General features: G+C 35.6%; 8 protein-coding genes, 3 long non-coding RNA genes and 1 pseudogene across 16 annotated transcripts; 6 read left to right on the top strand and 6 right to left on the bottom strand.

The window, feature by feature from the left end:
* Nucleotides 1-19,349: 19,349 nt before the first annotated feature.
* On the top strand, nt 19,350-31,362 carry LOC141683572 (cyclin-C1-1-like). Its single transcript, XM_074488318.1, has 9 exons — nt 19,350-19,506; nt 19,595-19,701; nt 20,305-20,344; nt 21,200-21,244; nt 28,165-28,283; nt 28,389-28,503; nt 29,283-29,327; nt 30,073-30,220; nt 30,906-31,362. Exons 1-9 carry the CDS (start codon nt 19,475-19,477, stop codon nt 31,008-31,010), a joined length of 756 nt encoding a protein of 251 aa, XP_074344419.1. The 5' UTR covers nt 19,350-19,474; the 3' UTR covers nt 31,011-31,362.
* A 2,405-nt stretch (nt 31,363-33,767) lies between these two features.
* On the top strand, nt 33,768-37,321 carry LOC141686582 (GTP cyclohydrolase 1-like; annotated as a pseudogene).
* Nucleotides 37,322-38,129: 808 nt separating this feature from the next.
* LOC141683294 (cytochrome P450 CYP82D47-like) lies at nt 38,130-40,122 on the top strand. Its single transcript, XM_074487984.1, has 2 exons — nt 38,130-39,133; nt 39,350-40,122. The coding sequence occupies exons 1-2, from the start codon at nt 38,204-38,206 to the stop codon at nt 39,980-39,982; spliced, it is 1,563 nt and encodes a 520-aa protein (XP_074344085.1). The 5' UTR covers nt 38,130-38,203; the 3' UTR covers nt 39,983-40,122.
* A 2,103-nt stretch (nt 40,123-42,225) lies between these two features.
* Nucleotides 42,226-44,636, top strand: LOC141683297 (uncharacterized). The gene is made up of 6 exons (XM_074487988.1): nt 42,226-42,549; nt 42,882-43,081; nt 43,763-43,903; nt 43,984-44,064; nt 44,208-44,335; nt 44,428-44,636. The coding sequence occupies exons 1-6, from the start codon at nt 42,321-42,323 to the stop codon at nt 44,468-44,470; spliced, it is 822 nt and encodes a 273-aa protein (XP_074344089.1). The 5' UTR covers nt 42,226-42,320; the 3' UTR covers nt 44,471-44,636.
* A 146-nt stretch (nt 44,637-44,782) lies between these two features.
* LOC141683295 (uncharacterized) lies at nt 44,783-49,078 on the top strand. Of its 3 annotated transcripts, none has more exons than XM_074487987.1 (3): nt 44,783-46,749; nt 47,414-47,834; nt 48,477-49,078. In XM_074487987.1, exons 1-3 carry the CDS (start codon nt 45,957-45,959, stop codon nt 48,514-48,516), a joined length of 1,254 nt encoding a protein of 417 aa, XP_074344088.1. In that variant the 5' UTR covers nt 44,783-45,956; the 3' UTR covers nt 48,517-49,078. The 3 variants fall into 3 exon arrangements, with proteins under 3 accessions (XP_074344088.1, XP_074344087.1, XP_074344086.1); XM_074487986.1 differs by lacking the exon at nt 48,477-49,078 and adding an exon at nt 47,915-48,221; XM_074487985.1 differs by lacking the exon at nt 48,477-49,078 and having other exon boundaries at nt 47,414-48,221.
* Nucleotides 49,079-49,599: 521 nt separating this feature from the next.
* On the bottom strand, nt 49,600-52,324 carry LOC141683377 (galacturonosyltransferase 8-like). The gene is made up of 3 exons (XM_074488076.1): nt 52,038-52,324; nt 50,618-51,877; nt 49,600-50,200 (listed from the first exon to the last, which is right to left on the bottom strand). Exons 1-3 carry the CDS (start codon nt 52,143-52,145, stop codon nt 49,925-49,927), a joined length of 1,644 nt encoding a protein of 547 aa, XP_074344177.1. The 5' UTR covers nt 52,146-52,324; the 3' UTR covers nt 49,600-49,924.
* A 2,405-nt stretch (nt 52,325-54,729) lies between these two features.
* On the bottom strand, nt 54,730-58,596 carry LOC141682920 (uncharacterized). 4 transcript variants are annotated; one of them, XM_074487603.1, is made up of 11 exons: nt 58,502-58,594; nt 58,032-58,148; nt 57,794-57,870; nt 56,841-56,920; nt 56,607-56,661; nt 56,360-56,427; nt 56,141-56,222; nt 55,726-55,809; nt 55,554-55,652; nt 55,155-55,274; nt 54,730-55,040 (listed from the first exon to the last, which is right to left on the bottom strand). In XM_074487603.1, exons 2-11 carry the CDS (start codon nt 58,123-58,125, stop codon nt 54,858-54,860), a joined length of 942 nt encoding a protein of 313 aa, XP_074343704.1. In that variant the 5' UTR covers nt 58,126-58,148; nt 58,502-58,594; the 3' UTR covers nt 54,730-54,857. The 4 variants fall into 4 exon arrangements, with proteins under 4 accessions (XP_074343704.1, XP_074343705.1, XP_074343706.1 ...); XM_074487604.1 differs by having other exon boundaries at nt 58,032-58,145; nt 58,502-58,579; XM_074487605.1 differs by lacking the exon at nt 58,502-58,594 and adding an exon at nt 58,371-58,459.
* Nucleotides 58,597-58,822: 226 nt separating this feature from the next.
* Nucleotides 58,823-61,212, top strand: LOC141685479 (uncharacterized). Its single transcript, XM_074490575.1, has 3 exons — nt 58,823-59,465; nt 60,430-60,546; nt 60,797-61,212. Exons 1-3 carry the CDS (start codon nt 59,153-59,155, stop codon nt 61,042-61,044), a joined length of 678 nt encoding a protein of 225 aa, XP_074346676.1. The 5' UTR covers nt 58,823-59,152; the 3' UTR covers nt 61,045-61,212.
* Nucleotides 61,213-61,750: 538 nt separating this feature from the next.
* Nucleotides 61,751-63,203, bottom strand: LOC141684708 (uncharacterized). Its single transcript, XM_074489791.1, has one exon. It carries the CDS (start codon nt 62,806-62,808, stop codon nt 62,056-62,058), a length of 753 nt encoding a protein of 250 aa, XP_074345892.1. The 5' UTR covers nt 62,809-63,203; the 3' UTR covers nt 61,751-62,055.
* Nucleotides 63,204-70,369: 7,166 nt separating this feature from the next.
* LOC141687258 (uncharacterized) lies at nt 70,370-73,040 on the bottom strand. Its single transcript, XR_012560979.1, has 2 exons — nt 72,824-73,040; nt 70,370-70,781 (listed from the first exon to the last, which is right to left on the bottom strand). It is a non-coding gene; the product is annotated as an uncharacterized LOC141687258 (long non-coding RNA).
* Nucleotides 73,041-82,678: 9,638 nt separating this feature from the next.
* Nucleotides 82,679-83,883, bottom strand: LOC141682501 (uncharacterized). The gene is made up of 2 exons (XR_012559798.1): nt 83,720-83,883; nt 82,679-83,117 (listed from the first exon to the last, which is right to left on the bottom strand). It is a non-coding gene; the product is annotated as an uncharacterized LOC141682501 (long non-coding RNA).
* Nucleotides 83,884-89,535: 5,652 nt separating this feature from the next.
* Nucleotides 89,536-90,678, bottom strand: LOC141687320 (uncharacterized). Its single transcript, XR_012560986.1, has 2 exons — nt 90,502-90,678; nt 89,536-90,023 (listed from the first exon to the last, which is right to left on the bottom strand). It is a non-coding gene; the product is annotated as an uncharacterized LOC141687320 (long non-coding RNA).
* Nucleotides 90,679-129,477: the final 38,799 nt, after the last annotated feature.

The following is a 129,477-nucleotide window of genomic DNA, read 5'->3' as shown; positions in this document are numbered from 1 at the left end:
GGTTAGGTCGACTACCAGAGGTAGGATTGGCCGGTCACTACCGGAGGTTCGTTCAAGTTTGTAAAGATAGTAGCCCCTTTAACGCGGCTTACTCGTAAGACTGAGAAGTTCGAATGGACAGAGAAATGCGAGAACAGCTTTCAAGAACTGAAGCAGAGGTTGGTGATGGCCCCTATGCTGGCATTGCCGGATGGAAAAGGAGATTTTGTGAAGTGTAGTGACGCTTCGCACAAGGGCTTAGGGTGCGTGCTTATGCAGCACGGTAAGGTAATCGCGTACATGTCAAGACAATTAAGGTAATATGAAATTCGATATCCCCGCCCATGAGCTTAGGCTCGTGGCAATAGTTTTACCCTAAAGATTGGAGGCACTACTTGTATGGAGAGAAGTGCGAGAATTACCTAAGCCATAAGTGCTCTAGTACATTTTCACGTAGAAAGAGCTCAACATATGCCAGAGGAGGCAGTTAGAGCTAATCAAGAATAATGATTGGGAGATTCTTTATCATTCGGGGAAAGCCAATGTGGTGGCTGATGCCCTTAGTAAAAAGGAGAGACTCAAGATGATAATGTCTTTGGGAGAGTTTATAAGAGATTTTGGAAATAGTAGTGAAGGTAACCGGAGCCGGTACCGAAAAGCTGTTTGAGATTGCAATAGATACCGAATTATTGGAAAAGAGCATACGGTGCCAGAGAAAGATGATAAGGGAATAATGAGGTATTCCTATAGAATTTGGGTTCCGAAAGTTCAAGAGCGTAAGGATGAGAACTTAGATGAGAGCCATAGTTTGAGGAATAAGATTTAGAGCAAACCCTGAACGTGATAGTCAGGGAGGTCGCCATCAAGATAGAAGGAACCCATGACATAATGGAGTGGAAAATGAGGATTTTAAATTAAAAGATGACCCCAATTATGGGGAGTAGGATGAAACATTTCATACTAAGGAAACAGAAAGTCGAGTAAGGAAAGGAGACCCGAGACGGTACTCCTATACGACAATTCATGGACCTGTCTAAAAAGAACTTAGACTATTATCCCCAACCACCACCTTGAGGAAACAATGCGGTAGGAAATTCTTTCATGACCTTTAAGTCGCTAAGCTCTCAGAGTTCCAAGGAACAAGCTGACCCAGCTGAGGCAAGAGCCTGGCTAAAGGAAATAGAGGAATTATTTGAGATTCTAAATGATTGGCGGAGTACAAAAGACTGTTTTTATCACTTATCTTCCTAAGAGAGAGGCCACCCGCTGGTGAAAGACCAAGAAAGGCACGGAGCCAGAGGTTATGATAAACTGATTAAAGTTCAGCCAATTGTTTTCGGGAAAGTAATTCCCAAGGTTATGGAGAGAGTGTAAAAGCTTTAGAGCCAGAACAAAGGCAGACGAGTATGATGAATTGTGAATTTAAGTTGTAAAAGTTGTCAAGATTCGTTCTAAGGGCACGAATCCAGAATGACGGGATGTTTGAAATCAATGCTTATGTTGTGTTGGTTCATGAAATAATGATAAGAGAAAGGAAAATAAAAAAAAAAGAAACTGAAGTGGAAAGGAATATAAAGGCAATAGAGTTTGAGGAATGATAAGGGAGTTGGGTATGAGGAAACCCTAAAGACTCGTAGCAATAGACATAGAAAAGTATGTAATCGTCAGGATGAGGGTGATTCACCATGAGTTAAAGTTGATGGTTGAAGGCATACGAGTTATGTACATTTTATCCCCTTTAAGTTGGGAGGATTCAAGGAAACCTTTAGATAGTTCGAAGGATAAATAATAAGACGCGGATAGACTAAGGAGACAAGAAAGTAAGAAAGTAGGAAAATTGGATGAAGGAAGTGACCTTCAATAATGTGAAATGTAAGACCGGTGGCTCGATACTCAGAAAGCGAGACGCCAGGTATGAGAGGTATCCCAACATTGAGGTGACTGTTGAGATAAACAACAAAAGTAAATAAGGAATTATTAAGAAGAAGTTCACGTTGAACATGACCAATATCTTCCAGAACATCCATGTTATCATTACCAAATCAGGAAAGAAAAGCGGATGACCATTGTTATCTTTTGGAGGCCATCTGGATTGACCTCAATTTGAATAAGGATGCTATTATGAAGTTAGGTATAGACTATCGAGGTGGGAATGATGAAGAAGATAATCTATCAAGGATATATGACTTGGTTTATCCATGGATGGATGCATGTACCTTTTCAAAGGTGGAATTAAGGATATAACATCGGTAACTTAAAATGAATCCTAGGGGAATGCATAAAGGTTGGCATTTCACCCTTAATAGGGATAGTATGAAATTTGACAGTATGAATTGGAAAGGATTAAGGTAATAACAACCTTTAAGGATCAGTGGAGAAATTTTTCAGAAGTTTATAGACAATGGTTCTAGTAATAGTAAATGGTATTTTGATATGCCCTGTGCCTAGGGTGTACCTGATGAAGGATTTAAGGATAACCTTAGAGGTTTTACAAGGAAAAAGGTAATATTCAAAATTCTCAAGAATAGAAATGTGGATAAAGGAAATATGACGTAATTATAATGTTGCCAAGTGAGGCACGTGCTAAACCACGAGAAAGTATGGATCGAACCAGTAATGGTCGAAATTGTTCAGGGCAATTAGGACTTAAGATAAAAGATGTTCTAATTATGATTGAGCGTCAGTCATGACAGTGATTAACCTCTAAAGACTGAGGCAACAACTTATGGAAAAATGGTGATTTTTTTTTTATCAGATGTTAAGGAAAACATCTTCACATAAGCTGTGATTGAAATGAGGTAGAAAATTTAGTTGAAGGTGGTTAAAAGACATTGATTATAAGGAACTATTACTATCAGGGAAGGCCAAAGAGGTGGCCAACACTTTAAAGGTAAGAGGATAATTATAGGCGCTTGTGCCAAAGGAATACAGTAATGATGGTTAAAACTGTGAAGGTTGTATTGTGGTTTGGAAGATTGACATTCCTTCTGATGACTGTGCAATACCCAACCGTAATAGTAGTTCGGTAAAGGTTTAATTCGTGTAATCGCTAGGAGCGGGCTATCTATCTTAGAAGGTACCATCTTGAGAATGAGCCAGGACTATATTTCAAAAAGGACTAAACAAACCTTTGAGTTAAGTCTTCTATTGAAGGTATATGATTAAGAATGGTATTAACCTGCTATCGTCGCTTTGAGCAAAACTCTTCTGCAAATTTTATCTGCTTCATGTCATGTATGTATGTCAGAATCATGAGTGTACTCCATGAATCATGAATGGTGATTATGTTATCTCCTTAGAAGGATTTGATACGACATGTATGGACTCCGTATGGTTAGCTATTAAGACTTCATGGAAAATGAATGACTACAGTAGGTCAGTGATGGACCATAGTAAGGCAGCAATGATTCTGCGAGTAGTGAGCTGATTACAACCATGAGAGTTGTATTGGAATGGGTGTTGAGATTGAGTACCACTAATCGGGTCGTGGTAGTGTATAAGTTATCATTGATAGACTAATTAAGTAGAGTATCTACCTGGTGAATAATTATTCGTTCTTATCAATAGAGAGTCGTATTATTATACGAAGAAGGTTGCGGTATAGAAATGGATTCTAGTAATGATGAGGTCTAGAATGAGATCCCAGATTCGATTTTCGATATCGAGGGAGTTTCAAAGGTGATTGTGTATAAGCTCGAGGAAGAGCATGGGTCCATAGAATGATGGACGGAATAGAAATATTTAGGCATGGGAAATCTGATGTTATAATACTTGATGCTGATATAAATATGTTTATGTTTTGTTCTCCTATGACAAACCTCTATAGTTCAGAGGTAGGTTCCAAGCCAGATATTTTGTGACAGTATATTTTTTTTTCATATATACAATTCTCTTCAGTTCGTTCTTTTCTCTTCTTTTTATTTCATGTAAGCTAAGAAGAAGAACCCTTCCAGAAGGGGAGGTATTGTCGAATGACTATCTATCTTTGTGATAGAAGCCTAGTAGGATACCACATGTTGTTTAATTGCTTGTCAAGTACTAAAGGCTGGCCACCTTCTGTACTAACTATGCGATATAACAAGTGTTCATGATCATAGTGATCTCTCAACAAATTCCTTTACTTCTATTTGATTGATCAAATTTTGGAAAATAGAAACAACTGAAAAAGGAGTAATAAAGTGGTGGTAGTATGCGGAATGGGAACACATTCGTGATACTAAGGTTGACGTGGTTATTAAAAGGTTATAGAACGCTAACGAGCAAAAGTATAACCAGTATAATATTAGGAACGGAAGGTAGTAGCGATTACGAACTGGAAAAGAATGGGTATTGAGAAGCAAAAGCTCTAATGCTAAACGCTATAATGAGAGTCTGTGCAATAGACTTGAAAAAAATTTGGAATGATCACTTAACGCGGATTTAGTTATATCACGACAATAGATCATATGTCATTATCGAGGTGTCACCTTGTCACCTTATGAGATCCTTGAGGGAAGATAATGTCGATCTCCCTTATAATAGGATGAAGTTGTAGAGCGCAAGATGCTCGGACCCGCAGTAGTCCAAAGGACCAAGGATATAATAGATCTAATCAGAGGACGGCTGGTAGTAACCCAAGATGGACATAAGAGGTATGCTGATTTGACTCAAAAAGGACAAAGAGAATGAAATAGGGGGCCTAGTAATGTTATAGGTATCCCCTTGGAAACCCTTGAAAAAGGATTGATGAGGTTCGGAAAGAAAGGAAAGCTAAGTCTACAATTTGTTGGACCCTTGGATATATTAAGACGTTTGGGAAGTTAGCATATGAGCTAGCCCTACCCCCGAACCTGTAGCAAGTTCATAACGTGTTCCACGTATCAATGTTAAGGAAGTGTAATTCGGATGCCAGACAAATAGGGGCATATGAGCGCATAGACATGCAACCAGACGTAACCTATATGGACCAACCAGGAAGGGTATAGATTAAAAAGGAACGAGTGCTTAGGAGAAGGGTTATCAAACTAGTAAGAGTTTGATAGTAGAACCACAATGTGGGAAAATTTACTAGAGAGTTAGAAAGTGCAATGCTAAGAGAGTATCCCTATTCATTTTCTATCTGATTCCGGGACGGAATCCTTTTAAGGAGGGGAGACTGTAATAACCCCAATTTTTGGGAAATTTTTGAAACCCTTATGAATAGTGTTTTTGCTGAATGAGAAAACTTTTCATGCCACACTATGTAGGGGTTCTGATATGGATATTCTGAGATTTTATTAGTACTTTATATGGGATATAAGTGTATGTAAAGATCGTCAGAATCCAAATCCGAACACTTTGATTTTTCCCGGAAATCCACTAGATACGGAAAGAATTGAGAAAAAGGTAACCGGATAAAAAGGATTTAAATTAAAGGATTATAAGAGAGGATCATAAAAGGAATGTAATATATTGAGAAAGGTTAAGGGAACCTAAGTAATAAGATCCCGGGTATGATCCCTCAAACGATAAACGAAAACGAAAGTTAAGCTAACCGTATAACAGATCAGCGGTCATTAGGCAAACAATTAGGAAGTTAAGCAAAGGGATTAGAGGAAGTGATGTCACCCAACCAATGAGAAGAGGACAAGGAAGGGAGGATGACATAGCAATGTGATGTAAGCATGACATAGGGAAGGAGGAGGTGTGGTTGGTTTATAACCACACAAATATAAGGTTATTAAGGTAATTAACCAAAAACAAAACAAAAAACAACCAAGCTAAGCCAAACAAATCAAAAAACACAAAATCATTTCATTCTCATCATCTTGCTCTCGGCTTTTCATCTTTTTCAAGGGCAAGAATTTCAAAAATCAAGTTCCAAGCATTGTTAAATCACAAGGTAATTATCTAAGCTTCCTTGTACATAGATATGGATATGCTATAAGTTTAAGCTCCTAATTCCTTCACAATCTCTTCCAATAAATCAAGGAAGAAGATGGTGAATAGTAACCTTCAAGAAATAACTTTAGTTTTCTTGAATTTTTATGAAAGATTAAGGTTATACAAGCAAGGATCAAGGTTCTTTTAGGCATTCAAAGCTCTTGGGTTGTGTTAGGAAGCTTCAAGGAGGTATAAACAACTTTCACCTTTAACTTATAGTTTGAACTTTGAGTTTTGATAAGTTTATGAATGGATTAAGGTATATATAGAAATATCCATGTATGTATAGCAAGATCCATGTGTGTTAGATATTTTGGTTGGATTTGTGGTGATTTTGGATATGAATCTTGGTTAATGGTTAATGAATCTTAAGTTATGGTTAGTAGATCATGTTGTGGTTGAATAAGTTGGGAAACCTTGAGATTATGGACTGACTTTGCCTTGATATAAGTTGTGTTGGATGTATTGATGATGGTTGGGTGGTTTGTAGTGAATTGGTAAAGAATTGGAGTGGTATAAATATTGTTAATCGCGTAAACATAGCCGTCGTAATGCCCGATTTACTTTAGACTGCTTTTGTTCATAACATTTGGACCCGAGGACTCCCTACTAGATTATGACCACTGCCATGTTTAGATAGCTCATGTTACGAGCTTCGTTTTGATATGTAGTTCGTTCGATTCCGATGCACGGTTTAGGAGAAACGACCGTTTCAAGTAACGGCGTTTCGCGAACGAAACTTTTTCCCTCGCCTTACTTTGAAACATAGGTTAAAGACCAAAAAGGGTTAATTAATGTATGAAACATTTATGGTAAGTGTGTTAGGCAGTTGGTAAGACACTCGCGAAGGAATCGCTTTAAAACTCGTAAAGGTTAAATTATTAAAAATGGTGGAGCCGAGGGTACCCGAGTGGCTTAAGCAAATCAGTGAGCGCAAAACAAGCGTTAGAGTCTAAGTTAGTTAAAGTATAGATTTACAAGTGACTTTGGTGTAATTCCAACTTACTTGTTGTTTATAGGTTACCAGACTCGTCCCGAGCCATTCGTAACCCCAGTCGCTCAGGCAAGTTTTCTACCCGTTATACTGTTGTTGTGATGTAAATATATGTATATGCATTATCTTGTGATATTGCATGATTGTTATTAGCAAATTTTGCGATATATTGGAGCATGCTAATATGGTATATATGCATGTCTGTTTCGTAATCTGGTTATCTATCTGTTGATTTCAATGCTTATAGTTGCATAATACCTATGCTAGAAATAAGCAAGTAGTTGCGTATACCCTTAGTATAGGGGATAAAAGGTGAACATATTTCTAAACCGGGAGTCGATGTTCCCGAGTATATATATATATATATATATATATATATATATATATATATATATATATATATATATATTTATTTATATATATATATGGATATAGTTTTTAAAACTATTAATCGAATAAGGTTTATTCGATAACTTTAACTTTATTTTATTATTGAATATTATTTCGAATATTATTCGAAGGCGTATGACTCCTTTACATTATTTATTGAATATTATTTGAATATTCATTTGAGGATGTATGACTCCTTTATTTTATTTAATGAATATTATTTATAATATTCATTCGAGGTATTATGACTCAGCTTATTTTATTTATTGAATATTATTTGAATATTCATTTGAGGATCTATGACTCCGATTATTTGCTGAGATATATTCTTTATTTTATTAAAGAATAAGGTGTCGATAATCAAACTTATTTTTGATTATTCAAATAAAGATATTACTTTCGTATAAGTATATCTTTGATTATTTGTTATTCATTTCAAGTATAAGTTTTAATACTTCTACTTCAATTATTTTATAAAGATTATTTTTTTATGGGAATATTATTTAAATAATAATATTCAGACATTTTCTAAATATTCTGGGGACTGATTTACTTCATTAAATCAGTTTTACTCCAAACACTCTTTAAAGTGTTTTCGAGTCTTTAAAATGATTTTCAAAAGTTAGAGCGGATCCCAAAACTATTTTTATATTTAAGATCTTCCTTTTAAAAAGGGGATTTAAATACTCGCTCAAAACCTGGGGGATCCGGCTCGGTGGTGTGTTTTATATTCGCAACAAGGTTGCTGTCTTGGTAAAAGAGTTTTTGATTACTTACCCAATATTCGGGAAGTAAAATTCTTGGAACAAGTTAATCCATTAACAGGCATCGCCTGGGAAATATCAGTGAGTTTTCCTTTCCAACTAGGTACGACTTCTTGGTGGAGCCGTATCAACAAGTTTCTACTTGGGGAAAGGGGGAAACGAGCTTTACGTTTCAGAGTCATGGATTTCATCTGAACTAGGAGTGGCGTAAGTGGTCGAGTAGCGCCGGCCCAGCCTTATTATATTGGCCCAAATGGCCTGGAAGTTCCGCTAAGGCGGTCCATTCCTTAGGAGTTCAGTGTTCGGTTGACAAGTAAATCCGACAGGTTCTCCTCTACATGTAGAAAATGGTGGGGTTGTACTACTACGAATGATCATCGTAAGTGGTCTTCCTGGCGCGGCAAACTCCCGTAATGATTTCATCATCCAATTGGATAATTTCTGCAACACTACCCAGAGCACTTCGATAGAAAGGCTACGGTTGGGCGATTGTTGAGTGTTGGCAGGGTCAAGTTTTCAAAATGATGTTTACATCAAATGAAGTATCTCATAACTTCATTTTATTTTGATGATATTTTAAAGGTTGAATCTATTCAAATCTTGTCTTGTAGTCTCATCTATGTGATGAACTTTTGAAACTGGTTATAACTTGAACGGTGGTAGTTCAAGTAGTATTGGGAAAGATATAAGTATATTGGGGTATTTGGTAACCTCATCTTTTAAACTTATATCTAGTTAATAATTATCTTATGAATGACAAAGATTTTCAGAAAAACGTTGAGACAAGGTTAGATGTATGAGATCACCTTGCAACGATATTTTTTTATATATACAGTTATACACTGGGATTTTGTGTATATTATGCATGGAAGAGGACTTCCAATATTTTGAAAAGTATATATGTATATATACTGAATATTTTGCGACTTCATCGCATTAAGATATCAAACTTGGTTCATTTCTTTTGACCAAGACTTTCATGAGTACTATGAGAAGGCTCATATATTGTTAATCATTATACATATATCAGATTATCATAGCTGAGGTAGGAACTACCAATAGGCTAGGCTTTCAACTTTTGATGTATCAGATTATGTATATTTATGAATTGTAATAATGGCAAAGAAATGTAAATTTATTCAGAAACCTGTTTAAGGTGTATTGGCATATAATTGTGGAATAAAACGACTTGTGATTATTTTTGGATATTCATCTCTGAGACTATAACTTGTGGTGTGTGTGTTTATTTTGGGGTCACAGTACAGAGTAGTTGATTATTTATTAAGATTGGGTGTTGTTAAGGGAAATGGAACTCGTGACAACCCGGATCCCCGACCCCGGATTTGGGGGTGTTACAGCATGCGCAAAACCTGAAGGTTTACTATGTGTAAAATAGTTGAAGCACGATTCTCACTTGTCAGAATGACAAGTAGGTTTAAAAGCACCTTGAAGCTTTGCTTGCTTAGGATTTTTCTATATAGAAGATATGTTTAGATTTTATCAGGGTTGAACCCATTTCATGTAAGGTATCAAGAATACCAAGTTATAATATAAAGCCTTCGACTTAATCTTAGCCTATTAGATTGATGCATTGTGAAAGATAAAACCAAGTTATAAACTTGAGTTTGAAAAATCGAAAAAAAATACGACGATACTTGGGCAAAATACGACTGAAAACAATAAAAGTCAATTACAAAGTTCAATATTGTCTAAGAAAGAAGAAATACATAAAAAACTTAGGCCTTGGAAGGCTGGGATTCTTCGGAACCACTATCCGAAGTCTCCTCGGATGTCTCTTCAGTCGGTCCCTCAGAAGTCCCCTCGGAAGTCTCCTCGGAGGTTCCCTCGGAACTATCTTCGGACGCTTTGGATGCTGCAGGAGATGCTGGTTTAGGAGACGCTGCCTTTGGAGGCTCTTCTACCCTGGCCTTCTTTATAACGGGCTCAGGCTCCTCCTCAGAAGAAGATTCCTCCTCTTTAGAGCTGGACTCGAGCTTCTTCCTCTTTTGGCCTTGGCCTTGACTCCCCGATGGGCCATCTTTGATCAAATCGGCAAGCTTGTCTGCAATGCCCCCAAGTGCTGGAACTGGCACAGGACAAGGGAAGGAAGACTGTTCAAGGACTTCTGGAAACTCGTCCTGAATAGCCTCCACAGCGGCGTCCCAGCCTTCCTTATAGCTGACTAGATGAAGGAGGGCATCATGCTCCACCATTAAATCCTTGAACTCCTGAGTGTCTATCCAGCCGTCAAAGGCTTTATCCTTTTGAGCCTTGAGGATAACATTTTCAGCCCGGGCCGTTTCCAAATCAGAAGTAAATGAGGCAAGTTGGGCTTCAAGGGCCTCTATTCTTGGTTGGCCTCCTCCATCTTCTTGTTCGCATCCTCGAGGCCAACCTTCCAAGCCTTGGCTTGGTGAATAGCCCCTTGAAAATGGGTGTTCACCTACAAGAAACACAACAAAAGTAAGAGATGGGAAAAATCAAAAAGGCAACTATGAACGGCTAAGGAAAAAGACGTACCGTCGCCAAAGCCTGAGCTCCGAAAAGCTCCTTACCCTCCAAGTCATGTTGAAGGACAAAGTCTTGATAGTCAACCGGGAAAATGGAATGCTTAGACCATTCATTGGCAAGCGCTGTGTTGCCAATAATCGAATCATTGCCCCGGATTCCCCAAGCAGGTTGGAAGTAAGACCCTAGTTTTTGCTTGGTACGTAAAACTTGGTTGGGGCCTTCTTCTCTTGGTTCCTTTGCCTGGAGTAGGAACTCCGGGAAACGATCTCCAAGGCGCGGGTCTTTAAAGACCTTTCCATCATGCTTCATCCTGATCGTTTCCAGGTCTTTAGGCTTTGTAGCCTCCTCAATTTTCTCAGCCACTGCAACAAATAAGATAAGTGAGTTGAGAAGTTAGCAAAGTAGAAGATAGAAGGAACGAAAACAACTAGATAAGGAAGGAAACGTACTCTTCCTAGGGACGGGAGAAAGGCCGCGTTCTACAAGAATGGTCTCCCTGATAAGATCCCAAGAATGGGAAGTCCCATTATCTTGCGTAAGGAGGTTAAAAGCTTTGGTCCCCTCCTCAGACAAAATTATATCGTTTGGGCTCCCATCTACGGCTAGCCCAAAAGACGAGCGAAATAGGGTGCCCCAATCGCCACCCTCCCAAACGACGAACAGAAAATCTTTCTTCCACCCCAAATTGTTGTCAGGGATGGACTTCCTGTTCACTATGTGGGGAACGATTGGGCGCTGGTTTAAAGAAACCCACCCCGGATTCTTGTCAGGACTGTTCTTGAACTGGAAAATCTTTCTAAAAACAGCAACAGAGGTAGAGACATTGTGCTTGGCGCATTGCGACAGATAGCACAGAATCAACCTCCAAGAGTTAGGGGGAGTTGGCAAGGGCTCATGCCCACATCAGCTAGTAAAACAGGGATGAATGGGTGAAAGGGGAGTCTAATACCTGCCCTTAAAGTATCCCTGTAGACGCATAGTGCGTCTTTCCTCCACTGACAGGCCCTGTCGGCCGGACCTGCAAGAACTAGCTTGAAAGGATCCTTGATTCTGAAACAATCGCTCAACTTATCCAGCTCCTGTGGATCCCGCAAGGCACTGATATGGTCGTGCACGTCTAGATGCGCATCTGACGAGTACTCGTCCCCTAGGGTGTTGATCATATCAATCAAGGAAGTGTACCTTGACCGAATGGGGAATTCATTGGACTTTCTGGCCACATTCATTTTGGCCAAACGGGTCATTTTCTTATCAACCATCTGAAAAAAAGGCACATAAGGAGACAATTTTAAAACGCAAACTATGCAAAAATAAGCACAAGAAGTAAAGGGAGAAGTCTTACCTGAAGTAATGCTCCTAAAAAAGGCTTTGGGGCTTAAGATACTCCGACCTAACTGTTATTGCTCTGAGATTCTTAACAGAAGAAGAAAGAAGGAGAATTTAGAAATGAGAAAGTGAGGAGCAGTAGACTCTACTCACTTCTTTATATAGGAGAAAAAGTGAAGTTGAAGGGACAAAAAGCCCAGTAAGGATAAAGGCCCAAAGAAAAAAGCCCAGAAATGGAACATTTCAGAATTTTCCAAGGAATTCCAAAGAAATTAAATAAAAATTCCCGAGAATTCTAGAGAATTCTGAAGAGGGTGTTTTAATATATTAAGCCCAGATTAATAAGAGGCCCAATGGGAGGCCCAAATCCAATTGGGATTTGGAAAAATAAAAAGCCCAAATCCAATTAAGATTTGGAAAAATAGAAGGCCCAAATCCAATTAGGATTTGGAAAATAGAAGGCCCAAATCAAAGCCCTAAAAAAGATAAGGCCCAATCCAAATTGGATAAGAAGGAAGCCCAATAAGACCAGGATTGAGGTCGAGTTCCAAGTCGTGAATTCTGCTAGAATTCTTTCGAACAGACACCCAAAAATTACGGGTATAATAGACCAAGATTGAGGTTGAAGTTCAGCTCGTGAATTCTGTTCGAATTCTTTCGAACAGACACCCGAAAATTACGGGTATAATAGAACTGGATTGAGGTCGAAAGCCAGACCAGGATCGAGGTCGAATTCATGAATCAAGCACAATACTTTTCAAGAATGGGGTGCGAAAACCTAGACTAAAATCCAGGTCGAAGAATCGACTAGGATCCTGGTCGAAACCAAGGTCGTGAATCCTAGTCAAAATCTAACGACCAGGATGCAAAGAAAAACACTAGTTTTCGACCAAAATCCAGGTCGAAGCTTCGACTAGGATCCTGGTCGAAATCCAGGTCGTGGATCCTAGTCGAAGTCCTTCGACCAGGATTGGAAAGCTGGCCCAAAATTCGACTAGGATCCAGGTCGAAATTTCGACTAGGATCCTGGTCGAAAAAGGGCTGAAAATTTAAGAATATTTGTGAAAAATTGCAGAAAATTTGGAAAAATCTCGGGAAAAAGGGAAAATTCCTGAAAAATACCAGAAAATTCCTAAAAATAGGGAGAAGGTAAGAAAATAAAAAGGCAAGTTTTTAAACGACCCAGAAGACGCGTACAAGGCAAATCGTTATAAACGTGTAGGTCGCTCCATACTTTACGCAAAATGATACCCTGAAAGGGAATGAACGAACTTAACTTTTGCGGAATCTTATACGGTTTCCCAAAAGTTAGGGGAAAATGATTGAGATAAATAAATCCTGATTGTGTAATTAAATATCGCAGTAATTATACATGATTTGGGATGCTAGGCCCAATAAGAAGATGTATGACATTCAGACCAAAAAGGTTAACACATTGATCAGGCCTGATGGACCAGATCAAGCCTGATGGAACAAAGAAGGCCCAAAAACCCTGAATATTAATTAATTTTGTAATTAATTAATAAGGGAAAAATCAACTATTGAGAAGAGTCCCGATAAGGACATAAATCCTTGCAGATTAGCCTCAAAGGGACCTAGAAGGATAAGGAATCAGTTTCCTACTATTTAGGACTCCAAAGTCCATTCTAATTCTGAGACTTGGCTACCAAGTCTCCTATACCAAGTCCAATTCAAGGACCACCAACATCTATATAAGGGGTCTCACCCCACAAATCAGAACTACGTTTTTTGGCTTGATTCTCTAATTCACAGAGATATGTAGGCATCTCGTAAAGGCATAGTTAAGCTACGAAACACGAGAGCAGCCATTAAAGGCCTTGAGCTCCCGAACCTTAGCAGTAAATACAGCAAATAATAACCTTAGTTTTTATCTATAACACCTATGGATTTATGAAATTGCATTCACATTTATTTGGGGTCGCTCGAAAGTGAATCGGGGCTGAAACGAATGGAACTAGGTTTCCGAATAATTCTCGTAGGCGGTTGTACACGAGGTATGGAGCAAAAATTGAGGCGGCCCGTTTTCTGGATATCTTTTAAAAGTTTGTCCCTATGGACTTATGAAATTGCATTCGCGTTTATTTGGGGTCGTTCGAAAGTGAATCGGGGCAGAAAAGAATGGAACTAGGTTTCCAAATAATTCTCGCAGGGATAGTACACGAGGTATGGAGCAAAAATTGAGGTGGCCCATTTTTTAGATATCTTTTCATAATTTGTACCTTTGGATTTATGAAATTGCATTCGCGTTTATTTGGGGTCGTCCGAAAGTGAATCGGGGCTGAAAAGAATGGAACTAGATTTCCGAATAATTCTCGTTGGGGATAGTACACGAGCTGTGGAGAAAAAATTGAGGCGACCCGCTTTTTGGATATCTTTTCATAATTTTTCCCTATGGATTTATGAAATTGCATTCGCGTTTATTTGGGGTCATCCGGAAGTGAATCGGGGCTGAAACGAATGGAACTAGGTTTCCATATAATTCTCATAGGTGGGTAATACACGAGGTATGGAGCAAAAATTGAGGCTGCCCGTTTTTGGATATCTTATCATAATTTGTCCCAATGGATTTATGAAATTGTATTCACGTTTATTAGGGGTCATCCGGAAGTGAATCGGAGTTGAAACAAATGTAATAATTCTCATAGCGGGTAGTACACGAGGTATGGTGGAAAAATTTAGACCGCCCGTTTTTTGAATATCTTTTCATAATTTGTCCCTATGGATTTATGAAATTGCATTCGCGTTTATTTAGCCATTGCACAGGCTAAAGAACCTAGATCACACTCCCGGGCCAAACATATACTCATGAGATTTCACCTTATTCGAGAGATTAATGAAAGGGGTGATATACACATATGTAAAGTGCACACAAATGATAACATTGCAGACCCACTGACCAAAGGCTTGTCATAGCAGAAGCACGATGGTCACACTAGTTCCATGGGTATTAGATAAATGGGTGATTGGCTCTAGTGCAAGTGGGAGATTGTTAGTGTAAGTGCCCTAGAGGCAATACATTATTTTTTTAAATCTTTATGTCAGTTGATCATTCAATAAATATATTTATTATGACCTTAATTACTGCGATATTTTTTTAGCATAATAAATGTCCTTAGAATCATGAAACACATTGTATAGTTTGAGTACATGACTTGAACTTGAGATTATATAATATATCATATTCTTAAAGGTCCCTAGTCGAGTATTATTATATAGGAAAATAATAATACATAGATAGACTAGTATGTTGTTTGACAAGATAATCACATCTCATTGGTTATAAGTATGAGGATACTAAAGTCAATACATAGGTACATGTGAGAGTACATGGTACTGGACAGACCCACAGTGAGATTCTTCATGTTTAATAAAGTCATAAGAAAGACTCACAGTGATAATGGTGTAACGATACTTTGACTTGAAATCATTATATTTCTATACGAGGACTAATATACTTTGACTACATTAAAAGTTACTTTTGATCGGGTGATGATAAAAGTGGACATCGGGTATATCATGAGTCGTATGAGAATATGAATGATAGATAAAGGATTTAACCCCCCTTATAATTAGGAGAGATATTATTGGCCTCTTGATTGAGTGAGACTATATAAGCATGGTCATGCTCAAATAATGATTTGTCTTGATAGTCTACTCATGGATCAAGTAAACCCGGATTAAATGTTGAAGAGGATGACTAAATACATGCCTCGAGTTTAATCTATAATATGTATGGTTAAAGGGATTATATTACACGAAAAACATTAATCACGAAAGGTTTTATCTAATCACGATTTAATTATTGTTTAATTGGGTAACAATGATGTATTACTAGATACCGCTCATTGTTTACAATTTTATTAGAGAATAAAATTATTGTTAATTAAATAATAGCCTATAGGGTCACACAAATAGAGCACTTAATGGGATAGTTAATTTAAATTATGGATTTAAATTAATTGATGATTATTCGAATTTTATTATAATTAAGTAAGACTTAATTGAGATAATATAAATTTGAATTAAAAGGAATATTTTTGCCCATAATAATTAAGTATGACTTAGTTATTAATTAAATAATAGAAATTCGTTTTTATTATTTAATCCAATACCTACTAGGGTTGGGTTTTGCTGTTATGGGCCTTTTTATTCAGCCATTATAAATAGATAATGATAGGTTAAAGAGGGGGTACGTTTTTTTGAGAAAACCCTAGCAGCAAAGAGAGGCAGAGGCAATTCGGATCGTCAAGAAGGAGGCTAGTACATCCATTCCGTAGTCAAGTTTGTGAGGCGTTCTTGGAGGTGCTCGTGTGGATACCATAGAGGTGTTTCTCCGAGAGGTAGACACAAAGCGTGATAGCTAGGATCTTCGTTGAGTTCGTGAAAGTTAAGCTCTTGAAAGGTATGATTCGTTATCTCTATAATCTGCTCATAATTATACATGGATCATGTTTTTGGGTTTCGAAATTTTTTTGTTTTATTTACGTTTATCCACTGCATTTTTTGCCTCGAAACCCAACACTAGGTTTGCGAATAATTCTCATAGGCGGTAGTACACAAGGTATGGAGCAAAAATTGAGGCGGCCCATTTTTTGGATATCTTTTCGTAATTTGTCCATATGGATTTATGAAAATGCATTCGCGTTTATTTGGGGTCATCCGAAAGTGAATCGGGGCAGAGACGAATGAAACTAGGTTTCCAAATAATTCTCGTAGGTGGTAGTACACGAGGTATGGAGCAAAAATTGAGACGGCCCGTTTTTCGATATCTTATCATAATTTGTCCCAATGGATTTATGAAATTTCATTCACGTTTATTTGGGGTTATCCGAAAGTGAATCGGGGCTGAAACGAATGGAACTAGGTTTCCGAATAATTCTCGTAGGTGGTAGTACATGAGGTATGGAGCAAAAATTGAGGCGGCCCGTTTTTGGATATCTTATCATAATTTGTCCCAATGGATTTATGAAATTGCATTCACGTTTATTTGGGGTCATCCGAAAGTGAATCGGGGTTGAAACGAATGGAACTAGATTTCCGAATAATTATACTAGGCATTTTTTGGATATCTTTTCATAATTTGTCCCTGTGGATTTTGAAATTGCATTCGTATTTATTTGGGTTCGTCAGGAAGTGAATCGGAGCTGAAACGAATGAAACTCGATTTTTGAATAATTCTCGTAGGGGAGTACACGAGTTATGGAGGAAAAATAGAGACTGCCCATTTTTTGGATATCTTTTCATAATTTGTCAGTATGGATTTATGAAATTGCATTCGGGTTTATTTGGGGTCGTCCGGAAATGAATTGGAGCTGAAACAGATGGAACTCGATTTCCGAATAATTCTCGTAGGGGGAGTACACGAGTTATGTAGGAAAAATTGAGGCGAACTCTTTTTTTGGATATCTTTTATAATCTGTCCCTATGGATTTATGAAATTGCATTCACGTTTATTTGGGGTCGTTCGAAAGTGAATCGGGGCTCAAACGAATGGACACGAGGTATGGAGCAAAAATTGAGGCGACCCGTTTTTTGAATATCGTTTCATAATTTGTACCTATGGATTTATAAAATTTCATTCTCGTTTATTTGGGGTCTTCCGGAAGTGAATCGGGGCTGAAACGAATAAAACTAGATTTCTAAATAATTCTCGTTGGGGGTAGTACACGAGGTATGGGGCAAAAATTGAGGCGGCCCATTTTTTGGATATATTTTCATAATTTGTCCCTATGTATTTATGAAATTACATTCGCATTTATTTGGGGTCGTCCGGAATTGAATCGGGGTTGAAACGAATGGAACTTGGTTTCTGAATAATTCTCGTAGGCGGTAGTACACGAGGAATGGAAGAAAAATTGAGGCGGCTCGTTCTTTGGTTATCTTTTCGTAATTTGTCCCTATGGATTTATGAAATTGCATTCGCATTTATTTGGGGTCTTCTGGAAGTGAATCGGGGCTGAAACGAATGGAACTAAGTTTCCAAATAATTCCCGTAGGTGGTAGTACACGAGATATGGAGCAAAAATTAAGGTGGCCCGTTTCTGGATATCTTATCATAATTTGTCCCAATGGATTTATGAAATTGCATTCACGTTTATTTTGGGTCATCCGAAAGTGAATCGGGGCTAAAACGAATGGAACTAGGTTTCCGAATAATTCTCATAGGCGGTAGTACACGAGGTATGGAGCAAAAATTGAGGTGTCCAGTTTTTTGGATATCTTTTCATATTTTGTCTTATGGATTTTGAAATTGCATTCGCGTTTATTTGGGGTCATCCGGAAGTGAATCGGTGCTGAAACTAATGGAACTTGGTTTCCAAATAATTCTCGTAGGTATGGAGCAAAAATTGAGGCGGCCCGTTTTTAGATATCTTATCATAATTTGTCCCAATGGATTTATGAAATTGCATTCATTTTTATTTGGGGTCATCCGAAAGTGAATCGGGGCTGAAACGAATGGAACTAGATTTCCGAATAATTTTCGTAGGCGGTAGTACACGAGGTATGGAGCAAAAATTGAGGTGTCCCGTTTTTTGGATATCTTTTCATAATTTGTACCTATTGATTTATGAAATTGCATTCGTGTTTATTTGGGGTCGTCCGAAAGTGAATCGGGGCGGAAACGAATGGAACTAGGTTTCCGAATAATTCTCGTAGGCGGTAGTACACGAGGTATGGAGCAAAAATTGAGGCGGCCCGTTTTTTGGATATCGTTTCATAATTTAATGAAAAAAAGAAGGATACTGGAAATGAAAGTATTTTTCTTGTATCAATTCTACACGACGCGAGGTATGGGTAAAAAATTGAGGCGGACCGTTTTTTGGATATCTTTTCATAATTTATCCCTATGAATTTATGAAATTGCATTCGCGTTTAAAATTTACAAAAAAAAATTAAAATATACGATAATTTTGAATAGGTGTGATTTTACTAGGTATCAACTTTATACTGTTTCATTAATAAAAAATAATTTTCAAAATAAAGGAAACTGTTAACTTCATATTTTTTATCTGATAATTAAATTTAGTGTGCCCGTTTGGGAAATCTTAAAATAAGTAACTTATGACTTAAAATGATTAAGTGTGAAATAAGTGATAAGTTGATAAATACTTATAAGTTCTATAAGTGTTTGGATAAATTTACTTATAAGTCAGAATTTTTTTTACTTAAATGAATTAAAACAAATAATTATTAAATATAATTATCTTAGTTCATGAATCTTAAATTAGAAAATATTTAAAAATTTATATTTTAAAATCAAAACTTTAGAAAAAAGTGAAAAAATGAAAATAAGTTGGAAAAAAGTACGTCACTGCCAACTTTCAACTTATCAGCTTATAAGTTGTAAATTCAGCTTATAAGTTGGGTCGACAAACACTCGTCGATAAGCTGTTAAGGGCTTATAAGTCATAAGTGGCTTATAAGTAGCGTGACAAACAGGCCCTAAATATTATGATGAAAAATAAAATAAATATGTGTTTTTATCAATGTAACCGTAACCTGTCGGTAGCTTCCCTTGTTGCCCTCAGTTTTGTTGGAAGGTGAATCGTTCACAGAAAGAGGCAGTGGAGCTGGATCGATCATATTCATGGCAGCTAACTTTTGGACTTCGACTCAGCAGTAAGATTGGAATTATTTTCTTTAATTAAAATCTGGGGTTTTATTTTTATTCTTCTTTGATTTTGATTTGATTTGATGGTGTGCGTAGAAAACAGCTATTGGATCCAGAGGAAGTGGATGTAGTACACCAGGTTGACAAGGAGATGGGTTTTACACTTGAAGATTGCAAGCTCATCAAGATGCATATGGCCAATTGTATGCCCTCCTCTCCTATCTATTGATACACATATTTTTTTGTACGTAACTGCTTTTTTTTCCTTGAATCTTGATTTATGCAGAGGTAGCATGATTTGTATAATCAAAGTTTTTTTAATTTATTCTGTTCTGGGGAAAAATATATTTGGGATTTTGTGCTTTTTGTATGATTTCAATTTAAAAATATTCATAATAAAGCTGGTTTTATAGATAACGATTCATCGTGAGCCTCCTTACCTTAATAAAGGCGCTATTTTTAAGTCTATGGTTTAAGAATCCGTTTCACCAAATTAAGACTTTTAGCTTAGTATGGATGACATGTTAAAAAATTGTGATGTTCGCTCTTTATCGTTTTATGAACAAAGACTTGGCAATGAAGATTAAAGACTAATTTCAAATGAGACCTATTTTCTGCGAACCGGGAAAGTATAAATTCTGATATCTTGACATGAAAATTGAAATAAAAATGAAGTAATTCAATGGTTACAAGGTAAAACGTTGCTCAACAGGAAAGATTCTTGAGCATGCAGTGCAGAGTGATTGGCTACCTGTAGCAATTTCTAATATCCTTATAATCCCTGACATTGTGGTTTCTGGTTTCAGATATTGCAAGGTTGGCTCAAAATGTGAAAGTTAGGCAAAGGTTTGACATTTATTTTGTCACTATCATTGTTGTTACTTATCTTCACTTGCCTCTTTTTACTCTCCATTGTTTCTTTTGTTTACTTTTTTCTTTTATTTAATGTTTGTATCTAGTATGGAACAAATTCAGTTTAGGCCAAATCTTTTATTATGATAATTGTCGCTCAAAATATTTTACTTCATCCTGTTTACGATATACCCTTGATATCTATGATTGTTTTTTTCTTTTCTTTTGGGTTTTGGCTTCCTGTTTGCTAGATCACATCCATTTCTTAGCATATCCTAAGTAGGGTTCTCCGTTCGCCAATTAGTTAAGGATCAAAATCATTGTTTGGCCGAGACCGTTCTGCAGAAGCTCCTGGATGTTTGCAGCAACAAGGATGTCTTTGTTAGAGAGAATATAAATTATAAAGAAATATAGGGATAAAGGTGTTGAATCATCACCCTGTAATTCCATGTGATACATGTATGTAATGGTTATGCTGAATAATAATATATGCCTTAAGTTTTTTAGGATTCAAGGTTATGGCTGTATAGATGTTAAATATTTGTATAAATATGTAACTATTAGTAGATTGTGATACTCTAGCTGAAATGCTAGACCCTCATAGACGAATAAATTTGTATATACACCGGTTAGCATATAAGGAATGCTCCTTGTATTTAAGTGTCAACTACATAACATCTTTTATTATGGCCAAATACATGGGTTTTTCTCAATTCAACTTTTGTGTATGTTAGACACTAATGATATGATAGGGATTGTGCATACCAAATTGTTTTCTGCTGTTATTATATTAGCTGATGGCTGTTAGTGTGCCCCAGTGCATTTACTGCTATTTGTTTATTCTTTCAGGGTTGTGGCTACTGCTGTTACATACATGAGACGTGTTTATACCAGGTATATGTTAGAATTCTTGATGAGTGAAGAATTTTAATACTAATGACTACCTAGATGGTCTTTTGGTAAACAAAATTTGCCTTCTAATAAATTCTGGTGAGCATGTTTTACAATATTCAGCTTGTCATTTTGAAAGTGCAAAGTCTGTTTTGTGCCACAGAATATTTAATAACCATGGTCTCATCTTGGTTGAAGATTTGCTTACAAACTGTTATCTGGTATCATCATTTTAACTCCTGCTCTGATGCCTAAATGTCCTCTTATAAAATAAATCAATCCTTCAAGTTGCATTCTTTTATTCACGTAATATCTGCGAAATTTAGAGTTACCCATCATATTGTGGTGGTATGTAGTTACTACCTCTCCGTTAATCTAATGCTAACTTTTTTTTTCTTTTTAAAATATATCGTATGCTAATCTGTCCCTCTTTGTTTTGTTTTTGTTTACATTATAGTGCATAATTGCAATATTTGTGACTATTTTTTATCTACTTTTAAACATTAATTTGTTCAAATTAAACCTAATTATTTTTCTTATGATAAAAGCCCTATTAGCATGTATATATAAAGGAGAAATCACCCCCTTCAACATCTCTCATAATGTGCTCTTCACCGTTGAAAGCTAGATCCACTTGAGGTGTGTTATTGTTAGGACCAGTCCCGGCCTGCTCTTTAATTATATATATATATATATATGTTGTCAAGAAATTATAAATATGAACGGATTCTTTTATTGATAAAAAAGGCACACAGAACTAAGTGATATTCGAGAGATCACTCACTCTCCACACTAATACCCTTCAAACACTCTTTTTTTAACCATGTAAAATACTTCTCTATTTATACTCAAACAACAACCCATTCCCAGTCCTCAAATCTGAACCTTAATTAACTCCAGAAAATCCTCCTTCCAAATCTGTTATGAATTGGAAAGTAAATTACTCCATAAATCACTCCTATCCTAATCTGTAATTGATTCGTAACTAAAGGTCAACTAATTAACTAGCTTCCACCAAGTAATTAGTTCCCAAAAATCACTCTCAATATAATTGTTCAATAACAAATCCCCCCTTCCAGATCTAGACAATTATTATTGTTTCTTACGTCTAGCGTAAATAATGTGCGTAGGAGGCCTAACATTACGCGCCACCCAAACTCGAACCTTGTCCTCAAGGTTGAATTGAGGAAATTGTTCCAAGATGACCTCAAATTGTTCCCAGGAATCTTCAAAAGCTGGCAATCCCTTCCATCGAATAAGAACTTATGTACCTGCCTGTCCAGTCTGATCGGATGAACGAACACTACGCACTTCTAATGGTTCTACCAGTAACTCCATATAAGGAGAAAGGTTACTAGGAATAGTTGAAAAAGCTGTGTGTTTGCCGACTGCTTTCTTTAGCTTAGAGACATGAAAAACATCGTGAATCTTGGATGTCGAAGGTAACTTGAGTCGGTACGCAACCTGACCAATTTGCTGAAGTATCTCAAAAGGACCATAAAATCTGGGTGCCAACTTTTCATCAGGTTTGCAAGCAAGGGACTGTTGCCAGTAAGGTTGCAACTTGACTTAAACAAAGTCACCAAGTGCAAACGTAACATCACGGCGTTTAGAATCTGCAGTTTGCTTCATTTTTTGCTGAGCACGAAGCAAATGAGCCTTCAATTCTGCTAATATGGCATCACGCTCACACAACTGTTTGTGGACTTCCATATTTGCAGCAGAGCCTAACTCATACAGTACCAATGGAGGAGGATCACGACCATAAAGGGCCTTAAACGGTGACATACCACCAGATGTGTGAAAAGAAGTGTTGTAGCTATATTCAGCCCATGTTAACCAAGTCCACCAACGAGAGGGTTTATCCATAGAAAAGCAACGCAAATATGTTTCCAAACCCTTATTGACAATTTCCGATTGACCATCCGTTTGTGGATGGTAAGCAGAACTACGACATAGCTCAGATCCTTGCAAAGTAAACAACTCCCGCCAAAAGAGGCTCATGAAAATTTTATCTCTATCTGAAATAATGCTACGTGGTACACCATGTAAGCGGACTATATCACGAACAAATATAGCGGCTACTGAGGGGGATGAAAAGGGATGCTTTAGTGGAATAAAGTGGGAATATTTCGTTAATCGATCCACCACCACTAGTATAGAATCATATCCTTGAGATTTAGGTAATCCCTCGATAAAATCCATAGTAATATCTTCCCATACCTGATTTGGAATCGGTAATGGCTGTAGAAGGCCAGCAGGAGACATAGCTTCATGCTTGCTACGTTGGCAAATGTCACAGGAAGCCACAAAATTCTGGACAGAATGTTTGATTCCCTTCCAGTAAAATTCTGCAGACAGGCGCAGATAAGTGCGGCGAATCCCAGCATGTCCTCCAACCACCCCACAATGATATTCCTGTAGTAATAAAGAGATGTAAAGAGATTCAGATGGTAAAACCAGCCTACCATTGTGCCGTAGATGACCTCCAACTAATGAATAAGCAGGATAATAATATCAGAAAAATCCAGAATAATGGCAGCTGAAAGGGCTTCCAAGGAAACCTGATCCGGCATTCTTGAAAGGGCATCTGCAGCATTATTAGTTTTCCCAGGCTTGTATTGAATTTCAAAATCATAACTCATTAGCTTCAACAGCCATTTTTGATGCTCATCCTCAACCACTCGTTGGTCAAGTAGAAATTTCAAACTGTGCTGATCAGTACGCACTGTGAAACGTCGACCGATAAGGTACGGGCGCCACTTTTTAATGGCGAAAACAATTGCCATCAACTCCCGTTCATAAACTGACTTGGCACGCGCACCTGAGCTAAGTTTGTGGTTGTAGAAGGCAATAGGACGGTCTTCTTGCATAAGAACAGCCCCTAACCCAAAACCTGATGCATCACTTTTGATCACAAATTTCTTAGAGAAATCAGGTAATGCAAGCACCGGTAAGTTGATCATGGCCTCCTTAAGCTGTTGAAAAGCTGATGTGGCCTCTTCATTCCATCCAAAGGCATCTTTTTTAAGCTGTTGAGTCAAAGGCCAGGCAATTTTACTATAATCTTTCACAAAACGGCGATAATAACCTGTCAAACCGAGAAAACCACGCAAGGCTCGAAGTGTTTTGGGTTGTGGCCAGTCAACCATGGCCTGAATTTTGGAAGGGTCTGCTGATACACCTGTCCCGTCAATTATATGCCCTAGATACTCAATTCTTGTTTGTGCAAAAACACACTTCTTCGAATTAGCATAAAGTTTATGAGCACGCAAGGCTGAAAAAACACACTGTAAATGATACAAGTGGGTTTCTACTGTTGGGCTGTAAACAAGGATATCATCGAAGAAAACCAAAACAAATTTTCGGAGATATTCACGAAACACCTCATTCATTAAGGACTGGAAAGTGGAGGGCCCATTTGTAACACCAAACGGCATTACGAGAAACTCATAATGTCCTTCATGAGTACGAAATGCAGTTTTCAGGATATCCTCGGTTCGAACACGTATTTGGTGATACCCCGATTTAAGATCTATCTTGCTAAAAACTGAAGCCCCATGTAGCTCATCCAATAATTCCTCAATGACAGGTATTGGGAATTTGTCTGGCACAGTAGCTTGATTTAGGGCCCGATAATCTACGCAGAAGCGCCAACTGCCATCTTTCTTTCGAAACAGCAACACTGGACTGGAAAAAGGACTTACACTTGGCTGAATAATACAAGCAGCAAGCATTTCAGTCACTAAGCGTTCTATCTCATTTTTTTGAATCTGTGGATATCGATAAGGTCGGACTGAGATGGGCGACGTGCCTTCTTTAAGAACAATAGCATGATCCCTTTTCCTGCTTGGAGGTAGGCCCAAGGGCATCTCAAAAATATCGTTGAACTCCTTTATTAGAACAGAAACTGCAGTAGGCATCGGGGTTGCTGGAATAAAGACCTCGTCTCTTGCATCTTTATGAGTAATCTGTCCCAATTCTAAGAGAATTCCTTGCCCACCATGTTGCACAGTCCGTATCATAGCACGCAGTGAAACTTGAGCTTTGCATAAGGCAGGATCACCACGCAATTGAACCCGCACACCACCAATGGAAAATTTCATAGTTGAAGCAGCCCAATTCATGTGCGATTCACCCAAGGAAGCCAGCCATCGGTACCCTAATATCACCTCAAAATTTCCTAGCTGAAGCGGAAAAAAATCAGCAATAACATCAAACTCAGGAAGATTTAAACATACTTGTCGACATATTCCAGCAGATTTGATTTCCCCTCCTGTACCCAATGAGACTCCAAAGTCTTTAGTGGGTGATAAAGGTAGCTCTAATTCAGCCACCAGTGATGAAGATATAAAATTATGTGATGCTCCAGAATCAATAAGAACGATAACTTCTCGCTCACTGATCCTGCCACGAACTTTCATGGTGTATGGAGCAGAAAGTCCTACCAACGAGGAAAGAGAAAGCTCTATAGAGGACGGGTCAATCTCCGTAGATAAGTCTGTCGTCATAGCTTCTTCTTGATCTTGGGACCCGTGATCAACAAGTTAATCTTCATTTACCCACAGAACCTGTAATTCCCTATTCTTGTAGCGATGTCCGGGGCCAAACTTTTCATCACAACGAAAACAAAGACCCTTTTCTCTCGTCTTGCATTTCAGCTTTAGTTAATCGTCTAAACTTTGAAGTAGTTGCTGCTTTAGCAGAAAGCTGGGCTGATGTGCTAGAGGGAGGCCCGGTGGAAGGTAGTCGAACAACATTCCGAGAAAAATTAGTCCCTGCTGGACTAGAATGTTTCTGGACAGCCTGTCCCTTAGAAATAATTGATCCACCTTGGAAATGTCGTATGGCTGTATTTTTATCCTCAATTTGTTGGGCAGTACGCATCATCTTGGACAACCCCAGAGGCTCCATTAGTCTCAATTCAGCCCTTATGTCTGGTTGAAGCCCTTTTCTAAAAACGCTTTCCAGTACCGTACCGACTCTGATAATTCTTTTAAAGGGGCAGAAAGTACCTCAAATTGGCGACGGTATTCCCGTACGGTTGTTGTTTGTTGCAGAGAGAATAGTTGGTCATGAAGAGCACCCACTTGTGCAAGTTGGAATCGCTCCAACATTTGTAATTTGAATTCCTCCCAGCTGCGAAAAGGACGCCGACCTTCCTCATAATAGTACCATGATAAAGCATCACCTTCCAAACAGACCACTGCAGATCGGAGTTTCTCCGTGGAGGACATGTTATTAAGCTCAAAGTATCGTTCTGCACGAAACAGCCAACCTTCGGGATTCTCTCCTTCAAACACAGGCAATTCCAGTCGTCGAGGTAAAGAATCCAATACCGCTCCTGATTTATTTTGCTGTTGCTGCGAATTCTCAAGGAAAAGGGTAGATCGTCCAGTAGCCTCATGACTATAGCTATCCATTTTTGTAAGTATGGTAATCATACTTTCTTTGAGAAAAGGAATGTCATTTTGAATTTTTTCAATATCCAGCTTCTGAAATTCTGCTTGCAATGCTTCAAATTTATTTTCTAAGTCTTCAACTCGATTTTCAACTTGTTTTGCACCTGCCATTTTCCCAAGAACAGAGATGCTCTGATACCACTGTTAGGACCAGTCCCGGCCTGCTCTTTAATTATATTATATATATATATGTTGTCAAGAAATTATAAATATGAACGGATTCTTTTATTGATAAAAAAGGCACACAGAACTAAGTGATATTCTAGAGATCACTCACTCTCCACACTAATAACCTTCAAACACTCTTTCTTTTTTTTTAACCATGTAAAATACTTCTCTATTTATACTCAAACAACAACCCATTCCCAGTCCTCAAATCTGAACCTTAATTAACTCCAGAAAATCCTCCTTCCAAATCTGTAATGAATTGGAAAGTAAATTACTGTAATTGATTCGTAACTAAAGGCCAACTAATTAACTAGCTTCCACCAAGTAATTAGTTCCCAAAAATCACTCTCAATATAATTGTTCAATAACAATTCCCCCCTTCCAGATCTAGACAATTATTATTGTGTCTTACGTCTAGCGTAAGTAATGTGCGTAAGAGGCCTAACAGTTATGCATAGCTAGGAAAACGCCAGTCACTGTTTTTTTTTTTGAAAAATGAAAATAGTTCAATAATGAAAAGCCATACAGCATTTACACATGATCGAAATTGAACAAACGCATAATTATATCGTTGTTGAATCCTTCCTTCTTGATAGGCAACCAAGCGATATTTTGAAGTGATATCTACATGATGTAATCCTCCAATTGTTGTTTTGAGCAATTGACCACAAATGCATCACCATAAAAACCTTTATCACCGAATCAACACCATGAAAATTCCGCAGATCTGTAATCTCGGGCATGATGAACTGCAAACAAATCAAATAAAACCAAACTCTCACAAGGAGAGACAAACAAAACCCAAATAAATTGGGAAATTATTGAAGATTAACAAGAGATGAACTAAGAGATGAACTAACAATAATAAAAAGAAGAAGAGATCGGGGCTTTCCACTGGTGAAAGCCGATGGAAGTCCCTCAGAGATGATAGGGAGGCTGCTTTAAGGTTGAGAGAATTTTAGGGTTTCAGACTTTTATGTCCTTTATTTATTTATTTATTTATTTTTTCAATTCAACGCCAGTCACTATTGAATGACTAAACAAATCCCACCAACGGACCGAACCCAGACTAATAATTAAGATTGCTCGGGGTTGGATAATTTATCAATGCTGATAATTAAGTATGAAGAAAATAAGTTGTTTAAGAAGAGAGAATTGTTTGTTTTAAATGTATTTAGCAACTTTTGTTATAGTTTATATAGCTCCTTGGTCATATGATAGACCATATTCCTCTGGATGCTCCTATATTGTATTTTTTCAACAAATTACTGAGGTTTACTTTGTTATCTTCAGGAAAAGCATGACTGAATATGATCCTCGTCTGGTGGCCCCGACCTGCTTGTACTTAGCATCAAAAGCAGAAGAAAGCACGGTGCAGGCTAGGCTTCTTGTATTTTACATCAAAAAGTTACGTAAGTGCTGTTAAACTTGATGCATTTTAGTTAATATTATAGCTTGATGCAAAAATGGTTCAATCTATTAGTGTAAATGCCTAAAATGCTCTTATATTGACTCAGATTCTGACGAAAAGTATAGGTTTGAAATAAAAGAGATACTTGAAATGGAAATGAAAATTTTGGAAGCTCTCAACTATTATTTAGTTGTATACCATCCATACCGTGCATTATCTCAGTAAGTACTCTTCATGACTTCATCAATTCATTAATTTTGATGTTTCTCATGAAAAACTACGTTACCCATTATGATGAGTTCTGGTTCTTAGAATATAAATTCTTAATATTCTATCTAAGATCAGTTCATCAGATGTACTCCATGAATTCTTTTTTTTTTCTGTAAGCTCTAGGTAGCGTATAGTGTCAAATTTATATATTGTTCTCTGATAGGTGTCTACGGATGATAGTTTTCATTTTTAATCATTCATTTTTCCTGGGAATATGTGATACATATCTGATGCTTATGTTGAGCGCGCTATTTTGGACTGTTTATAGTTTCTGCATTTTAGGCATCTAGTTATACGGTTATACTTGTAGATATTGTTCTATTGGCAAGAAAAAAAATGAGCAAAGAATAATTCAGGGAAACAGTTTTGTGAAGAGTTTATGAATATTATATAGTCTCTATGGTGGCTAATATTTTTATTAACTTATATATAAATGTATATATATATATATTAGAAATGACTCTGTACTGCACCAACTTCTGAGAAGCTCACATCTTTAGTTGAATTTTGTGGTGTACATGTACTATTTTGATTTTTAGCCATGTTACTGCTATTTGCTCATATAGCTTGGGATGATTACTTAAATTCAAAGTAGTAGTTACTCTTAGTTATCTTGGCCCAGGCCTTTTAGCCACCTGGAGTTGGTCTCTTCTTATTTTGACCAGTTTTAAATGTAATATCATACAATTTCTAGTGAGCGGTTTCTCTTCCTTACTCGTTGCTTTTACAGGTTACTGCAAGATGCTGGTATGAGTGATGCAACTCAATTAGCTTGGTAAGAGAATATATACTTGACTTCTAAAATAAATTTATGACATGTATAGAGCTCTCTTATTTCAATAGAAGATCTATTATGTCCTTTTTACAAGGCAATGATCATTAAAGACGTGTGATATATGCCACCGATGTGAACTTTCATGTTTTAAACTATTACTCTAGGAGATAATGGGAGTTACTTGATAAAACTTTTAGCCTTGATATTCTTTCTCTAGTACATCTCTTCCTACAGTTTTTTCTGTTCTGCACTGTTGTTGCTCCTCCTTAAGCTTCCTCTCCATTAAAATTTGTTTTGACGTCTAAAAGGATGACTCACATAGCTAAAGATAGTTAATATCAGGGGAGCGTGTGTACATGGGTAAACTAGCACACAGTGAACAATTTGAGGCATTATGTCTCTGCAATTTTATGTAATTGCAATCCAGTCAACCAAACCGTTAAATCATTATACTTCAACCTAATGTCAGTCATAAGAGTAGTCCATTAGACCTTTAAAAACAACTTGACTTGATGAATTAACAGAGTCATCTCACTAGTTATTGCGGTAAATCCCCATTTTTAAATAACTATGCTCTACCATCTTGAAGAGATGTGCCAGCAATGTGTGATGAGACAAATAAATGAGCAAGGCTTACTAAGTTTATGTTTTAGCTTGAAATGTGCCTATAAGCGTGATCATTCTCTGATTTAGGTTTGTTGCTGCTTCAATTGTTATTTTAACTAGAAAATCCTGGATCTTGCAGGGGGCTTGTCAATGATACTTATAAGATGGATCTGATCCTTACGCATCCTCCACATTTGATTGCACTAGCCTGCATATATGTTGCAAGTGTGCTGAAAGACAAAGAGAACACTACCTGGTTTGAAGAGCTTCGAGTTGATATGAATGTGGTACGTCTCTACAGCTTCATTAGAGCTTTAATAACATGTCGCCTTGCACTCTTGCTTATTTCATCAGCCTTTTATAACATTTAAGAAGATTTAAGTTAAGCACAGCCTGGCTTAAAAAAAAGTTAAACACCACCTAAGTAAATATGAAATAGGATATAGTATCCAGGTCTAGTAACTGCTCAGCTTTTTTTTTTTTTGCTAATTTAGTAACTGCTCAGCTTTTGCCTCATCCATGGAACCAGATCATCTATTTTTTCTAAATCTTTGCTAATTTGCTAGATATCTTGCTACTGCCAGTTTAAACTAATATTTATATTTTACTCAGCAAATTACAATAATAAAATTATATGGGCATTTGTTTTGTAAGTAGGGACTACCATAATCTTCTTGTAGCTTGTATGTTGACAGAGCAGGGGTTTATCCATCTTAAAGCCATTTCTCATTGCCTCATATGTATGCAATAAACATTGGTTGCTAATTGCATGTTGGTTACCATATTTATCCTATATCTGTTTAATGTCTACTGTACAAATTTAAAATATGCCCTTGGATATCTCCTCTCCGTTTTACACAAAACACTAGATTGACATAATATTATCTCCTTTTGTTTTGCTCATGTTAGACTGTGGTTTGTTCAATTTTGTTAATAGGTTTGAATATAATTTTCATGTCGTTCATTCAACAGGTGAAAAATATTGCAATGGAAATATTAGATTTTTATGACAGCCACAAAATGATAACAGAGGAGAAGGTACATCTTGCCATGCACAAGCTAGGTTTTAAACAGTAGATGTGTTATTTGTTAAGTTAACCACTCTGGTTTATTTCAAACCTAATTATGTAATAATTATTGCACGGCTCAGAAGGAAAAAAGGGGGAAAAAGACATTCAAATGATAATGTATCAAAAGTCAGTATTTGTAGAAAATTGTCTTAAAGAATCTCAAGAATATGCTGCATCTTCTTGAATCTTATTTTGGCTGCTTGGCTGCTGTAGACCAGTGTAAGTTAATTGAGTGTTGCTGGAAGGGTAATACGGACCGAAAGAAGAGTACACGTGATCGACCTTTGTATTGGCACAAAATTGGACAAATATCTGATTTTTATATTGTCAACAAGGCTGGCCTGAGTTTTGAGTTTGAATTTATGTAATTTTGAACCAATTGAATAATTTATACCAACTGAAACTGCTAACTAAACTCATCTCATGTATTAAACAATTCAGGTCTCACGAAGTAATTACCCAGCGATGTTAAACGAATCATACCGTGTTTTGACCTTTAGTATTCAATAATAATATAAATTAATAGCATGCCATGTATTCTTTAATTCTCGAATATAAAAAACTGAAATGAATTTGAATAATTGAGTTTTCATGAGGTTAGGTAAACTCATATTACGTGTCTTATTTTCCCTTTTAGTTAGTTAATTAGACCGAACTTTAACCTACAATTTAAGAAGATTTATCAATTATCTTAAAATCTGAAAAATATATTTCAAAGGAGATTAGATATATTTTCTAATAAAATAAGTTTTTAAACTTTTTTAACCATATAATATGTATAATTGATTGTTTGTCAAAATTTAGTCAATTTGACCATCTAATAGTCGAACAATTTGTAAAGGTTATGAGGTAACAAATATTTGAACAAAATCAAAGTTGTGTTTTAAATTGAGAAGATTAAATTATAGATCCATGGACTATTGACATTTTACAATCTAGGTCCTTAAACAATTGAATCACTTAAAAATTATCTTCGATTCTCCGAAACTTTAGGAATGTTCTTCACATCTAATTACATATTTTTTAATTATTTTTATAAGATGTCACGTCATTAAAAATTAACTGTGTTACCTAAAATCTAACGAAAGAATTGCGATTATAAAAATTCAAAAATTTAATTATTTATCAATTTATATTTATAATTCAGGGACCTAGAAAAAAAATGAGTATGGTCTCGTAAACTATAATTTGATTTTTCCTGTTTTGAATTTGATTGTACACACCTGACCCTGACCCTGGCTGTTCCTTTTTCAAAGTATCTTTCTTTTGGATCTTTCATATCCTCCTTCGTTACTTGTTAACATCAATTTCTTTATTACCCATTCATTTCATATTTTCTTGGTTTACCTAGTCTTATTCATCCAATTATTATTATTATTATTATTTGATAACCCGTGTAAAGCACGAGTCGAGATTAAAATATTAATATTAAATAATTATTATAGAAATTTATTATAAATTATAAATAAAATATATAATAATAAAATTGTACAATTATTGTCGTTTTTCTTTTGAAACTATACGTAATTTTCATTAACTCAAATCTTATTAGAACAATAAACTCAATGTTATTATGTATATGTTGTTCAAAAAAAACATAACTAATATTTTACATCGAAACTTTAGTCAAACAATGCGATTGACGAATAATTTAATAAAACATTAAATCAACATTCCTAATTAATTGCATATTAGATTTCTTATTGTTAGTTGGATTTGGGTTTTTATATAATTTGTGATCACATATTTTTTCTAATAAAATATTCTTTAAGTATATAAATTTGCATTTGGTGTTAAAATAGAATTCAATATGTATGAATTTAGAAATTACAATATATATACAATTCCGTTTATATAAAAATAATATAAATATGTTGTATATAAGAATCAAAAAACGGGTAAAATATTACATATAGAATTTTAAGACATATTGATACAGGAGTCAAAAAAGAAAAAAATGGTATATTTAGAGGTATAGTAATATACAAAAAGGGGTGAAAACAAGGTACCCCTTTGAAAGATGATTTCTTTTATTAATAACAATATGTAATTGATTCAATTTTATTATTTTAATAAAAAATAAAAAAGAATTCTACGAAAAATAGAAATATCGTAATTATTATATGATTACAATAATCTATATTTTGTTAAAAGCCAACATAAAACTCTACATGAAAGATAGAAATCTAGGTGTAAAACCAAAATACGCCGTAACCGTAATAAGATAAAATCAAGTACCCTATCAAAAGATAATTAGAATCTTGCGGAAATAGAATTGTAATCATATTACGGTTGGAACAATTTTATTATTTTTTATGGGTAAAACCAAAATATAGTTTCTATAATATCCATGTCATATTATTAAAATGGAATTTCACCAATAAATTAAAAAAATTCCAAATTAAAATATTCTAATTTAGACACATGACCTATTTACTTGGTCGTGATTTATGTTTTTCGAAACCTATTTAGTTGGGTCAATTTATGACGCTATTTATTTTAAAACATAATTAAAAATAAGATTTAAACATATAAAAATAATAAATAATCATGGCTTATAAAATTCAAAAAATGGGTAAAAATAATACATATAGAATTATAAGTCATATAGGAATAAAAATGATAAAAATAATACTTATAACATGAATTATAAAGGTGAAACCAAAAGATTATGTAACCAAAAAATAAGTGAAACCAAAATATCATTAAAAAGAGGTTTTCCTAATTAATAAAGATTATTAATTTAGGGGCGGCAAGATTGTTATCTTTATTTCTTGTTCTTTTTCTAATGTGTATGGAAGCTATAGTTAATGGGCGTTTTAATGTGGAGCTAGAGAAAGGATTGAAAGCAGGGGTTTGCAAGGAGCTACTAATTGAAAACAAACAAAAACAACAAGACGAGTGATGATATCGAGGATGCTGTTAAACTGTTGTGGTAAGTATAATTATTCTAATGTCTTTTTCCGATTGTACCATGATAACTCCCGATGGCGGGACCGCTCTTTCGACGTCGTGCATGGATCCTTCGCTGTCGTGAAAGTGTAGCTGTGGTGGGGTGTGGGTCCCGTGACGCCTCGGTGTGAGAGTAAGAACTCGTTTTTGGAGAAGATGAAGATATGTACGAATGCAAGGTGGCTCTGTGTGTATATGAGTGTGAGTGATTAACCCCAAAACCTTACCTTCTTAGGCTATAATAGGGTTTTGGGGTTGGTACTTTGAATCGTGACCATTGGTTCTAAGAGCGGAGGACACCTGTTAGTAGTGGATGCATTACATGTGATAGCGCGGGACAGACCGAGAAATGTTCTGAGGATCCTCTGACGCGTGCCCTAATTATTTCTATGATTGATGGGTGACGGTTGTCCATATCATGTGCTTAGGCGAGTGCCTCACGTGCTAGGATTTCCCAAGTTTGGGCTTACGGAATTGTGCCGATTAGGACTAGTGGTATGCGGGACTGGACTGAGTTAGGAGTTCGGATCTAGTAACTCAGGAGCTACATGTACTATCATACCATCCATTATTTTTTGCTTGCTCCTGGTGCACCTAAATTTTTGATTTATTAGTCTCATACTCTAATTGTTTGTTAAGTTAAAAACTCCTTGATTGTCATTAGATATATTAAAATATATATCAACATAAATTCAGTTTGATATTCTTCTCTAATGTTAATCTGCAACTGCAATTATAGGATGTCAGGTGACACCACTGGTACCATTTGAAGAAGCCAATACTATGAGAAAATGGTACCAACCGGAAAAGTCAAATCCACAATGGTACCATTAGGATAGCCTGTACATTTTCCACCCAATGTATTCTGTTCTTCTTTTATAAAATATTAGGGTAAAAATTATGTAGAAAAGCGGGTGGAGAAGTAAATAGAAGGAACGAGAGAGCACGGAACAAAGCAATAAAATAGAAGAAACTAAAGATATTGTAACAGGGAGAATGTGTTGTTTGATGAAGTTACCAAAGGAGGAGTTTTCAACTAAACTAGGGCTTGGTGACACCATGAAAACAATAATAAAACCACTTGGTGTTTAATTTTTAAATTTTATTTTCTTTAATCAGTATTATGCTTTTGATACTAACAAAATTGAATTTCTTTACCAATTCATTAACTCTCTGACTTGTTATTTTATTTGTCCCTAGACTTTTGTATCTCTGATTCTCTCTGTCATCTCACATGTGTTAACTTTTAATTCTTGTTAGAATTAGCATCCCTTCACTGACAAAGTGGTGTTATTTAGATTTCTTGTGGGAAGGTTTTGTATATTTCTTGGTGTCTGGAAGCTCTGGAGAAAAGGTCTGTCATGTGTAATTTACTCACATTTCCTCCAGATGTTGCATTTCATACATTTAGCTACTTAATTTGAGGAAGTTGAATATGTAGGCGGAGATCACATACTGACGTGTACCATTTGTGTTGGAAGAATTTATTGTGCTCTGAATTGGACTTGTTTCCTAATTCTCTCTATGGCGTAAATTTTATGGTGATATGGCACATATAGAGAAACTAGATAAGGTATATGCTTAATACAAAACAAGATGCCTACAGGGTACATGCTATATTGTCCAAGTCTTGACCTTCGGATCTGCTACTACTGGCGTCTAATTCTTCCTTGAGAAGTTTTGAAGTTGCTAACGGTATTAGTCTAGTCACAAATTGTTGTAAGTGAAACTCATTTGACCCACTACAATTGTAGTCCTATATAGATTTCTACTAGATAAAGGGTATATGCAGGGTAAATTTCAGATGAGTTCAGCTAATGTTGTAGTGCATAGCCGCATACATATTAAGAATTGGTCATCTTAAGACATTTATAGTATCAACTTTCTCTATTTTGTTCACTCATTTAGTCATCCAGATTCTGCAGCATTTAGCTTGTTTTGTATCATCTTATAAGAAGCATATTTTGCATGTTTGTGTCTAATCACTTGACCCGCACATTTTTGAAGATGCATGGTCTGATTCTAATCTACAATTTTCCGACATTTTTTACTACAGGTTACAAGCAATAGGTGGAGTTGGTCATGCTGGACGAGTGGGAGGGCTAGTAATAGTTCGAGATCTTGACCTCTTCTCATCTGCGAGTCGTGCTTGCTTCCGTTCCAGGTTAAATGCCATGTCGGTTATGTCCCATCTGGACAATGAGTGGTAGGTCTAAGCAAGCTCACTCGGGTTGCTGATGTTTTTGCCAAAAGGCTCCAAGATCCACAACGACTGGCAGATGATGTCTGTTCAGCTCTACAATATGGAATAATGCCAAGGTAGTGGTTACTTCTGGTTCAGGGGTTTTCGAGAATCAAAAGGAAGATATCTGGGTCTCTTAAGATTTAGAGGAATAGATATAGAAGAAAGTTGTTCAAGAGTATCTGGAGATGGAAGTTGGTGTCCATCTCAGTATATTTTCAAGATGGAACCAGCAAATCTAGAAATGGTTAATGCAGTGACTTCAGTTATTCAGTCTCTGGGCAAAGACCCTTTGAGAGAAGAACTTCTAGGAACTCCTACCCGTTTCGTGAAGTGGCTGATGAACTTCCGGAACAATGACTCTGAGATGAAGCTTCACGGGCTTGATCGCTATAGAATCAATCTATTTAAATCCAACGGGGACAATGGTCAAACAGAAGAATCTATACAGTCTGAGCTGAACTTGTCAATTTGGTCTCAGTGTGAACACCATTTACTTCCATTTTATGGTGTCGTGCATATTGGTTATATTGGTACCGGGATCGATGCCACTGGACTATCCCTTTTGCAGTCGATAGTGCATTTCCATGGTTTCAAGCTTCAGGTGCAGGAAAGGCTCACCAGGAAGATTGCCGAAACTGTTTCATCGCTGGTAGGAAAAGATGTAATGGTAGTTGTTGAGTGTAACCACACTTGTATGATATCTAAAGGGATTGGAAAGTTTGGTAGTAGTACAGCTACGATGGCTGTTTTGGGTCGATTTTCGAGATAATCTGCTGCAAGGGTGAAATTTCTGCACAGCATTCCTTCCCCTATGGCTAGTTGTGTATAATATCATGTTCATAGAGTGATGCCATATAATTATACATCCAGCAAGACTCCCGAACTAGAGCTGTTTGGCTGCCCGCTGTGGGCGTGTCGCGTGTGGCACCGCCATTACTTACAGTTAATGAGCAAAGCTGCAGCTTATTGTTGGGAGAGAACCTGGGTATTTCCAGCGATTACTTACTCATTTTTTGTAATGCTCAGTTAAATTAAGAACTTGAGAATATTTTGCACTTGGCTTATACTTGATAGCAAAGGAATATGTTGTCCCCCTGAAAGTTGTATTTTGCAGTTTGAGTCCTAAGAAATATACTGTCTCTATTGGTTTCATATTATTTGTAGCTAAAGGCATGAGTTTAGCAAATCAATTTTGTGTATTTTTCAGTTTTACCAGTGCAGTGAATGTCAGAGGCTTGGGCTTTTAGAGACCCCAAAAGTTTTCCAACCAATCTAACACTCAAAGCTACACATGCATGCTAGTCTTAGGCTCGCACAAAAGAGAAACACACTCTCTTACAACTTTGCCCCGTCTTCTTAGCTGCAGGTGTATCAGAACATTCACACATTCCATCCTAGTCCCTTCTATATCAGAACCCTTTGAAGTTGTACACCTAAATAGGGTCTTGATCGTATTTGGAAAACAAGATTAAAACTACTGCGAAATAAATGACTGCCATATTTCAAGATTTAACAAGGTGATGCCGCCCCGCCCATATCAATATATCGTTGTTTAAATTAACTAAATAAAACCTTAAGTCAGATTCCTTGCCAAATTTGGTAGAAAGGGGAGAGAGATGGCTTTCGAAGAAACTTTGACTCATTTTCATCCTTAAAATATTAATTTATGTTTTTTTTTTCTTTATACAGGGCGTGATTCTCACTGGAGTATGTTGTGTAACACGTTTAACTAAGTGTAGCATATAATTGGACTCGGTGTATTTTTCCTGGCGTTATTGTGGCTTAGCTTGTTTGCTGCTCCGTGGGCTCCATATGGTCGGAAATGTGATAACACATGTTGTAGACTTTGCCGGCCTAGTTGCACAATATTATTACAGTGTAATTTGTAGGAGACAGTTGTTGAATGGATGTGAGCTATATGTAACTATATAAACGGTCCTCTTTACTTCTGCACTTTCTACTATCCGCTCTCCACTATACTTACAGGATTCTTCTTAACTAACATGGATCTGTTCAAATATCTCCTTGCATTTTCTTTGTTATTCCCTTTTCTCATTGCTTACTATCATTTGAAAAGATATGGTGCAAACAGTACTGTCCACCGCAAAGCTCCTCAACTTCCTGGAGCATTGCCCTTCATTGGCCACCTACATCTCTTAAGGGGTCAACAGCCCTTGGCCCGGATCCTCGGAAACAAGGCCGATAAATTTGGCCCCGTCTTCTCTCTCCGGCTTGGACACCACTATGGGGTGGTGATTAGCAGTTGGGAGATGGTGAAAGAGTGTTTCACCACCAATGACAGGATTTTTGCAACTAGGCCGACTATGTCTGTTTCCAAATACTTGGGATATGACTATGCAGCCTTTGCGATTTCCCCTTATGGGCCATATTGGCGCGATATTCGTAAGCTTGTCAATCTTGAGCTCTTAGCAAGCCACCAGCTCCAGAAGTTCAAGCACCATCAATCCTCTGAGCTCGATATATGCATAAGGGAACTATACTCGTTATGCTCAGAAAACCGTAAACTCGCTAGCAATGTGACTTTAAGCAAGTGGATTGATGACTTTACTTTCAACACGACTATAAGGATGCTTGTTGGTAAGCGATTTGATTCTGATAGCAGTCCTGAGGATTTGCATATAAAAGAAGCTATCAAAAAAGTGTTGTATCTTGGCGGTGTGTTTGTAGTGTCCGATTTCATTCCAAGTCTTGAATGGTTGGACATTGGAGGCCATTTAAAATCTATGATGCATACTTCCAAGGAAGTTGATACTATATTGAAGAAATGGCTTGAAGAACATGTCCAAGAAAGAAATGCTTGTGGTGCGGATGTTATTCACACTGATTTCATGGATGCAATGCTGTCGATCATTGGATTGGATGCTAAAACTATTGGGTACGACCGTGACACAATCATCAAGGCAACAATACAGGTAAAGCTTAAATTTCATAGAAGCCAATGTTAAATTTACATAACTTCAATACTGTCAAAGTAGGATTGGAAGTTGGAACTAAAAAAAAAGGTTCATTCAATAAAAGATACAACCAGGCTGACCTTGGAGTAGGTATCCAATTTAAAATCACATGAAAATTACAATCTTATCTTCATAAGTCCCCTGTATAACAAAATTAGTTTTAAACTATTTCAGGTTATCATCATGACTGGGTCAGAAAGCATATCTGAAACACTAACATGGGCCGTGTCATTACTACTTAACAATCCAAGTTCCCTAAAACTAGCTAAAGAGGAGCTGGACCTCAATGTGGGAAGCCACAGATGGGTTGAAGAATCAGATATGAAGAACTTAACATATCTACAAGCCATAGTAAAGGAAACACTGCGTTTATATCCACCAGGGCCCTTATCAGGACCCCGAGAAGCCACCGAAGATTGTCACATAGGTGAGTATTACATACCAAAAGGAACACGTTTAGTTGTCAACATATGGCAACTGCATCGAGATCCAAGAATGTGGTCAGAGCCTGATAAGTTCCAGCCTGAAAGGTTTCTTGAAGAAAACAAGAAGGTGAATGTGAAGGGTCAGAATTTTGAGTTTATTCCGTTTAGCTCGGGCAGGAGAATGTGCCCTGCAGTGACATATGGGTTTGGAACGGTACAACTTGTATTGGCCAGGCTGCTTCAAGGTTTTAATATCGCAACTTTGGATGGAGAGGCAGTAAATATGGAGGAGGGTTTGGGAATTGCATTGCCCAAGGTGATGCCTGTTGATGTCATCATCTCTCCAAGATTGCCTTTGGAGCTCTACTACAAACATTTCTAAAGTTTATAACCATATAGCATATTTGCATGTCGTTTTCATTAGTGATCTTGCCTTCGGCTTCCCTTCCCCTTGTACTTTCTACTACTATTAAATTATTATTGTTATTATATTAAATAAATAAAGGGGACTTCAAAATTTTACGGAGTCTTTATTGTTGGTTTATAAATCCAGGTTCCAGAAATGTTCTTGAATTGCTAAAGAATGTAGAATGAACCAAAAAAAAAATTGGAGGGGCGGAATGTAGAACAAAATTTATGTAAATCAAATATTTTGAGACATTCTAGATTAATAATAACACTATTATGGATTTGTATGTATAAAATCTCAAAATATATAAAATTTGTGAACATATTTCACGGTCAAAATTTATGCATTCATGAGGGACCCAATGAGTTTCTTTTTTAGAAAAAATATTAACTTGGTAAAAAACAGCTAATTTATATATGAAAAAAATAAATGAAATGAAGAAAATTATTGATAGCTTAAAAAATATTGCGTCTGTTTATCTATCAAATATATTCGCTTAAAAAATATTCATTTATCTAGATTTTTAGTAAAATTACATTTTTTTAGTTTTAAATTACAAGTTTTTCATATGTATTTAAATAAAAATTTAGAACTAGACTCCTTTTATAATAAAATCAAAAAATAATTTACGGGAACGCCTTGTTTTATGTAAAAATAAAGAAATTATCAATTTCAAAAGTAATAGGTACAAAAATTAGGAATGAAGGGGGTTGATTGATTAGGAATTAGAAAAAGTACAAAAATTATTGAGTTTTTCCGCACTGAGTTGAATTTTTTTTTTTAAATGAGCATGATGAGTTTAATAACTGAACGAAAATTTATGCTTAAGATTGTCTCATGAATAAACGAGTTGAATATGAGCGTGCTCACGAACAATCGAGACAAATTTGAACAAAGTCAAGTTGTTCACAAATAGTTTGCCTATACACTTTATTCGATCAAACTTAAAATAGATTTTTATAGTTTTACATGTTACGTTGAGATCAAATAACAATTTTATCTTATAATAATATACATTTTCATACTCAACACTTATTTCTTAATCTATTTTATTAATTTCAAGTCGGGTTTTAAGAATATGTCCACGTTTATTTTAAATTATTGAGATATTCATAACTTGAGAAATTGTAAATTACTTTTTAAATTGTCGATGTCGAAATTTTATTAAGTTTTGATGTTTTACTTAAATTTGATTTCTATATATTACAAGTTTTTTATTGATGTTTATAAAAAATGTGAAGAATCAGAGATATTCATAACAACTTTTGATAATTTTCTTAACCGTTTGGTAAATTTTAAAATAAGTAACTTTTGACTTAAACTGAATAATAAGTGATAAGTTGATAAAAGTTTAAAAGTTATATAAGTGTTTGGATAATTTAACTTATAAGTCAAATTTTTTTTATTTAAATGAACTAAAATAAATAATTCTTAAATATAATTATCTAAATTCTTAAATTTTAAGTTAGATTAACATTTAAAAAAATATATTTCAAAACCTAAATTGATAAAAAAATAAAAAATAAAAAATAAGTTAAGAAAAAATACGTCTAATTAACATTCAACTTATCAGCTTATAAGTTGTAAATTCAACTTATAAATCGGATCAACAAACACTCGTCAATAAACTGTTGCGGACTTATAAATTAATAAGCCCGTTTATCAGATTTGTCAAACACGCGGTGTTTAATTTTAAAATATAAATAAAAAATTTAATATAATTAAATTTTTGATAAATGACGAGAAAATATACTAATAAAAATGTTAAGTAATTAGTAATAATTTATTATTTATAATATACATGCACTTTATCCCAATAAAGTTGAGTTAACCTAGTTTCAGCCAATTCAGACTATTTTTTGAATTAAACTAGTTAGTCCGAATTAAATAAATAAAAGAGTTGGTTTAGCTTGTCCAAGTAATCGAGCTGATTTTATGTTCAAAATTGACATGTTTAAGTAAACAATCAAGTCAAGTTTAAGTTTGATCTCAAGTTTTGTTTAGAGAGCATCCAGGTTTAGATAAAAAAAAGTGGAGTTTATGTTAAATAGGCTAGAAAGATATAAAAGTTAGGAAGGGTGAGGGGGGTAACCTAACCGCACCGTTAAGTTTGGTGGGGGACTAAAAGAAATGACAAGACATGTCAACGTAACATCCGGGCAGCCCAGCCCACAAATATATTATAAGCTGACAGGATACGACTCTTGTTATCTCCCCAACCTACTTTACTTACTACTCGGTGTCTCGGTGTATTAAAGAAAACAACAATTACTCTCTCTCTCTCTCTCTCAAAATTACACGAATTGGGGGGATGGGGAAAAGAAGAGGATCATCGTCTGTGAACAAATTATTCGCATGGGTAAGAAAGCAATCAATCAAGGTTAAAATATTCCTGGCTGTAACTGCTGTAATTTCATCCCTGGTGGCTCTCAAATTACTTGTCAAAGATAGCAATCATTTCTTTGTTGCTTCTGAAGCTATTCACGTCGCTGGTATTGCTGTCTTGATTTTTAAGCTCGCTACCCAGAACAACTGCTCCGGTTGCTCTCTCTCTCTCTCTCTCTGTTTTTCTTTAACTGCTTCTCTTTTTCCTTATTAAGAACCAACGCCGTAACAGTTTTTTACGGCAGGGCTTCTGTAAATGAATACAGTTGTCCCCCCCCTAATCGAGGTTTAATTGTATTATGAATATTTTTCCATAAATGATTTAGTTTATGAGCCTTCAGCAATCACCATCCATATATACTACTAGTTTTTAGCCTAATTAAACCAGCAAATGATTTTTCCATTAGCCAGGCCTTGAGAATACATAGTCATTTTGATCTAGTGCTTACATGATACTAACCTCGGATGTATTCGTCTCCCTGTTTAGGCCTTTCTCTCAAGACACAACAGCTTACAGCTATATTCACAGCTGTGAGATTGTATTGCAGTTTTCTCATGGAAGGTGACATTCACACTGTGCTTGATTTTGCAACTCTTGTGTTTACCGCCTGGGTGATATACATGATAACCTTCAAGTTCAAGTCTACCTACATTGCGGAGCTGGACAACATGCCCCTATACTATCTGGTATTTACATTTTCTCTGCTCAATTCATTATCTATATCATATACTGTTGACAAGTGTCAGTGCCTTCACAGCCCATAACCTCGTCAGTATTTAGTTATCATCTTACAAATGATATATACTGTTCATTTTCTTTCGGAAAGTTACATTTACTTGAATGTGTAATTGCAACCGATTGAATTATGAGTAATTTTCTGTTGCTACAATTATTAAGCCGTTGGGTAAATGGGATAGAGCCATAGAGGTCTGGGTTAATTGTTCTGAAGATTCCAGATACCTTGCTATAGCTGACTTTTTTAAACAACACGTAATTATCAGCTTTTGTCAATTTTTAAAGAAATTGCTCTGGTCAATCGGAAGAGCAACATTCACTTCATCATGAGTTCGCATGTATCATAAATTTGAGATTCCATTTGTTTATTATTTGTAGATAAAATAGAATCTTTCTTTGTCTCGAACCCCTATTCAACTTATTTATAGCACTCGGCATGATTAATTAAGTTTTCAATTGTTATTTAGATGGCCTGCAAATGTCACCTTTTAGGATAATAACTTCAGTCTTGACAATTGTCTTATAATTGACTCGATTGTTGCCTCAAATTGACTCATAAGGTGTGACCGAAGTCGTCTTTGATGTTTTAAATAAGTAAATAACTGCATTAACATCTCCTCTCTCTCCGACAGGTGGTGCCTTGTGCCATTTTAAGTGTACTGATCCACCCATATACACAGCACTCATATGTAAGCCGAATCCTTTGGGCATTCTGTGTCTACCTGGAGTCCATTTCAGTGTTGCCTCAGCTTCACATGATGCAAAATGCAAAGGTCCGTATCTCTCCTTATAAATATCTTACAAATATTATAGGAAAATTTAAATACTTTTTAATTTTTTTTATTTGTTTCAGATGATCGAACCATTTACAGCCCATTATGTGTTTGCACTTGGCATTGCTCGATTTTTAGGATGTGCGCATTGGATATTATCGGTTAGTTTTTTTTTAAAGCAACTCTTTGTGAAGTCAGAGGTTATGTGTTGCCACGATGAGTACATGACTATACAAAACGTTCTTTTACTTATAGTGAATATTTTGAACTGTGTCCAAAATACTTAAAAAAATAATGCCTGCAGGTTTATGATACTGCTGGAACATATCTGTACTTGCTTGGGAGCGGGTACTTTTGGCTACCAATGGTTCTGCTCTCTGAAATTGTTCAAACTTTCATCTTGGCCGACTTTTGTTACTACTATGTGAAGAGGTCTGCCCTTTATATTCATTCTCCACTGCTTGTCTAAATGACAAGTTGATGATGTCAATTTGATCTGAATGTCTATCTTTTCCATTTTGCAGTGTTGTGAACGGTCAGCTTCTAGTCAGCCTCCCTCCGGTTTAAGGTCATGTTTAAATATATTATTAGTACCTGTCGATGCAACATTTTGCAACTGACAATGAAACAAACATGAAAAGAAGTATCATGAAGTGTTTGCTTTTGTTGAATCAAAATATTGCAACTTCTATTTGGTTATATATGTTTAAATATAAATAGTTATTGGTGGTAACTTAAACTGTGTGCAACTCTGCCAGTAGTTCCTTAGTAGTGGAACCACAAATCCAGGGGGTTCAATGTTCCTATATTCCTACTAATGCTGTTCCTCATCACTTCCTACTAGTGTGGGAAGATCATGTAAAGTGGCTGTGCCTATATTGCACATTGATGATTGCAACATACACATACCACCACTGAGAATACATTTAACTTGTGAAAGGCATTATCGAAGTTACCTCGAGATTGTACGGTTGAACGATTAATAAACTAATTTGTTTGCATAAAAAATAAGTAATTCAGACATGTAGAAACAATAATAAGCTTGTTCAACCCGGGAAGTTTTACTTTGGTAAAAACAAAGTTGTTTCACAAGGAAAAATGAAGCCCGGATTGTAATGAAAATTAATCTATGTTAAAACTGCAACAGCCAACAGTAGGATGTCATTTTTTCCCAGAAGAGTTTCAATGTTTATGTATACTTGGAGCTTGTATGCATTGTGGGAATGGGAATCGGAAATGGAGGGTATGGGAATGTGCGTCAATGGATATGAAAATGAAATGAAAACCTGGATATTGGGAATGGAGGGTATGAAAATGCGCGTTAGTGGATATGGGAATGAAATAAAAACCTAATAATAAATATGGGAATGAAATAAAAATTCGGAAATTATGGTGGATTTGATTTAACAACTAAAAGGAACGAGTTTCATTCTCTATCACTACGTTACTAATACAAATGCTACCGATTTCTGGTGAAGTATCAATCAAATACCCCGTCCTCGTAAGAAACCAGAGAGACACCCATTGCTGTGTAGTCATGTCTTCCTCATCCCTGTAAAAGCTGCATATCAAGCCTTTGTCAAAACAAGGTCCACACGTGTCAGCTCTCAATTGACTACCTTCATAAGTGGTGGGGCCTTTTCCTGGCATTGTACGTGGCCGTCCCCGCGTCTCTGAAAAGCAAACAAAAAAAAATATCGTTCAACGTCGAACACGTGTCACGTCCATATATCTTCCATGCATCCTCCGTTATTTAGCGGATTTTAATGAGGCTGCTAAATCTTTTGTTGCCCCTGCCATCTCGTCACTAACCCCGCTAAAAGCTCTCTGGTATATAAATTAAACAATTTCATAACTGTACAATGTTACGTGTCACAATCCCCCCCTCTTCACCTCTCTCACTTCTCCCTTTTCTTTATCCCCCTCCCCTGTTTTTTATAATTACTTGTTTGTGATTCGCTTACCATTGCATTTCATAGTTTCAAACCCAACAAATCAAAAGCCCTCAAGAAAATCTTTACGTACAAGAAATATAGGAGCAGCAGAATAAGAAATGATGGAAATTTCTACTAGTTGTAAAACGGAAGAAGATGAAAATGAGCTGAGTTTGGAGTTATCAATTGGAAGAAAATGTTACAATAACAAAACTACCCCCACAACTTTTCCTCAAAAATCTCTAGATTTACCCATTATTGACCACCTTCCTTTGAAACGAGAGGTTCAAGCCTTGAGGCGACAAGAAGCTCGAAAAAAACGAGACGAGAAGCTCAAATTTAAATCCGGAGGAGGAGGAGGAGATCAGATTGGTAATCTTTGTTGTGTAATTAATCATGAGGATTATGGTGATGAGGAGGATGCAGAGATGCCTCCTAGAAAGAAAGAGAAATGCCAAAGCTTTTCTTATAATAATTTTAACAGTGTGGTTTTAAATGTTGGTCAAAAAGATGAAAAGGAAAAACACAAATTGCTTTTGGACCTCAAGATGAATCATGATGGCTCGGGTTTAATGGCTGAATCCCCTTGCCCGTACCCGAATTTACCTGCAATGCAATATGTGCCGTTCACAAATGGCTTTGTGTATCAACCTTCTTGTCTGGGTTCAGTTGTTGCATGCACCAATGGATTGATGATGGACAAGGACAAAAGGATTAGTTTTGGGAATGCAGCTGATGGAAATGAAGGGTACTTGGGGAAGGACAAAAGGGTAAGTTTTGACACCGCTGCTTGCCGCAGTTTAAGGCCTTACGGCAGGAATTTAGAGATGAATGTTATGAATGGCAAATCAGATGCTTCTTCTGGAGGCAGTTCCCCAGCTGTTTCAGATCATCATAACTCTTCTCTCCAAGGTATATACATTGTTACATAGAAAAACATAGACTGCCTTGCTCTATTAGCGGTGATCAGTTCTTTACATCGTAAATCATTTTTAATCTAATTTGGGGTAATGTTGTCAACTTTTGTATTAGTTTTGGCTTGTTCTGTGGGATATATGGAGTACTATTATCAACCTACGTCATCACACACTTGTCTAGCTAAATTCTCCATGAAACTACATTCATTTTGACATGGTTGTTGTCATGGATAAATGATTCCCGTCGTGCCATGATATCGTAGGAAAGAATTGGGAGGACCGTAGAAGCATTTACATATTGATGTACTTGACCTCTTATTAAGATTATGACTCTGGAATTGTTATAGTAACAATTTAAGTATTGATCGACAAGGTTTCCTTGCTACTTGTTTATTAATTACTTAATGTTGCTAGGCCATTTTGGTCGTAGGAAATATTTCACCATATATGGGCACGGAGACTACAGATCATATAACATGTTTGACCCCTTCAGCTGATGTTGTGTTATAGATACAAACATTGAAGTTTAATCAACATATGAACACCGAAAGGTGTTGGTTTTAGGGAAATAAGGTGAACAGTGGTCTATTTCATATGTCATAGTTCGCTTGTATATTGGATATTCAACTAGAGCAACATGGTTCCATTCTGTGTTGCAGGTGGTAGCAGTTCAATCAATTTTCCACAAGAAAATCGATATACATTTATTGCTGCCAATGGACCAAAGAAGTCTGATATGAGAAGCTGGGATTTAATGGGAATGGTTTCCAATGAAGTCAAAGTTAAAACAAAAGCAAGTGACACAGTAAACATGAATTCATCAACTAATATTCAAGAGAGAGAATTAATGTGTGGTGAAGAGCTGAAATCAGCTGCTGTATTTAGGGATCCGGCGCCTGTAAGCACCAAGAACTCAATTGACCCTGATCTGCCAAAGAGAGAAACAAGTAATGTGATCATCACTAATCCTCTAAAACCTCAAACTGCACGCAATGGTGCTTCGCATCTTCCCCCGATGCCTTGTGTATCAACTACGGGAAATGGGCCCAACGGAAGAACCATTACCGGGTTCTTGTACAGGTACACAAAAACAGAAGTGTGCATTGTGTGTGTTTGTCATGGAACTTTGTTTTCTCCAGCTGAGTTTGTGAAGCACGCAGGTGGCGTAGATGTGGAGCATCCACTGAGGCACATCACAATAGTACCCTCTGATTTAGCATAATGGATAAAACCTTAGTTTTTGACCCTCGAGCCTTAATTTTTATTTGAGGCCTGTGAGGATTGTAATATGTAAGACCATAATGAGGTTTTAAATCTAGTTACCTGATATCAGTGGTTGAGTATGTGTAATGAACATTTTAGTTTTAGTTCAAGTTGGATCTTGTCTATTACATTCTGTAATCACTCACTTGAGCTGCAATGTTTCTGCTGGACTGATAACTGATATGAGTTATTATTTATTTTAAATTTTCAAAGTCTGAACTGAATTTTCAGTTTCTATAGACTCGTGGTCGTGGGTATGGTTTTTATAAGACTTATACTTTTTTTGACTTACTGGGATATTCGATTTCATATCTTTATCTAGTAAATGAAAATAAAAATATTTTATGTTTCAAAGATTGTTAACTTTTAATGCATAAAATAAAAATGCATATTTAAATAAAATATGTTTGATGAACAATTTTTTTGGTTCGTCTTTGAAAAGAGGGTTTCTCAATGCAGTGAATACCCGTGGAAGGTTCCCAGCTGGAAGAGCAGCTAATTTTAGGAATGATTCTGGATTTAGGAATGAGGGGATGAGAGGACGTGGGAACTATGGGCATGGCAGAGGATACGCCCGAGGAGAATCTGATGGAAAAACAGATTATAGTAACAGAAGCAACTATCGAGGAGGTTCAACCAACAATACTAATAATGGGCACGAAAGGGATCAAAGTTTGGGGACCATTGATGGCCACATGACTCGAGCTAATAATATGCTTGCTAATGGAAATGTGAAAAATACGGCACCAATAAGGGTACCTGCTATCGCTTAACTGATCTAGTACAGATACGGTTGAGGGATGTTGGTTATCTTTTTCTCATCAGTGTAGTCATTTATATGTTGGTATCTACCAGCAAAGCAAGAGGATTAAAATTAGCTGCTGGATATCATTTGAGTGATCAGCTCTATTAATTTTTAGAGAAATTGTCTTTTTTTTGTTTCCCTTCTTGAAGGGGAGTCAGACTCATAGGTGGATAGGAAAAGGTGAGTTCAGGAAAAGAAGCTTTATTTCTTTAGTATATCGGTGAATGCCCTAGTTGAATTAAGGGCCATTATTATCTTTCGGAAATATTATTAATGTGCTTTTTTTTACTGTTTTTTGTTGAATATGTTTATCACACTACTCTTATCTGTTGAATCGGTAAATAGTTGAATAATACATTGGTTAACTTGTAGTACTCCCTGACAAAAATAAGTCGTACTCAACTGTGATCTTTGTTGATTTGGTTTGCCTGTTGGCTCACTTCAAGGCTTTAAGGAAACTGTTGCTTTTGAGAGTTTGTTCGCCAACCAACTCGATATCAGGATTAAAATTTTGTGGCCATACAGTTAAAATATATCACTTTGTTAGTTATGGATTTCCTCAGCATCGACGCTCAAAAAATGATCAATTGGACTTTCCATCCAAAATATCAATTGGAAAAAGTGATATATATGCAATCTTTATTCTTATCAAAACAATAAGCTACCCGAAACCTGTAGTTATTGTTTAAAGATATGAATTAGCAGCACAACATAACCTAAGCCATTTTAAGTATACTTCACTGAAGAATACTGAAGTTATCCCATCAGTCTGAAGAATACTGGTCAATGCAATGGGATATATTTTTATAACCTGCCAAATTGTATCACAATCTTTTCCATATATAACTTTTAGTAAACAGCAATTTCAACAAATGCTCTAGATAATACATTTATCATTTCAAAAAAAAAAGTGTAAGCACTATGAACATTTAAGAAGCATAGCAGAGAAGATTTCTATGTTGTCGTAGACACAAATTCTACACCATTAAACATGAGCACCAAATTTTAGTGTAAAAGAAGCATGAGAAACAAAACCCAGATTTTCGCAGTAGGGTAAGCATTGGCATATCCTCTGACCTTAGGCTTCACCCAATAAAGATATTTATAGACCGAAATTGCAGTTCTGCACGAACTCATTATCATAATCAACATACTTTGTCCATATTGAGCGAAACTGATTCATGGCTATATCAAGCCATGGTTTCATGTTCCCGTTAAAGTGAACCACTGCAGCATTGCGAATCTCATCCATGTTTATGCTTGGGTTATACCCAAGGCCCAAAACATGCCAAGATTTGTCTAATGGCTTGGTTGTGGAGTAAAATGTAATCAAGCCTGGTGGCAACGTCCCCAATTTCCACAAGGTCCGGTTTTCATTCTGCAAAAAAAACATAAACGCGGATCAGTCTCTCCGTTTAGGGAAAGAATAAAACAAAAACTAACCCATAACCTCAAGAAAGCCAGCGATTAAGGACAGATTAAATCCACAAAAAAATGAAATATATAGGTAAAGGCAGGACCAAATCAATTAATAGTTCTAAACACATCTCACTTCTCAACAATGAAAGAAAAAGATAAATTAACTACACATACAGCTCATGATTTAAATGAGCTAATTAAAACTTCAGAATCTAAAGCACGGACAATTAAGGTCGTTAAAGTAACAAATCAATTAGTAATAATCAATTAGTAATAACAAAGCATGTTCATCAATGGCCATTATCTAGCAATAATCAATTAGTAATAACAGTATTACTTGAATCTAATAGTCTACGGAACAGATTCTATAACTTACGAGATTCTGCCAGTAGTGGTACTGCTCAGTGCACTTTTCTTTCCTCCAAGCATCCAAATCAAAGAAGTTCATTCCATAAGCCCATGCGCATGCCTTTGGACTGAAATTCTGTTTGATCAGCGGGTGAGAGAAATTCATGTATTGTGCATAGCGATGAAAGGACCCAAAGCACGTCTCGACAGCTCCATTCACCTTCCCGTCCATATCTATCTTCCAAAGTCCAGTCAAATCCTTTTGGACAATAATATCATCATCCAAAAACAAAATCCTATGCAATTTTGGGTACAACTCAGGTAAATAAAACCTGATATGGTTCAATATAGACAAATACTTTGGGTTCCTGAACTTCATATTAGTTGTATCTTTGGTGGCATTCTCAAGTTTATTCTCAAAATAGAACTTGAGCAGATTTGCAGATTCGAGCTGGCGAAGAACGGGGACATAAGAAGAGTTCAAGAACTTGTAATCTTCCACTGCTTTGACCTCCACATGGGCGCCATTATAATCCCTCATTTTAAACATAACTTGCATAGCCCCAAGATTCATTTTATCAGTGACAACATGAAAAACGTGCTGACTAGGATCTTTAGCATTCTTCACTGCCGAATTTACCACGACCGAAGCAGCAATTACATTATCAGAGAAAATAGCATAGTGATATAGGTCGGGATCTTCGAGCACGGGCGGAGGTTCCTTCCCTTCATCAGAATACTTATCCGGATTCGCAATCCTCTCTTCCATCAGCCTCATCGTTACGCAATGCAAGCTTTTGGGGATTGATTTTGCAGCAATCAAACTCGAAAAAGCTCCTTGCTTCTTAGCCTTAGTCAACTGCTCATTCTGCGCAAAAATGGCATCTTTCAACTTCTGAATCTTGAGTTGATTATCAAAAGACTCTTTAGCCTCGGTAATTACTTGTCTGGTAACCTTAATCCTTTCTTTAACCTCCTTCTCAAACTGCCTTAAAACAGATTCATCAATGGAACTAGAGTCGGAAATATGTAGGGATTGGTAAGCAGGTTTAGAAAGGAGATCCGTATAATTGCGGGATAAATCAGCAAAGATACGAACAAGCTTAGAGTTTTCGAGCTTGAGCTTGCGAGCGTAAGAAGCATAAGCAAGAACAAGGGATTTGTGATCATCAGCCTGTTTACGGATTTGATCAAGACGGGGTCTAAGAGGATCGGACTTAAGGGCTAATACAGATCTTGATGTATGAATTAATGATCCAGCATCATCATCAACATTATAAGCAATGGCCTAATAATTTCAAGTGATTAATACATAATTAATGAAGGAATTAATTAGCAATAGTAATTTTTTTTTGTTTTTGTTATAAGATATAAATAACTAGTATCCAATTGAATTATAATAGCTTAATAAATAGATAATACAATAAGTAGAGGGGAAAGGGACTTACGAGAGGGAGATCGGAGACGCGGGATGGAGAGGAGAGATATAAGAAGGCGGCCAAGGACAAGGCGGAGATGAGGAGGAGTTTGACGGCAGATCTGCTACGGCTATCCATGCGATGCTAGGCTACTGATTGGGTTTTGTATTTATTTGGTTAGTCTTCTTCTACTCATTTGTAAACCAACGAGAGAGAGAGAGAGAGATCCAAAAACAGGGAGATGAGTGGAGTTTAATACTATAGTTTCAAAACAACACTACTCGCTCGTAGTAGTATTCTGCACCGACAACATATTACGGTAGTGTACCTTGTCCATAATTTATACATCTATAAATTTCAATTATTAATATTATATTTTTTAAATATCACTTATTTTAAAAATAACAGTGTGTTATGATTATTATCAAATCATATATATTTAATATTTTTAGCAAATAAGTTTATATCTTAAAATTTGCATCTTAAATTAAATTCAAAAGATGATATATTACTAATATAATAATATAGTAATATTTATTTGTTTACAAATCCTCTAGATATATCTCCATTTTAATCCCTGATAAAAATATATAAATAGTGCAACTGCAAATGAGATCCGTGATTCAAGATTTCAAGTTAATTTTATTCGATTACTTCCTGCGTCCATTCCTTCCTCTGCCACCATATTTCTTATAAAATTTTAATGGATTGTGATCGGTAACCAAGCCCTCCGCGCGTGTGCTTTAATTAAGAATTTGTATATCTTACTTATATAATGAGGGATTAACGGATGTATCTGTATGTATGACAGCCACTTACTATTACCTTACCTTATCCATCATTAGCTAACTGCAGTGTCTAGTTCATTTCCCAGATTTAACTTTGTTATTTTTCAGCCTTTTCATAGAAAACTTTGCTATAAGAAGTATACTACGATCAACACACTCATGTTCATGTTACCATTTTATGAACACCAGAAACAAATTTAGTTCATACTGAAAAATACCCCATACTACTCAAAGTCTATATTTACCCGTAGACAGCAGTGTTACAAAAATCGCCGATTTCGACGATCAATCACCAATTGAATTCGTCGCTGTACTTTAAAAAAAATCAAAATGTGTTTGTTTTGGTACGGGTGTTGAAATGGCGCCACCAATTAATGAATTTGAGGGGCTTGGTAAATTTAACAATGCTGCTCTTTCCCCTTCTCATATTCATCTTCCTCCCTCCTGTAGAACAGCACTTGAAACCTTGTAAACAGCCCCTTGTCGTCATCTCACCTACTTGTACCTCGTCTTCATCTTCATTACACGAGTTGTTGTTGTTGTTATCTAGCTCACCACTTTTCTTCTTCTTGATATCCTTGTTTTTTACGACCGCGTTTATTCGCTTAGACGACGACTTTATCGAATCAGCTTCGAATGCTGCTTCCCAAAGCGAGTCCATCGACCCAGCTTGGTCACCTTCAACCACGTTATAATGTCGCTCCTCGAATAATTTCCACGCCAACGTGCTCTTCCACTCTTCTTCCTGTTCCGTACTGCACCCAATATTCGCAAAATCTCGGTGTGACTTAACACACAATGGTACACTACTACTACTTTTACAGTATTCATCCACATCATAGTTAATACTATAATTTATACCCTCCTCAACACCACCACCACCACCCTGTCTAGTTCTCGGTACTTTTGACTCCATTTGTTCAATTTCATGAACATGATGATCTTCCAAGTAGTAACTATTATCTACTTGCTCATTTTCTACAACGTTAAAGCAAGATGTCGTCGTCTCAGTCTCATCCAACAAAAACACATTTTCAAGTCTAGGAGGAAAAACGTGATAGATGAGAGCCAGGAGGAGAAAAGTACTGGAACCTGCAGGTTCCGAGAAATTGTGGTAAACAAGAAGAGGCAATAAGAGGAGAAGAGAGATGTTGATCAAGTATGTAAAGTAAAGGTGGTGGCAGAAAATGAAAGAAAATAACAGAAGGAGAGTGTAATGATAATAATTTTGGGACATGGAGCATATTGAGAAGAAGCACAAGTCAGCCATTTCAGTAGTTGGATTCAGAGAAGATAGGATCCTCCAAGTAAATGACAATGCACATGATTTGTATGTTTATTTATACAACGTATACACTATTACTAAATTAATTTAAGGGCAGGAAATTTAAATTACCTAACTAAATAACCAAATTTTAGAACAATCTATGCTAAATCTAGGTAGATATGGGCTGTCAATCTTGATCCGATTTGGTAGGAAATTACAAGATGACATGCTAGATGATGGAGATGACCGTGAAATACAGTACTGATTAAACACGGTAACTAAGGAAGGGTGACATAAATCTCAACCTAATTCAATGCCAAAAACCAAATTCAATCCTTTTTATAACAACTTCCCTTTGCACCCTCCAGTAATAAGATGCAGAGCAGGATATTTGAAATTTCCAGAAAAAAACCAGTTTGAAATATAAAATTTATTTATTTTTGAGTTTTTGATTTGCTTCTTTGTTATAGGGCTGATCCGAAATTCGCCTAATTGAGTTTGGATGTTAGTTTTCTTTTATTTATTTTTTCTTTTTTTGAATTTGGGTTTGAGTTCAAATTTGGACAAAATCTTCGGGTTTAAATTTTAATTTTGTCAAAATTTGAATCGATCGGATTTACCTTAAATTCATGTTCCCTGTAATAACTTCTACGAAAATAAAAATCAATAGTCCAAACTTCAACCATAGTAACGAGGTTCAACTTATGTTTTTATAACAATCTTATTTATCTCTAGTTACTTTGTCAGTGCTCTCAAATTCAAGTCACTCATCAGGTAAATATACTTAGTCCTTACTTAGCCTGATATAAGCCCAAAGAAGGGGTTTGTTATTGCAGACTCTAACTGTGTCCTAGCTGATCTCAATGTTTCCACCTCAAACTTGTCTCTGGGAAGATGTAAAAACTTGTCACCTTCAATTCTCTCAAATCCACATAACTCGAGAAAATCAATGCCTTCTTTAAAACGCCCAACTCTGTCCTGTCATTTATATACAAACAATGGCATTATTATCAAATGATTTCAGTCGGTTTTAACTTCCTATATTTTACATTATATAGTTGATCCACGCCTATGAATTGTTTAAAAACCAACCGCAAAGTTTGGATTACTCAGCCGAATTCTCCTGAACCTTTCCTCATCGGGATCATTAGTAACATTTCTGATGTAATATAAAAGAGTCTGGAAGGCCTTCTTCACTCCGGCCTCGTCATGCTAGAGCCAGGAAAATAATATAAGATATAATTTACTACAAGTAAACAATGATGTCTGAAACAGCAAAATTGGATAAAGCTCCTGCAACTTCTTTAGGCAAGTGAAACGTACATTATATAATTATCGTGATGGGGGTAGATATAACAAAAAAAAAATTAATGCTTAATGGATACCAAGAGAACTTTTTTAATAAACACACCGGATGATTCTTAGACCTTCTAACGATTCCATGCCATGCTATCAAAGTAGCTGATAAGAACAAAAAAGCAATAAAACTACCTTGTTCTTTCGCCTCATAGATCGTAAACATTCACTCATGAGCTCTGCCTTTGTAGAAAACTTCATAGGTGCAAATCTAGCAGCCTTAGCCAGTGGATCCTGCATATTATAGGGGGGGTGTTATTTAACTTAGTTATCATAGACATCACAATCAAGTGAAAGTACATTGTACCTTTTCCTTTTGAATCATAGGCGTGGCAGGGTAGACAAATGCCAGATCATCCAGAGGCAGTTCGAGTTTACTCCTTCTCTCTAACTATTTATTAACAAATTGTATGTATAATGACTTCTGGATATCGAACTGAAACGCAAAATTATAACAAACCATGTTCATAGGACACTACTGAAGAGTAAACTGATGATTTCATGACTCATCTCAGTTCAGACTTCAGATGGATAAATCATGAAGCTTCATATGTTCAGTAATAACACGTTTCACTTGGCAAAGAAAAGGCTAAGTACACGTTTCCTAAAATTTTGATTTCACCTATCTTTAGAAGACAGGGTAAATTTGGTGCAAGTCAGACAGTCAAAGTATATCAGTGAAGTGATACATTTCAAGAGTTGATTATTTTTTAGGGAAATACCTTATCTTGCTGTAGTTTATGACGAATTTTCTCCCGTGTTCTCTTCTCTTCCGCTTTCTCTGCTTCCCTCAAGGCTATAAAGCTATAAAATAAATGGTGCTGTAAGTTTTCAAGTGTTTAGCGGAAAAAAAAAGAGCTATCTGCTTTTATTATGTGTTTTGTGTGTAGGAGTCAGATAAATATGGAATGAAACTTCATATCTGTGTGTCTGTGACAGACCGTTTTCTCTCATTTTCTTCAGCAATTCGTTTTGCCTCCAGCAGTTCTTTACTTCTTTTAATTCTCTCCTATAAAGCAAGAAACAGCAAACAGAAACAAGGCCAAAAATCTTCATGTGATAGTTACTGTATCACTTCCTCAAACCACATACAAATTACCAATTCTACTTTGATGTTCTTACTAATTTCAAGTTCTTTGTCTAGGGGCCGTATGTGGATAAGAGAAAGTAGGATATACTCAACAATACCTTTTCTCTTTCCAGTTTCTTCTCTCCTATTCCTGTCCTCCTCTGTGCCCCATCTCTAAATTGGCAGTTAAAGCTATAATTTAGATGACAAAAATGCAAAACAACGACTTTATAGCAAAAACATCCCTAATTATGAGTTTTTATGGATAAAAGCAAGCATGAACTGAAGCGGACTTGTTATAGAGCACTAGCAGTATAAAGGGAATTTCACCGTGGAGAGAACATTGAACAAACCTCAATTCTTGTGCTTTTAGTTTCAGTTGTTCAGTCATGTAAGGAGGTTCAGAAGCTTGGACCTCAATGTTCACTGGGATCTACATGCACATGAAGAGAACAGTAGTAGTAAATCCTTCACAATGATAGTTTGCATATAGTAATTCAAAGACTAGTTACAGCAATTTCCTGGACACTGGACCTGCATTCACTCTTTTGCTAGATATAGTTAAGGATAGATATTTAAATACTCGCGCACACATGCTTCTAATGGGGAGGGGTATCCACTAGGCTAAGCATTGCAGATTGCATTTTACTACTCTTTACTGATGGCCATATGATTCACATGTCTAAACTCTAAACCTAAAGGATTAATAAAAGATAATGATAACAAAGGGAACCTTATAATATTTATCGTAAGATTTGAAAGCCTAAAGCTGGACGGGCAATAAAGTTTTCAACCAACATATTTAGATAAATATGTCAGATAAACTATTGAGATATCTGTATGGCATATATGGAACACATTACTATAAAAAGTGGAAACATAAAAGAATTTATTGATGCTATTAGGACCTGAAAGAGCTTTTTAACTTGACCAAAGATTGGACGAAGCAATATAGAGTGGATTTGTCGAAGACGACTAATACATGATAATTATTAAACAAACAAATCAGGTAAATTTGATACAATCTATGATGATCTTTATCTTCAATGCCAGAGGATCCTTATCTTCTTTTGAAAAATAAAATTTGTTAAGAGGCAAAGCTTGATATGTATCAACCGGCTGACATGCTAATGTACAGTATACAATCATATTTATCAGTATACTATCTATCTTAAAAAAGCTTCACAGACAAACATATTAATGTGATTGAGTATGCACAAGCAACTATCAACAATACAATAACTAACAGCTAAACTAGAGAGTTGTGAACCTATCTATGCATTTATGTCTGGATGAGAATATGTACCAAGGGCATCTCATCCATGTCGGGGTCAGTCTCATGATCAATGACCCAATTTATAGCATCTTCAAGACTAGAATTACCTAAATAGAAGAAAAGTAACTAATAATTAGAATTGATTGTCTTGCAGCAACTGAATTAAACAGAAAAACTAAGTGTCACTGTTAGCAATTCAGTGAAACACCAAATAGAGCGCTCCAATATATATGCATTTTGGTACATTTGCAAAGATATATATACCAACCACAATAGTGAAGAGCTCTTGTCGCTCGGTTGAGTGGAAATCCCATTGCTTGAAGCTCTTCAAGCAGTTTCATATTTACTTCTGGAACAGCCATGTCCAATATAGAAAATGCCGCTACTTAATAATAACACAAAGTCAAAAACAAAAAATGTGAGGCCGACTATGCAGAATATGCAGAGTATTAGTATATCTAATTAGTATATCGCACCAAATTTGAACCAACAGACTGTGCTTCATAAAGCAAAGCAGTTGTATTGAATAAAAGCTCCAAGATTAACACATATTGATTCACACTAGAATCAAGACTCGAATTGACTAAAAATAACAACATGCACTCACACTATTTAGTACAGAGTTCATCAAACAACTACAAATATAAATCCGAAAGAAGATCACAAAGAATTGATCATGGCACAATATTGTCACAGAGCAAGATATAAATGAGAAGACATAGAGAATGAAACTCATACCTTGAAAAGTTGATATCGGGGTTGTGCAGAATGACCAAGTAATTTTGGGGGTTTGCTAGGGAATACAAGCAAAGTTGTGAAGATATACCCTTAATTGTTATCTGAAAAAAACTTGGAGATGCTTATTCTTTGCTTGCACACAAGTTCTTGTACATAATCTTTGTGCAACCTTAATCAATTTTGATCTAACATTTAAATTTCATTGAATAAACTTGAAGATGGTGATCATATACCTTTAAGAAAAATAAATCCTTTCGTTCTTTTAAAAAAGAATTAATGTGTGTAGTGTGTGTAGAATTTAACTTTAATGTTTAATGTTTATTCATGTGCATGCGATAAAAACCTACAGTAGATTTTTTTGGCACCGATGGTCTAGAATTATAAAAATTATAGATAAAAAATTTAAACATAATTCGTAAAACGATACAATTCTTTAAGCTGAAGGAACTAATTAAACGGGCCATCCCTGAACTTATCTAGAAACGTTTAGAACTTTGTAAGAAACACATGTTCACTGCTTCATATGCATGTATACAACAGAGTTAAAAGATTGTATAGTAAAAAAAACAAGAACCCTTTAAAAATAGTAGTAGTTCTTAGTAACTTACCGCAACTTTAAAACTTCTTTGAATTATAGCAAGGGATCAACATATGGATATGTTAGAAGAAAGAAAAGTGATAATCAATTTGATATGCCCATATGTTTCTTTATCAAAAGTTGTTCAATTTATGGCTTTGGAAGATGAAAGAATTGATCTGGGCTCAATTTCAAGAATATTTGGGCTTGACCCACTAACAATCAAGATAAATGGTCACTTCATTAGTAGAGGCCTTGATTTTATAGCTTCTTCTGTTACTTGGAAGTCTCTGATCTCTTTCTTCTCTGCTCGTGGTCTTTCAACTGGAATCTCTGCCACTGAGCCACTCAGGGTTGATGGGAAGCTCTGCAAAGTTGGCACCAAAAGTAAGCTGCGTTTTTTGTCGTCCTGTGTTTTTCCTTTGGTGTTTGATGACATGTCTCAATGAAATTAGTCAAATCTTTGTGTTTCTTCGAAACTGAATAAGATTAGTGGACAATGATGGTGCATTTTGATTACGAATAGTATCGGATGTGTATGATGTAAGTTTTCTCTGCAATTAGAAATTTAGAAAGAGCAGATATTGTAGCTTGATAGTGTAGACAAAAGACAATATTTTAAATTGGAGAGGGATTGCTCTCGTTTAACGGATAGTATAGACAAGACCCTGAATAATCTTTTATAGTATCTACAAGGCGCTTGATAGGCTTCTTTTAATTTCTCTTTAACAAGGTTAATGATGATGTATGATAGCAGATATCGAAGCTTGATAGCATAAAGCCAAGACAAAGCCCGTATTAGGAGAGGGAGTGCTCTTGATTCTTGTTACAATCATGAATCATTTATGGTATTCACAAAACACTTCATAGGTTTTTCTCATTATAATATGTCAGAAATCATCGTATGATATATTATTCTTCTATTGAACAACCGCAGAATTAAATTTCACTAATTAAAGCTAAATGTTGTAGAGAAAATTAAGAAATCTAAGAGATGAATTGTTTGCCCAAAAACTAAACAACAAACTTCTGAAAGAAAACTTGCAGATTGCAACTTACTTTATGAACTCACATTACTCTAAAACTAAAGCAACAACTAGTATGGTTGCTTGGATTATACATACGATGTGTTGGTATCAATGAATAGCTAGTTATTGAACACCGCTCCCTTGCTTTGTGAGCTGGAGTTTAGTTAACCAACTTGCAGACATGTTCAATTACACAACGGGTGACTTGCCTATTGCTCAATTTCCCCTGATCCTTGACTTCTTTTCTTCTAGGCTATTATATTCAACACAGTTGAAGTTGCAGATTCATTGATTTCATGAAACTTGGCTGTAATTTCCTTTAGGAGTCCATGATGCAGGAGGTGCGGAGAACATAACTTACGGCATAAATGAACAGGGAAACAAATGGCCTCTGGACAAAGATCTTAACTTTTTCAAGAAGTCCAAGTTAATTGGTGCAGGTAAGGTCTTCAACCCGGACTTTTAAGTAATGATTAAGTGTAAAAGTAGTTGTTACTATTTCACAATCTTCTTTGAGGCCCTATAGTTGTATGAGTGAATGTGGATTTTCATATATATAATACATTGTATCTTGATTGGTAGTACCAGGTATTTAGATACTCTTTGCTAAATTGAACTGCAAGTTTATAATTTAAGTGACACTGCACCCCTGCTACATTGCTGAAGAGAATAAATTTACTAAATATGAAGGTGCTTACATGAAGAAAGAGCACAATCTAGACAGCGGTCAAAGGAACTCACAAATGTGTAAATTTAACCCAGAGATCTATGCATCCTCAGAATATGCTGTTGAAGATAAAAGTAATAGTCAATGTGATGAAAGTGGCTTGAAGAGAAAGAACCAGCTGGATGTTCTCCCGCCGCAGAAGAAGATGAAAATGCATTTAACTAACTCAGGTATATGTCATTCCCATGCAGCTGTTATAAGTAAAATGTGAAGTAGATTTTCAAGAGGAGGTGACCGTAGAAGTTGACAATCCTCGGAAGTTGCTGTACAGATAAATGAACGACCAATACAACATGGTCACCGACTCCTTTATTAGGACTCATAATCCTGTATATTAGTTGTACCCAAACCTCAAATTTTTTAAACAATATTTTATATATATTCTGACTTTTTATTTATTCGTAACCATGGGCGGAACTAGGGATATTGGAGTGAGCTCCGATCCCTGCCAACTTTCAAAATTCATCGAAATTTAGGTAAACTTTTTGAAATAATATGAAATAACTTGGTTCGGTCCCCCTAAACATTATTCAGTCTCCCTATAGTATATTCTTGGTTCCGCCCAATGTTCATAACCTATTTCCATTATGAGTTATTATTACAAGACAATAGGCCAACAACCGGTATTAATCCCTCTCAAAATCCACTTCAAAGTTTAAGGTACGACTGACTAAAGCAATCATGGATCAGAATAGCACCTAAAATTGACAATTTTACATTTTATGAAAGGGTATAGTTATACATTCAAAATTATTTTTTGATATATGAAAATGTCATTAAACTTATATCGGAGATTCCTCGTAACCGTGGGGAATTGCGTGAGATGATTCCGGTGATAATACGTAACATAATCATGTGACGTACTTTAGATATACAGAGAAAGAACAATAGAGAGAAAGAACAATAGCGAGAAAGAACAATAGCGTCATATCTGAAGAAGTTATACATATCACACTTTAGATATATAGAGAAAGAACAATAGTGTCATATTTGGAGAAGTTATACATGCCACACTTTAGATATACAGAGAAAGAGCAATGGTGTTGTATCTCGCAAAATTATACGTGTTTTTTTTAACAGTAGGGAACCCACCTAGAAGCAGTTCCATGTACTGTATACATAAATATTACGTTACGTACTAGAAACCAGATCAAAGAAACAAGAAGATTGCAGAAAAGATGTCAAAATCGAAAATGAAAAAGGACGGGGGACATAATTTGAATCAGAAAATATCAAGAATCTCCGCAATGAAACCATTGCAAATGGGACAATTTCCTCTTTGAACAAAGAGCTCCCTTGAACATAGCCTACAAAATGTATGTCCACAAGGTATAAAAGCTGATCCTTTATGCCTCTCCATACAAACACAACAATCATAATTATCACCACTCTCAACATTTTCTTCTTCAATAATCTCATCATCGTCCACTGCATATGCTGAATCAATTCCCATTTCTCTATCCGTCTCGGCTAACAACGACATCAACGACATCCTAACAGGCCCTTGTTCTCCCTCGGCCTCCCTCTCCTCTTCCTCAAATTCCTCGTTTGACAATGAACTCAGACTAGTTTGCAAGCGTAGTGATGATGATCTCCTACTCGCCGACGGAGATTCAATATCAGGGTCTGACGTGGGAACGCGGGTAGACAGCATCATCATTTGATTATTTGCTCGTTGCATTGCGGAACTCCACGTTGCATTTGCGCGTTTGAGACGGAGCTTGTCACGGAAATTTTTCCAAGTTTTCCTAGTATCTCCGGTGGAATCTGCTTGTATTATATCCAGAAGTGTACGGCCTGATCTAATCCCCGGTGATGATCTTTTATTGAGATTAAGAACACTGCCTATGGTTAAATTGTTTGTAGGATGATCTTCTGTGAATTTAAGTATTTCGCCCAGATTGGTTGATGTATTTTGGTTGTATCTATCTTGTGACACAGTGTCCAGCAACCGGAGGTGGTCTGCACTGCCCATTATAAATCACGAAGATGCACCGATTATTGATGTACAATTCGGTGAAAAGGGGCTGAGTATTAGTGATTTTCTTGGAAAACCCAGATCGGAAACTTGATGTTTTTCATGCGGTGAAAATTTAATGATGATATCAAGATTTGAATAGCATCGGATAGTAAAGTATATGATGTTGAGATCTCAAAAGTGAAAGTTGGCCAATGGGGGGGACAAGTATTTAGTTTTTCGAGGCAGAGGAAATAATAATACTAGGGGTCGGGGGTTTGGATATGGAGGGGAAGTAGGAAAGTAAAAAGATTGAAATACGATGGAGGGAATTAATATATGTTTTGAGCTATTCGTGTGGGCATGCAGGGGCCTGAAAATTTCTAGGAGAGAAATTCAGCGTTTTTCACTTTTATTGATTTTTTTTTGGCATGTCAAGGAAACTCAATATTTTATTAGCACTAGTTGATAATCCGTTCCGAATTTATTTAAATAATTTTTAAAAATTATAATAATATAAGTGTCATGTCAAATTTTTTAACTTTAACTCAGAAAATCCAAGCCAGATTATTGAGTACGATAATTGTATTATAATTATAATATAAAGATTATAATTATTATACGATTTCAAAATTTTATTATTTCATTAAAATATACTATTGAGTCATATGTAAAATAGGATTACTATAAAAATTGAAATTAAAAAACGGATAAAATAATATATATAATATTATAAGTCATATAGAAGTAAAATAAGAAAAAAAATATACATTTAGAGTTATAATAAAGGTTCAAAAAAGGTGAAATCAAAAATTGATGAAACCAAACACGTATAATATATTGAATTAGCAATAAATAAGGGAATTAAAAATACAAAAGTTAAAGGCAAAAGGGTGAAATAAAAATAAAACTAAACTTAATAGAATCATACGATGTAGAAGTATAAGATAAAAAAAATAAAATCAAATTTAATAGAATCATAATATATGTGGAAGTATAACAGGAATAAATGGTGTAATCAAAAATTTAATAAAAATTAAAAGACAAACAAAAATAGAATTATAAGATATACATGAATGAAAAAGTGAAATCAAATGTTGGTGATAACAAAAATTGATGAAACAAAAAATAATAGTACCATTTAAAAAGTAGTTTCGTTTTTTAATAAAGATAATTAATACGTGAATGTTAATGAAAAATTGGTTTTACTTGATAGAATTCGTTAGATTTTCAAAAATTGTCTTAAATCGCTCAAATATCAATTTTCGATAAACTATATGATTTTTTAAAATTTATTTATAAATCATAAATCGATATATCAACTGCTTAATTTAAATTTCCAAATTTGTAACCACATTCCCAAGCAAACATAATTCAACAAAATTCAAAATATACGAAACTACAACATAAAAAATTGAATCAATAGTTATATGTACCTATTCTATTAAGTGACAGTTTTATATGTATGTGTGTGTTAAGTGATACCATCATTAATTTTTTTCTTTATATATAGACAAGCACGAATGTAGAAAATTTCTTTAAAGGAGGTCAAAATAAATTATATATTTCATAATGATAGTACATACAACTCGTGTAGAGTCTTGCCCCGGACTCCTAACTCTATACAGATCCTGGAAGGACTAGTCCTACACTCCCAACTCTATACAGCTCCTGGAAGGACTAGTCCTGTACACTACCAGTCCTGACTGGCCCAGTCCCGCAAGCACAACCTTGATGAATCCCAGCACGTGAGATGCTAACCCAGGCACATGATATGGACAACTGTCACACATCAATCACGGGAATAATCAGGGCACGTGTCAGAGGATCCTCAGAACATTCCTCAGCCAGTCCCGCACTGACACGTGTAAAGAATTCACTCCAGTCAGGTGTCCTCCGCTCCTAGAACCAATGGCTGCGATTTAAAGGTACCAACCCCAAAACCCTACCCTCGGGCTATAAATAGCCCAAGAAGGTGAAGTTTTGGGGTTAATCATTCTCTCACGCTCATATACACACACAACAACCTTGCCTTCATATTTATCTTCGTCTTCCCCAAAAGCGAGTTCTTACTCTCACGCCGAAGGCGCCGCGGGATCCAAACCCCCCTTTCGGTGTTGTTTTGTAGGAGCCCTACAACAACTACACCTCCACAGCGGCGAAGGATCCAGGCACGGCGTCGAAGGAGCGGCCCCGCCACCAGGAGCATTATGAGGCAAGAGACTGGGGCAAGGACCATCGTACGACTCCGGCTCTCCTAGTCCGAGCTCAATATCTTCCTTGGCCTTAATAAACTCAGTAACGAAACTATCCCAATCGGCCTCCGGATTGGTTTTGATAAGTCGTTCCGCAACCAACCAGCAACGGGCTATCTCCGGAGCACCGGCATTGGCAATAGCTTGATCATACTCCTCAGACCTCTTGAACTCCTCAATAACCTCAGCTTCCGGACGCACAGCAGACATCTGCCTCCGGAGCTCAGCAACCTCGGACTTCAGATCTGAAGCTTCCTTTTCAGCATTCTCAGCCCGGATCCTAACATCATCAACGTGCTGGTTCAATCCGGATAGAGAAGTATCCTTAACAATGATCTGATCCCGGAGCCGACTAAGCTCGGAGTCCTTTTCAACAACGACGGTCCGGAAATTTTTGAGCTCATTATAGGCCAGAGAAGCTGATCCGGCCATATACCCACCAAGCTGCAAAAAACAGAGAAACTTATAAAAATAGTCTAAGGAAAATCAACACAAGAAGCGAGAACAAGAAGAAGAAATACCTGACCCCAGAGCCGTGAACACTCCTTTATAGTTGCATCAAATCCGGACTGGTTCATCCTCCTCCAGTCAGCTTGAGTAGGAATCCCAGCCATGAAACGAGCAACTTTTTCCTCCAACCCCGGATCATTTGCATTCGGACTCTCATCATCAACAGTCTTTCCTTTACCAGCCCCGGACCAGGAACCAGCTTCAAAATTTTCGGCCCGGGGAGGTTTACTTCCAACAGCCCGAAGCCTCTTCTTCCTCCTTCCAGAATCACCACCCAGAGCTTCACCTATAGGACCAAGGCCCTCAAGATCAGCAAACTCATCTCCCAGGCCAACCTCAGCATCCTGCTCCGGAGCAGGCTGATTCACATCAACTTCGGGTTCCGGCTTCGGAACCACATTACTCTGGGATCCCTCCTCAACAGAGGCATTAGATCCGGACCCAGCACCAACAGTTTTCTTTGGCAACTTAAAGGCTTTGCCAAGACCTTTCAATGCATCACTGTATGCCGAGGATGACATATCCAGATTGTAGTGCGGCAAACCTAAAAAGGAACAAAGCAAAAACACAAGTCAAAGCCAATTAAGAATCAAGGCAGATGAAGACAGATAATATATACGAAGTCCGGACAAGAAGGAAAACTACTTACATCCTACTATATCATAGTTCTATGATTCATAAAAGTGTCTCGGGTCATCTGGAAACCCAGAGATTCACAAAACGCAAACATTAACCGGATAGCTTCACCCCGAAGTACATCCCTACGGAAGCGAGTCCGGACCCCATCTGAAGCAATATGGGGAAGATAATATAAGTCTAAGCCCCGGAGCATGATCAACTCTCCATTCCAATACTTCAACGAAGATTGCTGGATAACAGACCTGTAGGAGCCACCATACCCGCACTCCGGAGCCCGGAACCGAAGTTCATAGAGAGGAAACTGACTAGACCGGACCAGGTGAAAGATATGATGTCATAGCTTGAACGTGGGTTGCACCTTGAACTGATTGCAAGTAGCAATAAACCAAGTCATCCACTTTATACCATTAGGGGTTATCTGCATCGGAGATATCTTGTACACGTACTTGCACAGATGCTTCAAGAACAAATGTCAATGAGGATTCCATCCGGACCGGAGATGCTCCAGCCATACCGGAACAAACCCATCAGCCGGCCTATGATGAACCCTCTCGTCCGGAGTCGGCCACCTCCACTCGATCCGGGGATCCAACTGAAACGCAGCCCGAACCGCAGAATTCTGAGCCGCGTGATCTAGAGCAGCATACTCATCCTTGAGCTCATAGTGCTCCCTAGCCACTATGCTATCAGCAAACTTCCTATCAAACGCTTCCCTATCGTAAGGTCCCGGACCCGCATTTTGCTGTCTAGCGTACCCGGACCTGATACTCCTATAATAAAAGCTATCTTCTATCTCCTCACTCTTACTAACAAAGTACCCCAAATCCTCGACCCACAGACCCTCCGGACTGCAAGGTACCTTCCTGGAAGAAATCTTAGCAACTGAAAGCTTCGTAATAGCTTTAGAGTCCGAAGTGGAAGCCTTCTTCCCCATCCCAGCTCGTTCAGAATCAACAGAAGACTCAAGATCCGAACCAGATGGCCCCGGATAGCAGGTTATGTAAGCCTTGGCACGCTCTTTAGTCCGGACCATAAACCTAAAACAAGTGATAAAGGTTAGTCTAAAAACCCTACAGTTTATTTATAAAATGCTACATGGTCCGGACTACCCTATGTTCAATTTTATTACAAGTCAAAAGCAAACAGCCCGGAGTCCCAAACCCCTGAAATTAACGTCCAACTCCAGACACAAAACTCACAAAAACAAATACAGCGAAACACTACAATACATCAGTCCGGACTAAACAACCAAGTCCGGACCCAACAGAAAACCCTACTTTCCACAAACACAATCAGCCTAAATCAAAGACCAAAACATGACCACAAACATATACATATACACATACATACAGAAAAACAACTGAAACAAAATATGAGAACACAAAACCACTACAACAAAACCATATATGCCAGGAAAGAACCAGAGTAAATACAGGAACAAATAAAAACAACACTTACAAGATTGATATAATGGAGCGATTGGGGACGACCAAGAAGCAACAGCGAACCTCCAAGAACACTCCCGTAATATACGGCGGCGACGGCAAGAGCAACGAAGAAAACGACTCAGAGAAAACAAAGAAAGCGAAGAGAGAAAGTGAAGAAAGGTAAAAAATAAAAGAATAAGGCAGGGCCTCCTTTTATAGAGGCAGTAAAAAACCGAACAACCGCGTCACGTGGAACGATCCTGACCGTCCATCATGAGCGGTCATTATTGAACAGTCATTATTACAGCACGTCTTTTGAAAAAAGACAACTGTAATAATTCAAATTATTGGGGGGGAAATCCCCAAAACCGTTTCAACTTCCAAGTCCGGACTACACCAATTAGCACAATCCGGACTGGAGGCAAGAAAAGCTCAACTGCTTCTAAAGACAACCACTTCAGTCCTGATTCGCCAAACTCAGCGCAATCCGGACTGGGGGCAAGAAAAGCTCAACTTCTTCTAAAGACAACCACTTTAGTCCTGATTCGCCGAACTCAGCGCAATCCGGACTGGAGGGAAAGAAAAGCTCAACTCCTTCTAAACACAACCACTTGAGTCCTGATTCGCCGAACTCAGCGCAATCCGGACTGGGGGCAAGAAAAGCTCAACTTCTTCTAAAGACAACCACTTTAGTCCTGATTCGCCGAACTCAGCGCAATCCGGACTGGGGGGCAAGAGAAGCTCAACTCCTTCTAAACACAACCACTTGAGTCCTGATTCGCCGAACTCAGCGCAATCCGGACTGGGGGCAAGAAAAGCTCAACTTCTTCTAAAGACAACAACTTCAGTCCTGATCCGCCGAACTCAGCACAATCCGGACGAGGGGGCAAGAAAAGCTCAACTCCTTCTAAAGACAACCACTTTAGTCCTGATTCGCCTAACTCGGTGCAATCCGGACTGGGGGATAAGAAAAGCTCAACTCCTTCTAAACAAAATAATCAAAAGCTCATGTTCTACAAACAACCCAAACTTACTCCCCCATCCAGAAAATCTGCATAAGGGAGCGGGGGGCACATGATAGTACATACAGCTCCTGCAGGGCCTTGCCCCGGACTCCTAACTCTATACAGATCCTGGAAGGACTAGTCCTACACTCCTAACTCTACACAGCTCCCAGAAGGACTAGTCCTACACTCCTAACTCTATATAGCTCCTGGAAGGACTAGTCCTGCACACTACCAGCCCTGACTGGCCCAGTCCCGCAAGCACAACCTTGATGAATCCCAGCACGTGAGACGCTAACCTCGGCACATGATAGGGACAACTGTCACACATCAATCACGAGAATAATCAGGGCACGTGTCAGAGGATCCTCAGAACATTCATCAGCCAGTCCCGCACTGACACGTGTAAAACATCCACTCCAGCCAGGTGTCCTCCGCTCCCAGAACCAATGGCTACGATCCAAAGGTACCAACCCCAAAACCCTATCCTTGGGCTATAAATAGCCCAAGAAGGTGAAGTTTTGGGGTTAATCACTCTCTCACGCTCATATACACACACAACAACCTTGCCTTTATATCTATCTTCGTCTTCCCCAAAAGCGAGTTCTTACTCTCACGCCGGAGGCGCCGCGGGACCCAAACCCCCCTTCCGGTGTTGTTTTGTAGGAACCCCACCACAGCTACACCTCTACAGCGGCGAAGAATCCAGGCACGGCGTCGAAGGAGCGGCCCCACCACCAGGAGTTATCACATAATATATAAAATAAGGATATATTTTAATGCATTAAATTTAGAATCTAAGCTAATGTTATAAGCAATTTCTTTCTTAATATACAACATCAATTAATTTAAGATATATATGTCTTCCATTCTGATCGTCCTGATGGCTGAATGATTCAATGAACCTTCACTCGGTGGGCCTTGCTGGGCACATAGCCAACACATATATGCACCAAGACCAAGTTGTTGATCACCATTTAATTCAAACCAAACTTATTTGCAAATAAAAGGCAACTTAGAATTTTAATATTTGTCCTCGGTGATGAGCGAGAACCGAATCTGGATCATTTTAGCTATCCATCGCGCTCACATAGATCCACTACTTAACTATACTAATTATATATGATTAACACATCTAAATTGTGATTCTAATTCTGGCCTTTCGCCTTGCGCTCCGTCCTGTATGCGGATATGGCTTTCTCGGCCTCACTTTCAAACTCTTTGGCTTGAAACTCCTTGTACCACTCACTTCTTATATTCGGAAAAAATTAAGTACCGAATGCAAACAAGCCAGCTACTCCCAGTGATACCTTTATTAGTTCTTTTATTTCGCCATAATAAATTTTAAGATATCAAAGTCTATTCTCTATTGAATAATAAAACAATAGATGTCAACACAATAAAACCTTGCTGCTATATATACCCAGGTCGATAATCAATATATCTGGTCATGCTGGTCATTCGTATTGAGGGCCGGGAGTGGGGACATATGCTGGTCATTCGAAGCACGGGCGTAATTTAATTATGTCCTATCAACACTACTATACTACTTTTGAAATTATAATTCTTTTAGTTTACTTGCACGCACACATAAAATATAATCACCGGAAATTGTTTAAACTCGTTAGTGAATCATATTACAGTATGCAATTTAAAATGTTTAAATGCAGCCCCCACAGATGTCAAATTAAAAACAGAGAGGACATCTCAATTCCAAGTAAGGTTGATTTAATAATGCCAGACAATCCAGAAATTAGATTTTATATAATAACCTCAGACAGGTTCAATTTATAAACAGAAAGTATCAAAAGCTACAACCGAGACACATACAAGATGCTATTAACAATTCTCTCCTTGGTTCCAAACTTAGCAGTCTTGGCCTACAGGTCATCAACTAGTATGTTCCTGATCCATAATTAATAAAAATTTAACAATTACAACAGTTGCAATTTCCTAGCATCTTCCTCAAATTTGACCTTTTACATCAAGTGAGGCATCATTCATGTTTCAATGCCTTTTCCACAACTTCTTTAACAGCCCTGGAGTGAGCATCACCTAAAACCCGATCATAATCATAAAAATGCCGAACTGCAAAGAAAATTCCGCAAACAGTCGTAACACGGGTTGCCAACGTCAATAACATTTTGCTGCAAAGTCTGGCTTGTAAAACAAATTAAAAACAGTGAATTAAGGATCTGATACAATTATTAACAGGAAAAGACAAAAGAAGTGAAATAATACCCCCACTTCTTTGCACACTAAACTCATACCCACCAAAAATCACCTACATTTTTACATAAATAGAAGATTCAACACATATGTAAATGTGAGCGACAAAATTCTTCAAGGGTATATCAGGCATGGTAATTCTCAATTATTTAATATAATATACAGATAGACAGGGGCATCTATATTTAAAATGATCTCAGTAATATTTTTATAGATACAGGGTGTGGAACCTAAAATATAAATTGTATGAGTATTATTTGGGTATGGTAATCTTTAATTAAATTTGAATAAATATAAGGTGTTATTTTATATAAAGGGAAATTTAGATCATAAATCAACTTGGACATATGCAGGGGTGGATGGAAAAAGAGAATGCCATAATTAAATATTCTAACAATGGGTTACCTACAACATTTGTTACATCAAATTAATGCCCTGCATTGCACCAATAATCAGATGAATAACAATTTTAAGTGAAAATGTTATGAACAATTTGCCGAGACTAACAGTAACATTACACAAAAACAAGAGAACGCTACAGGTATATATCAAACATCAAACTTATACAACTACACCCCCTAGCTGCAATATAACCCTCTTCTTTTCCATTGATTTGTTGCTTTTTTGATAGTGCAGTTTATTTGTTTAACAACAAATATTAAATTATTTGCATCCTTAAGGAAGCAGATGATACTGATATTGAATCGGGCCATCATCGTGACATATTACATAAGCAGCGAGCTTTGGCTAGTGTTATATTAATACAATCCTCTTCACCAAGGATAACCGGGATGGTTCAGATTAATGAGGATCACCTCATTGGACTTGTGAATCTCGCATATGAGTTATGACATGGTAGTGCTTAGGAGACAAATGATGGTCTTGAGGAAGAACCAACCGAGGAGGAAATGGTATTGTGGTTATAACTTATACTAGATGCTGATGGTGGGCTGGAAAAGGTAAAAGTCAACAATCAAGGTCAGACTACAACTAAGACGATTTAAAATCCAGGACGCTCTCAGCAGGGCCAGGGAATAAGATCCAAAAGGAAAAGGCAAAAGGAATTTTATCTGAAGGGTTGGGCTTTGATAAAAATGGCTTGCTTTCACAAAAAGAGTATTGAGCCGATGGAAAATATGGAAGAGGACTCTACTTTTCGTAAATTAAAAAAAATCAAGTGTTGATCCAGGTCAAGGAGGCTGCAGGGACCACACTAGAGCAGCAGCTCTGGTTAATGGTCATGCTGGTCAGTCATATTGGGGGCTGGAAATACACAATTGGAGATTGCAGATGGTTTACATCCTGAAATGGTTTCCGAGCAAATTTTCAATTTCTGATTGGAGGCCAGCTAGCAATGGAAGAGGATGATTAGCAAGCACAGGGTAATCTAACCAAGCCCTATGTCAACTTTTGCTTGTCACAGCTTTGTTCTTTGTTTTTGCTCTTGTTGGTCAGTTAAATACTTAAATATTTAGTCCGTAAGCTAGTAGTCGCAGGCCTAAGTTCAATTAAAAGCAGGATTTCCCTTTTTTGCTATCCTGCGTACCTAAATCATGTCTTGTACTGGATCAGTTGTTTTATTTCCATTACTCTCGTTCACTGTTAAAAAAAACCACGATTTGATGGTAATAATTCTTGAATTTAAATAAAAAAACCTTACAGTTTAAAAAATAGAATTAGAACACCTACATATTAACCATAGAATCTGTACATAAAAAAATCACAAAACTATATGTTGTTTAAATCCCTTTAGCTGCAATACAACAGGTCAAAATTTACAATAAAAAACATATTTAATTGTTTAAAATCAAAACTTAATACACAAATCAAAGCCAATAGTGTAATCCACAGGTTAAGTATCAGCACAAAACGATTAAATTTTTTCACAATTATACACCCCAATAGAAAAATCAAAGAAATAATAATAACAATGTAAATAAGATGAAAAAAGGTAACAAAGGAAGTTTACCTGATGGTCGGTCGACAATTGCAAGGTCTGCGAGAGAGAGAGAGAGAGCGCGCGCAGCGAGAGAGAGAGAGAGAGAGATATCTGGGGATCGAGAATTCTAATCGATGTATGTGGGCCTTTTAAACCCGAATATCAAAAGGCCTGTTTGTCACGGCACAGTATTCATCACCATTCGCGGGTCACACATGGGCTGCGTCTTGTTTCGGTGTACGTAATTTTGTCAATTATCAATCACTACAGGGCCGTGCACGGGTATTGATTAATATTTATATATTTTTATTTTTATTTTTTTATAAATTTATTAAAATTCTATATAAATAATTAAATATTAAATAATGATTATTTCATTGTGCATAATTTCAAGTTATGTTCAAATAGTATAAATAGTATATGATTGCTGCATAAATAATAATGTAAATATTCGTTGTTGGTAAGATTTGAACCTGATAACTTATATGTATCTTTATAAATAATAATATAAATGTTTGTTGTTGATGAGATTCGAACCTGAGAACTTGTGAAGTGTATTTTTTTAGTATTTGAATCTAGCGGCTCTGATTATTTGATGAAGAATATCCAACGGTCATGATGGAAAGACCTAACCAAAATGAGGATTAACCAAATTACAAATTATATCACATTTCGGTTATTATAGTATAGTATAGATTAATCAATACTCTATACTATGTGTACTATGATATAACTAAGTGGGATGGAGTATTTTTTGATTTAGTCTCTTTATCCCTATTTTTTGATTTAACGATTATTCTCTATTTTGATTATTAAAAAATAATAAAAATAAATAGTGTTATATACATGTTAAATTATTAAATTACTAAACTACTAGATTGAGTCTCCTTATCCCGTTAAATTACGATCAAATTTTGTTCTGCTAAACTACTACCACATCTTCTTCCTAATTCTTTTATTATTTTTATTATAAATATATAATTATTATATATTTATATATTATATATAAACCAAACCAAACGTACCCAGTATATCCCGCAAAAACAGGATCTGGGGAGAATATGATGTACGCAGTCTTCCCCTCATTCAAAAGAACGAAGAGGCTGTTTCCCGAAAGACCCCCGGCTTGTTTGTGAACATGTGTAAATATGGAATATAATTATAAAAAAAAATATAATACACAATACCGAATAGTGATTGTTTATAGTCACTTTTATCCCACATAAAAGCACTTTTGATATCTTCAACTCAATCTTATTTAAGAACACTCGCAAAACTTCTACTTTGTAAATCAAATAACTTCATGTTAAAAAAAACAAAAAATGATTAGTGTCAATAATGTATGAAATTCAGAATATAGTAATAATAGAATTAAGCACATTAACAGAATTAATAAACTAGCACTATATATTACTAACATTATATGCTACTAACACCTCAAAATACAAGATCCATCTATCCCATAAATTAATCAACCATTCTAATTTGACGCCTCCAAAACCTTCTATCTAATACCATAACCCCCCGAAGGTTTAAAAAATGCAAATCTAGTGAAAGTAGGTTATCCCAAGTTCTTCTCGTTATTCCTTTCCTTCTTGCACCTGGTAACACTAAACATTCAACTCTCCGCACTGGGGTCGATATACGTCTCCTCCGTACATGTCCAAACCTTCGCTATTAAAAATAATTAGTGCAACTTATTATTTCATTATTAGTTTTCTATTCTAAGTAGGAGTTGTTTACCAAGTCAATGCTAGTTGTACTTGGATAAGTTTGTTCCTAATTTTATGCACATGATTAGTGTGTAGGTTTGTTTAGAATGTTGAGAATAAGTGTTGTAGTGGAGTATTTTTAGCATCCATTTAGTTTCAATTCTAGATATATATATATATATATATATTGTAGGTCTATGCTTGTATTTTGTATTGAAGTGAATAAACAACAAACAATTCTATTTTCTTAGTAGTGTGTTCTTCTTTAATTGTCTCTGTTTAATTGTTACTATTAGTTTGTTTCTATTTTGTTTTATGGTATCAGAGCCATCTTGAGTCATATACACTTGTCGTTTATTTTCTTTTCGTCTATCAAGTACTTGTCTTGTTGGAAAAGATTATAAGAAAAAAAAGAAACAGTCTTGCTATGGAGGTGGTAAATGAAGGCAATGGTTCAGGTGTTAACAGTTCTGTTGAGAAGCTTGTCGGCACTAATTATAAGTACTGGAAGATGTGTTTGGAAGCTTATCTTCAGGGTCAGGACTTATGGGAGATTGTTACTGGAACAGAGAAGGAACCAGCGGACATCCCGGCTAATGTTGAACTACAGAGAAAATGGAAGATCAGATGTGGAAAGGCTCTTTTTGCTTTAAGAACTTCAATCGGAAAGGAATTTATTGAGCATGTTCGAAACGTCAACTCACCCAAGGAGGTCTGGGATACACTCAAACAATTATTTTCGAAAAAGTATACCGCAAGATTGCGGTTGTTGGAGAACGAGTTAGCCATGCTGACACAAGGAAGTTTATCTATTTCTGAATATTTCTTAAAGGTTAAAAGTTTGTGTGGTGAAATATCAGAATTAGATGAGAATGAGAAGATCAGTGAGGCAAGGATGCAGTGGTTTCTTATACGAGGACTGAGGAAAGAGTACATTCCTTTCGTGACGTCCATTCAATGCTGGGCTGTTCAGCCATCTGTTGAGAAATTGGAGAGTCTTCTCTCAAATCAAGAAGCTTTAGCAAAACAGATGGGCAGGTACGTTGATACAGATTCAACGCTCTTTATAAAAGGAAAGTTCTACAAGAGGAATAAAAATAATCAAGGAGATGTGAAATCCAGTGGTGAAAACTCCCAAAGTCGCAACCCTATCAAATGTTATAGATGTGGGAAGATTGGGCATATTAAGAAGAATTGTAGAGTGAAGCTTTCTAAAGTAAATGTTGTCAGAGAGGAGCCGAAGGAACAAAGTGAACCAAATGAAGGGATAAAATGGGAGCAGTGCTTTACAGCGGAAATCAGGGACATTGCAGAGGGATCAACACCAGTTCAAGTTCTTTATAATCATTCACGTGACGCAAAGGAATGGATTATTGACTCGGGTTGTTCTCATCATGTCACTAGAGATGAATCTGTATTTTCTAAATTGCGTAATCATGACGGTGAACGAGTCATCATCACAGCAGACAATTCTACGTATCCAGTAGCTAAAGAAGGGACTGTAAAGATCAACTCAGATGATACACATTTGGTGAAATTGGACAATGTCTACCATGTTCCACGTTTGCAAAGAAATTTATTTCTGTCTCTCAAATTACGAATTCTGGAAAGTATGTTTTGTATGGCCCCAATGATGTTAAGATTCTTGAAAATGTTAAGAATCTTGAGGCTAATGTTGTGTTCACCGGAGAAAAGAAAGATTCTATGTTTGTAATGTAAGTGGGAGAAGCTTATGTAAAGAAGACAAGCCAGACTGATAAGGCGTCAATCTGGCATGCTCGTTTAGGACACCTGAGTTATCCACTACTTAGACAAATTTCTTCTCGTAAGTTATTAGAAGGAATTCCAAATCTTTAGAATGTTTGTGAAGATACAATATGTCAGGGATGCCAATTTGGAAAATCACACCGTCTTCCTTTTTCGAAATCAACGAATCACAGAAAAATGGCTTTTGAGCTAATTCATGCAGATTTGATGGGTCCGATGAAGACAACAAGTTATGGAGGTTTCCGGTATGTCATGATACTCGTAGATGATTATTCGAGATATGCATGGGTTAAATTTTTAGAAGATAAAAGTGAAACTCTGTCCAAATTTGTTGAGTTTCAAGCTGTAGTACAGTCGGAGTTCAAAAAGGAAATCAAGTGTTTACGAAGCGATGATGGTGGAGAGTTTCTTTCAAGTGACTTCATTCGTTTCTGCAATGAGAAGGGTATTCAGAGATAAATGACTTGTCCACATACGCCACAACAAAATGGTGTTTCAGAGAGGAAGCTGGCTCATCTCACATCTATGAGTCTTTCTTGGTTGCATGACAAAAATCTTCCTCGAGGGCTCTGGGCAGAAGCTTTTCAAAGTGCTTGTTACGTGATAAATCGTTTACCTCCATGGCCAGGTAAAGAGAAATCTCCTCTTGAAATTCTTTATGATGAAAACCGGATGTTAGCTGTCTTCGTGTGTTTGGTTCAATATGCTATGTTCATGTTCCTGAGGCTACTCGTACTAAGTTGGACCCGAAAGCAAAAGTATGTATTTTTGTTGGTTATGACGTACACAGGAAGGGGTGGAGATGTATGGATCCTGAAACACATAAAGTAACCACTTCCCGTGATGTCGTATTTGATGAGGTGTCGTCTTATTATGCTACTCAGAATAGTGTGATACATCATCAAGAAAAGATTCAGCTTTCTCCGGAACATGAAGATCAATTCTTAAATGATGAAATCACGTCAACATAAGGAGGCTCAAACAACAATGAAAGTTCAGATTCAAGTAGATGCACAAGAGAAAGAAGGCAACCATCTTACCTTCGAGACTATGAGGTACAATTAAATAATTGCACTGTTACCTCATGCTTCTTTACTGGAGAAACTGATCAAAATGAACCAGCAACATACGAATAAGCGAAAGGCAAACCTGAATGGGAGCATGCAATGGCAGAAGAATTAGAAGCTTTGAGAAGAAATGAAACTTGGGAGTTAGTTCCCAAGCCGAAAAATTGTGTTCCAGTCACTTGTAAATGAGTTTACAAGGTAAAGAAAAATTCAGATGGAACGATCGAACGGTACAAAGCCAGATTGGTTGCATGTGGTTTTTCTCAAAATTATGGTCTGGATTATGAAGAAACATTTAGCCCGGTGGCAAAGATGGTGACACTACGATCTACAATTGCTCTTGCAGCATTCAAAGGGTGGAAGTTATGGCAACTTGATGTGAAGAATGCATTTCTTTACGGTGAATTAGATCGTGAGGTGTTCATGGAGCAACTTAAAGGATACGTTTCAAATGAATATCCAGATTATGTTTGTAGGTTGAAAAAATCTATATACGGTCTTCGACAATCATCACGATCCTAGTATGGTAAAGTTGCTCAGTATTTATTGTTTTGTGGATTTAGAGTTTCTGAAGCAGATTCTAGTTTATTCATTAAAATAGAATCAAATGTTCACTTGATTGTCCTACTATATGTGGATGATATGATTGTCACGGGAAATAATGGAGATGAGGTAACTATGTTGATTAATGAGTTATTATTGCGTTTGCATTTTGAACTGAAGAATCTGGGAGAAGCTAGTCGATTTCTTGGTCTTGAAGTAGAAAAGGCAGCTGATGGTTATTTTATCTCTCAAAGGGCCTATGCCAAAGATCTGCTGCGACGTTTCAACATGAAGGAGTCCAAAGAAAAAGCTATTCCAATGGAGCAGGGTCTCAAATTGACAAGCAGCGAGGGAGATCCACTGAATGACGCAACACCATTTCGACAACTCGTGGATAGTTTAATTTATTTAACTATCACAAGGCCTGAACTTTGTTACTCGGTTAGTGTGGTATCACAGTTTATGCAGCGTCCAACTTATAAACATTGGGATGTAGCCAGAAGGATTCTGCGATATATTAAAGAGACTCTGGATTATGGTTTGATGTATAGAAGGTGTGAAAAGATTAAACTAGTCGGGTACACAGACGCAGATTGGGCAGGAAACATCGAAGACAGGCATTCAACCGGTGGATATTGTTTTAGTATTGGTTCGGCAATGGTGTCCTGGTGTAGTAAGAAACAACCAATTGTTGCTTTGTCGAGCACAGAAGCGGAGTATGTGGCAGCAAGCATGGCAGCGCAGGAATGTGTTTGGCTAAAAAGATCGATAAGGAGTATGCTTGGTGAATTTAATTATGTTGTGCAGCTTAAGTGCGATAATGAAAGTGCTATCAAACTTACTGCAAATCCAGTTTTTCATGGACGAACAAAGCACATTGAAGTTCGTTACCATTACATACGAGAGACGGTGCTTGAACATGAAGTTGAAGTGGAGAATGTATCAACTAATGAGCAAGTGGCTGATATTTTTACAAAGCCTCTGGGAAAGCCAAAGTTTGAATATCACAGGAGCTCACTTGGAGTTGTTGATCGTAAGCTTGCACTAAGGGGGAGTATTAAAAATAATTAGTGCAACTTATTATTTCATTATTAGTTTTCTATTCAAAGTAGGAGTTGTTTACCAAGTCAATTCTAGTTGTACTTGGATAAGTTTGTTCCTAATTTTATGCACATGATTAGTGTGTAGGTTTGTTTAGAATGTTGAGAATAAGTGCTGTAGTGGAGTATTTTTAGCACCCACTTAGTTTCAATTCTATATATATATATATATATATATATATATTGTAGGTCTATGCTTGTATTTTGTATTGAAGTGAATAAACAACAAACAGTTCTATTTTCTTAGTAGTGTGTTCTTCTTTAATTGTCTCTGTTTAATTGTTACTAGTAGTCTGTTTCTATTTTGTTTTAATCGCAGTCTACCTTCTCTTACTTTGTTTATTATAAATGCAACTCGTAATTTTAATATATATATATACATATATATTAAAATTATTATATGACTAGATAAACAAAATTTTAAAACTATTTGAATATTAACTAACCCGTGCATCGCACGGAATTTAAACTAGTAAATATAAATAATAAATAAATAGTAAACTTTTGTAGGATAGTCGATATTTTTTCTAATATGTTCTTTCTTACTTTTAATAGTTTTAAAAAATAAATTAAACATAAAATTATTCATGTACGATAATGTTTATAGTTTTTTTACAAATATTCATTTACAAAAATGCATCACAATAACGTGACAAGAAAAATTAGTTATAAGTTAAAGTTTTGGAAAGACACCTTTACGATATAGAACATATATATTACAAATTTTATTAGAAATCGAAAAATAAACTAATTCGTTTTTAATAATATATAATAATTAAAAGAGTTTGTTATCCTAAAAGTTCCATGCGGAATCTTAAAAATTACATTCACATGATATTCTAAAAGTGCGGGTCATCAAGCGATTTTTTAAAAAATTTGTCAAGGCGGAATTAGCCGGTCAAAGTCGGGTAAGATGAAATTAATCAGTTAAAGCTAAAGTAATTTAAAATTTATAAATAAATTGAAAATAATTAAGAAATTAAATAATATTTTAACTATTATATTTGGTACTAGTTATAAATTTATTGATTAAATTATTCACCGAACCCCTAATGTTCACAATAAGTTTGGATCAATGATACCCGATTTATTTCGTAAATGTAATATGGAGTAGTGGTTTATAGTATTTTTTAAAAAAATCTTTTAATAATTTGATGATGTTTACATACAATTAAATTTATTATTTATTAAATTAAATAACTCCAATTAATTAACCCAATTAATCAACGATTTCCCAGTTAATCTCAGCCCAATTCCCTATTATAAGAACGCTGCATACCTGATATTGAATAGAGCCGAAACTATTACTTACTGATAGAAACTAAATCAGCAGATAAAGGTTGCTTATGGGTTTTAAATTGTAAAATGATGATGTGCTGGAGAGCTTGTTATAAGCAGATGCCTATAATACTTCTATGTATTGCTATGAACTTGCTAGGCTCATGAATCATGCTTGACTCTGACTTCCTCTACCATACCAGCGCTCCCCTAAGAAAATGTGAATTAACTTAACCTGACAATCAGACAATGAAGAGAGCTTCAACTTGTACGTAATGTCACCAAGATTTACAGCTGAGGCACTTAAAAGTATTTCCCAGTGATTTGCTCTTTTATATAGTATTATACATTTTTTTGTCAGGATAAAATTCCATTGATATCAATCTCAAGATTACAAATCGGAGAGATACAGTTGTCAATCCGAAAAACAGAGTTTCTTTCATTTATTAAAAATATATCATCTGACCGAAAAATAAACAAGTACTCGCGGAAACTTAGATAACATCATCTTTAAATAAATGTATGAAAAAATAACTTAGAAAAAACCTCATTAAAACTCCGCAAGATTAAAACTATACGAGAAAAAAACTCAAACGGGAAAAAAGAGCGCCCTATAAAAATACATTCTATACATAAACTAAGAATAATACTAGTATATTCTGAAAAAATTTCAGATCGGTGATTGCTGGATAAATGATTGTACTTTAACTGTTTGATAAGAGAAATATCCATTAAAATTTTTTCCAACATCATGAAAATAAAAACAAGTGAAATAAAGGAAAAATATATTAAAATAATAAAAATCATGTTGATAAATCATTAAAAAAGGAAAGAAAAAATAAATAAAATCTAACCAAAAAAAATCTTTAGTCAGAGACAAATAAGTCAAAACAAATTGCCCCACTACTTTCTAAAAGGCCAAAAATTATGTCACCAAAAACCCACCCATAAAAGATACAAATTAAAGCTCAAGACACCGATAAACCTGTTAGAGGTACAAATGAATGTCTTCAATGACACAAATGCTCCGTGAAATCCTCAGTAGATTTGATATGTTTTGATTGCATATTTGCATGTAATTACGTGCTACGTTTCCTAGTGATGGACTTATGGTAGAGGTGGGGTTACTCCTTTTCATTCAATTTGAGGCAATTCACCGGATTTGAAAACGGAAATTTGATCTGTTAACAAGTGATGCAATAAAAAGAACCAACCAAAATGCCGCATCAATAAGAGTTTGAAAGACGGAGCAAGTATAATGGATTATCTTTTGTCAGCAGTAGAGAAACAATGCTTGCTCTATGCATGTATCTACAAGAGGCAGAAAACCAAAACTAGTTGATAACTTGAAATATGCCCAGACTCATTTAAGTTCGGGTAGTTCAGGGATTGAGAATGCTTTAATGGCTTTCTTAAGTCCGTTGAGATGTACATAACAATTGATGCTGGCTTTCTGGTGCATTCTGATTTCTGATAGAGGACCAAAGGTCTGTCAGGCTCTACGCTTTCTATAGGTCATTTTAGTTTATAATTCTAATTATTTCCAGGTGGTTAAGAGTTTAATAGTTTATAATCCGTTGTCCCAGACCCTTGAATTACACCCTCGCTCATCCCGAGAATAATTTCTTAGATAAGCCATATTTGTCATAAAAATCCAATTATTTTCATACTCAAAATTAGAGAAAACCTATGTCCATGCCATTGGCGGGGTGATCTAGTTTCCTAGGACGAGATTATTCCAAATCTGGTGGCCTATTTGTTCTACGTTGAAAGTTGCTTTAATCGAGCATCATAAATCTTTCAAGGACCCGGGAGTAAAAAGTCTGGCGACTTGGGGAAATTGAGAAAGAAGTAGCAAGATGATAGTTAAATACATGTATTGTCGTCTTTGGGTCTTTTGCATTATACAATCAGACAATCAGTTATGTAAGAATATTTGATTGCATCATTAGGCTATCTATAACACATCCAAGGAAGGTCCCAACCCTTTTTGCACTGCCTGCCGGCTAGTATTGTAATGGCACCTTCACAGCTTATAAAGCATATGCCTTGATGCAGAATACAAAAGTCTGATGATGAACACAATATGAAACAACAAGGGTTAAAGTATCACTAAAGCGCAAATAAACCAAACATACCTAAAGAATAAACCAAACACAAGTTAATATAACTCTACCAACACAATAGACACCTTGGAACGTCACTAGATAAACTGATTGCATAAATAAGGGCAAAAAAAAAACAATTACAGTGCTAAGCCGGAGAAAAAGGCTGGCAATAACATTTGACAGAAACTAGTGATCACGAATGGAATCTGTAAAAACATCAAAAAAATAGTAGAAGTAACATTTTATTCTGTACACAACAAACACAAGTTAATATATAACTAGTGATTTGCACTTGTTCTGTTGATAGTAATGCAGTTTTAACATCTGAGACAAGTTTTATTCAAAGACAGCAGTAGCAGTAGCAGATACATTTTTTTGATAAAAGAAGCAGCAGATATATTATACTGCACTAAGCAAATTCAGTACTTTCACCTCTTATCACACCGGCACAGAGGTCCACTGCTTAACTATGATAATTATAAAACACAACATGAATTAACACAGCTAAATTGTGATTCTAATTCTGGCCTTTCGCCTTGTGCGCCGCCCTGTATGCGGATATGGCTTTCTCGGCCTCAATTTCATACTCTCTGGCTTGAAACTCCTTGTACCACTCACTTCTTAAATCCGGCAAAAGATAAGTACCTAATGCAAACACGCCAGCTCCTCCCAGTGATACCTTTATGATTTCTTTTATTTCGCCAATTGAGATTCTAGATGCCATTTCTGCTCCAACTACCCGGTGTTTGCTGCAAGTCCAATACCAATATTTTAGGCCCGGGGTGTTGGCCCTTTGTGGCACACTTTTAACAAATAAGGCTCCAAACAGCATATATGGCAGAACAGAAAGTCCCAGAGGTGTTTTCAAGAAAAGCAAAGGCATGTTCAACTAACACTAATTTTCATTTGTATTAGACCATAGAACATCCCTAGATAATCTACTCCCCTACATATATTATATTAATCCTAAATTACATAAAGCATACAACAACGTAATCGATTTTAGCACAATTAAAGTTTACTAAATAATAAAACAATTAATAAATTAGAATTAGAACACCTGCATATTAAACATAGAATCTGTACATAAAAAAATCACAAAACTATATGCTGTTTAAATCCCTTTAGCTGCAATTCAACAGGTCAAAATTCACAATAAAAAACATATTTAATTGTTTAAAATTAAAACTTAATATACAAATCAAAGCCAATAGTGTAATCCACAGGTTAAGTATCAGCACAAAACGATTAATTTTTTTCACAGTTATAGACCCCAACAGAAAAAATCAAATAAGAAATAATGATAACAATGTAAATAAGATGATGAAAAAAGGTAACAAAGGAGGTTTACCGGATGGTCGGTCGACAATTACAGGGTCTGCGATAGAAGAGAGAGAGAGGGAGAGGGAGAGAGACAGCGAGAGAGAGAGATACAGAGAGAGAGAGGTGATTTGGGGACTGAGAATTCTAATCGATATATGTGGGCCTTTTAAACCCGAATATCAAAAGGCACAGTATTTATCATACATAATTTTATTAATTATCGATCAATAATAAATATAAATAGTAAATAAATAACTTTTGCAGGATAACCGACATTTTTTTTTATCTTTCTTACTTTTAATAACTAGTTTATTAATCGCCTTCGCATCAGACTTTTTAAAATATGTTTCATTTATTTTATTTATTATCTTCATCTTGTTCATTTTAATATTATAAATAATAATTTAAATATAAAAAAACAAAATATTTAAAAAACCGTTCTCTCGTTAAACATGTTTACTGCACCTAATCTTCTACTTTATATAAGTAATAGTCGACAAAGACGTGTTGCGCAACGGCCTAGACAAATATTTTTAAAAAATTTCATATGAAGATTGTGTAAAAAAAGATGAACTATAATAAAAAAATTAAATTATTCATAATTATTGTCCATTTTTTGTCATACTTTGTTAGGCCGACACCTGTTATACATATTTTTTCATTATGTCAATTTATATCACGTCTTCTTAAGTTGATAATTATTGTAATAATTATGATATTTTGTTAGCCCAAGACTTATTGAAATAAATAAAAGACTAATTAGATAATTCTAATATCAATCAATTTAATAATTTAGATAAAATTTATTTTGAGCCGCTCTCCGGTCAAACACAATACTAATAAAAAAATATTTAAATTTAGATAAGATTTTGTTTGAGCCGTCTACTCGTCAAATATAATATTAATAAAAAATATTATAATTTAAATAAAAATTAATTTGATCCGCCTCCCGCCAAACATAATACTAATAAAAAAATATATCATAATTTAATAAAATTTAGTTTGAGTCGTTCTCCCGTCGTCTATCAGCCCTTTTTAACTCTTATGGTCATGAGTCCTTCCCGGTTTTTTGCATGCAGTGGATTGTTGAAATGTCATACATTTTCTAAGAATTTTTATTTATATATAGTTGTTATAGTTTATTTGTTTAAAAAATAATATATGAAGTTTAATTGGATTTAAATTCGGATTTTATGAGCCATTTGCGTAGTTTACACTGTTTGGGTTATATATGAAGTTCTAAAAATCCGATTCTGACGATTAAACAGCCCACGAAAAGTTTTTGAGAAAAAATTTGATTCGGAAGTGTTCTTGAATTTAAAGTCCAGCCGAATCAGCTCAAAATCTGAGTCAAAAAAGTAAATTACGAAATTTCACTTTATCAAACTTCGCCTCTAATTGGGAAATAAATATTAAAAATCAGATTTTCAACTTATTTAACTTATTCCAAATAGAGAAGAAAAATAAATTGCTACAAACATATTCGAAAGGGAAAAAACTTATAATAATTGAAACTTGTTATAATTTATTCGAGATACAAAAGAAAAATAAGTTGATCTTAACATATTCAAGATAGAAAAGAAACATAAGTGGATATTAACATATTCGAAATAGAAAATAACTTCATACTTTTTCATTATATCTCCTTCATACATATAATAAAATATTAATATTTATTAAATAAAATCCAAAACAATGCAAAATAACAAAAATATAAGAATAAGATTAAGATAAAGTGCAGGCTCTTTCGTTAGTGCAGAAGTGTAGATGAGTTATACGAAGAAGACTTGCAAATAATGAATAGATTTAGTTGTGTGTTTAAGCATAAGGATTGAGTAGCATATTGATGTTTGACATGAAGTCATATCCAAATTTTCAAACTTGTAGATGTTATTTTACACCTAATTTATCATAAATCACATGCTTTAAGATATATCAACAGAGTTTTTAACTAATTTCCAAATTGAGTTATTGCGCCATAACATCCATATAGGTAATAAACATATTTATGTCTCTGTATGTAAGTCCATTATGACTTAAAAACAGAAGTATTTCTTGTACCCGCAAAACAAAGAAAACAAATAATTAATAAAATTATTGGAATAATCGACCAAAATAATTCTTTTAAAACCTATATATATATATCTGTATATATAATTTTTGGAAGAATCGTTAATCGACCAATAGAAACTTTTTTTGAACCTATATATTTCCATATATATAGGATCTTAATAAAACTTTATTCTTGATAGAATAAAATTTTGATAAAATTTTACTTTTATATGAACTTGGATTTTATTTTTACTTTTATGTGAATTTGAATTTTATTTTCTAAAATATAGAACCTAAATAGGAAACTTTTATATTCTATATAAAATTTGGATTTTTTTTTATATCTACTTTCTATATGAACTTGAATTTTATTTTCTAAAATATAGGAGCTAAATAAGAAAATTTTAATTTTTTGAATCAAAATTTAGGTGTTCTAGAAAAAAAGATAAATACGATTGAATTGATTGTAGAGCCCCCGGGGTTTTCCTTTATATAGATAATAAAGATAATATAATATAGTGATATAGTTATTTAAAGAATATTTAAAGAATTTTTTTTAGAAAAATATATAATCTAGTAAGTTGATTTTTGGAGTAAGATAAGAAATTGTATTAGAAAGAAATTTAGAAGAATATCAAGATGATAAGTTGATTGAAAAAGAAAGGAGAATTTTTAGAAGAATACTATGATGACAAGTTGATTTCAAAAAATTTAATGGAATGTGTTTTAGAAATCTTAGGATAATATGACGAACGATGATAAAATATTTATAGATACTTTTCTTTGTAATATTTCATAGGCTAAAAATTATAAGAAAATTTTTAGGAAAATATAATATAGTAAATGATTTTAGGAGAATGAGAAGAATTGGTTTTTAAAAAAATTAAAAGAATATTAAGATGCTAAATTTATTTAAATAGAAAGTAGAAGTTTTAGGAGAATATGATGATGGTAAGTCGATTTTAAAAATCTTAATCGAAGATGTCGAAATTTTTGGAGAATATTACTAATGATGATAATATGTTTAAAAGAATAGAATGTCATTTTAGTTTTTGATATTATTAATTCAAAATACTGAGAAAATTAAAAAAATAAAATGAGAGGTATCACTTCATTGCCCTCGTCTTCTCATTTACATAAGTATAATATAACTATATAGTGATTTTTAAAAATATTGAGAAAATATATTTGTAGATATTTGTCTTTGTAATACTTCATTGGCTAAAATTAAAAGATTTTTTTGGGATAATATAATACAGTAAGTTTTTTTTTGACATTAATGTACTTGCTTTTCATTAAATCAAATCGATTGATAATACATCATGGATAAAACTGAGTACATTACATAACCACTCCTGAACCCCTGAGGTAGAAAGAGTATCCCTATCTAGCTTATGGGCAACTACATTCGCACACCTATACACGAATTCAACTAGCAGATTATCAAAGTCTTTTAATAACTCGACACAAACTAGTAGTCTAGTACAATGGTATGAAAATATGCACTTCCTTAATTGCATCTACTAATACCTTTGCATCAGTTTCAAAAATGCACCTTCTGAATTCCAAATTCTTTGTCCACGAGAGCGCCTCCTTCAGACCCAAAGCTTCCACTTCTCTCGGGTATAGATGTGACTCAATTTTCTGAGTTCTGGCCCCAACAAAGCTTCCATTGTGATCCCGAATTATGGCTCCTACTCCCACATTTGCTGCTGTTGCAAATGTTGCAGCATCAGTGTTAACTTTTACCCATCCATGAGGAGGAGGACTCCACCTCCTTGAAGACACAGAAGCCCCTGTTTTGGCTATTTTCTTTTCCTGTACCATTATCATCTCCGCAAGATTCTTCACAGTTTCAGCCACAGACTTTTTCTCCGCCACTGACCCCATTTTTAAAGCATTCCCAGAGGCATCAAATACCACCTCATGGGGCAGGCCAGAATCCACAAGTTGGTGGTAGTGTGTTAAGCAATCAAATGGAAAATCAGCCACCCCGTCAACAACAGAAGTAGCATTTTCAGCAAGCTGGCAGGCATCATCCTCAATAGGGCCTACCGTCACGACTCACGACCTCAACAGCAGACTATGACTTTAAACGGGCAATGAATTCCCGAGAAATATGCTCTTGTAAATGACCACTCAATTGATTCGGGAAGCCAATTTGAAGCGGAAGGGGAGCTGGACCCACAATGGAAGGACAAGAATTATATTAAGGGTCTGGAGTGAATTATGTTCAATCTCCAAAGCAGGTAGTTGCTACTTTAACCATGCCCTACCTCAGCATGAGATGTATTATGACTAACTCCCACATTCTAATGCTGATAATAGTAATGAAAACAATACCTTGGCTGCCACTCTCCAAACAGTTGGATCACCTGTTGTACCTTCTTCCAAGAAGCAGCATTTATTACTTCAACCTCAAGCACAGTGTCAGCTGTATGCTGAACCTGATTCAAATATAGTAGATCAAGCTCACACGAATCTTAAAAAAGTTCTTGACCAGAACTGCCAAGTGCTAACTGCTAACCCACCAAAGAAGCAGCAGGACTTAAAGGCTCAATCCGATTTGAGCCCTATAAATAATTACTCATTTCAGATGGGTACATCTACCTTAGTTCTAGGCTGTGTCGAAACAGTTAATGTAAATTCAGTTGTTTCTGCTGATGTTACTTAGTGGAAAGCACCAGAAACCCAGATTTTCAATCAAGCAGAGTTTGCCTATATTGTATCTCGGTCTTTGACAAGTTAAGGTTGTGAGCCTGAGCCTCGACCTCAGTCAAGGGTTGGTAGAGAAGCAGTCTTCAGTAAGCTTCTCTCCTGTAAAGTGGTAGCAAAAAAAGTCCAGCTGCAGCCCATCCTTTTGCAGCACAGGGACACAAAAGCAACAATCTCAAAAGGAGCCAGAAAATGTGGGAGAAGGGATCAACAGTTTGCATCTCAACCCCACTGAACTGTAAAGTGTAAACCATAAATTACTCTAACAGATGAGTGATTCTCAAGCAGCTGCTTCTACTCAGGTTTGGGTAGACGTGTCACTGGCAACAACAATGCATAGGCAAGCTCCCCATCCAAGATCCTCTTGACTAGTGTGATATCAAGAATTTGTTATACTTCAACAATCAGATCCCTGAGTCATAGTATTTAGAATGTCCACAAAAAGCTCACAGGAAATGATAAGACAGGTGGATTGTCTGATGATTATTCTGAATGTCATACAATTGAAGGGATATTAGTAGGGCAGTTATGTATGTTAGTTAAATTACTGTAGCACTCTAGGAAGAGACATGTGTAGATGCAAATGTTAATGGGTATGGTCTCGCATTTTACATTTTGGGTTTTGCTATTATTTTGTTGCTATGTTTAGCCCCTACAAATGGTTCATGTGCCTGGCTACCAGGATAACACAGTGATGTGATTTTGATTGTTCTCTTGGTTCAGTGAAGTTTTGTTTGCTTGGAAAAGCAGGATTGCTTGTTGATGTCCATTTCTTCCGTAAAGCATCACACACTGATAAACAACAATGCTAAAAACCTACTTAGAAAACGTAATCTCATAACAAGATGCGAAATTTACTCTCGTTCTAGCTGCTACCAAGGTACTTGGCAAAAATAAAATAAGATAATAATGTAAATAAGACAACATTAATAACATCTAGCAGTGAATCTCTGGCTTCGAAAATGTGCAGTACTTCTTGCGCGATCCATAACCCTTGGAAGTAAGGATCACCACAACATGAAGTGTGTAACAAGGAGAATTAATATATTAAAGAAAAAGATTAGCTGATCCTAGTGGTTACATAAAACTGGGGGGGACAGATTTATTTAGAGAACAAAGAAGACGGTGATCATCATCGTCAATTAAAGTAGAGCAGCGTTTATACCCTCAGATACATATTACAAAAGATAGAACATTACTGATAGTTATAAGATACTAAGAACTAGTACCATGATATCTAATAAGTTAAACTTAAACTACGACACTACTCATTATTAGTAGCCTTTCCATGGGCTAGCTCCATCACCACATCACGTTGGCTTTCAAGGACTCGCTCACGTTCTCTTTCTAGCACTCGACCCACTGCAAGTCGGATTTCATGCTTCCTCTTAAGATTAGTAACATATTCTACCGGGAATACAGCTGCAGCAGAAATTGCCGCCGGCGCTGTCAAACTATCTATAACACGTCCAAGGAATGCCCCAACCCTTTTTGCAACAATTAATGCCATGGCACCTTCAGTTCACAACTTATAAAGTATATGCCTTGATGCAGAATACAAAAGTCTGATGATGAACACAATAAGAAACAATAAGGGTTAAAGTATCACTAAATCACGAAGAAATAAAACTAATAATGGGGTATAACAGCGCCTTGCTGACTGCAAGGACAATAACATAGCTAAATTATAAAGCAAACACAAATTAATATAAATCTAAAAATACAATAAACACCTTTGAACATCCCTACATTGCAAAATTCAGTTGTATAAAAGAAATACAAAATAAAGCATATACTAAACAACTATACAATAGAATTTAACACAAAATCTTTACTACCATAAACCCATGTCAAAGATCTGTTTACGTATCACACCCACAACAACAACAGCAAATCTTTGTCTAACAGTTAAGACCAAATATTAAAAAAAAAACAATCACATAAATCTTTTTGTCAAGATTTATATAATAAAACCCCTTGATAATTATAATAGAAAAGAAAATCTAGAGAATAACAAAGATGAAGGGGAGGTCTGACTGTTACCCTAACCACAGAGACGCTCGGAAAGGAGAAGAATTGGTCCGAAACAGATATTGTGGGGTAGATGTGATATGAATGAGTACAAATCAATCAGGACTTTCTTTTTGGGTCTGGGCCGTTTTTAACAAATTTTCGGTCCCTGATGTTATGATGTTTCAGCACGGGTTTAAATGGATCAAATATCCCATCCGGACTTGTTTAAATGCATATGGAGTGGACTTGTTTAAATGCTAAATCCATCACTTATTAATTATCTTCTGTTTAAGAATAAAAATGCTTAAATTTTATAAAATATATTTTAATATATTCAATAAATATAATCTTGTTACATGAAGATTAAAGACAACTTATAATATTTTTCATATGGTTATTTTGGTCAACAATGTTGTTTGTTCATAATAATTCATCATCGCAATCACCATCGTGTTGCATCCAAAATATTTTTTTCCCCGAGTATTTTTGAACTTATTGGCTCGAAACATTTTCGATTTTTACACGATTATCCTCTAGTTATCACCTTGTGCTTCTTGCCTAATTCTTGCAATAATTTCTTCTTCAGATAAGCCTTACACCAATCAGGGACGGATGCAGGGGGTGGCCGGCAGGTGCGGCCGCCACCCCTAACTCCGGTATAATCATAAAATTAGTATAAAAATATATGAAAAAAATTATATATTTAATAGTAAAAAAAATATTTTCAATTTTCGCCCCCTCAAAAATATATAAATTTTATGAATTTAGTACTAATATTAATGATATTTACAATAATTATGAATTTAAATACACAGATTTAAGTATATTTTGTACATTAAAATTGTTAAAAATAATATTTATTAATTTATATAATATATAATAAATTAAAAATATATATTAGCTATCCCGGAACAATTTTCGCCACCCAATACTCCATTTCCTGGCTCCGTCCCTGACACCAATGCTGCTCATCAAGATGTTCGAGATAATTATTGATATCCATCGAAATGTAATTAAATTCTTTAATTAAATATTTTTTAGCTAATTTTAAAATTTATATATTAACTTATACTTAAGAATAACCTCTTTATAATAAAACAATTTTCAGTCCCGTGTATAGAGGTTTTATTGTATAATATTTATACTATTTATCTATATTATACTATTATATAATAGACGAAAAAAATGAAAGTTTTTAAAATTTTGATTTTCGGAAATTGAATTTAATAATAAAATAACCAAATCCTAAATAGTCCTATATAATTTTGGTTTTAGGGAATTTAATTTAATAATAAAATTAACAAATCCTAATATTATATATCAACAAAATTAAACAAATCCTAGATAGTACATAAATATTACCTAAAGAATAAGTCTGTCATCATGACAGTTTTTTCTCTCTGTCAATCTTGACAGTTTTTTTTTTCCAATTTTAGCTTTTCAAATCATTCAGTATCAATTGTGGCCTAATCTGTTAATCTTGTTTCAAATACCAAATAGAGAGTATTGTCTTTTAGATCAAATAGAGCGTATTGTCTTTTAGATCAAATTTAATGGCACGACAGGAGAAGACTCTGGAGGATATGTATGTAGGCCTGGTTATTGAAGAAGAGGATGAAGGAGGCATAATAGGGGCAAGTACGAAAGTAGTAGAACAAAAACAAACATATGTGTTGATTGGTAAGTTTTTTACAGAGAAAAATATAAATTTCCATGCAATGCAGAATGTAATGGCTACATTGTGGAGACCTAGAGAAGGCATGGAGGTACACGATATTAGAGGAATGGGATATTCTTTCGTTTTCTTTCATAAGGTGGATATGCAGAAGGTCATTGATGGAGGACCTTGGTCCTTTGAGCAGGCTACGTTAGTTCTGCATCCATTAGTAAATGGAGAGAATCCAAATATGGTTAAATTACAGAATGTGAAAATTTGGGTACAAGTTTATGATATTCCAAGAGGCATGTTGTCTGAGAATATACTGAGAAATGTTGGAGCGTCAATAGGAAAGTTTGTACGTATGGATACGAATACTTTGGATGGAGTTTGGAAACCATATTCGCGTATTAGAGTAATGGTAATGTGGAGAAACCATTAAAACGAAGACTGAAAATTAAAAAAGAGGGAGATGAATGTAATTGGTTAAACTTCAAGTATGAGAGGCTGGGAACTTTTTGTTTTATCTGTGGAATTTTGGGGCACTCAGAGCGGGATTGCAACATTATGTATGAGAACCCGAACAAGGTAATTGAGAAGGCTTATGGGGTGTGGTTACGTGCGCCATCAAAAAATGCTGCAAAATTTAACACCGGAGCAAAATGGTTAAGAAATGCTAGTGATGGTAGTAGTCAATGGATGAAGGCAGGTACTCAAGGATCAATGGCAACCGCCGACCATGGTGGTGGTCAGGACCAAGCTAGGTTCATGGAGGTGGATGGGGTGGTTAGAGAAAATCAAGGGGATAATGATGGAGTTGCAATTAAAATGCGTGATTCTAGGACGACAAATGGATAGTTGATTAAGCAAGTGAGTGAGTCAAATATTTCAAGCGGGGATTTTGGGAGTGAAAATATAGGAAGAGATTAGATAATTATTGACTTCAAAAGGAAAAGATTGGATGAGAAGGAGTTAGAAAGTAACGCGGGAAATCAGGAAAATTTAATTCTTGAGAATCAAATACCAGAACATTTAAACTTGCAGATGGCGGGTCCTGTGGTCCAGGCCCGCCTAGGATTATGAGTCTCATCGCTTGGAACTGTCGTGGGATGGGCAACCCACGGACAATAAGATTCTTGGTAGAAATAAATAAACTTTATAAGCCCAGTATTATTTTCTTAAGTCAGATATTGAGTAAAAGTCATAGAGTGGAAAAAATAAAAAGCAATTAGGTTTTGGGGGTTGTTTTTCTATAGATGCTCGGGGACACGTGGGTGGTTTGGCGTTGCTTTGGAAGAATAAAAGTGGGGTTACAGTGATAAACAGTAGCAATAATTTCATTGATTTTGAAGTGGTACACGATCAGTTGGGTAGGTGGAGATATACAGGGTACTACGGATTTCTAGAAAGGGGTAGACGAGCTGAAGCCTGGGACATGCTACGTAACTTAGCATCACACTCAAGGTTACCATGGTGTATTATAAGTGACTTTAATGATTTGATGACATCTGATGAGAAGCAGGGAGGGAAATGTCAGCCGCGTGGCCACTTGAACGGATTCTCGGAAGCTGTAAGTGATAGCGGTTTGATTGATTTGGGCTATACTGGAGATAAGTTCACTTGGGAAAGAGCTAGAGGAACTGATAGATGGGTGCTTGAGCGCTTGGACATGGGCTTGGCTAATAAAGAGTGGAGAGATTTGTTCCCTGTTGCGGAGGTCAGGGTGTCACACCCCCAACTTAAATAGCAAAATAAATATAGCTATTACACCATTTTAATGAAGAATACACAACCAAAATCCAAGATCTTACAGTTTAGGGTTTGAATCAGCCCAACACTACCAACTATTACATCTGATTACAAATACCGAGTCCTCACACAACTATTATTACTTAATCTACCTGAGCTCGAACATAAGCATCAGCATCACAGGCCTTACGGGCAGTCTACTTGAATCTAACCATAGCTGCTAGCTGTAATATCAGGGTAAAGCAAGAAGTGAGCCAAATGCTCAACAAGTGCTAACAGTACGACATAAAACATAAATTGAGATATACTTTTAAGAATGACAATGGAAAGTCATAACCAAAGGTAACGAGAGATGAAAACTATGTGAGATGGCATCATTTTGCTTGCATCAAAACAATTTTAAAATCATGTCTTAATCAAATCATTTTATGACGCTACAGATTACAGCCGGTGATCAGCCGCGAAGTAATCCCGAACCTCGCCGGGTTCTAAAACATTAATGGGAATCCCTAGGCAACTTTTAAGCCTAATATAAGTGTGGAAAGGACTCGCGTCTCAGTCCAGATCCACCATTCAAAGAAAACATTTATCCCCCTTTGGGACTGAAAAATCCATATTTTAATCATTTTAAAAACTGCTGCCGATTTATGACAGAATCTCTTTTGACTGTAAACATTTTTATCAAGGGATTATAGATCAACTTGAAATACTGGAAATATGACACTAAATCTCAGGGCCATGATCCACTAGACTTTACTATATTAGGGTAATTGAGAGGTTTCCATAAACAAGAGCTTTGACAAGGAAATTGAGCAAGGCTATTGGATAATATGAAAGAGTAATGCCAAACTAGGCTTAAAGCAACGGTTGTAGACAAGGTATAGGTATTAGAACATCAAGAAGATAAACATCACTGGTTCCAAATAGGATAGAGGTGTTAAAATACAAAGAAAGTGATCATCAGCTCAAGATATAACATGGTATCAAGCTTTAGGGTAAGGATAGGGTTATCAAATAATCATGAATGAATTTAAGAAATGATAGGCTTTTAGGTATCAAGATAAAGTTTCTATCGAGGTTATTTCAAGAGTTGAATCAAAGCATCAGGGTGCAATATCAAGATTTCTCAGGAATCAATAGCATGATAATCAAAAGGATCAATAAAGTATTATAACAAATCTCTATTTTATCATGGCATCATCATTACTTTGGTATACTAGCAATAAGTACTTGAGGGTTCATGGCATCTCTATGTAACTCATTGATAAACAAAAGATACGCTTGATTTAAATATATCAAAATAACTCAGGATAATTGCATCAATATATAAGAACTATTTGTGGTAAATACGAAGGTCAAGCTGAATCACTTGCCTTGAGATAGGCTGGTCTAGTCTGACTGGTAGGAGCAACAACTGGAGCTTCACTCGACTTTTATGGAAAGTTTTCCCTCGTCTCGAGATCCTACATAAATAATAATAATCCTCATTATAATATATTCTCACCAACTTAACCTATTTACAACTCGAAATTAAACACGGATGGCACTTAGGCCTATATGCACTTAATTTATATTCACTTTTAAATTACAATTGCACACACATAGCCACATATTCACATATCATATATTAACACCAAATAACACCATATATACCATAATGCAACACTAGGCTTGGATGATCTCGACTCACCACTTTAAGTCACTTGGTCGCTAAACTAGACAAGGTCTTCTAATTTCGGCTTCCTAACTCGATGTGCCTTTCCTAAATTATCCAAAACCTATTGACCCTCACTTGTGCCTTTTGCTCTACTAACCTTATACTATCTTACAACTATGGTGGTCGACCTAATACTCACTTTTAAGTGTTCTAAAATTATGTGATAAGTGATAGTGCTCACTGGTGCAAATTTCAGAATGACAACTATGGTTTCTTGAGTGCATTAGGCACTCTTAAACTACAGATTTTCCTTCAAAATTTTTACACAAGACTCTCCTGACCTAAGGGCATCTCACAAACTTGATGTGGCTCAAGGGCCTGGCTTGGGCCTTCTTGGGCCTAAGCTAAAAGTCCAAGGTTCCCCTGTTTTTCTGGGCAGAAAATGCCCTGACTTGAACTAACTTGTGACACATGGTTCTAGCTTATACCCTATGAACTATGGTTGGAAAAACTTCTCTGACATACCCTCTAACTAAGGTCCAATTGGGCCTAATGAGGGCCTACCCATGACATGGTCAAATATCCCTATTTGTAAGTTGCAACAAAACTATCCCCTGCTGGACAGATTTTGTGATTCTACTTGTGCACCTAACCAAATGACATGCAAACCTCCAACCAACTCCTAAAACCTTTTATATACTCCCAATACTAAATTCTGGTAGCTTGGGCCTCAAAGTGCACACCAATGACATGGTCAAAACTCACTCTAAATCTCAGGGTGCTATACTGATTTTTCTGCAGAAACTATAACTCTCATTTTCCAAGGTTTTAACTTGACAAACTCAACTAACAAAAACTCAGTACTTAAACCAAGACTTATACATGGTATTCTACTGAACTAACTCCCTTTTTCTCAAAATAAACTTGGGTGAGATCATCCATGCCCAAAAACAACAACATGCAACTAAATATATAACATGCAACTCATGGAAAGCACATAACAAGATTTCGGCTAGGCATAAAGTTGTAAATGCTTGCAAAATCGACTTGCGCCTAATATTCATCCTTAATAATCATGAAATATAACTTCTTTTAAGTATTAATAAGAAATTTATCATGAAAACAATCTATTTTAAGCACACATATTTCGAATTTATAGATTTTTAAACATAACTACATGATTTCGAAAAGAGTAGCATGCAAAACATGGTTGATCATCATTTTAATGTCTTAAAACTAACATGCATGGCTAAACATAAATATATAATGAAATTTCAGTAGCATGCAAAGGATTTTAAAGCATGATATCTCCATAAAACACTTAGTTAGCACATATACATAATATATCTCATAGAGAGCTCTTGAATTCACAAGAATCAAGAGTTTCTCTTTGGAGATCACACAAAACTACACATGCAATCATGAAACTTCATCTTCCAAATCACAAAACTCTTGGGAAGTATATAAAATAAATGTAGGTGAAAGAATTACACTAGGGAAGATGAGAAATGGAATGAAAAATGGAAGGGGGGGGGGGGGAATTTGGCCTTCGGCCGAGAGCAATGTGGGAGGGGGAGGAGAGAAATTTTGTGGGGTGTTGGAGTGTGGAGTGAGTGAAATGACTTCTCCCACTTTGTTTTTGGTTTTATGGTTTTGGATTGACAAAAGAATGAGTGGAAGTGAGAATATACAAAAATGACCTCTAGCTAAAGTTAGGCCATTTTGCATGCAAGGTTAGTGTGGTAATTTGGTTAGCAACAATTGAGTTAGTGGGGTTGGAAAGGTCTCCTTTGCCCTTTGGTAGAATAGAAGAGTGATTTGCATGCAAGGGCTTTCATGTAAATTGCTAATTTCAACAAAAAGATTTATTTTTATAAAATAAAATACAAGTTCAAAAATTATAAAATTTATATCATAAAATAACTTGGATTTTTAGACTTTATAAAATTATTTTCAAAATTTGTGAACAAAAATACCTTTTAAAAGAAAATTTTCCAAAGCTTAGAATATTCCTTATAAATCAAAAATTAAAGAAATTAAATAAACTCTTGCTTTAAAAAAAATCATATACTACACAAAGCAAATTTATAATGCAGAAATTTTCACTCACACTAGCGTACAATCATTAAATTTATTTTTATTTGACTTTAATATTATACTCAATTCACAAATAATATTACATAAAATGCCGGTCGTAACATCCTCTCCCCCTTAAGGGATTCTGTCCCCAGAATCTAAGAGAAAAGATGAGGATGCCGGGAACGCATATCAGACTCTAACTCCCAAGTCGACTCTTCGACCTTTGGGTTCCTCCAAAGTACTTTTACTAACTTTACTGACTTATTTCTAAGACTCTTTACTTGCCAGTCGAGTATTTTAACCGGTTGCTCCACAAATGACAGGTCTGCCTGAATTTCTACAGGTTCAAATTCTATCACATGGCTAGCGTCAGGATTGTACTTCTTAAGCAACGACACATGGAACACATTATGCACATGCCGATACTGAGGTGGTAAGGCCAACTCGTAGGCCACCTTTCCCACTTTACTCAAAATCTCAAAAGGACCTATGTATCTAGGTGCTAACTTCCCTTTCTTGCCAAATCTTATCATCCTTTTTCTAGGTGACACCTTCAGCAACACAGCTTCGCCAATTTGGAATTGAACGTCCTTACGCGCTGGATCCGCATACTTCCTCTGTCTATCTTGAGCAGCAAGCAATCTTTTCTGAATAATCTTGACTGTGTCATGCATCTGTTGTACCAAATCCGAGCCGAGAATTCTTCCTTCTCCTTCTTCATCCCAACTTGTTGGTGATCTACATTTTCGCCCGTACAAAGCTTCGTATGGTGGCATGCCGATACTGGAATGATAGCTATTGTTGTAAGAGAATTCAATCAATGACAAATGGTCGTCCCAACTTCCTGCAAAATCGATTGCACAACTGCGCAACATGTCTTCAATTGTTTGAATTGTCCTTTCACTCTGGCCATCAGTCTGCGGGTGGTACGTCGTGCTCATATTCAACTTCGTGCCAAGACATTCCTGAAATTGCTTCCAGAATCTCGAGTTAAATCGGGGATCTCTGTCTGAAACTATTGATACGGGTACTCCATGCCTTAGTACGATTTCTCGCACATACAAATGAACCAACTTGTCCAATGACGACTTCTCGTTTATTGGAAGGAAATGTGCTGACTTCGTAAGACGATCAACTATAACCCATATTGCGTCATGTCCGGATTTCATTCGCGGTAGTCCTACTATAAAGTCCATAGCGATATTTTCCCATTTCCATTCTGGAATCTTCAGGGGCTGAATTAATCCGCTTGGTCGTTGATGTTCTGCCTTTACTTTCTGACAAGTATAGCACTTCGCAACCCATTCTGCCACGTCTCGCTTCATATTTGGCCACCAAAAGTTCTTCTTTAAGTCTCGATACATCTTGGTGCTTCCCGGGTGGATTGAAAATTTCGAATTGTGGGCTTCATAGAGGATCTCATTCTTTAATTCAGGTACATGGGGAATCCATATTCTGGATGAAAACCTTAGTATCCCTTGCTCATCCCTTTGAGTATTAATCTCCTCTCCAGATATCTGATTCTTCTCTTTTTCCATTACTTCCTCTTGACACTTCTTTATCTTTTCCACTAATGTTGGCTGAAAGGTCATTACACGACAAACTTCCTCGACTTTTCCATAAGCACAAAGTTCCAATTCCAATTTTTCGATTTCTCCAGTTAACTCTTTTGATGTTATCATCATATTCAATCTCTCATTCCTACTCAGAGCATCGGCCACTACGTTCGCCTTTCCAGGATGGTAATTTATTGAGCAGTCATAATCCTTGATCAATTCCAGCCATCTCCTCTGCTTCATATTGAGCTCTTTCTGAGTAAAAATGTACTTTAAACTCTTGTGATCCATGTAGACTTCACACTTCTCTCCATAGAGGTAATGTCTCCAGATCTTGAGTGCGAATACTATGGCGGCTAGTTCCAAGTCATGCGTCGGGTACTTTAACTCATGCGGCTTCAACTGTCTTGACGCATATGTGATCACTTTACTGTGTTGCATCAGCACACAACCCAAACCCTTATGTGAAGCGTCGCTGAATATTACAAAATTCCCTTGATCATCTGGTAGTACCAATACCGGAGCTGTTACCAACTTCTGCTTTAACTCTTGAAAGCTATCTTCACATTCTGCACTCCATTCAAACTTTTGATTCTTTCTGGTTAACTTGGTCAATGGCGTGGCAATCTTCGAGAAATCCTTGACGAATCTTCTATAGTATCCGGCCAATCCTAGAAAACTTCGCACTTCCGTAGGAGTCTTTGGCCTCTCCCAACTCATAACTGCCTCAATCTTTGCCGGATCCACTTTAACTCCCTCATTTCCAATAACATGCCCCAAAAATTGAACCTGCTTTAACCAAAACTCATATTTGGTGAACTTGGCATACAACTTCTCTTGTCGGAGTATCTCCAATGCTATCCAGAGGTGCTGCTTATGTTCTTCTTCCGACTTAGAATAAATAAGGATGTCATCAATAAATACCATGACAAATTTATCCAAATACTTCTTAAATACCCGATTCATCAGATCCATAAATGCGGCCGGAGCGTTGGTCAATCCAAACGGCATTACTAGGAATTCATAATGCCCATATCTGGTCCTGAATGCGGTCTTAGAAATATCTTCTTCTTTGATCTTTAATTGATGGTATCCCGATATCAAATCAATTTTCGAAAAGCATTTTGCTCCCTTCAACTGATCAAAAAGGTCATCTATCCTTGGTAGCGGGTAACGGTTCTTGATCGTCACCTTATTCAGCTCTCGGTAATCTATGCATAGACGCATACTCCCATCTTTCTTCTTTACAAACAGAACATGTGCTCCCCATGGCGACGTACTTGGTCGTATCACTCCTTTATCCAATAATTCTTGTAGCTGGCTCGCCAGCTCTTTCATTTCTGCCGGTGCCATCCTATATGGGGCCTTTGAAACTGGTTCCGTGCCTGGAGCAAGGTTGATCTCAAACTCAATTTGTCGATCTGGTGGTAAGCCTGGTAGTTCGTCGGGAAACACATCGGGAAACTCGCTAACTACAGGAATATCTTCCATGCTGAGGCTGCCTCTCTTTGAATCCACTACATATGCTAGGAACGACTCACAACCTTTTCTAAGCAACTTCTTAGCCTGAACGATTGTAAGAAATAGTTGCTCTTGCCTCTGCCCCTTAAATACTACCTTATCTCCACTCTTCGTCCTTAAATGCACTCTCTTGGTCTTACAATTAATCTGAGCGCTATTCTCTCCTAACCAATCCATACCTAAAATTATATCAAACTCTCCCAACTTGAAGAGTATCAAGTCGGCTGAAAACTTATATCCTGAAATATCGATCTCACATTTTGGACAAAATTGATTCACAGGAATCTTCTCTTGGTTTGCAATTACCACATTTACTACCTCACTCATAACCATTTTATCACATTGGAGCTTATCAACAAAAGATTCTGATATGAAAGATCTGGTTGCTCCCGAATCAATCAATACTTTAGCTTTGACATTATTGAGTAAAAGTGTACCTGCTATCACCTCAGAATTCTGAACAGCATCTTTCATCTTTAGATCAAATGTCCTTGCTGTTGCTTGCGGGGTTGGTGCGGGTGGTGGAGGTAATGCCAATACCTCAACTGGCACGCTTGCACTGGTACTTGCCACGTTCATCAGAGCTTTGACTGGTCCTGTTGCCTTACACTCCCTAGCCATGTGTCTAGTCTTCCCACATTTGTAGCACGTAACTCCTAGCTTCGGTATCTTGCACTCATTTGCCAAATGTCCCTTCTGATTGCACCTATAACAGGTCATACTCAGCTTATTGCATACTCTGGGGTGCCTTCTTCCACAGTGCTTGCATTCCGGTCTCTGGAACCTGTTTTCTCCAACTTGCCCTTGGCTTGCCTGGTTGTTTCCTTTTGATTCTTGCCTTTTGCCTAAATTTCCCTTCTTTTGAAAATTTCCGCCCTTCTGAAAACCAATCCTCTTTACATTCCGATCTTGCGAACTTCCAGCTTCAGACTTTTCTCCATAAAATGGAACCTTCCTCTTCTTGTTATCCCTCTCTTTCCTTGACTGCATCCCATTATTCTCAATCAGAGCAGCTTTCTGTACTACTCCCGCATAAGTTTCAAGCTCAAACATAGCCACCCTATCTCTGATCCAAGGCTCCAATCCTTGCTGAAATTTCTTTGCTTTTTCCTCTTCAGTGCTGGTATACTTTGTCACAAACCTTGACAACTCAGTGAACTTCTTCTCATACTCCAATACAGTCATATTCCCTTGTTTCAACTCTAGAAATTTTAGCTCCATCTGATTCTGCATGTACTTAGGGTAATACTTATCCAGAAATAACTTTTTAAATCTCTCCCAAGAAACCTGCTGAGTGACTTCCATAGCCTTTACTGATTCCCACCAATAGATGACTTCTCCCTTCAAGAAGTAAGTAGCATACGGCGTCTTCTGATCGTCTCCTAACTGTACCAACTCAAAAGCCCTTTCCATCTCCTTGATCCATGTGTTAGCTATCACTGGATCAGTGGTATCATGAAATACAGGTGGATTCACATTCTGAAAAGCCTTGAAAGTGACAATTTGTCTAGGTGGTACTGGTGGTTCAGGTGGTTGGTGTGGCTCACGGTTATCTTGGTTTTCAATTCATTGTTGAAGAGTTAGTTGTTGTTGAGCTATAGCATTGGTTTGCTATTGCAAGGTTTCCAGTAGTCGAAGAATATTTGGGTCTGTGGTGAAGGTGGTTGTTGGGTTCTTCTTTTTGGGAGGGATGATCCTGAAATAAGAGTTGTGTCAAAACAGATATGAATGATAAAATGATTCGAGGGTATCGCATGGCATTCTCATTTTGATATGGGGTCAAGTTTCCAAATTAAGCAGATATGATGATAAAAACATAAAATAACAGTTGAGAGCAAATGGAACGATAACACATAATTATTGAAATTTTAAAGGTCACAGTACATAGGATTGGGACATAGTCTGATTCTAGGAATAACAGGCTTATTTAAAGGAAAAACGGAAATAACTGGGGATTCCACAGAGTCTGATAGTACAACAACATGAAAGGTAAATGGAAAGAACTAAGGCTCCACTCCATCTGAACAGGGCTTGGTAGTCTTTTCCTCTCGAAGCGTCTTCGTAATGCTCTGGAGCTCATCCGCCACCATCTGAATGACATACTGGCTGGTACGGTCCCGGTGCGCTGGCATCTCCTCAAGCTTAGTGTTGATGTACTGAACCAAGGTCTCAAGTCTCGCAGTCATCTGCTCCTTGGGCTTCCCTTCGTAGTTTCGGCTGTCCGGATACACGTTCTTCAGTCGGTCTATCAGTCGGTCGTACTTGCCCTGAAGCATATCGAACTCGCGCCTCAACTCAGCATACACGGAGAAAGAAATAGTGTCGTCCGACCCAGAGGATGACGAGGAATGCGCCCTTTGCTAACAACCAATAAGAGGAGTATTAATAATAATTTACTTAACCTACTCTCTCGCATAATATCTATAACCTACACACAAATCCTATAACCTATTTGGGCTATCCAGGGACTCTAAACCGTAGCTCTGATACCAAAACCTGTCACACCCCCAACTTAAATAGCAAAATAAATATAGCTATTACACCATTTTAATGAAGAATACACAACCGAAATCCAAGATCTTACAGTTTAGGGTTTGAATCAGCCCAACACTACCAACTATTACATCTGATTACAAATACTGAGTCCTCACACAACTATTATTACTTAATCTACCTGAGCTCGAACATAAGCATCAGCATCACAGGTCTTACGGGCAGTCTACTTGAATCTAACCATAGCTGCTAGCTGTAATATCAGGGTAAAGCAAGAAGTGAGCCAAATGCTCAACAAGTGCTAACAGTACGACATAAAACATAAATTGAGATATACTTTTAAGAATGACAATGGAAAGTCATAACCAAAGGTAACGAGAGATGAAAACTATGTGAGATGGCATCATTTTGCTTGCATCAAAACAATTTTAAAATCATGTCTTAATCAAATCATTTTATGACGCTACGGATTACAGCCGGTGATCAGCCGCGAAGTAATCCTGAACCTCGCCGGGTTCTAAAACATTAATGGGAATCCCTAGGCAACTTTTAAGCCTAATATAAGTGTGGAAATGACTCGCGTCTCAGTCCAGATCCACCATTCAAAGAAAACATTTATCCCCCTTTGGGACTGAAAAATCCACATTTTAATCATTTTAAAAACTGATGCCGATTTATGACAGAATCTCTTTTGACTGTAAACATTTTTATCAAGGGATTATAGATCAACTTGAAATACTGGAAATATGACACTAAATCTCAGGGCCATGATCCACTAGACTTTACTATATTAGGGTAATTGAGAGGTTTCCATAAACAAGAGCTTTGACAAGGAAATTGAGCAAGGCTATTGGATAATATGAAAGAGTAATGCTAAACTAGGCTTAAAGCAACGGTTGTAGACAAGGTATAGGTATTAGAACATCAAGAAGATAAACATCACTAGTTCCAAATAGGATAGAGGTGTTAAAATACAAAGAAAGTGATCATCAGCTCAAGATATAACAGGGTATCAAGCTTTAGGGTAAGGATAGGGTTATCAAACAATCATGAATGAATTTAAGAAATGATTGGCTTTTAGGTATCAAGATAAAGTTTCTATCGAGGTTATTTCAAGAGTTGAATCAAAGCATCAGGGTGCAATATCAAGATTTCTCAGGAATCAATAGCATGATAATCAAAAGGATCAATAAAGTATTATAACAAATCTCTATTTTATCATGGCATCATCATTACTTTGGTATACTAGCAATAAGTACTTGAGGGTTCATGGCATCTCTATGTAACTCATTGATAAATAAAAGATACGCTTGATTTAAATATATCAAAATGACTCAGGATAATTGCATCAATATATAAGAACTATTTGTGGTAAATACGAAGGTCAAGCTGAATCACTTGCCTTGAGATAGGTTGGTCTGGTCTGACTGGTAGGAGCAACAACTGGAGCTTCACTCGACTTTTATGGCAAGTTTTCCCTCGTCTCGAGATCCTACATAAATAATAATAATCCTCATTATAATATATTCTCACCAACTTAACCTATTTACAACTCAAAATTAAACACGGATGACACTTAGGCCTATACGCACTTAATTTATATTCACTTTTAAATTACAATTGCACACACATAGCCACATATTCACATATCATATATTAACACCAAATAATACCATATATACCATAATGCAACACTAGGCTTGGATGATCTCGACTCACCACTTTAAGTCACTTGGTCGCTAAACTAGACAAGGTCTTCTAATTTCGGCTTCCTAACTCGATGTGCCTTTCCTAAATTATCCAAAACCTATTGACCCTCACTTGTGCCTTTTGCTCTACTAACCTTATACTATCTTACAACTATGGTGGTCGACCTAATACTCACTTTTAAGTGTTCTAAAACTATGTGATAAGTGATAGTGCTCACTGGTGCAAATTTCAGAATGACAACTATGGTTTCTTGAGTGCATTAGGCACTCTTAAACTACAGATTTTCCTTCAAAATTTTTACACAAGACTCTCCTGACCTAAGGGAATCTCACAAACTTGATGTGGCTCAAGGGCCTGGCTTGGGCCTTCTTGGGCGTAAGCTAAAAGTCCAAGGTTCCCCTGTTTTTCTGGGCAGAAAATGCCCTGACTTGAACTAACTTGTGACACATGGTTCTAGCTCATATCCTATGAACTATGGTTGGAAAAACTTCTCTGACATACCCTCTAACTAAGGTCCAATTGTTCCTAATGAGGGCCTACCCATGACATGGTCAAATATCCCTATTTCTAAGTTGCAACAAAACTGTCCCCCTGCTGGACAGATTTTGTGATTCTACTTGTGCACCTAACCAAATGACATGCAAACCTCCAACCAACTCCTAAAACCTTTTATATACTCCCAATACTAACTTATGGTAGCTTGGGCCTCAAAGTGCACACCAATGACATGGTCAAAACTCACTCTAAATCTCAGGGTGCTATACTGATTTTTCTGCAGAAACTATAACTCTCATTTTCCAAGGTTTTAACTTGACAAACTCAACTAACAAAAACTCAGTACTTAAACCAAGACTTATACATGGTATTCTACTGAACTAACTCCCTTTTTCTCAAAATAAACTTGGGTGAGATCATCCATGCCCAAAAACAACAACATGCAACTAAATATATAACATGCAACTCATGGAAAACACATAACAAGATTTCGGCTAGGCATAAAGTTGTAAATGCTTGCAAAATCGACTTGCACCTAATATTCATCCTTAATAATCATGAAATATAACTTCTTTTAAGTATTAATAAGAAATTTATCATGAAAACAATCTATTTTAAGCACACATATTTCGAATTTATAGATTTTTAAACATAACTACATGATTTCGAAAAGAGTAGCATACAAAACATGGTTGATCATCATTTTAATGTCTTAAAACTAACATGCATGGCTAAACATAAATATATAATGAAATTTCAGTAGCATGCAAAGGATTTTAAAGTATGATATCTCCATAAAACACTTAGTTAGCACATATACATAATATATCTCATAGAGAGCTCTTGAATTCACAAGAATCAAGAGTTTCTCTTTGGAGATCACACAAAACTATACATGCAATCATGAAACTTCATCTTCCAAATCACAAAACTCTTGGGAAGTATATAAAATAAATGTAGGTGAAAGAATTACACTAGGGAAGATGAGAAATGGAATGAAAAATGGAAGGGGGGGGGGGATTTGGCCTTCGGCCGAGAGCAATGTGGGAGGGGGAGGAGAGAAATTTTGTGGGGTGTTGGAGTGTGGAGTGAGTGAAATGACTTCTCCCACTCTGTTTTTGGTTTTATGCTTTTGGATTGACAAAAGAATGAGTGGAAGTGAGAATATAAAAAAATGACCTCTAGCTAAAGTTAGGCCATTTTGCATGCAAGGTTAGTGTGGTAATTTGGTTAGCAACAATTGAGTTAGTGGGGTTGGAAAGGTCTCCTTTGCCCTTTGGTAGAATAGAAGAGTGATTTGCATGCAAGGGCTTTCATGTAAATTGCTAATTTCAACAAAAAGATTTATTTTTATAAAATAAAATACAAGTTCAAAAATTATAAAATTTATATCATAAAATAACTTGGATTTTTAGAGACTTTATAAAATTATTTTCAAAATTTGTGAACAAAAATACCTTTTAAAAGAAAATTTTCCAAAGCTTAGAATATTCCTTATAAATCAAAAATTAAAGAAATTAAATAAACTCTTGCTTTAAAAAAAATCATATACTACACAAAGCAAATTTATAATGCAGAAATTTTCACTCACACTACCGTACAATCATTAAATTTATTTTTATTTGACTTTAATATTATACTCAATTCACAAATAATATTACATAAAATGCCGGTCGTAACACAGGGTGCATGAAGTATCAACTTCAGATCATATGCCGTTGTGTCTTCAGTTAAACAAACAAGTTTATATGCCTCAGGGTAAGAGATTTAGGTTTGAGAATATGTGGGTTCAGGAGAAAGAGTGTCGGAATATTGTGAAAGATTGTTGGCTTAGTGAGGAGATGGGTGATATTATGGCTAAGTTAAACATGTGTTGCATTCGTTTGGAGGAATGGGGTGGAGGTTTAATAAAGAATCTGAAGAGGAGGTTGGTTGGTTATCGAAAAGAAATGCAAAGGCTGAGAGCGAAAAAGGGATGTTAATGGGGTTCATAAGTATAACGAAGCTCGGTGGAATTATTTGAGATTATTAGAAAAACAAGAAATATTTTGGCGTCAAAGAGCGAAACAATATTGGCTTAAGGATGGAGACAATAATTCTCGGTATTTTCATAAATTTGCATCTGTACGTAAAGAGCACAATAAAATAAAGAAGTTGAAGAATGCTAATGGAGAGTGGCAAGACACTGAGGAAGGGATTCAGGGTGCTATAATTCAATATTTTGAGGACAGATTCATGGCCCCTGGAATAGATGACCAAATGTCCGAGAGAATTAGTTTCAGGAAAATTACAGAGGGTCAAAGTCAGGACTTGATGCAGGCTATAACAGAGGAGAAAGTGCGTAGGGCTGTTTTTGCTATGTATCCTGAAAAATCACCAGGGATCGATGGGCTTAATCCGTGCTTTTTCCAGACATATTGGGATGTGGTGGGTATGGATGTAGTCGTTTTTTGTCGGAAATTTTTTGACGAAGGAGAACTGCCTGATGAGATTAATAGGACATTGGTTTGCCTTATTCCGAATGTAAAGCATCCTAAAATGGTTTCTGATTTGCGACCTATATCTCTGTGCAATGTTTTAATGAGAATTATATCTAAGATCATGGCAAATAGGTTGAGACCTTGTCTAAATACGATTATTTCAAATAATCAGAGTGCTTTCATAGAGGGGCATCTCCTCACTGATAATGCATTGCTCGCTTTTGAGATTAATCACTACATTCACAGGAAAACTCAAGGAAAAAATGGGATGGCTGGGCTGAAAATTGATGTGTCTAAAGCCTATGATAGGCTGGAATGTAAGTATATTGAATTGATGATGACAAAACTTGGTTTCCCTCAGGTCTGGTTGAGTCGCATTATGCAGTTGGTAAGGACAGTTATATACAGTTTTGTAAGAGATGGAAAAGTATTTGGAAATGTAAGTCCGTATCATGGCATTAGACAGGAGATCCACTTTCCCTGTACTTATACATTATCTGTGCTGAAGGTTTGTCGGGTATTATTCGTAAGTATGAAGAAAGTGGTTTGATAACTGGATGTAAGGTGGCTAGAGGTGCTCCTAAAATAACTCACCTGCTCTTTGCAGATGATTGTTATTTATTTTTTAAAGCTACACATTTGGAAGCAGAGCATATGAAAAGCATTTTGGAGAAGTATGAAAGACTATCAGGGCAGATGGTGAATTATGGTAAATTAAATATCGTATTCAGTCCTAATACGAATGTAGCAGATCGACATCAAATTTGTGAAGTTCTGGGGGTGAATGAGAAAGAAAGACCTGATAAATACCTAGGCATGCCTATGTATGTTGGTCAAAATAAAAAGGAGGCATTTGGTTTCCTCAGTGATAAAATACAAAAGAAATTACAGGTGTGGTGTAATAAAGAATTATCTAAAGCAGGTAAATTGACCTTAGTAAGCTCATCGGCACAGACAACACCAAATTTTTGGATGAGTCTCTTTCTACTTCCTGATTTGCTATTTGAAGAAATCGAAAGAAAAATGAATGCTTTTTATTGGGGAGGAGGGATAAATAGTAGAGGTGTCAAATGGTTAGCTTGGAAACATTTGTGTGTGCCAAAGGAGTTTGGAGGGTTGGGGTTAAAAGAATTAAAGAAATTTAACATAGCCATGTTGGCTAAGCAGGGATGGCGTCTTCTTACAGAGGGAAACCCATTAGTCAGTGCAGTAATGAAGGCTAAATACTATGAGTTTTTTGAATTCCAAATTAGGACAGAATCCTAGTTATGTGTGGAGGGGAATTTTTGCTTCATTGGAGTTAGTCAAAGTTGGGGCTCGGATAAAGATTGGTGATGGTGAGAGTACGCTGGTATGGCGGGATCCATGGATTTCAGATGAAGATAATGGCTATATTAGTATGGTGAAGTTTAATCAACTAAGCAATACTAAGGTTAACAACTTGATGGTATTTGGAGAAAGGAAATGGGATATTGAGGTATTAGATGACTTGTTTGATGCTAGAACCAGTAATTTAATTAAGCGTATCCCGTTATCAATATTTACGGGGGGTGATTCTTGGTATTGGATACTGGATGACAAAGATGAGTTCACGGTTAGAAGCTGCTATCGAAGATTACAAGGAGAATGTAACAATGCACAGTCAAAATTGTGGAAAAAGATTTGGTCTATGAAAATGCCTGGTAAAGTAACTAATTTAGTTTGGAGGCTCTATAAGGGTTGTTTGCCAACAAATGCAGCACTGGTTATGAAGCATGTGAATATTGATGCTGATTGTCCGTGGTGCCATCGTGATGTAGAAACGGATGTCCATGTCATGTTTTATTGTGAGTTTGCAAAGACAGTATGGAGAACGACGGGGCTAAGTCATTTGGTGAATTGCTCATCAGAAGAAAATCCAAGTGATGTCCTTCAAAGGTTGTTTGAGACAGGTATGCAGAATCAGTGTGTTGAGGTTGCAATGCTATGTTGGAGTATTTGGAGTCGTCGTAACAGCTGGGTTTGGGACCACAAAAATGGCTCGGTGTTTGGGGTTTGTAATACAGCCAGTTATTTGCTTAGTGAGTGGACTGAAGCATAGGCTAAGGAAAGAAATAGGAGAATCAGAGGGGAAATGAGAGATCGAGTATGGACTCCTCCGGCACGGGGTTGGATGAAGATAAATATAGATGCCGTTGTGTTCCTGAATTGATCGATTGAGGTGGCAGCTGTAATCAGAGATGATCAGGGTTGTTTTGTAGGGGCTCGATGCATGAAGATTGCAGGGGCTTGGAAGCCTAGAGAGGCAGAGGCTATTGGTTTAAAGGAAGCCTTGTCATGGGTTATTGATCGAGGTTATAAGCATTGTGTCTTTGAAACAGACTCATATGTTCTCGCTGATGCCTGTAATGGAAATCCAGGACGAGCTCTGTTTGGTAACATTGTTATGGATTGTATCCATCTTGTGAAGCACATAAATCATGTGCTAGTAAATTTCTTTTATAGGTCTGCAAATAACGTGGCTCATGTTCTTGTAAAGGTTACGTGTTCCATGTCAGACGTAGGAGAGTGGTACTCCACTCCACCTAGTTTTCTTATGCATGCTTTGGAGTTGGATTTGATTTTTTAATGAAAGATCGAATTTATTTCAAAAAAAAAATATTACCTAAAGAAGTCGGGTAAAGTCAATCAAAACGAATTAAAAAATGGTATTTCCTTCTGCCACATTTACGGTCGATCAAGCAGAAGCAACAGATGCCCTTTACCGAGCAAGAACAGGGATAAAAACCTTGTTACCCCTACTCTCATATTTCTGGAATAATAACAAAAACATGAAGCAAAACAAGAATTGAAACTTGGTCAAATTTGAATTTTAAGCAAAAACAAAGATCGGTGCACTGTAGCTTTCTCACCAAACTATATGTAATATAATTGTTATTAATAAGCTGTAACACCCCCAAATCCGGGGTCGGGGATTTGGGTTGTCACGAGTTCCATTTCCCTTAATAACACCCAATCTTAATAAACAATCAACTACTCTGTACTGTGACCCCACAATAAACACACACATCACAAGTTATAGTCTCAGAAATGAATATCCAAAAGTAACACGAATCATTTTATTCCACAATTATTTTCCATTACACCTTAAAAGGGTTTCTGAATAAATTTACATTTTCTTTGCCATTATTACAATTCATAAATATACATAAGTCTGGTACATCAAAAGTTGAAAGTCTAGCCTATTGGTAGATCCTACCTCAGCTACAATGGCATCAACACCTACAGGAAACTGCGGAACGTTTCCTATCCGCTCGCGAATTGAGAGCTTGATCATGTTCATCTTGTCTATCTGATGTTGTGTGATGAAAGAAGAAAGCAAGGGTGAGCAACAAGCCCACCAAAATAATATGTATAATAATTAACAATATATGAGCATTCTCATAGTACTCATGAAAGTCTTGGTCAAGAAGAAATGAACCAAGCTGAAATCTTAACGCGACCAAGTCGTAAAATAATTCAGTATATATATACATATACTTTTCAAAATCTTGGAAGTCCTCTTCCATGCATAATATACACAGAGTTCCAGTTAATAACTGTATAAAACTATCGTTGCAAGGTGATCTCATATGTCTAACCTTGTCTCAACGTTTTTCTGAAAATCTTTGACATGCATAAGATAATCATTTACTAGATATAAGTTTAAAAGATGAAGTTACAAGATACTCCAATAGACTTATATCTTTCCGAATACTACTTGAACTACCACCGTTCAAGTTATAATTAGTTTCAAAAGTCCATCACATAGATGAGAATACAAGATAAGACTTGAATAGATTCAATCTTTGAAACATTATTGAATGAAATGAAGTTACGAGATACTTCATTAAGTCCCGATATATATATATCCATATATATCTCTCATACATTTCCTGAAAACCTCTGTCATGTAAAGTATGAACAAAGTTACAATATCCAATGAATTTTGGAAAGAAAAGAATTTTGGCATAAACCCGATATCTTGCTGATCAGGCAAAGATACCAATAAGTAACCTTTTCTACTAGTAGATGGATGAATCCCCTACCGGTCATCACCCTGGTCGTATTAAGACCTTGTGCTGGACCGCCACCCGGCCTCTTACGCGTTGATGGACTGCCACCCAACCACTTACACTTTGATAGACCGTACCCCGGCCTGTCGCTTATGCCAACTCAATTAGATGGACTTACTTCCTGAACGTTGGGTAAGTAATCAATTCATTTATCAAAACATCAACCTTGTTGCGAATATAAAATACACCACAGAGCCGGATCCCTTAGATTTTTGAGCGAGTATTCAAGTCCCCTTCAAAAAGGAAGATCTTAAATTTGAAAACGAGTTTTGGGATCCGCTCTAACCTTTAAAAATCATTTTGAAGACTCGAAAACACTTTAAAGAGTGTTTGGAGTAATGCTGATTTAATAAAGTAAATCAGTCCCGATATATTAGAAAATATCTGAATATTATTAAATAATATTCCCATAAGGATAATCTCTATACAAATAACTTGAAGTAGAAGTTGTAAAACTTATACTTGAAATGAGTATTAAATAACCAAAGATATACTTATACGAAAGTACTATCTTTATTTGAATAATCAAAAATAAGTTTGATTATCGACACCTTATTCTTTAATAAAATAAAGAATATATTTCAGTAAATAATCAGAGTCATAGGTCCTCAAATGAATATTCAAATAATATTCAATAAATAATATAAAGTGAGTCATAAGTCCTCGAATGAATATTCAAGTAATATTCATTAAATAATATAAAGTGAGTCATAAGTCCTCGAATGAATATTCAAGTAATATTCATTAAATAATATAAAGCGAGTCATAAGTCCTCGAATGAATATTCAATTAATATTCATTAAATAATATAAAGTGAGTCATAAGTACTCGAATGAATATTCAAGTAATATTCATTAAATAATATAAAGGAGTCATAAGTCCTCGAATGAATATTCTAGTAATATTCATTAAATAATATGAAGTTATCGAATAAACATTATTCAATTAATATTTTTTAAAAACCATATCAATATATATATATATATATCATATACTCGGGAACATCTACTCCCGGTTTTAGAAAGGGGTTCACCTTCGGGTCCCCTATACTCAGGGTATACGCAACTACTGCTTATCTCTAGCATAGGTATTATGCAACTAATAAGCATTTGAACCAACAGATATATAAATCAAGAATACGAAACAGGCATGCATATATACCATATCACATACTCCAATATATCGCAAGAATTTGCTAATAACAAATATGCATTTATCACAAGATCATGCATATACACATATACATCACAACAGTTATACGGGTAGAAAACTTTCCTGAGTGCTCCCGGATAGACTTAAGCTTAGAGTGGGTCCGATAACCTATGAACAACAACATAAGTCGGAATTAAACCCCGGTCGCTTAAGAAACTAGACTTTAACCATTTAGAGTCCTAACGTTCGCTTTCGCGCTTAACGATTTACTTAAGTCGCTCGAGTACCCTCGGCTCCACCATTTTTAATAAATTAACCATTAAGAATTTTAAAGCGATTCTTTCGTGAGTACCTTACCAACTGCCTAATCCACTTTACATAAATGTTTCATACCCCAAATAGTCATTTAAAGTCCTTAACCAAGGTTTCAAAGTAAGGCGAGGAGTAATGGTTCGGTCGCGAAACGCCATTACTTAAAACGGTCGTTTCTCCTAAACCGTACATCGGATTCAAACGAACCACATATCAAAATGAATCTCGTAACATGAACTATCTAATCATGGCAATGGTCAAAACCTAACAGGGAGTTCTCGAGTCCTGATGTTAAGAGCAAAAACAGTCTAAAGTAAATCGGACATTATGACGGCTATGTTTACGCGATTTCCCAAATTTTTACCATTCCAAATCATATCAATCCAACTACCAATCAACAACAACTCAAGATACACATCAATGCTACTGATTTCAGTCATAATAAGCTCAAGGATCTCAATCCAATCATATATTATAACATCTCCAAATTCAACTAAACTACTTAACAATTAAGCTCGAACCATGCTTATCATTCAAATTACTACTCATACATCCAAACCATCTCCAAACTTCAACATTCAAACTTATTACTAAAGGGTGTGAAGATTTATACCTTTCTTGGAGGGTGGAAATTTACTAGGAAGACTTATGGAGCCTCCTACAAGCTTGATCTTTCCAAAGAAATCAAGAACACAAAGTTAGGCTTTAAAGTTTCTCAAAGTCCTATTGAAAGAACTGTAAAAATGAGGGTCTTACCTTACTTATTTGGATGAGACTTGTGAACAAGAGTTGTAGGCCATCTCAATACCTTTCCAACGAGCTATAGAACACAACATTTGAGTGAGTATTGAAGGAGATATGGCAGTTTAAAGTTGCTGGGTTTGTTTTGGCCGGGAGCTTTTTCTCTTGGAAGCAAAAGTCAACTTCTAAATTTTGTGTTTTATGATATTTGCTTGGTTGCTTCTCCTTTTTGCCTTGGAAAATGTTTTAGCTTTTTACCATGGTAAATTTTACATGGCCCAAAATCAACCAACAAAACAAAACCCCTTGTCATGCTTATGTCATCTTGCACATGTCATAATGCTTCCACTTGTCCACACCTTGTTGGTTTGATGACATCATCATCCCTAACCTCCTTGATTAACTCCTAATTGCTTGCCTAATGACCGCTGATCTGTTATACGGTTCGCTTAACTTTCATTTTCGTTTATCGTTTATCGTTTGAGGGATCATACCCGGGATCTTATTACTTAGGTTTCTTTAACCTTTCTCAATACATCATATTCCTTTCATGATCCTCTCTTATAATCCTTGAATTTAAATCATTTTTATTCTGTTACCTTATACTCAATTCTTTCTGTATCTGGTAGATTTTCGGGAAAAATCAAAGTGTTCGAATTTGGATTCTGATGATCTTTACATACACTTATTTATCATATAGAGTACTAATAATATCCCAGAAGATCAATAAAAGAGCCCCTACATAGTGTGGTATGAAAAGTTTTCTTATTCAGCATAATCAGCAAAATCACTATTTATAAGGGTTTCAAAAATTCCAAAAATTGGGGTTATTACATAAGCTAAATAATTAGCCTGTTAAAAAGGGTCTCTCCAAACTCTTTGCATGTACTCCGCTAGTGTCATGTCCCTTACGTGAGATTAACAAGTTATTTTAAGATTCATTCGCTATTCCTAGCCTTGTATTTTTTTCGCTCACCACCTAATCTTAATCTAAATAATGCCCTACCTCAAAGAGAATTAATGGCTATGATAATAAGTTATATGTCTAATTATCATATTTGAAAAATATCCAAAACTTAATGCTCAAGTTAGTAACACTACATTACATGATGTAATCATGACTTCAAGTTTGTTAAAATTGTTAAAATATTATCAAATTCTCTTCTCATTCACCCGAGATGTATAAACATCAATTTTATAATAATATCATAATTATTGTTGACGTGGTAATCTGTTAACGATAAAGTTTGAGATTTCACGCCGAAAATAAGATGTACGATGGTGGATTTTAGCCGAAAAATCAAGCGGTGTGTGGTGTTTGTGTGTTAATTAGTGGCGAGATTTATTAGGGTTAGTGTTGACCCTTTTTAGTCTCAACTTTTAACCCCTTTTTATGTGTATACGTACCCTTTATATAGGGATCAAGTCTGACGTAATTCTTGGGGAATAAGAAATCTAACGGGTTTAGAATTCTTGTTCAAAGGTCTGGTAGATATCCTTTCAGAATCCATCTTCCGCTAGTTTTAGAAATGTCCAACTATGAGGCCCAATCGTAAAGGGCAAAGGCTCAAGTCTCGTTCGTAATCGTGGAAATTCACGGATAGTGCACCATGCATCTCCCTGCACAAGGATACCACTCTGCTACAATTATCTTCCATGAACGCAGGTATAGTTAGTGTTAGACTAAAGGCCCCACTAGGTAATGAATTCAGTTGTGATGATAATCCCATGCTATATCATGGAAATAATAATTTTACCAAAGGTGAAAGGAATTTTAGACATTCTCTTAGGAGAATTATCGGTCAATTTGAGAAATCTTCTTGGTTGGGTGGAGTTGAGTGTAATATCCCGATATTTTATAATTATTTTTAGTTGAATTATTTGATTTAATTATTTATTAATGTCAATGTGTTGCAATTAAATTAGTTTGTGTAAGTTTATTTTTATATTTATAATCAGAATATTGTTTTAAGAGTATTAGCTTAAAAAAATAGTAAGGTTTTTATTAAAAAAGAGTGAGGGTTTTAATAAAAAAAAGGGAGAAAGAAGGAAGAGAAGAGTTAGAGTTTGCTAAAAAAAATAAGGGTTTGTGTTACTTTGATCGGAGAAGAGAGGAGAAAGGGGAGAGAAGAGAGAAAGAAAAAATAGATGGAGATAGAGATGAACATTAAGAACTTTTTGGAGGGTTATGAATTTGGAGTTTGTGGAATTGGGGTTCTATGATTTGGGGTTCTAAATTCATTGATTATCATTCTCAGTCACTAAGATCTTGAGGTACGAATATCTTTCTTGTACTCTTTATTTTCATATTCGAATTCGTTTGTACAAATATATTTCTTGTACTCTTTATTTTCATATTCGAATTCATTTGTACGGATATCTTTCTTGTACTCTTTATTTTCGTATTCGAATTCGTTTGTACGGATAGTTCGTTATACTATCAATCTTATTGTACTTAATCGAATTCTTGTGCATCAATTCTAGTTATCTGAATTCTTATAAAATTCGTAATTAATTATCTGTTTATTGGATTATTTTGATTCTAAACTCGTGGTAAAGATAATTTGATTATCTTTGTTTTTTGTTCTTTGAATTTTCTGAAATTATGCTTGTAAGTATCTTGAAATCTGCCTTTTCTATAATCTGGTGGGTTAAGTTCTGTTTGTACGTCTTAACTTCCTAAATTCATTGTAAATTGATTATTTTTTCAAAAATTATGAGTGATACCATTCTGGAAAATTCTTTTCGATATCTGCATTTTTATTTTACATTCCGCTGTCATATTCCACAATTCAGATGCCTTAAATTGTAAAATACTGAACTGATAAGGTGCTAATTCTGTTTTGCAGTCCGCATTTATTTATTTTCTGAACTCGTTACTAGTTCGCTTTTGATGTACCTTACCATCCTGGAAAGGTATCTAAATTTCCTACGACTTTCGTGTTTCGTACTTTTCTATTTGAATTCGTCTTTGTGCATTTATTTGGAATTCTTTGAAACTGATCAGATTTGTTCTTATCAGTAATTAGTGATTTTGTGTGATATTTACATTCGTGATATTTGATTTGAGTGTTTTGAGGTTATTTTGATATATTTATATATGATTTTGAAGATGTAAGATATTTGAGTGTGTGATATTTGAGTATTTGTTTTGTGTTATTTATGATATTTGTATGACTTGATATTTATATGACATGAGAGTTTGTAAGATATCCGTCGCGAGTGGATAATCTCGTGCTTGACACCTCTTATGCGGTGTACTTAAATTGTATGGGCGTGTCGCCGAAGTTGTGGGACACGTATAGCCATGACTAGTATGTGTATGATTTGGCCTTTTGGGTAGCACGTGCTTATTGCCGTGCAAGCCCCTGTAAGATATTGTGTAACATTTGCTTTGTGTTGTGCAAGTCCCATAAGTTTTGATGACTACATATTTCTGGATTACCGAAAATGTAAGACATCCTGTAAGTGTAAGATTGTCTTCCATGTTCGTATGTAAGTTATTTTGTGTATTATTTTGTAAGTGTGAGAATATGTGTAAGAGTACGTGTAAGAGTATGATTTAATTTTATCAATATTCTTTCAATTATATCATTATTGTGATTATATTATGTGTAAGTGGTAAGATTAATTTGTTTAAAGACAATTACTTTGATTTGTGAGTTGAGTATCCATTTTCTAATTATCTCATTCATTATTTCTATTGATCTTCATTCATACATTCAGTTGTATTTTAGGGCCCATTTGTTTACCCCTTATTACAACTGAATGGGCTTTATCTGAGCGCTTCATATACATTCATATTGTTTGGCTCTCCAATCAACAACTGAGCGAATAATATTAATCACTGATTGATTCATAATCAAACTCCTCTCTGAATCCATTCATATAAATCCTTATTACGTGATACACCAGGATTATAGTTAGGTTTTTTTTCCGCGAAAACAACCGCCACATCAAGAACAAGTCTGCGCCTACAGAGGTAAATTCATATACATCATTGATGCACATAGATTTAATTGTATAATTTTCATCAAGTGCTTGCTTACTTGTTTGTGTTCTTTTTAGCCATTTACTTATATTTTTTGATTATATTCAAAATTCTAGATATTATAGTTATGATTGGATGCTTAATTGAACTAGAAAGATTCAAGCTTAATTGTACACCTGTTTTAATTTTTATGTATAATAGTTCTGGATATTTAGTGCTGCAGTTCTGTAATTTGATTGTAGTTGAAAATTTTTGTTAGCCTACCAAAGTTATTTAGATCTTCTCTGGTGTCAGCATCTTTTAGTTCCAATACAATTTCTTCTCTTTGATTCGTTCTGAGATAGTAGGGTCAAGTATTTGGTTCTGCGGATTTTCTGCATCAGCCACATATATGCTAAAATGCAAGCTTGGTTCCATGCCATAGATACCCGAGCCTTCATCTCTACAATTCCTTCATACTTGTGTCTCAAAGTTTCATACACTTCTTCTAAATATTGAAGATCACCGGAGCATTGTCCATCTCTATTGCTTCTTTGTGTAGCATATTTAAGAACTAGATTGACCATCATTATTTCTTTTACTAATCCCAGTTAGCCATTTTTATCCACCTGAATAGCTGCTGCACCTGTACAATATAGAATTACAGCTACTTGTTCGAATTATAAAAGGCATTCTATAACCTGATTTGAATGGTCGGTCCAGAGCTTTGTTTAGTTGAATATGTTCATAATTTAAGTGTAGAGGGCAGAGACTACATATGTACTGAGCTAATTATTTGGTTTAATGTTTGTAGCTGCTCTTTCATTGAGTGTGTACCAGATATATAAATTTACTCAAATAAGATTTTTAGGTTCTACTAGGGTCCTGACCTGCTGGAAGCTAAGATGGTAGTTTGACAACCTTGTGATTTCGTAGTTCAATAATTTAAAAGGTAGCAAAGTCTGTAGAAGTTTAAATATAGATGTTACATCATTGTCTTTCTGGCCAAACTAGTGTTACAGGATACAGGGATAATCACTGTAGAATGTGTAGATCATTACTAGTTCTTTTGTTGATTGCATATACCCAAGTATTAGCTGCTGATGTATTAGTGGTGCAGATATTTTAATTACTGTGTTTACTTTGTTCCGATTATATCTTACCATTGCAAATTCATATGTCTTGAACTATTCACCAATGAACAACACACATAATACATGGAACCCGTAAGTTAATGAGGATTAGGATGAATTAATATAGAATAAAGTTATATGCAAAGTAGGTATGAGTGGAAGTAGGACAGAAGTAAGAGTACATAAACTGATTATGTGTAATGTGTACATAGTCTGATTGAACCCTACTGTTATATAATTTTTTTTATATTTAAATTATTTGTAGGGTTTGATGTGTTTCTCATGTTTTCGAAATTTTGAATATATGGCTTGTTTGAAGTATCCAGAGTGTTACTATAATTTGAACCATAAACAAGGGGTTGTGTAATTGTCTCTCTGCTTTATCACCTTCCTGTGTTGTATCTGTTTTTTCCACCTTCTTAGGATATGAAACATTTCAAACTGTTGAACATGATCAATAGTCAGTCGTCATTGTAAGAATAGATAATAAAAGATCGAGACATATGCTTAAAAACTTGATGGATTTACTTAAGTAGGAGGTTTTATTTGAAGTAAATATATTATGTACGATCTGCAATTCTGCATAGAACACCCAAGTTTGTTTTTGATCTGGGTTCAACTAAGCTTAGCTGCCCTAGTTCAGGACTTCTAACTCGGTAAGAGTTACACTTGGATCTACACTGACAGTGAGGTACTTTGAATATATGTCAGAATAACAACTTACAAGTCTCACTAAAAAATAAAAATTATGTAGGTACTTTGCTCCCTACCAAATATTTCAAGTCAGTCGATGCTTACAATTTCTAGATAGGATTAGGGAGGTACCATAATATATCTAGATCAGATGAACTATATGTCGGATAACAAAGGACTTTAGGATCCACACAAACATTGAAAATATATCACAAAGTAACACTGACCATGCTTAACTCAAATAACACTGACCATGCTTGGTAATCACAAAGTCTGTGTTTTTCCCTTGTGTTCTTTCATTGTCGTTTGATATTGTTTCTGGTTATCTTTTTTACTTTCCTGTTATAAATGTTGATTATGTATATAACATGGATTAACGGATGATTGTCCTTTTTTGATGACATATTACTTGATTTACATATTATTATCATGTAGTTATGGATCATGCAAGTGAAAATACAAGTCAAAAAACCTTAAGAACATATTGGAAAGACGATAATTTAACCAAAACATTTCTTGAGGCTTGCATTAATGAGGTTACGGCCTGTGGTAGGCAAGGTAGCAGTTTGAAACCTTATTCCTGGGATAATGTGAGAGAAGTTCTTAAGAAAATGCATAGCTTTAAAGTTGATCAAAGACAAATGAGAAATCGATACGATTACTTGAGGAATAGATATGCTGCTTGGTGCAGTTTGAAAGCTAAAACTGGAAATCACTATGATCCCACGACTAACAGCTTTAACTTCACTGAGCAAGAATGGATACAACACATTCAGGTTTCACTCTTAAATAAAAAATATTACTTAATATTAGGTCACTACAAACAGTATTCTAAATTGAGTGTGTTTATTGTGCAGGCTAATAAACATGTAGCTACTTTAAGAACCACACCATTGATTTTTCCAGATCTTTGCAGAAGCCTTTTTGATGGCGCTGCTGCTACTGGTGTTAGTGGATGGGGGCCTAGCTCTAAGAAGAATAGGAGTACTGATTTAAATGATAACTTAGAGATTCTTGGTGCCGATGATATCCATAGTCAGTCACAGGCTAATTCACCATTTTCCGGCACACACTCGAACTCTAATACAACATTTCAAGGTACCACACAGTCAAATGTCTCAGATACACATGATGAAGGAGAAAGACCAAAGAAAAAAGCTAAAAGCTCATCAAAACCATCCAAAAGTTCACAACTTGAAGATAAAATGGCCAGTGCACTAGATCTTATGATTCAAAATAACAGTGGACCGTCTCTTCAAGAGTGCAAAGAAAAATTAAACAAAATTGGTTGGGAATCAAATAATCCCTTACGCCAAATGGCCCTTGGTATCTTCTGCGAAAGTGCAACTTATAGGACACAATGGATGCTCCTTGAGGAAGATGAAATAGAACCTTGGGTTAAGATAGTTTCACATAAATTAGGATTTAAAGTTTAGGTTTTTCACATAATAAAGATTTCAAACTCGAATGTTAAAATTATTTGGATTTGGTGATTTATTTGATTCCTGTAGTGAACATTGTTGCTAGGACTATGAATTGAGTAATTTTATATTTTATTTTAGTTTAATTTCTTGTAGTGAACATTGATATGGTTCTCAGTATAATGTAATTCAGTTTATATTTTTTAATCATTCACTATTGTTTTATATAGGTTGAATATGGAGATTATGGATCAACTTTTGTGTTTCATACTTGTGTATTATTATTTGAAAAAAAATCGTTTGAGGAATATACCAAGGTTAAAAGACAACACTTCAGCTTTGGATGGACATGCATATACACGTGAGTTATTAAATAGTTCAAACACACAATGTCAAGATATGATGCGTCTCTCTCGTGTTGCATATATACAACTTTGTAATCTTTTTAAGCAGCGAAGTTGGGTTCAAGATAGTCGAAATGCAATCGTTGAAGAGAAAATTGCTATATTTTTGCATGTTATAAGCCATAATGATCGCTTTATAAAGGTGAAAAACAGATTTCAACACTCCACAGAAACACTTCACAGGTATTTTCACGAGGTGTTGAATGGAATGATGGAGTTTGCCAAAGAAGTCATAGTCCCTACGCCATATGACCAAAATACCAATAGATCAAGAAGATAAAAAAAACTACTAAAAATATTTTCAGTAAGTTATAAAATCTTGGTTTATTTATTTAATTATAAAGTAAATATAATGTTTCAAGGTAGTAATATAACATACATATATCCTTATATTACAGGGGGCAATTGGTGCATTAGATGGAACCCTTATTCATGCAATTGTTCCAGCTAGTCAACAAGCTCGTTATAGAGGACGAGGAAGGGGTGAATGCTATCAAAATATACTAGGAATATATGATTTCAATATGATATTCACATTTGTTTGGGCCGGATGGGAAGGGGTTGCACATGATTCAAGATTATTAACGGAAGTTGTGGCTGATATCGATTCCGGTTTTCCCCTACCACCCCCAAGTATGTATCTGTTTAAATTCTTTACAATCTCGTTTTTTAATAAATATTTCATATTAATAATATCGAAATATATTATTATATTAATTGCAGATAAATATTATCTTTGTGATGCTGCATATGCAAACACTCGTGGTTTTTTAACTCCATATAAAAACACAAGATATTGGCAATCTGATTTTCGGGGGCGGCGTGCTTTGACTAGGGAGGAAAAATTTAATCATGCTCATGCACAATTGAGAAATGTTACAGAGCGTGCATATGGTGTTTTGAAAGCACGATTTCCTATATTAAAACAAATGCCTCCTTACACGTTTTCGACGCAAAGAGATATCGTCATTGCATGTTTTGCAGTCCATAATTTTATAAGATTGCAAAAATTAGAAGATGAACTATTTGATCAATGTGACAACAATGTCTCGAGTGACAGTGATGGAGAAGAAAATGAAGCAATGGTAGAAGAGACAGAAGATGAAGTACAACGAACTTCACAAGGAACACAATTCATGAGTAGCTTACGTGATCAAATTGCTTTGAAACTTTCACCAAGTTCATAAACTTTGTACTTCACTTTAGTTTTATTATGACATGATAACTAATTTTATATTTTTGTCCGTTATAATTTGTTCAAATTAGATGTAATGTTTTTTGAAAAAAATGGCATCCAGATAAGATAATTTTTTTTAGCAAACAACATTATTCATTCAGAATTCAGATTTTTGATTCCTTCAGATTATTCAGAAATATTATTCATTCAGGAATAAAACATTCAGATTTGCCAAATGACCCTTAGCCTCGTCATCTTTTAATATTTGTTCAGTTATGCTTTGTTTTATATCCGTATATGAGCATTTCGCTCACTGCCGGTACTTTGTTCTCTTTGTTTTCCTCTGACATATATTCTCTCTTTTAGGCGGGTTGTTTAAGGGAAAGAGTGCGAGTTCCAAGAATTTGAGCAGTTTTGTATTTTCTTAGATTTTTTTGAGAGTTTGTTGGTGTGGTTGTAATTTAGTTGTATTTTATTTTAAAAACTGTAAGTTTATCGGATTTTTGAGAAGTAGTTAAGTTTAACCAGCTTTTAATGGAGTTCTATTAATAGAGTTCAGATTTAATTAAATTTTATTTGTTGGGTTGTTAAGTTGAGAATTCCAATGAGTCAGGTTCTGCTGCTTACGGGCTCCCAGGAAAAGCAAATAGGCCCAGGAATATATCACGGTCAAGTCGTGATGGCACTCGATCAAGTTCGAAAGCTGTAATATCATCTCCCATATCAATATAGATTGGTAAATAATGAAGGCTACCAGAGGGATTATGATGTTCGTTTAAAGTCTATTTTGAGGTCAACAAGTCCAAACAACAATAGCCTTTTGAAGAAGAAAAGACTCGGTAGATTTGAGGTTGCTGGTGGTGTACAGAGTTTACAATCAAAAATTGACATGGCCAGAGGCGGTCTTCGTGATGCCAGTACTGATGCTAAAGCTTCCAATAGTTTTCTTGATAACCAGTATAATCAATATTTAGAATCTGGTTCAGGGATAACTCCTGTCAATAAGGGCCAATTAGAAGAATCACAAGAGGTACATGAGAGGGTTAATCTAGCAGGTCATAAATGTGCCTCTTCCCTGGCAAATACAAAAGTTAACGATCCAGTTACTTTTGGACAAATGAACGAGTTAAATGATCATCAAATTGGAAATGCAGTATTTGGAACAAGGGGTCTGGATTCAGAGTCATCTTGCAACCAAACAAACCTTATAATAGAGAGAAATTGTGAGGGTAGAATTTGTACAAATATAAGAACCGGTGACTCGAATGAGAAGGGTAATCAAGAAATTGTAACATTTGAGGAAACTAACGTGGCCATAGTTGAAGATACATGTGATTTTACTAGTGACGAGAATGATTCATTTCGTGAACAGGAAAGCGGTTCTATTTTGACCAACAAGCTAGCATTAAAGGAAAACGTATTAGGATCTCTAATTGAGATGAAAGATCAAGTTTTCACTGTGGGAGTTGTACCAGATGCTATTACTGCCCAGAAAAATGAAAGAATGCCAAATAGTTTACTGGATTCTAGTTCCCTTGCTGAAAATGCAAATGCTTGTACTTCTAAGCTTCAGGTTATAACTGAGTCCTCTATTCAAGCAACTCTCGATCCTAAATTGTCTCCTAGGGTTTCTGCTATTTTACCTGAGAGTCAAAGCTGTCCTCAAGAGACCTCTAATTTGGCAACAAAGGAATGTGAAGACCTAATCTTAAAAGAAGCACGCTTGATAGAGGTTTTTTTTGTCCTAGTTAATTTGTAAAATTAACAGAGTAATTTATCTACATGGTATGCATTCATGTGGTTCCTTAATCTGAGATGTTCTTTTGTAAACTGTCCCAGTGCAAGAGGTTTACTGATCTATCACTTCATACATTGTCGCTGGAGGTTTGTCGAAGATCTCATTGGAAATTTGTCTTGGAGGAATTGGCATGGCTGGCAAACGAAATTGCACAAGTTCGATCATGTATTTTTTTCTCGATTTCCAAATCTCAATCACTCATTGTCTTCTCAAGTAGGATATTCATGCAAACCAGTGTAATTTATTCTTATCAATATTTCAGAACCTGCCTTCAGCTTATCTCCCTTTCCGATGTACTGTTTCTTAACGTTTCTGTTCTTTAGGAGCGAATATGGAAGATTAGTGTTGCTGCTCAAATAGGCCATGAAGCTACTGCTGCTTTTCAAATAAAGTCTCATGAACAGAAATCTTGTCGAAGGCAAAAAGAAGTAGCCCATAACTTGGCAGAAGCTGTCGTCAACTTGTGGCGTGGCATAGCGGTAGTTCTAGATCTTAGTTTGCAAGTTTTTGCTCAAAAAAACAAGTTTATGCGACTGATTGATGATTAATTATTGCGTGGGAGGTCAATCAAAACGAAATCAAAATTGGTCTTTCCTTCTGCCACAATTACGATCGATCCAAGGAGAAGCAATAGATGCCCTTTGCGGAGCAAGGGATAAAAACCTTGCTAACCATTTATTCTCCTTGAAGTAAACATATAAGAGTAAGGGGGCCTACTCTTATATTTCTCGAACAAAAAACAAACACATGAAGCAAAACAAGGATTGGGGCTTGGTGAAAAACAGGGTCTCTCCAAACTCTTTGCATGTACTCCGCTACTGTCACGTCCCATTGTCCCTTACTTGAGATTAAAAAGTTGTTTTAAGGCTCACTCGCCTAATCTTCATCTAATGCCCTAAAGTTATATGTCTAATTATCGTATTTGAAAGAGATCCAAAACTTAATGGTCAAATTAGTAACACTACATTACATAATGTAATCTTGACTTTGAGTTTGTTAAAATTGATAAAAATATTCTCAAATTCACTTCTCATTCACTCGCAGATTTATAAACATCAATTTTATTATAATATCATAATTATTTTTATAGACAATACATAATTAATAATAATAAAAATTAATCTATTTTACTAATAATAATAGTAAAGTTAACCTTTGTATTTTCTTATATTAAAATATTTGTTAACATCCTTCTCAAACTCAATACTCAAAATAAAGATTCTGTTAAAGTAAAATTAAATCAGTCGATAAAATCGTCGGTTCCCCTTCTTAATCATCCGGTCCTTACCATTCTTTATTCTCGTTATTATTATTACTAACCTAAAACCCGTGCAAAGCACGAATTGTTTTTAATATTATATAAATTTTGAATTTAAGTTGAAGTGAAAATTTTAAATTCTGAAATTTATTTATTAGAAATTTTTAATAATATAATTTGATAATTATTTTAAATACGCATGTGTATAATTTAGTGAATTTTAGTTTTTAAAAAAACATCACTGATTGGAAGATTTAGTTTTGTTGAAATTTATAGGTGTGTTTACAAAAAATAATTATGTTTTAATTAAAAGATTAAATTTTAACTCACATCCATAGTAAATGAATTATCTTTACTTTGGTATATCGAACAAATCTAACTAATCATATTTAAATTTATTTTGGTTTAATTTGTTTAAACCCGGATCAATGATAAAAAGTTTATGTATCAATAATAAAATATTTATATAACTCCAATAAAAGTACATATTATTTTATTTTAGATAATATAGTTATTTTCTTATTTTGATTTTAATTTATCAGGAATCAATTGTTTAATTTTTTTAACCCAGATGAATAGCATGTATTGATATTATAATCGTATGTCACCGTCTTCTTACAGGTCCACCTGTTCCACAATCCTAGCACAAATTTTCTCGCACTTTTGATATCGTAATAAAATATTTTCAAATTTGCTCTCATTCACTAATAAATTCTATTACAATGTCAAAATCATTTATATAGGCAATACATTATCAATAATAATCTAGAGTAATAAAATCCATGAATAAAAGTGAAGTTAACTTTCATATTTCCCTATAATAATAAATGAATATATTTGTCAAAATAAACCAAACTTCTAATAGTGATACGATGCCTTGTATTTAGAGCTGTTCACGAACCGAACCGAGTCGAGTTTTGATCGAACCGAGCCGAGCTTTAATTTTTTTTCTGACGAGCCGAGCCGAGCCGAGCCGAGCCGAGCTTTCTTAACGAACAAAAACCTGTGTTCGAGCTCGAGCTCGTTAACGAACGAGCCGAACACGAGCTTTTATCGAACAAAATCGAGTCGAGTCGAACCGAGCCGAACACGAGCTTTCTCCATCAAAACGAGCCGAGCCGAGCCGAGCCGAGCTTAATTAAAAAATTCTGGTCAAAACACCGGTTGACTGTTAAAATAACAAACCAAATACTTTTATTTTTTTCTAAAAATTTTGTCATATCACTAAAAAATATTGATCTTAACATCCGTACGGTTGGATCATTCATAAATATTTTTTAAAAAATCGAAACATTAATACGATACTAAACACTAATTACAAGTACAAGTCAAAACAGCGGTTGACTGTTAAAATAACAAATCAAATACATTTATTTTTTTCTAAAACTTTTGTCATGTCACTAAAATATATAGATCTTAACATCCGTACGGTTGGATCATCTATAAATATTTTTAAAAAAATCAAAACATGAATACGAGACTAAACACTAGTTACAAGTATTGTTCAAACAAGTGGTTGATTGTCAAAATAACAAACAAAATAAATTTATTTTTTTCTAAATTTTTTATCATGTCACTAAAATATATAGATATTAACATCCGTACGGTTGGATCATCTATAAATATTATTTAAAAAATCAAAACATTAATACGAGACTAAACACTAGTTACAAGTAAAGGTCAAAACACCGGTTGACTGTTAAAATAACAAACCAAATACATTTATTTTTTTTTAAAACTTTTATCATGTCACTAAAATATATAGATCTTAACATCCGTACGGTTGGATCATCTATAAATATTTTTTTAAAAAATAAAAATATGAATACGAGACTAAACACTAGTTACAAGTATTGTTCAAACAAGTGGTTGATTGTCAAAATAACAAACAAAATAAATTTATTTTTTTCTAAAATTTTTATCATGTCACTAAAATATATAGATATTAACATACGTACGGTTGGATATCTATAAATATTTTTAAAAAAATCAAAACATTAATACGAGACTAAACACTAGTTACAAGTAAAGGTCAAAACACCGGTTGACTGTTAAAATAACAAACCAAATGCATTTCTTTTTTTCTAAAACTTTTGTCATGTCACTAAAATATATAGATCTTAACATCCGTACGGTTGGATCATTCATAAATATTTTTAAAAAAATTTAAACATTAATATGAGACTAAACACTAGTTCTAACAATTATTCAAACAATTGGTCGATTGTCAAAATAATAAACAAAATAAATTTATTTTTTTCTAAATTTTTTATCATGTCACTAAAATATATAGATATTAACATCCGTACGGTTGGATCATTCATAAATATTTTTTAAAAATTGAAACATTAATATGAGACTAAACACTAGTTACAAGTAAAGGTCAAAACACCTATTGACTGTGAAAATAACAAATCAAATACATTTATTTTTTCTAAAATTTTTGTCATATTACTAAATAATATAGATACTAATATCCGTACGGCTGGATCATTCATAAATATTTTTTAAAAAATCGAAACATTAATATGGGAGAAGTACTAGTCAAACTACTAGTTTACCGTTAAAATAGCAAACCAAATATATTTATTTTTTCTAAATTTTTTATTATATCCCTTAAATATATAGATCTTGACATCCGTACGGTTGGATCATTTATAAATAATTTCAAAAAATCGAAACACCGATCAGGAAATAAATACTAGTTACAAGTAATAGTCAAATCACTTGTTAATTATTAAAATATCAAATTAAAAAAATAATTTTTAATATCTGAATTTTTTCAAATTACTAAAATATATATTTTGACATTCATATAGTTAAATAATTTAAAAATATTTATAAAAAATCAGAATAAAATTCATAATAATTAAATATATAAAAAATAATTTTTTTTAAATTATTTTTCGAGCCGAACCGAGCCGAGCTCGAGCCGAGCCGAGCTCGAGCCGAACATGCCAAAAGCTCGGCTCGAGCTCGTTTTCTTAACGAACCGAGCCGAACCGAGCCCTGAACGAGCCGAGCTCGAACTTGTTCGCGAACGGCTCGGTTCACGAACTGCTCTACTTGTATTGGATTAAATAATTGTTTACTGAATACCTTGTAACTTGATTCAAACTTGTAAGAACGTTACCAATATTTAGAAAGGTATACAGTAGCATGTTGCCTACTAAGGGACTTGAGTTTGTTCATAATTATGTCCCTCTTATGCAAACAGATATGTAAATTGTATAACTGTAAGATATATAAGTTATACCAGTTGAGAAGTTCAAGCATCTAAGAATTAAAAATAATATTTTATGTGGAATTAAGTATCTATACAGTAAGATATATAACAATTGAAAACTTCAAACATCTAAGAATTAAAATAATTTTTTTTATGTGGAGTGACATATCTTAATACTGGTGTTATTGTAATACGCCTTTAAATCCGAATTGAGCACACTAGAAACTTTG

This window comes from Apium graveolens, chromosome 9, assembly GCF_009905375.1.
Source record: "Apium graveolens cultivar Ventura chromosome 9, ASM990537v1, whole genome shotgun sequence".
In the NCBI taxonomy this organism is placed as follows: domain Eukaryota; kingdom Viridiplantae; phylum Streptophyta; class Magnoliopsida; order Apiales; family Apiaceae; genus Apium; species Apium graveolens.
This window is presented reverse-complemented; position numbering and strand designations above follow the sequence as displayed.

What these genes read in the sequence shown, in the direction of transcription:
- LOC141684708 (XM_074489791.1), bottom strand. Translation starts at nt 62,808, where the DNA reads ATGGGCAGTGCAGACCACCTCCGGTTGCTGGACACTGTGTCACAAGAT.
- LOC141683294 (XM_074487984.1), top strand. Translation starts at nt 38,204, where the DNA reads ATGGATCTGTTCAAATATCTCCTTGCATTTTCTTTGTTATTCCCTTTT. An exon ending in TCATCAAGGCAACAATACAG is followed by an intron (nt 39,134 to 39,349) that starts GTAAAGCTTAAA and finishes AAACTATTTCAG; the next exon opens with GTTATCATCATGACTGGGTC.
- LOC141683377 (XM_074488076.1), bottom strand. Translation starts at nt 52,145, where the DNA reads ATGGATAGCCGTAGCAGATCTGCCGTCAAACTCCTCCTCATCTCCGCC. An exon ending in GCGTCTCCGATCTCCCTCTC is followed by an intron (nt 51,878 to 52,037) that starts GTAAGTCCCTTT and finishes TGAAATTATTAG; the next exon opens with GCCATTGCTTATAATGTTGA. An exon ending in ACCACTACTGGCAGAATCTC is followed by an intron (nt 50,201 to 50,617) that starts GTAAGTTATAGA and finishes TTTTTTTTGCAG; the next exon opens with AATGAAAACCGGACCTTGTG.
- LOC141683295 (XM_074487985.1), top strand. Translation starts at nt 45,957, where the DNA reads ATGATGGAAATTTCTACTAGTTGTAAAACGGAAGAAGATGAAAATGAG. An exon ending in TCATAACTCTTCTCTCCAAG is followed by an intron (nt 46,750 to 47,413) that starts GTATATACATTG and finishes TCTGTGTTGCAG; the next exon opens with GTGGTAGCAGTTCAATCAAT.
- LOC141683297 (XM_074487988.1), top strand. Translation starts at nt 42,321, where the DNA reads ATGGGGAAAAGAAGAGGATCATCGTCTGTGAACAAATTATTCGCATGG. An exon ending in ACATGATGCAAAATGCAAAG is followed by an intron (nt 43,904 to 43,983) that starts GTCCGTATCTCT and finishes TATTTGTTTCAG; the next exon opens with ATGATCGAACCATTTACAGC. An exon ending in GTGCGCATTGGATATTATCG is followed by an intron (nt 44,065 to 44,207) that starts GTTAGTTTTTTT and finishes TAATGCCTGCAG; the next exon opens with GTTTATGATACTGCTGGAAC.
- LOC141682920 (XM_074487603.1), bottom strand. Translation starts at nt 58,125, where the DNA reads ATGGCTGTTCCAGAAGTAAATATGAAACTGCTTGAAGAGCTTCAAGCA. An exon ending in AAGAGCTCTTCACTATTGTG is followed by an intron (nt 57,871 to 58,031) that starts GTTGGTATATAT and finishes TCTTCTATTTAG; the next exon opens with GTAATTCTAGTCTTGAAGAT. An exon ending in ACATGGATGAGATGCCCTTG is followed by an intron (nt 56,921 to 57,793) that starts GTACATATTCTC and finishes ATGTGCATGTAG; the next exon opens with ATCCCAGTGAACATTGAGGT.
- LOC141685479 (XM_074490575.1), top strand. Translation starts at nt 59,153, where the DNA reads ATGGATATGTTAGAAGAAAGAAAAGTGATAATCAATTTGATATGCCCA. An exon ending in CTGCAAAGTTGGCACCAAAA is followed by an intron (nt 59,466 to 60,429) that starts GTAAGCTGCGTT and finishes AATTTCCTTTAG; the next exon opens with GAGTCCATGATGCAGGAGGT. An exon ending in GTCCAAGTTAATTGGTGCAG is followed by an intron (nt 60,547 to 60,796) that starts GTAAGGTCTTCA and finishes CTAAATATGAAG; the next exon opens with GTGCTTACATGAAGAAAGAG.
- LOC141683572 (XM_074488318.1), top strand. Translation starts at nt 19,475, where the DNA reads ATGGCAGCTAACTTTTGGACTTCGACTCAGCA. An exon ending in AATGTGAAAGTTAGGCAAAG is followed by an intron (nt 20,345 to 21,199) that starts GTTTGACATTTA and finishes TTATTCTTTCAG; the next exon opens with GGTTGTGGCTACTGCTGTTA. An exon ending in ATGAGACGTGTTTATACCAG is followed by an intron (nt 21,245 to 28,164) that starts GTATATGTTAGA and finishes TGTTATCTTCAG; the next exon opens with GAAAAGCATGACTGAATATG.